This window comes from Schistocerca piceifrons, chromosome 3 (assembly GCF_021461385.2).
Source record: "Schistocerca piceifrons isolate TAMUIC-IGC-003096 chromosome 3, iqSchPice1.1, whole genome shotgun sequence".
Classification (NCBI taxonomy): domain Eukaryota; kingdom Metazoa; phylum Arthropoda; class Insecta; order Orthoptera; family Acrididae; genus Schistocerca; species Schistocerca piceifrons.
The window spans coordinates 826216203-826360381 of record NC_060140.1 but is presented as its reverse complement, the minus strand read 5'-3'; the positions used below and the strand labels follow the sequence as shown (position 1 = coordinate 826360381).

At 43.1% G+C, this 144179-nt stretch overlaps 1 protein-coding gene across 1 annotated transcript; it reads left to right on the top strand.

Moving 5' to 3' along the window:
* Positions 1-74840: 74840 nt before the first annotated feature.
* LOC124789090 (protein dimmed-like) lies at positions 74841-129128 on the top strand. Its single transcript, XM_047256379.1, has 3 exons — positions 74841-75050; positions 128619-128779; positions 128915-129128. The coding sequence occupies exons 1-3, from the start codon at positions 74841-74843 to the stop codon at positions 129126-129128; spliced, it is 585 nt and encodes a 194-aa protein (XP_047112335.1).
* The last annotated feature ends 15051 nt before the right edge of the window (positions 129129-144179 follow it).

Sequence of the window (144179 nt, the reverse complement as noted above, 5' to 3'; positions counted from 1 at the left end):
GTGGACCCGCGTCGACGTCACTCTCCTCTGCTCGTGACATTGTTTCTGGATAAAGGTCACAAGCCTCGTTTTGTTTCGCGAGACAAAGTGAAGTAATTATAACTACCGCTCCGCTGAAATTAATTGCAGCACAGAAAGGTCCGGACTCCTGGACCGGAAGGTTAAATGCAGCTCATAGTCTCCGCATAGCACTGTAATGGAGTTCCACAGAGCTAGCTTCAATCTTAGCACAACGAAGGAGGTGTCGCAGTGCTAACACACTGGGCTACATATGTGAGGACAGCGGTTCATATCTCCATCAGGGCAGGGCTTCCATGGTTTCCTTAAGAGGCAAATGATTTGACGGTTCCATTGAAGAAGAAATGGCCGATTTTCTTACCTTTGCTGACCCAGTTGGAGCTTCGGATCGGCTCGATTTTGAAACCCAAGCTTCCTTTCTTTTTTAGGCTCCAGTACACGTGACTCACCAATTTCAAATTAATGAATTAGATTGTTAGGTAGAGAACACACTGTATGGCGTTAGAAAAGAACCTAGGCAAGTCTGCCTTTCTTCTTCAACTGACTGCTAACCCTCCCTCTCATATAATCCGCTGCCGAAACTCTCGCTTGCTTACACTAACACATCAATCTCTCTATTTGCCACTTCCACATTATATACGCACCAAAAGTTTCGTAGTCGCGCTTCACACCGCATCCATGCACTTCCATCGTTAATTCCACTGGTCCCTCAGCTATCACAGAAACTTGCCGTATTTAAAGTCGTAAAAAACTGTAGTCCGGAAATATTCGTTCGTTAATTCCCGTTTGCTGGTGCACTGAAAACCTTCTATGACAATAATTACAAAACTATTTGAGAAAATCTAAGAAACGGCACGGTAATCAACTCTCCAAATATTATAAAGCAACTGTCAGATGTAAACAATTTCATTTGCTTTTAGAACCACGGCAAATTATACTTTCAGAGTTTAACAATAGGCCGAATTTTCCGGCATACATATTTATTCTTTAACATCTGTAGGTACCTAATCATGACTCCTATTTTGTTTCATTAAAATGTATACGTGTTCCTGCAAAATTAGAAAGCTCTTTTCAAGAGAACATTACCGACACATTGAAAGACGGCTATCTTAATTAATGGATAATGCATATTCTCATATCAACAGTGCAGACGATTTTTCTGTGTCCTTACGTTTCGTGCAGGGAATGCGCAGTGGGTGGATGCATATGTATTTCATATATCGACCACCTTCCTTTTCGGCATCCTGTCTTAACGCACACGTCCATCGTACGCTCCACACTGATTTCTGCGGTTATTTCACGCAGTGTTGCTTGTCTATTAGCACTGACAATGCCGCTGCCCTCGGTCTTCAAGTAAAGGCTGTCGGCCATTGCTTTGCCCGTGGTGAGAGGTAATGCCTGAAATTTGGTGTTCTCAGCACATTCTTGACACTGCAGATCTCGGAATATTCAATTGCCTAACAATTTTCTGAAATGGAATTCCCACGCGTCTAGCGGCAACTACCATTCCCTGTTCCAAGTCTGTTACTTCCCTTCGTGCGGCCGTAATCACGTCGGAAAACTTTTCACGTGAATCTCCTGAGTACATATGACAGCTCTCCTAGTGCACTGTCCTCTTATACCTTGCGTACTCGATACTGCCTCCATCTGTATATGCGCATACTGGTATCCCATGACTTTTGTCACCTAAGTTTATTGTGCAAACCACCTCCACGTGTAGTCGGTTAGATCAAAGGGGCGTTTTCGTTGCTTCTAATTCAAACCAGGGTCCTTTCTAACTGAAAATCCCAATGGACCGACAACAACACCCAGAAAAGTTACATTCTGCAATATTATCTGTGGAAGTCGATCAAAAAGTAATAAGATAACAGCGTCTTAAAATATAGTCGCTTCATCCTGATCTGCATAAATGACCTGGGTGACAATCTGAGCAATTCTCTTAGGTCGTTCGCAGATGATGCTGTAATTTACCGTCTAGTAAGGTCATCCGAAGACCAGTATCAGTTGCAAAGCGATTTAGAAAAGATTGCTATATGGTGTGGCAGGTGGCAGTTGACGCTAAATAACGAAAAGTGTGAGGTGATCCATATGAGTTCCAAAAGAAATCCGTTGGAATTCGATTACTCGATAAATAGTACAATTCTCAAGGCTTTCAATTCAACTAAGTACCTGGGTGTTAAAATCACGAACAACTTCAGTTGGAAAGACCACATAGATAATATTGTGGGGAAGGCGAGCCAAAGGTTGCGTTTCATTGGCAGGACACTTAGAAGATGCAACAAGTCCACTAAAGAGACAGCTTACACTACACTCGTTCGTCCTCTGTTAGAATATTGCTGCGCGGTGTGGGATCCTTACCAGGTGGGATTGATGGAGGACATTGAAGGGGTGCAAAAAAGGGCAGCTCGTTTTGTATTATCACGTAATAGGGGAGAGAGTGTGGCAGATATGATACGCGAGTTGGGATGGAAGTCATTAAAGCAAAGACGTTTTTCGTCGCGGCGAGATCTATTTGCGAAATTCCAGTCACCAACTTTCTCTTCCGAATGGAAAAATATTTTGTTGAGCCCAACCTACATAGGTAGGAATGATAATCAAAATACAATAAAATAAATCAGAGTTCGAACAGAACGGTTTAGGTGTTCGTTTTTCCCGCTCGCTGTTCGGGAGTGGAATGGTAGAGAGATAGTATGATTGTGGTTCGATGGACCCTCTGCCAAGCACTTAAATGTGAATTGCAGAGTAGTCATGTACATGTAGATGTAGAAAAGAGGTTCCCAGACATACGACCTACTATATCACATGTAAGTAAACGCGTAACTCAGGTACGATCGTGTGTTACATCAAGTTCTCACAATGTTGACCTTCAGCATGCTACGAAGTGACTCCAAACAATCTTACACGTTGAATTTCATGTGGACTGAATCACATCGCAGCGCATATCCATGTTGAAGGACATTTCATAGGTTCGAGCGCCATCGGCGGTTCCCTGTAGACTACTGGTTTTAATTTTCTCAACAGATAAAAGCCAAAGGTTCTAAGGCTGGTGAAAATTCAGCCCATTTTGTGTTTCCCGAATTCCAGATTCAGTGATCTCCCAAAGTTCTGTTAAGAAAGTCTGTAATTATGTGTGCTGAATGCACGGAACGTCAGTCATGTTCCAATCACGTGGGCTGCCTTTAGTCCAATGGTATTTCTTCCAATATCTGCGATAGCGTATCTATTAACAACTACACACACTTTTGGCCACTTGGAGTCCCATCAATAAAACAGGGTCGTATTACGCAACAACTGAAAGTACCGGTAGACAGTTTCACAGACAGCTAGAAACGTTAGAGATGGGCCTCGTCTAATAGGCAACAACCCACAGAAGAGATTCATTATCCACAAAAATTAATTTTGCTCACTGTGTAGTCTGGTTTGTTGTTGTGGTCTTCAGTCCGAAGACTGGTTTGATGCCGATCTCCATGCTACTCTATCCTGTGCAAGCCTCTTCATCTCCGAATACCTACTGCAACTTATGTCCTTTTGAATCTGCTTACTGAATTCATCTCTTGGTCTCCCTCTACCATTTTGCCCCTCCCCCCCCCCCCCCCCCCTCCGCACACACTTCCCTCCAATACTAAACTGGCGATCCCTTCATGTCTCAGAATATGTCCTATCAACCGATCCCTTCTTCTAGTCAGATTGTACCATAACTTCTTTTTCCCCTGTTCTGTTCAGTACTTCCTCATTAGTTATGTGATATACTCATCTAACCTTCAGCATTCTTCTGCAGCACCCCATTTCAAAAACTTCTATTCTCACCTTATCTAAACTGTTAATCGTCCATTTTTCACACCCATACATGGCTATAGTCCATATAAATACTTTCAGAAATGACTTCCTAGCACTTAAATCTATATTCGATGTTAACAAATTTCCCTTCTTCAGGAACGCTTTTCTTGCGATTGCCAATAAACATTTTATATCTTCTCTTCTTCAGACATCATCAGTTATTTTATTGCGCAAACAGCAAAACTCATCTACTATTATAAGTATCCCGTTTCCTAATCCAATTTCCTCAGAATCGCCTGATTTAATTCGATTACAGTCCATTACCCTTGTTTACCATTTGTTAATGTTCCTCTTATATCCACCTTTCAAGACACTGTCCATTTCGTTCCACTGATCTTGTAAGTCATTTGCTGTCTCTGATTACAATGTCTTTGGCAAACCTCGAGGTTTTTATTTCTTCTCCCTGAACGTTAATTCTTAATCCAATTTTTTTGGGTTTCCTTCACTGCTTGCTCAATGTAGAGATCCAGTAACAATGAGGATACAACCCTGTCTCACTCCCTTCTCAACCACTGCTTTCATTTCATATCATTCGACTCTTATAACTGTCGTCTGGTTTCTCTACAAGCTGTAAATAGCCTTTCGCTCTTGGTATTTTATCCGAGCTATCTTCAGAATTTCGAAGAGATTATTCTAGTCAGCATTGTCAAAAGTTTTCTCTAAGTCTACAAACGCTGTAAAGTTAGGTTTGCCTTACCGTAACCTATCTTCAGAGAAAAGTCGTAGGGGGAGTATTGCCTCGCGTGTGCCCACATTTCTTCGAAACCCAGACTGATCTTCCCCGAGGTTGGCTTTTACAAATTGTTCCATTCTTTCGTAAATATTAAGTCAAACTAATGTAGCATTTAAATTTCTTCGTTCCGACTTTCCTTTGTAGCCTATCAGTTCTGTTTCACATGTTGGTTATTTCCGCGGCCTATAATGGGTCATACGTAGCTACAGATTGCTATGATAATGATATTCAGCTCCATCAACTCCGTATTTTTATTGCATAATAATGCCGATAAAAAATAATAAAACATGATGTATGTGAGCTTTTGAGCTCACATACTGGAAACAGATCGTTTGATCAGTTTTAGTGACAAGCATTCACTGCTCTTTTGTTTTCGATTGTAGGTTCGCGTTTGACATCAAAAGCGAAATTTGATTTACCGTTTATACCGGAAGTATGTAAATTGGCAATTACTGTTTTTAATGCTTGTAGCCGTTACGAGCATGCGCAGAGACAGTCAGCAGTTGTCAGATGTCAAAGTTTTTATGTAAAGCGAATTTATTTGTGGCGTGCACACACACACATCACACACACACACACACACACACACACACACACACACACACACAATACACACACAATACACATTCATCAGGCTAGCATTTTTTTCACTGGAACACAAAAATCGAAAAATTACACCTCGTTCAGCGATTTTTTCCTGGTAAGTATGTCAATGCAAGAATCTCCTACGTTATTTCTATATTTGATTCCCAGTGTTAGAGTTACCTCTTTGTGATCTAGTCAAAAACAGGTGATTTCGTGTCAGTATTTTGGAGTTTATCGAAGATAAAATATGCATGTGGAAATGATTCTTAACAGACTTTGTTATTATTACTCAAGTTTGAAGCTTTGTTCCTGGCTTTTAGAAGGCATTCTATAAAGCGAGGCACCTCCACGCTGTCACTTACTAAACAAAATGCGAGCTCATTGAATAGACTGAAGGCTTCCTGGCAGATAAAACCAACATTTCGTTCTTAACGGTACATTTTAGAAGTACCTCAGTGTAGTGTTATAAGGCTATTACTATGAACAAAATGCATAAGTGATAACGAAGTGCAGAAATACATGCTGAGGGGCAACTCTTGATGCAGAGGTGTCAGGCAGTCACCGACATATGTAAGTGTACCATATTTGACGTAATGAGGCAATAAGACCCATTACTGTTGGATTGCACTTGGCGGTATACTACTCGAAACAGCTACACGGTCTAATATGAATCTAAACCATGCTAAAGTAGAACGACCACATTAAATCATGTGTATGGAAAAAAACACGAGGCTTCGTTGGAAGAATCCTGAACTAATTTAGTTCATCGACGAAAAAACTAACTTACGGAACAGTCGTCCATCTCACTCTTGAATACTGCACGTCACAGTGCGCCCCTCATCAAATAATATTAACCAGTACCCTAAAGTGAAGATGCAGTAAAATATAAACTCTTTTCCTTTCATTATTTGATCGGACTATAAGCAATAAAAACGCTACAAAAGGTTTGAACTTGTGTTTAAAGTTTTTTGGAATTCCCTAAGTAGTCTCGTCCCAAATAAGCTAACCGCACAACAATTATACTGCCAACAATTTTAATAAACGTTTCTGTAACAGCGATCAAAAGATTTTTTAGTAATTTTTCTTTTTAAATTTTTCTTTTTAAAATTCAGTCTTGATCGCACCACGTATGCTACAAGAACATCGGTGACCGTTTTCGGTCCTATCATATGACCATCATCACACCTATGGCATCCTTCAAAGATGGTAGGTGGAGCACTCTTCTCAGCTGCTGTGATGTCAACTGGATGTCAACCAGTTGACATCACAACAGCTGAGAAGGTAGGATAAGTGAAATTAGGACTGCGGAGTAATAGAGACAGTCGTCTTTCCCTCGCTCTTTTTGTGGATGTAACAAGAAAGTAAATGACTATTAGTGGTGCAAGGTATTTTCTGCCACGCACGATTCGATGGCTTGAGGAGTACGTTTGTAGATACAGAAGTATATGTAGATGTAATGAGTGAATACAAGGTGAAGAAAAAAATGCCGCACTTGGAGGTCGCCATGCGATTCCTCATCCTAGTTCAAGAAAAAACTATCTAGCAAAACATAGTCCCGCCAATAGGATTAATGTAAATGCCATTTAAAAAACGAGGCTCTAGCAACACTGTAAATGCATGCAGCGTACTGTAATGGTTCTTTATTTACGTGGCCATTACGGCACTCCAACCCCAGTTCTCGATACCAGTAATATCGTACTACTTTTCTGCGAAGTAACAGACATATTTTTGTGACAATATTCAAATTTGGTTTTATTAATGTATAGGTTCTCCGATGTATCGATATATTACAATGATATGGTTCTTGTGTGTATTCATTTCTGTGAGACTGTCATAATCTTTGACTTATTTGTAACCGTTTTGGCGCGATTGGACTCAGAGCCGTCTTTGTTTCACTTTGCCGAAGTTAAGTTGTTATTTCGCTTTGTAAAAGAGCAGTCAAGTCTTGTGTTTGGTTAAAGTGGAAATTAAATATATGAAGATTGATACAAAACTGTTTTCTTGATGATGTGACAATTAAGAAGTATATTTGAATTTACAAGAAGTTTAATAAAAATGTGGATCGTGAACAATTATTTCTACTATACCATTGTTCTGAGCTGGGATTGTTTGATCGTTAAGAATTTCCTGAAAAACGCATTTGTTAGGTCTTCAAATATTGCCAAAATACAGATCTGGACCTTCTAGCAGTCAAAGTGGAATCACCCTAGAATCAACAAGATGAGCCATAACAACTTCGACGAAATCTACGTGGGAATCCATTCAAGGTAAGTGCCAAAATTAATGACTTTTTTACAGTGACTTCATTATTCCCATTCTGACGATACCATCCACAGTCAATAACTTTGTTGTCGCCCGATAAAGCGAGCATATGCTGCGTGAGCAATATTATTAATCTGGTTTCTAACCTACTTTGCAGGTGGTGGTATTGTTAGAGTACGCTTGACGTCCACGCTTATCTTCATAGACCTGGCACGTACAAGAACGAGCAACATTCACTTTAGAGAAGACGTTCAAAGTGACCACCTTGCATTTACAAACACTTCGTCACTGATGGACCATACTTCGCTGAACTCCAAGCGCGACCGCATCGAACAGTGTAGGTGGGGGAGCTCTAAGAACAGAAGGATATTCGATTGATGGACTGGCCTGCCCGTTGCCCCACTTGGATCCCACAGAGCACCTGTGGCACGCGTTGGCGAGGCGTACTGCAGCACCTTCACATGTTCCAATGACATCCAGCAGTTCCCAGTCGTGCTGGTGGAGGAATGGAACGCTCTACCACAAAAACTGCTTAAGAACATTGTGGCCAGCATGCGAGCACGTTAAGAACATGGATTACCAGAGATTTTCCGCAGTTAAGAAAAGTTCTTCCATGTACCTCGCCGAATAAGCACTCCTGGGTACTGCACAGAGACGCGGCTACCAAGTGTGAGAGGTTTGTGAGTAGTACCCGGGATCCTCAGCCGGAAGAAAGTTTTCACGCAGAAGGCAAAGGTCCCGGGTTCGAGTCTCAGTCTGGCCTTTTACTTAATGGCACACTGGTCAGCTTTTCAAACACAATACTGCAACGACCCGACGCGGCATGGTTTCGAAAAGACCTTGGTAGGTGTCCAGAAGGGTGGGCACCAGATGGCAATACGAGTCGCAAAACGAGAAATCCACTGATAAGTTACTTTGACAAAGGGCAGATTGTTATGGATCCGTGACTGGGAATGAGCATCTTGGAAATGGCGAAGGTCATAGCCTCTTTGCGTGCTACTGTCATGAGCATATATAGAAGGTGGTTGAAGGATGGTGAAACCAAGAGGAGGCGACACCTCCACACAACGTAGGGGTCGGAGGCTTGCCCGCTCTGTAAAGTAGGAGAGGCGGCGAAAGCTGGTGGAATGGAAGACGCAAAACAGCGCTGATGCAGACACAAGTGTTTCGAAGCATACCGTACAGCACACTATTTCAGTGAGGATGGGATCATGGATCATGGATCGTGGAGCAATAGAACCCTGTTGACTGGGCGCATTAATCATGTTTATTGTTAAACCGAGCTGATGGTCAGATGCAGATACACCATCATCCAGGCGAACGGCTGGTTGAACATGGACCGGACGACGGATGCAAGTCGATAGGGGCAGCTTCACGCTATGGCGAACATTCATCTGAGCTTTCTCGGGGCCTGTGGTAACAATCGAGGGTACAGTGATAGCCGTAGACTAAGTGAACCTTTTGAGAACCATGTGCATGCCTCCGCGCTTGTCTTCGCTGACAGCGACGGCATCTTCCAGCAGGATAACTTTCCCCCTCACAAAGCCGAAACTGAGCTACAGTGGTTTGAGGAGCATGACAGTGAACTCACTTCGATGACTTAAGCAATAAATACGCCTGACCTGAACGCGAAGGGACACTTTGGATACATTTTCAGTCGCCCGAACATTGCCTACAAACCACTGGCCTGTAACAAAAGGGGCGTTCAATAAGTAATGCAGCACACCTTTTTCCCATCCACGGTTGAAAAAATGCGGAATTTGTTGTCGGACCAGGTGGAATATTCCCCTTTCAGCCCCTACAGTTTCATGAAGTTCCGATAGGGTGCGGCGCTATTCGTAGCCATCAAACTACCATCTGTAGCGGAGGTGCGTTCCAAGCAGAGAGCTGAGCCTCTTTCGCAAATGTTCAGAGGTGCTTGCAGCAAGTCTACGGAGACCTGTCAGTGAACAAAAGCACCGTGAATTGTTGGGCGAGGCGTCTGTCATTATCGCAACAAGGTCGCGCAAACCTCTCCGCGTGGCGGCCACCGCACTCAATTGTGACTCCTGCAATGTTGCAACGTGCGTACACGCTCACTACATGCGATCGACACCTCGCTGCACAGCTGGACGTCTCTTATGGTAGTTCTGACACACTCGTCCACCAGTTCAGGTAATCATAGGAGTGTACCCACTGGGTTGCTCCCGTCTAACGTAAGACCATAAAGAGCAACGGAATTGCTTGCGCATTACGAGGGTGATCGCGATAATTTCTTGTAGAACATCGTCATATGCGATGAGATATTGATTCATTTCTGCGAGCCGGAAACAGAACGACAGCTCACAGAGTGGGGCCCCACCACCTCTCCTCCGAAGAAAAAGTTAAAAGGCGCACACTCAGCCGCTACAATTATGGCCACGGTCTTCTGGGATCTGAAGGGGTTATTCTGTTTGATGTCCTCCCTCATGGTGCAACGATCAACTGTTAAGTGTATTGTGTTATCCTCAGGAAATTGAAGAAACGACTTCAGCGTTTTAATCTCCACAAAAATACAAACCAACATCTCCTTCTCCATGACAACGCATACCTTCACACACATCTACTAACCTGAGAGGAGATCACAGAACTTCAGTCGACTGTTCTTCCTCATCCAACCTAGAACCTGTGTCTCACACCTTCCAACTTCCACGTGTCTGGCGTGATGAAAGGTGCACTTCGCGGGAGGCGGCACAGGTGTGGAGATTACTGATGCAGCAAGACGTTGACTCCGACATTGACCAGTAGAGTGGGACCATGCGGGAATACGGTCCCCGCCCAGTAAGATGGCGTAGGGCCGTCGCATTCAACGGATATCATGTTTAAAAATAGGTTTTTGTACCCAAAGGAGTGGAGAAGCATATGACGTTTAGGAATCCTGAATGAAACCAAGCTAAATTAAGAAAGAAACGGGTTGCATTGCTTATTATATGTCCCTCGTATACTGGAACTGCTTGGCCTGTGCATAGAAATTTGGTACCATATACCTCTGGAAACCCATCGAGGAACCTTAAAAAAATCGATATAACGCTGAATCGCTGCTACACGGCGTTGCCAAGGTGGCCCAGCATACTATGAATCAGTTGATCAAAATGTTTGGCTCAATTGCGTCAGTATATGTATTATGCGTGCCGGTAATCATTAGGATGATGAAGTTCCCTTTGTATAGCTTGCTTAGAGCAGTGTGCGATTCAGTCACAGAAATCTCCAGATATATTAATCGTTAAGCTTAAATTCAAGTTGTTCAAGATCAGTATCCCAGAAGCGTGGAGTGGGACGTTGCTGTATAATAATGAGCGTCAGAGTGGGTAGTGAGTACCACTCCGGACTTTGAACAGAGCGGACTGTTTGAAGAGTGTCTTAGCGCGATCGTCATTGCATTCGGTTTCTGGGGAAAATCACGGCCGTGGGTTTTCGAATGGATGCCAGTTTGAGGTTAACTTTTCTGCTGTATACTGTAGAGAAATGTCGGATGATTATTTGAAACACGTAATTTTCATTTACAATAACATCTGTGAACATTGATATTTACGAGGAGACTTCGAAAAGTAAATTGCACGTTATATGGCATGCCTTGCAACATCTATTGAATGCTTCACTATACTTCAAAGTGAAAGAGATACATGACACTATTTTTCAACTTACTCACGCAGTGTCTGTAACAACGGTCGTAGCGTTCTGCCAGTCGTTCGGTTCCTCGACGAAAGAAATCCGTTCCTTGTTCACGGAATCATTCAAGAATCGTTCTGTGGAGGTCCTTATCGTTGGCTAATCAGCGATTGCTGCGATTCAGTTCCTCGTTTGCCTGGACATACGTCATCTGTGATCGATGTCGGTGGTCTTACTTCCCGATCAGCAACACCCACCTTTGATCGGGCTTGATCAAATTATTGGCGCCAGTTCACCACTGCTGGTTTCGACGTGGCGTTTGGCCCATATACCGCCCGAATTTCAGATTGAATCTGTGTGCAATTTAGACGTTTTTCCCAAAAGAAACTTACTGTTGCGCATACTTCAGCTTTGCAGAACCGCAGACCGGATATACGAGTACTTTGACCACCGTGAAAACTTTGGCCATTCATACACCAAAACTTGTACAGCTCTCCCTGCTGGCTCTCAGTCGAGGATATAGTATATAACTCTAGTGTGGTGAAGTTCCATCAGTTTACACTAAATGGCGTAGTGTAGTGCCGATTTTCTTGCGTAACAGTTGGCAAACCTAATTCTAAACGAAAAAATGTGTTAAAATCTGGTTGTGTAAAATCCACCGACATCATTTAACTGCAAAGCGATCGGTGTTTGCATCTGTACCATGAGCTAGTATGACACTCCATTAATTCTCAAAACAGACCACTGATAAGTTTTTTGTTTCCACGTATACATTTGCCAGTATATTACAAATTCAGAGGTCATCTGCATCATTTCTCTGTTTCGGGATTACTTTGACCACTGCTCACTGTTACTCGTGGATTACAGGTACACAATCTGTTAAACGCTGTTGATGTCAATGACAATGCAGAATTAAGGAAGGTATATTTTAACCATCGGTGTACAGGTGAATGCTCATTTGTAATTGTTAATGTGCCTGCAACCAAGAGAAACTAATTGAGTCATATATCGTATAAATTGCAAGCTTTTGTGCTTCACTCCGTACACAAGGAATGAAATTTGTTTGGCAACAAATGCTAGATATTGTGTAGATAAATGAAGAACAGATAACCTTAATTCTAACTGCAATGGATTTTCTGAAATGAGAATTTAGATATACGGTGGGTGAAACTGAAGCTATGATGTTCAGATAACTTTGGAGCTATGTGTGTGATACTGTACCGTGGTACCTTTCATTACACAGGGTGTTTCAGTAAGAGCGTGCAAAAATGTAATAGGACATAGAGGATGCTCCACTGAACAATTTGAGGTAGGAAACCTGGGATCGGAGAAGCCAGCTTAAGTCTATCATTACTGTTTTCCAGCTTATTTACAAGTAACATGCATACAAGTTTACACGTACTGTGCTGTTTATTTACATGTACATTTTTTTAATGGAAGGAAACAAGCTTGATTACTAGGAAGTCATTGTGGAGGTTTTGTTTATTTTAGTTTTCCATAGGATGACTCTGTTGTATCGTATTTACATTGTACGATGACAGAAAGTGCTGTGAATCAACGACAGGCCCACTCATTACTCTGCGCTATTCAGAGACGTACAGTACAATACGATGGAGCACTAGCGGTACAGTTTCGCAGAACGCACTGACATGTACCTTGTATACGAGGAAGTACGTTGTAATGCTCTCGCTGCTGAAAGACTGCACAGGGAACGATTTTTTAACAGGCACCATCCGTCACGACGAATGTTTATCTCTCTCGGTAGATGAATGTGGGAGACTGGTTCATTGGAAAGAAGGGACCTGGCAATATGAGGACCACTCGCACACCCGATATTGAAGACGAGGTGTTGGAACGTGTCGCAGCAAACCACATTAGAAGTAATCGTCGTATTTCACGTGAAATGGGTGCTGCACGTACCAGCGTGTGGCGAGTACTCCACAAACAAAAATTATACCTACGTCATCCACAACTGGCCCATGGAATGTTGGTGACTGACTTTTCACAAAGGCTCGCATTTTGTCAGTGGCTGCTCCAGCATTTGACTGATTGACCAGAATTCCTCCATATCGTGCTGTTTATTGACGAGGCCTCATTTGATCGAGATGGTATTTCTAACTGCAGGAACAGCCATCCGTGGGATGAGGAAAACACTCATGCTGTAGTTGAGTCACACTATGAAGTACGTTTTGCTGTGACTCTCTGGGCCGGCATCGTAGGCGACAATCTCAATGGGCTGTATCTTCTATCTGGCCGTCTCAATGGCCGCCTGTATGAGGTTCGTGCAAAGAGTTCTACCTGACTTGTTGGAGAACGTACCCATGGCTATTCGTGAGGGTATGTGGACACAACGTGACGGTGCACCGCCTCACTTCAGTGTGGATGTCCGCAACCATCTCAATGTTGTGTTTCCTGGTCGCTGGACTGGAAGGGAGGTCCTATCCCATGGCCTGCGGCGTCACCTGGTCTCAATCCCCTAATTTCCTATAGGGATATCTAAATTCATTTTTGTATCAGACCCCAATGGATACGGTATTGATTTAGTAGCCAGAATTGTAGCTGGCTGTGATGTGATTCGAAACACAGCAGGAATATTTGTCAGGGTGCGTCACAATTTTGTTCGCCGATGTCATGCTTGCATTGACGTTGATGGCCGTCAGTTTCAGCACAATTTGTAAGATAAAATACAAATGGTACGTTCATTGTGTCAATGATGGTATTTGCAGTTAACTGTAACAACGTAAATAAATAAGTACACAGTAATATTATTTTATTCCTACTATCTCATTAAGGTGGCTTCTCCGACTCCTGGTTCCCTGCCTCAAATTGTTCAGTGGAACACCCCCTATGTGCTGTTAAATTTTTGCACGCTCTTACGGAAACAGCCTATATTTATAATTTTGATGGTGGACCACATTCATTTATGTAGGGTTTTTCTTTTATAAGGCTTAATGAAGCAATTAAGAAAACCTTACATCAGTTTATTTATTTCTGGGTGCTCAAAGTGTCATTCTGTTTTTGAAACATTAACTACAATTGGAATGGTAACCGACAGTTGCGGTGAAAGTACAGCTCAGTCAATGTAAACCCAAATCCGTGGAAACTTTGTCCACCTAAATTTTTTTGCGTTACTCCCTCTATATTTTGGAAAATGTATTGTACTAATTAGTATGTAATCCTTTCAAACAAGCCCTTATGTTCATTATCATAAATATCACAAATGATTATCACATTTGAACACTAAAATCGCTCAAAGTATTCCCGGTTTGCGGTATGTTTGCATGGCGTCTCACCCCCACACGGTGGCGCGCCTGTCATCCCTACCGCAGCAAAACAGGATCTGCAGAAAAAGCTCAGGACATTTATTCTCTCCCGACAATGTGCCACTATGGTTCAGCAATGGTTTTCCGTGGAACGACACGTGTAACTTACTGTCTTAAGTCCTCTCGCAGTTTCCCTAGCCATTGTTTGCTACGATTTTGAAATTATGATGAGGGCTCTAGCTAACTTCGTACATTATTCGCAATCTGGGCACTTTAATGAAAGGCTGCTGAATTTCATTGAAATTGTGCGAACTCAGTACTTTGAATGATCTCGTGTAATGATGAACTGACTGGAGTGAACACCCACTTATGACTCCTTTGGCACTTTTTGCTGAGAACTCGCGCCCGTACAGTGAACAGGTGGACAGAAATGGTGACCTAAACTGCATTCCAAAGGTAATAAAGGGTGGTTTAAAGACATTTCTTGTCGGCAGCCATCGTTTAGGATGTGACCCTGCAGCCTTGTATTAGTAAGCATTTCAAGTAGGTGCAAGACAACGGCGACTGAATAATTCAACAGTGTGTACAGTCGTCCCCTCAGTCGGAGGGCGAGCCAAACTAGACCACACATACGGAGAACACAGAACCGTAATTACCGGGCTGGCGGCGTGTGCCTGACATACACACAACTCCATATACAGATGCAAAGCTAGCCTGAAGGCAACCCTTTCATCGATGTTCCCTCTATGGTACCTCGTTCCGGATTCTCGCTAAATCAAGTCTGTTGTAATTTTATAACGACATCCGGGTATCATTCGCCAGGAGCGTGTGGTCACTCGTGTTTACGTTGGCGTTCCCATTGCAAACGTTCCTTCTTGTTGAGTCGTGGGAAGCGGTCAAACATGAATAGCTGCCTCGCATAGATGACGCATCTACTGTAATTAACAAGTACTCGGATGTTGATGATGGTTTTCTACAGCTTCACTATGATGACAACATACCCAGCATCCCCGTCCTTTGTCGTTTTTCTCCAGTTACCATTACTTTTGGGATTTTTATCTAATTTATGGAACAAAGAGTGTACACACAACTCGGTCAAAGTTTGCGAAGTATAGTCCACGCGCTTACCTCGAAGCCTATATTGGTAACGTGTGCCAACTTCGAAACACTGGGTGCAAATAATCGTATTTATATCAAAGAAAGATCCATACCCAAAGACTGGAAAGTTGCGCAGGTCACACCAATATTCAAGACAGGTAGTAGGAGTAATCCACTACATTACAGGCCCATATCGTGAACGTCGATATGCAGCAGCATTTTAGAACATATATTGTGTTCCAACATTATGAATTTCCTCGAAGAAAACGGTCTATTGACACACAGTCAACATGGGCTTAGAAAACATCCTTCCTGTTAAACACAACTAGCTCTTTATTCACATGAAGTGTTGTGTGCTATTGACAAGGGATTTCAGATCTATTCCGTATTTCTGGATTTCCGGAAGGCTTTTGGCTCTGTACAACACAAGCGGCTCATAGTGAAATTGCATGCTTGTGGAATATCATCTCAGTTATGTGACTGGATTTGTGATTTCCTGTCAGAGAGGTCACAGTTCGGAAAGTCATCGAGTAAAACAGAAGCGATTTCTAGCCTTCCCCAAAGTAGTGTTATAGGCCCTTTGCTGTTCCTTATCCATATAAACGATTTGGAAGACAATTTGAGTACCCGTCTTCCGTTGTTTGCAGATGATGCTGTCGTTCATCGATTAATAAAGTCATCAGAAGATCAAAACAAACTGCAAAACGATTTAGAAAAAGTATCTGAATGGTGTGAAAAGTGGCAGTTGACCCTAAATAACGGAAAGTGTGAGGTCATCCACATGAGTGCTAAAACGAACTCGTTAAACTTCGGTTACATGATAAATCAGTCCAATCTCCCAAAGCCGTAAATTCAAATAAATACCTATGTATTACAATTACGAACAACTTAAATTGGAAGGAACACATATAAAATGTCGTGGGGAAGGCTAACCAAAGACTGTGTTCTAGTGGCAGGACACTTAAAAAATGTAACAGACCTACTAAGGAGACTGCCTACACTACGCTTGTCCGTCCTCTTTTAGAACACTGCTGCGCGGTCTGGGATCCTTACCAGATAGGACTGACGAGTATATCGAAAAAGTTCAAAGAAAGGCAGCACGTTTTGTATTAACGCGAAATATGGGAGAGAGTGCCACAGAAATGATACAGGATTTGGGCTGTAAATCATTAAAAGAAAGGCGTTCTTCTCACAAAATTCCAATTACCAACTTTGTCCTCCGAATGCGAAAATATTTTGTTGACACCGACCTACATAGGGAGAAACGATCACCACGATAAAATAAGGGAAATCAGACCTCGTACGGAAAGATATAGGTGTTTGTTCTTTCCGCGCGCTATACGAGATTGCAATAATAGAGAATTGTGAAGGTGGTTCGATGAACTCTCTGCCAGGCACTTAAATGTGATTTGCAGAGTATCCATGAAGATGTAGATGTAGAAAGAATACGTCATTTTCTGGCACTGAGAGACAAACTCATAGGAAATTTAGTTATACACTACGTGGACAGTCTGTAGTAGTCTTAAGCAGTAACAGTTCCAGTGACTATTTTCTGCCAGTTTGCACCACTCGCGGCAAACAAAACCAGCACCTTCAAACCTAACGTAGGCAAAAACTTCGCTTCACTCTCTATTCACGTTCATTGGTTTCTCCAATTCGTATCGAAACTATCACTATCCAACCTAGGTGGTGGCGCATGTTAAGCTTTGAAGGCGGGTCGTGAGTTGTCGTGGAAATGAAAGTATTGAGTTTATTCAAATTATATAATGTATCCAGTTCTCATGAAATAGCATAGAATATATTTCGGAATTATCATCTTTCCTAGTTCATGTAAACTGAGAATCTCTTAGTCCTGCGTGAGTAGAAAAGTGCACTGATCACAGAAAGTAGTGACATTATTAACACACATCACTATGCGATATTGTTTCATTCGCTACCACTATCTCATGATTATTATTTTGTGAGTATTGGATCTGTGTACTTGAGGGAAAACCTCTTGCATTTTCCGCGTTCGAGCGGTGCGCTACCAGTTGGCAGAAGGTAGTTAGTGAGTCTCATTAGGTGAGGTGCACCTCCCCATGAAGTCGGGTAGTTTTCGCAGAAGTGAAGCTGCCGCCTGCTTCGTGTTATTGTGGACAGAGTCGGTGTCTTGACCTAACTGTGGGCAAGGAGGCAGCGGTCTGCTACAGTCGTCCCTAGTGACTAATTGAGTCCCACACACTTTGCCTTTTCTCCGTATCTAATAAGAATTTTTACAGCTGAGATCGCGTGTTGAAATATTTTTATTCCCTCAATGACCGGTTTAGACAGGTGTAGCTCTAGTCTTCCGGTTTTCTGGAATAAATACTCTGCATGAATATCAAAGGAGGAGACGCTGCAGCACCACCCAGCCAGTCCAAAATTTTGGTTATCCAATCGTGTCGGCCCGATTGGCGTGGAGGGCCGGATACACTGCTCCAGGCCGGTAGCAGCGTCGTGCTTGTTGATGTGCGTCCCGTTGGGTTTTTGTGACAACAGCGATATCATCAACCACCACATTGTCAACAGCATTCAGTCGCCTACTCACGTAAAAGTTTTTGAAAGTGGAGAATGGAGGGAGTGAACTTATATTATGGCCGTCCGTCTCTGGCCTTTCATTGAGAGGGAGTCGTATACGGCTGCTGTCTGGAGCTGATTGGTATATGCTAACAGATTTAGAGAAACGTACGTGTCGCACATTATGGTAGCGTGATCTAAATTATGAGCAGCTCACTACTTGTTTACTTTGGCACGCAATTCATCTTGATTACCTTAGTAATAATTTGTGGCGTCTTGTTGTATCGTTAACACTGATTTCGTAAGATGCCCACATAAGCAGGTCTATTTGTGCTTTCTGCACACACCCTTTCACACTTTTTGCTACCTCTCCAAAGTTTAGCGTCTCTTTGTAAATTTATTTGAACTTCAGACAACTTTGATCTCTGTTAATGTTATTGTGTTTTACACTGAAGCGCCAGAGAAACTGGTATAGGCATGCTTATTCAAATACAAAAATATGTAAACAACAGAATACGGTGTTGCGGTCGGCAACACCTATAGATATAAGACAACAATTGTCTGGCGCAGTTGTTAGATCGATTACTGCTGCTACAATGACAGGTTATCAAGATTTAAATGAGTTTGGAAGTAGTGCTACAGTCGGTGCACAAGCGATGGGACACATCATCTCCGAGGTTGCGATGAAGTGGGGATTTTCCCGTACGACCATTTCACGAGTGTACCGTGAAAATCAGGAATCCGGCCAACGCTGGGGCCGGAAAAAGATTTTGCAAGAACGGGACCAACGACGACAGAAGAGAATCGTTCAACGTGACAGAAGTGCAACACTTCCGCAAATTGCTACAGATTTCAGTGCTGGGCCATCAAAAAGTGTCAGCGTGCGAACCGTTCTACGAAACATCATCGATATAGGCTTTCGGAGCTGAAGGCCCACTTGTGTACGCTTGATGACTGCATGACACAAAGCTTGACGCCTCTCCTGGGCCCGTCAACACCGACATTGGATTGTTGATGACTGGAAACATGTTGCCTGGTCGGACGAATCTCCTTTCTAATTTTTTAGAGCGGATGGACGCATTCAGGTATGGAGACAGCCTCATGAATCCATCGACCATGCATCTCAGCAGGGGACTGTTCAAGCTGTTGGATGCTCTGTAATGGTGTGGGGAGTGTTCAGTTGAACTGGTACGGTAACCCTGATAGTCTAGATACGACACCGATAGGTGACACGTACGTAAGTATCCTGTCTGATCATCTGCATCCATTCATGTCCATTGTACATTGTGACGGACTTGGGCAATTCCAGCAGAACAATGCGACACCCACACGTCCAGTATTGCTACAGAGTGGCTCCAGGAACACTTTTCTGAATTTAAACACTTCCGCTGGCCACCAAGCTCCCCGGAGAATATCTGGGATGCCTTGCAACGTGCTATTCATAAGAGATCCCCACCCCTCGTACTCTTACGGATTTATGGGCATCCCTGCAGGATTCATTGTATCAATTCCTTCCAGCACTACTTCAGCCTACCCCCATGAACCATGGACCTTCCGTTGGTGGGGAGGCTTATGTGCCTCAGCGACACAGATGGCCGTACCGTAGATGCAACCACAACAGAGGGGTATCTGTTGAGAGGCCAAACAAATGTGTGGTTCCTGAAGAGGGGCAGCAGCCTTTTCAGTAGTTGCAGGGGCAACAGTCTGGATGATTGACTGATCTGGTCTTGCAACGCTAACAAAAACGACCTTGCTGTGCTGGTACTGCGAACGGCTGAAAGCAAGGGGAAACTACAGCGTAATTTTTCCCAAGGGCATGCAGCTTTACTGTATGGTTAAATGATGATGGCGTCCTCTTGGGTAAAATATTCCGGAGGTAAAATAGTCCCCCATTTGGATCTCCGGGCGGGGACTACTCAAGAGGACGTCGTTATCAGGAGAAAGAAAACCGGCGTTCTACGGATCGGAGCTTGGAATGTCAGATCCCTTAATCGGGCAGGTAGGTTAGAAAATTTAAAAAGGGAGATGGATAGGTTGAAGTTAGATATAGTGGGAATTAGTGAAGTTCGGTGGCAGGAGGAACAAGACTTTTGGCCAGGTGAATACAGGGTTATAAATACAAAATCAAATAGGGGTAATGCAGGAGTAGGTTTAATAACGAATAAAAAAATAGGAGTGCGGGTAAGCTACTACCAACAGCATAGTGAACGCATTATTGTGGCCAAGATAGACCCGAAGCCCATGCCTACTATAGTAGTACAAGTTCATATGCCAACTAGCTCTGCAGATGATGAAGAAATTGAAGAAATGTATGATGAGATAAAAGAAATTATTCAGATAGTGAAGGGAGACGAAGATTTAATAGCCATGGGTGACTAGAATTAGAGAGTAAAAAAAGGGAGAGAAGGAAACATAGTGGGTGAATATGGATTGGGGGAGAGAAATGAAAGAGGAAGCTGTCTGGTAGAATTTTGCACAGAGCATAACTTAATCATAGCTAACACTTGGTTCAAGAATCATGAAAGAAGGTTATATGCATGGAAGAGTCCTGGAGATACTAAAAGGTATCAGATAGATTATATGATGGTAAGACAGAGATTTAGGAACCTGCTTTTAAATTGTAAGACAATTCCAGTGGCTGATGTGAACTCTGACCACAATCTATTGGTTATGAACTGTAGATTAAAACAGAAGAAACTGCAAAAAGGTGCGAATTTAAGGAGATGGGACCTGGATCAACTGAAAGAACCAGAGGTTGTACAGAGTTTCAGGGAGAGCATAAGGGAACAATTGACAGGAATGGGGGAAAGAAATACAGTAGAAGAAGAATGGGTAGCTCTGAGGAATGAAGTAGTGAAGGCAACAGAGGATCAAGTAGGTAAAAAGACGAGGGCTAGTAGAAATCCTTGGGTAACAGAAGAAATATTGAATTTAATCGATGAAAGGAGAAAATATAAAAACGCAGTAAATGAAGCAGGCAAAAAGGAATACAAACGTCTCAAAAATGAGATCGACAGGAAGTGCAAAATGGCTAAGCAGGGATGGCTAGAGGACAAATGTAAGGATGTAGAGGCTTATCTCACTAGGGGCAAGATAGATACTGCCTACAGGAAAATTAAAGAGACCTTTGGAGAAAAAGAGAACCACTTGTATGAATATCAAGAGCTCAGATGGAAACCTAGTTCCAAGCAAAGAAGGAAAGCAGAAAGGTGGAAGGAGTATATAGAGGGTCTATACAAGGGCGATGTACTTGAGGACAATATTATGGAAATGGAAGAGGATGTAGATGAAGATGAAATGGGAGATACGATACTGCGTGAAGAGTTTGACAGAGCACTAAAAGACCTGAGTCGAAACAAGGCCCCGGGAGTAGACAACATTCCATTAGAACTACTGACAGCCATGGGAGCGCCAGTCCTGACAAAACCCTACCATCTGGTGAGCAAGATGTATGACACAGGCGAAATACCCTCAGACTTCAAGAAGAATATAATAATTCCAATCCCAAAGAAAGCAGGTGTTGACCGATGTGAAAATTACCGAACTATCAGTTTAATAAGTCACAGCTGCAAAATACTAACGCGAATTATTTACAGACGTATGGAAAAAATTGGTAGAAGCCGACCTCGGCGAAGATCAATTTGGATTCCGCAGAAATGTTGGAACACGTGAGGCAATACTGACCGCACGACTTATCTTAGAAAATAGATTAAGGAAAGGCAAACCTACATCTCTAGCATTTGTAGACTTAGAGAAAGCTTTTGACAATGTTGACTGGAATACTCTCTTTCAAATTCTAAAGGAGGCAGTGGTAAAATACAGGGAGCGAAAGGCTATTTACAATTTGTACAGAAACCAGATGGCAGTTATAAGAGTCGATGGACATGAAAGGGAAGCAGTGGTTGGGAAGGGAGTGAGACAGGGTTGTAGCCTGTCCCCGATGTTATTCAATCTGTATATTGAGCAAGTAGTAAAGGAAACAAATGAAAAAATCGGAGTAGGTATTAAAGTCCATGGAGAAGAAATAAAAACTTTGAGGTTCGCCGATGACATTGTAATTCTGTCAGAGACAGCAAAGGACTTGGAAGAGCAGTTGAACGGAATGGACAGTGTCTTGGAAGGAGGATATAAGATGAACATCAACAAAAGCAAAACGAGGATAATGGAATGCAGTCGAATTAAGTCGGGTGATGCTGAGGGAATTAGATCAGGAAATGAGACACTTAAAGTAGTAAAGGAGTTTTGCTATTTGGGAAGCAAAATAACTGATGACGGTCGAAGTAGAGAGGATATAAATTGTAGACTGACAATGGCAGGGAAAGCGTTGCTGAAGAAGAGAAATTTGTTAACATCGAGTATAGATTTAAGTGTCAGGAAGTCGTTTCTGAAAGCATTTGTATGGAGTGTAGCCATGTATGGAAGTGAAACATGGACGATAAATAGTTTGGACAAGAAGAGAATAGAAACTTTCGAAATGTGGTTCTACAGAAGAATGCTGAAGATTAGATGGGTAGATGACATAACTAATGAGGATGTATTGAACAGAATTGGGGAGAAGAGGAATTTGTGGCACAACTTGACAAGAAGAAGGGACCGGTTGGCTGGCCATGTTCTGAGGCATCAAGGGATCACAAATTTAGCATTGGAGGGCAGCGTGGAGGGTAAAAATCGTAGAGGGTGACCAAGAGATGAATACACCAAGCAGATTCAGAAGTATGTAGGTTGCAGTAAGTACTCGGAGATGAAGAAGCTTGCACAGGATAGAGTAGCATGGAGAGCTGCATCAAACCAGTCTCAGGACTGAAGACAGCAACAACAACGATTTCCGAAATGGAATGCCGCCAACTACTATTTTGAGTTCATATCCTGTTAATTCGCGTTGTGCGTCCACAGTCACTTGGGACGCCTTTTCACATGAATGTTCCGATAAGGGAATGTTACGCTAGTTGTCGCGAAGAATAGAACAAAACTAGGTTTCTGTGTTACTGACTAGAAAGACTACTTCAGACATTAGTCGAGTCCATTCCACGTCGTGTTGCTGCACTTCTGTGTTTCTGAGTCGTCGCAGGGGCCCTAGACGATATTAGGCAGGTGTACCAATTTCTGTGGCTCTTCAGTGTATATTAGTCACTAGAGGAAAAAAATATCTCTACTGACTTAGATTTCAAGATACCTCACTGTCCTACAATTTTTACAATTTTTCCATGGTTAGGCTACCCACCAATAATAAATATAACCTGTTCAACACCCAGTTTGTCGATCTCACTGTGACGGTGTTTCAATTGTATATAAAGGCCAATCTCAACGATCAGTTATGTTAAGAACTAGTTGAGTACCCGACGTTGTCCGTGTATATACTTGTTCCAGTCTTCTATAAGTCTATTTATTCCGTTCGCCTCTCTCTAACCATCTCCAACACCCCCCTCTTTCTCTGTCCATCTCCTCCTCCTATCTGTTCCTATCCCCTCCTACCTCATAGCTGTCTGTTCACCTCCTCGTCCTCCCTTCTGTCTCCACGTTATCGGTCGAGCCCCGATAGGAGCCCTAAAGTATTTCTTTCCAGATATCGTTACAAGGGCTTAGGATGAGCTTTTCATCAGTGCCTTTACCAGCATATGCACATGTCAGATACATTTCTCACATATCTGACATATTTTACGCGTACTGTTAACACATTTCATCAGTATGTCTGGCGCATTTTGCCCTGCAGTTACATTTTCACCCACCTCAATGACTATGACGATGTATAGTTAGAACTATTTGCTGTCCAACGATATAATTTTGCAGGTACATACAGTGGTATATGCGAAATGTGTTGTGAATAGAATTAGTAGTAAAGAAAAAATAAATTAATACTTCATGCATGATGCAGCAGTTTCTCACGCATCTCACTATTTGACGCCATATTTCATTAACTACATGTCGTACAATGATACATTTTTGTAGGTGCATTCAGCGGCAGATGTGTATGCCGGCTTCGAAATGTACCGCGAATAGAGTTCTGTAAGAGTTGTTGGTTGACGAGTCCCATCATATTCCGCACGTGCTCGATTGGAGACAAGTCCGGAGATCGTGCTGGACAGGGTAGTTGTTGCACGTCTTGCAGAGCACGTTGAGTTTCACGGACAGTGAGTGGACGAGCGTTATCCATTTAGAATAACACATCACCTTCCTACTGCAAGAACAACAAAAGAACGGGTCTAAGGACATTCTGCATGTATCGAGGGTTGGTTTGCGTGTGTTGTAGCTTATCGCACCCCAGACCATAAAGTCTGGGTTGGGGGCGGTGTGTCTTGGACGAACGCACTTTACAAACCTGCGCTCACTGTCGCTACATCGTTCGCGCAAACGACCATTACCTGTGTGCAGGCAGAATGTGCTTTCATTGCTGAAGACCACGGCAAGCCAATCCATCTTCCGAGTGATCCTCTGACGACACCATTCGAGCCGTGCACGTCGATGTTTTGGCGTCAGTAGAAGATGGCCTAGAGGAGGTGTGCACGCCCGCAGTCCCACTGCTAACAACCGGTTCGCAACATTTCTTCTTGTCATGTCTGGGCTCGCAAGCTCTCTTATCTGTGCTGTGGTAGCTGTACGATCTGCCACTGCTGCCCTTAGAACAAGACGACCCTGTCGGGCGTCTGTGCTGCGTGGACGTCCAGAACCTCGCCTACGGGTGTGAGAATGTTCAAGCGACCAGTGATACCAGCATGCTTCCAGAATGAGATTTTCACTCTGCAGCGGAGTGTGCGCTGATACGAAACTTCCTGGCATATTAAAACTGTGTGCCCGACCGAGACTCGAACTCGGGACCTTTGCCTTTCGCGGGCAAGTGCTCTACCATCTGAGCTACCGAAGCACGACTCACGCCCGGTTCCCACAGCTTTACTTCAGCCAGTATCTCGTCTCCTACCTTCCAAACTTCACAGAAGCTCTCCTGCGAACCTTGCAGAACTAGCACTCCTGAAAGAAAGGATACTGCGGAGACATGGCTTAGCCACAGCCTGGGGGATGTTTCCAGAATGAGATTTTCACTCTGCAGCGGAGTGTGCGCTGATATGAAACTTCCTGGCAGATTAAAACTGTGTGCCCGACCGAGACTCGAACTCGGGACCTTTGCCTTTCGCGGGCAAGTGCTCTACCATCTGAGCTACCGAAGCACGACTCACGCCCGGTCCCCACAGCTTTACTTCTGCTAGTATCTCGTCTCCTACCTTCCAAACTTTACAGAAGCTCTCCTGCGAACCTTGCAGAACTAGCACTCCTGAAAGAAAGTCTCGGTCGGGCACACTGTTTTAATCTGCCGCAGGCTTTTGATACCAGCATGGCTGCACAACTGGCACAGCACGTCCAGCTTGCGTGCAATTCTCCGAAAGGTCCGTCCTGGCCCTCGGAAGGCCCCAAATTGACCCATTTCAGACTCGCTCTGTTGGCTGTAGAAAGCACAAGTGCATATCACTTTGTGGTTGCTTTCTTGCATCACAGGTTCGCAACACATTGAGCCTTCAGGCTGTGAGCATTCGCTATTAAAAGAGTAGACACAGATGCAGCTCTGGTAGCTATGCCACTATGTTATCTGTTGACCAACGACGTTGAAACCATTATGAGAACATCTACTATCCCCCAAGTGGCATATTCCGTCATCGCGTCATGATCGACATCGTCTTTCCAGGTGTACTAATTTTTTTCCGGCACATTTCTTTATCATTTGACACCATAGGGCACAGATACAAAAAAGGAAAAGGAAGTAGTTCTCAGTGAAACAGAACTGTATTCACCCGACATCAAGCAAACAACATCGGTTCCTTTATTATGCAGGAACTTTACCTTGTGTAAATCTTCAGTTGACTCAAAATTGCAAGAAAGTACACTATCTGATTCAAATCATTCACATTAATGTGGCGTGTGTCCACGCTTCGCCATTATGACAGCTTGAACACTTCTGGAGACAACTGTAATGAGGTGTCTGTTTGTGGAGGAATGACAGCAAGAAGGAGGTGATGTTGGATACTGGCGTTTGGAACGGAGTAGGCGTTCTAAATCGTCCCAAAGATGTTCCATTGGGTACAAGACTGCTCTTTTGGAAGACCGTTCATGGGACCTTAGTGTCCATATATGGTGCATTATGACATGCTGCATTGCTGATGCTAACAATCATCGTCTCTGAACTGTTCCTCTACTGCACATAACACACGATGATGTTAAATGCGTTTTCTTAAGTCAATAAGGGAACCACGTGGAATGCTCTCCTACCGTAACACCATCTCCTCCATCTTGTCTTCAGTCATCCACTGTCCAGTTGTTTCGCTCTTTACACCACCTCCAGCGCCGTTTATCGTTGTCAAAAGAAATATGTTGCTTATGAGACGCCGCTCGTTCATTGTACAGCACTCTTTCTAACTTCCCGCGCACAGCCATTGCGCTAACTGGACTTCTCGCAGCATTTTGGAGCACCAGAGTGACTCTTCCCTCTATCATGCAGTTCCTTACAATAACCCTCTGCAGTGCTTACAGTCCCTGTCCATCAGTTCATGAAGTCTGGCTAGTGTTAGTTTAGCTGCAGTTGTCCATTCGCGTTTCAGTCACATCAGCAACAGTCTACATGGGCAGGTTCAGAAGGGATGAAATGTCCTGAAGGGTTTGTTGCTCCGGTGGCATCCAACGTCCACCTTCGAAATCATCTATCGCTCGTGCCCAGCCCATTCTGCTGTTACTGGTTCTCTGCTGACAAGAGAATACTGCCCGCCTCCTCTTTTACTGGGGGGGGGGGGGGACCGTCTGCCGTGAAGTGTAGTGGTCAAATCCGTATTACATAGCAGTGTCTGGATACTTTCGACGACATAATGTATCAGGATGTAGAGCTAAGCTGTTGTTCAAATGGTTCAAATGGCTCTGAGCACTATGGGACTTAACATCTAAGGTCCCCAGACCCCTAGAAATTAGAACTACTTAAACCTAACTAACCTAAGGACATCACACACATCCATGCCCGAGGCAGGATTCGAAACTGCAACCGTACCGGTCGCGCGGTTCCAGACTGAAGCGCCTAGAACCGCTCGGCTACACCGGCCGGCAAGCTGTTGTTGTCATCAGACTCCAGCATTTGGAAACAAAAATACTTTGCTGTTTTACACTGTTCTTTCTTTTTAGGTATTTCAATAGGACAGAAAACCACTAATACTGGTAAAAAGTTCCTTCGGCCATATGTGGCCTGTTCCAACCGAAATTTTGTCCACAATTTTTTCTGTGCCTGCCTGTTACTGATTGTGCGTGGTCTCCGAAATACTCTGCTCCACAATTGATACATCGCTCCCAACGCCGTTTCGACTACTGGAAGCAGTCTTGGTACGCCTCTTGCTGGATTGCGCGAAGCGCCGTCTGCGAATTTTCTTTTATCTCGTCTACCGTTGCAAATCTTTGTCCTTTCAAAGGGGTTTTCCACTTCGGAAATAAAACAGAGTCCGCTGCGCCCAGGTCTGGAGTGTACGGATGATGAGGCAGCACAATGCATTCGTTTTTGGTGCAACAGTCACGCACCAACAGGGATGAATGTGCGGGTGCGATATCGTGATGCAAGAGGCATAAATTGTCTCGCCACATTTTATTCCGTTTCCTTCTCACATTTTCTCGCAGCCGTCGCAACACGTCCCGATAGTACCAGCGATTAACAGTTTGCCCCGTGGCACGAGTTCATGGCGAACTAATCCTTCAAAGCCAAATAAAGCTATCAGTATGGCTTTGACGTTTGACCTGACCTGACAAGCTTCTTTTGGAGAACCTTTCCCGAACAACAGTGAAAATTGAATCTTGATGGTCTCAACAACATAACCGTAGACTCACGTCTCATCACCAGAGATGATTCGCTTAAGGAACATCTCGTTCTCATTTGCACGTTCCAAAAGCTCTTCACAGATTGCGAGGCAAAGGTCTTTCCGGTCCTGACTCGTGAGCCGTGAGACGAACTTGGTGGACACATGATGCATTTCAAGGTGCTGTGTCGTGATTTCATGACATGATCCAATTGAAATGTTACATTCTTCTGCAATCTCTTGGACAGCCAGACTGGCGCGCACAATTTGGTTGACGATCCTGCCATGACCGTCGTCGGTAGACGTCGAAGGGCGTCCTGAACGAGGGCCATTCGGCCATTTTTAAACCGTGTGAACCATTCGTTGCACCGAATACGGCTTACTCACTCATCACCGTAGGCTCTTGCATCATTTAGTGTGTCTCTGTAAAGGTTTTATTGAGTTTCACGCAAAATTTAATGCGGACGCGTTGCTCCTGTAACTCTGGTATCTCAAAATTCAGAAACTGCGTGACACAGCGTTCTATTCAATACAGCACTGAGCAATAACTAACAGACATACAACAATTAAACGTCCGGCAATTACACATTAAACACAAACGAGTGCAGGGATGCCAACCGCATTTCGCTCCAACACACAACTGGCACAATGTATAGCAGAGGAAACTTTGCACCAGTGTGGCCTGAGCAGTATACGTGTAAATGTAAGTGCTAAATTCTAATGATGAAGACTAGATACAGTAAAATTCGAACAGAATGCCTACGCAGCTAACACCTACCAGGAACTGTAAATGTATCTATACTCGCAGGTTTCCAGCTCTCAGATCGACAGATAAATATTCTACGGACGTATCTTCTAGTAATCGCAATTCAAAGTACGTCCCACACAGTGCAGTGGAGAATGCAACTTTATAAACCCAGAGAGCGAGAGCACTATACAGCAGTCGTCCTGGGAGAGGCTTAGGCTGTATAGGGACCGTATGATGTAACGTGAAACCACCCACTGCACACGCAGAATTCGCTTTGAGGATTTTCCCATTCACAGCTGCGTATCACGTCTGCAGAATCCTGCTGCACTCAGCCTCCAACAAAAGTTGGCTCCTCCTTTTTATGAGTTCTCCACGAGCACTGCTCCTGCGAAGTTAAAACCCACCCCCGTGAACCATCTACAGTGCGAATCGTTTGGTTGCAGGCGTCACGATGATTCGTGAATATCTTGTTTTGCATTACTTTTTTATTTTGATTTCACATCTACTGACATCTAAATCATTAGCAGAGGCTGGACTAAAAAAAATAAAAAATAAAAACAAATCAGAAAGAGTTGTTAATATACTCGAACTCAGACAAATTCTGCAGATATACGTGCAAAGACCGGCACCGTCACTTCCATCACGTCCTCGATGTCTTTCTTACCGAGCTGCCGGCCACGCATATTAGGTTGGTGCGTTAAGTTCTTAGCGTTTTTGTTTTGCGTGTTGGTATTTCGCTTTCTATGGGTTTATTTATCGATTATCATTATTTATTTGTAGTTCCTATTTGAGTTTATATGTTGTCATTTTGTCATTTGGAGGTAGTGAGTGGAGCTGTGGACGCTGGAGTGGCAAGCGGAGGTATCGGAACATTTCCGATATAATCCTCTGACTTCAGCAGAGAGATGACAGGAGCGGAGGCAGCCAACAGCATTTGCGCCGTGTACATGGATAATGCCACTAGACAGAACACGGCAAGAAAATGGTTTTCCCGTTTTGAGAAGGATCGTTTTGACATTAGTGACTCTCCACTTTCAGTAAGACGTTCGAAGTTTGATGAAGATCGTTTAAACGCATTAATACATGTTGAACCACATCAGTGTACTCGAGAATCGGCAAATTTGAGGGACTGTGATCATTCCACCATCGTGCAACATTCGCATGCAATAGGGAAGGTTAAGAAATCAACTGGTCGCTATATGTGAATTTCTACTTGCTCTTCATCAATGGCTCGTGAACAATACCGAGCATTCCTACCCTGTCTCGTTATTGGTGACGAAAAATGGTGTTTTTATACTAACATGAGGATAAGAAAGGAATGGTTGAGACCAAACAAAGCAGCAACTCCGCGTAAAAAAACCTGCGTGCATCTACGAAAGATAATGTTCGCATCTGGTGGAATAGCGACGGTGGTGTAGTACGAATTGCTTCACTGAGGTGTAACCATCACTGGTGACATTTATTGTCAATAACTGAGACGTCTTGCAGACGCAGTGCAAGAAGAACGACCAGAAAGACTGCGATGCTATTTCACGATAACTCCCTCCCGCATTCCGCTAAACTGACTATTCAGGAGTTGGGTTGACAAGTCATTCCGCACCCACGTTATTCGCCTGATTTTGCACTCTCAGATTTTCACCTTTCACGCTCTCTACCGAACAACCTTCATAGAACTTCCCTTCCGGATGAAAATGTTCTTCAAACATGGCTCGACGAGTTCTTTACCTCAAAGTCACGTGATTTCTACGGTAGCGGAATCGAAAAGTTACTTCAGCGTTGGCGGACTGTTGTAAATAGTAAATGAAAATACAATATTATTGATGACTAAAGACTGTTATGTGTACTGGTTGTGTTTATTAAACTTATGGAAAAACGCTACGAACTTACGCACTGACCCAATAATTAAGGACGTATGACTGAAGTATGCTTTGCTGCTGAAGCCGTTGTTCTCTCAAGAGGAGAGTTTGATATGAACGTCTAGTCTGCGGTCTAGTAGACAGTATTTACGTAATAATTGGCCCTACTTTCTTATTTGCCCTGTTGAAACCTCCTCTTAGAAAAAATTATGAATGCTTGTGCTGATAAACCCCTTACGTTATTTAATTTTCAAACAGCTGAGCAAAACTGAACGTGGTCAGACATTTCTCTCTTTACTTATTCTGATCATCACCAAACTGACACACAGTATTTTTAGCGCAACGCAATCTGACTTTCAAAAACCCCTACAAAAGAATGGCCCTGACTAACAGTAACCTATAACTTTCATGAATCACTTACCTCACAAAAATCTTCGTTACTCGAACTACTGCAGTACAGCGAGCGCCAATACTGTCAGCTAAATAAAAGATTCGAACTACTGAAGTCACTAACTACTGATAAGCATAGTTAGCAAATGAAAGATTTTGATAGAGAACAAACAATGTATTTACCTTAATAATGTTCAAAAGTCATTATATATATATATATATATATATATATATATATATATATATATATCAGTTCATGACATTCAGTCTTACAAATTTATTGTCTCTGATGGACACACGTCCAGATCATCCGATCTCAAAACTCCGCCATCTCTCTCCCCACATCCACCATTGCTGGCGGCTCACCTCCAACTACCCAACACTACAATAGCGAATATTCCAACAATGCTAACCAGCGACAGACTAAACACAGCACAGTCAGTGATTTTCATACAGAGTGCTATGTGGCGTTACCAACATAAAAGTCGGCCGAAGTGGCCGTGCGGTTAAAGGCGCTGCAGTCTGGAACCGCAAGACCGCTACGGCCGCGGGTTCGAATCCTGCCTCGGCCATGGATGTTTGCGATGTCCTTAGGTTAGTTAGGTTTAACTAGTTCTAAGTTCTAGGGGACTAATGACCTCAGCAGTTGAGTCCCATAGTGCTCAGAGCCATTTGAACCAACCAACATAAAAACCTAAACAGCCTACTTACACTGTTACTCAAACTGACCAAATTAGACTCAAAAAAAGTTGTGTGGCACAGGTTTATGTCAAAGCACGTAAATTTAGTTATACAAGGGATCCACCCCAGCCATTCGGATTAATCAGTTAAGGGAAAGGGAAGAAATCTTAAATCAGGATGGGTTCATGGGATTTTGAAGTGCGCTGTACCGAAACAGAGCCCAGCTGCTGACACCCTTACCATTTTAATCGGTCCAATGGAAGGATTTACCAAAGTGGAAGTTCTTAAATCCCGTAGAATATTAACGCGAAAGTTTGTGTGTGTGTGTGTGTGTGTGTGTGTGTGTGTGTGTGTGTTACTCCTTCACGCTGAAATGGCTGGATGGATTCGGAAGAAATTCAGGACTGAATTAGCTTATACCCTGATTTAAAACAAAGGGGTGCTTTTAAGGGTGTGTAGTAGATATTTATTTAACGATTTGAAGAATATAACAAGAAATGTGGAACAACAATTACTCTCAAAAGAAGTTATTTACTCTTTGAATATTGAACTGTATCGTATTTGTGAAAATAGGTTTATTGTTCAATACGTCCTACATAATACGATTCAACGTAATGAATACAGTGAATATACAATCCTCGAAAGTGCTTAATCCATACTTTCGTACAAGCACGTTGCATTTTAACCGCGTATCTTACAGCTTTTGTGGCAAGTGAAGGCTCGCAACAATGGTGTCATTTAAATGCTGTACGAGAGAGAGGCCTCATGCCGTTAAATGCAGAATGTGGTAAGCTTTTAGTGAGGCCGGATTTGAATATAATACACTGACGGATAAGAAATCGAAACACCAGTAATGAGTTGTGCGACATAAACGAAAGTTGGTAGGCGTGTTTCTACATCTGAAAGATTATGTCTATTCAGATTTCAAGCAAGTCGCGTAAGAGTGGCTAGTAGTGCCATTATGAGGATGCAAATCAGGTTTCTTCTAAAACACGCTATAACGGTCTTGAGCGTTATTTACCTTTGAGATTGGGCGTGGTGAATTGATGTTAGTCAATGTGTTTAAGGCGACAAAGACAGCACTATCAACACTTCACTGAGTTGAAACGAGGTCGTGTAATAGAGCTCCAAGAAGTTCGGTGTTCCTTCTGCGATATTGCAGAAAGACTTAGCAGGAATGTTGCCACTGTACACGAATGCTCGCAGCAGTGGTCACGGTCGCAAGAAAACAGGACGGCAAAGCGGCACTACTGAGAGGCGAAAACCATAGTGTTCGGCATATGGCTCTGGATCATTGTACTGCATGTGCAGAAGCAACCTGAGCAACAGTTGGCACCACAATGAAGCAACGAACTGGTACAAATTGATTACTTCAAGGACAGCTCCGAACCAGACTCCCTGTAGCGTACATTTCACTGCCCCAAACCACCGTCAATTTTGACTTCGGTGGTGTCATGCGAGAGCTCACTGGAGGGCAGGGTGGAAGCCTGTTAGGTTTTCTGATAAATTCTGGTTTTGCCTCGGAGCTAGTGATGGCGATGTCTTGGTTAGGAGGACCAAGTTCAGGACCTGCAGACAACCTGTCTGCGTGCTAGACACACTGGACCCACACCCGGAGTTTTGGTCTTGGATACGATTTCGTACGACTGCAAGAGAACTCTAGGGTTATCCTACGCACCCTGACTACAAAACTGTACGTCAATCTGATGATTCAACCTGTTGTGCTGCCATTCATGAACAGCATTCCAGGGGGTGTTTTCCAACAGGATGATGCTCGCCCACATATCGCTGTTGTAACCCAACATGCTCTACAGAGTGTCGACATGTTGCTTTGCCCCACTCGATCACCAAACCAGTCTCCAGTGGAGCACATATGAGACATCATCAGACGGTAACTCCAGCGTCACCCACAACCAGCGTTAACGTCCCTGTATTGACCAACCAGCGAAGTGCAACAGGCATTGAAATCCATCCCACAAACTGACATCCGGCACGTGTAACAGAATGACTGCACGTTTGCATGCTTGCATTCAACATTTGGGTGTTATACCGGTTATTAATGAATCAGCATTTCACATTATCAATGGTTTATCTCTGATGCTGAGGGAATTAGATTAGGAAATGAGACACTTAAAGTAGTAAAGGAGTTTTGCTATTTGGGGAGCAAAATAACCAATGATGGTCGAAGTAGAGAGGATATAAAATGTAGACTGACAATGGCAAGGAAAGCGTTTCTGAAGAAGAGAAATTTGTTAACATCGAGTATAGATTTAAGTGTCAGGAAGTCATTTCTGAAAGTATTTGTATGTAGTGTAGCCATGTATGCAAGTGAAACATGGACGATAAATTGTTTGGACAAGAAGAGAATAGAAGCTTTCGAAATGTGGTGCTACAGAAGAATGCTGAAGATTGGATGGGTAGATCACATAACTAATGAGGAGGTATTGAATAGAATTAAGGAGAAGAGGAGTTTGTGGCACAACTTGACAAGAAGAAGGGACCGGTTGGTAGGACATGTTCTGAGGCGTCAGGGGATCACAAATTTAGCATTGGAGGGCAGCGTGGAGGGTAAAAATCCTAGAGGGATTAGAGGGATCGCAAGAGATGAATACACTAAGCAGATTCAGAATGATGTAGGTTGCAGTAGCTACTCGGAGATGAAGAAGCTTGCACAGGATAGAGTAGCATGGAGAGCTGCATCAAACCAGTCTCAGGACTGAAGACCACAACAACAACAACAACAACAACATCTCGCGTCTACATTAACCTGTGATACTGCAAAATTCATCACTTAAATAGATTACGTAGACAAATGTATACCCGGTGTTTGATTGCTTTAGATATATTATTTTTGTTGTTGCAACTTTTTTCGTCAGTGTGTATACACACCAAGAAGATTACGATCTTCTTGGTGCTAGGGGACATGTATTCTGTCACTTCTCCCATCGCCTCAAAATTTGTGAATAGCGAGGTTCGTCTGTTGTGATTGGGTTGTTGGAGACCAGACAGTCTCATCGGATTAGGGAAGGATGGGGAATGAAGTCGGCCGTGCCCTTTCAAAGGAACCATCCCGGCATTTGCCTCGAGCGATTTAGGGAAATCACGGAAAATCTAAATCAGGATGGCCGGACGCGAGATTGAACCGTCGTCCTCCCGAATGCGGTTCGTCAGTAACATTTCTTATAAATAGCTGTTTGACCATGAGTAACACCGCGGGGCGCAGCTAGTTGCCTACAAAATCAATTACAGGGTGGGCCAGTTTCAATTAGGGAATAATAAAATCATTCACAGAGAAAAGGGGAACATACCTTGAATTATAATTGTGTAGGCTTCCGCGGCCAGAGTCAGTCGACATAAAAGTTTTCTGGGTATAGTACCGCGTCATAATGTAAAAACTACTGCTGCTGGAGAAAAAACCAACGTTTCGGCCACGATTGCAGCGCCCTTCTTCTGGGTCACCATTAGACCCAGAAGAAGGCCGCTGCAATCGTGGCCGAAACGTTGGTTTTTTTCTCCAGCAGCAGTAGTTTTTACATTATGACGCGGTACTATACCCAGAAAACTTTTATGTATACCTTGAATTGTCGATAGATGGAAGCATCTTGAGTTGTCGATAGATGGCACCACGAAGAGCACAGCTCTCCTCAGTTGGCACACATAATGGCGGGAAGAACGTTGTCTACTGAGCTGTCCTTGAAAAGTGTGTGTCTCTTCAGGGTTACGAATAATTTCTTCGAAGTCCAACGCCGAATGTTGGAAGAATTTAGACCGCCTGTAGGTCGCAGGGACACAATCGCCCGAATAAGCGAGCATTTTGATGCAAGCGCCAAACCTGTAGGATCCAAACGTGCTGGCCAGCAGAGAACTATCAGGACCCCAGACACACAGGCACGTATTGCTACTGAACTGGCATCGCCTGCTGAGAAATCGAAGGATAGCCATCTGTTGTCGGCCCTGCTGAACATATCAAAGACAAGTTTGCTATGAGCTCTGCTTGACTTGAAGCAGACTCCATACCGTCCACAACTTACTCATGCACCTATCGAGGATGACTTCGACAGGCGATTTGAGTTTACTCAGTGATGGTCGCCATTTTCTGGAAGACCCTGACCTCATACAGAATATTATTTCGACTGATGATGGCAAATTCCACACTTCAGGATCAGTGAACAAACACAACCGCGTGTTTTGGCGGCGAGAGTACCTAGGTGTCATTATTGAGTATGATTTCCAGTCCCCAGTGATGATTATATGGGGCCGTGTGACGTACAAAGGACTGATTGGTCAGTTCTTTCTGAACGGTCATGTCATATCGGAAACCTACCTTGAGTTACTGAGGATGCTGTCATCTCAGTGCTTCAGAATAGACCGATCTTTGATGAATTGTGGTGGCAAAAAAAAAAAAATGGTTCTTCGAAACATTTCACCAACATTGTGCAGGCTTTCTTGCATGAAACGTTTCCTGAGTGCTTGTACGGCCGTCGAGGAACTGTGGAGAAGTCAATTCGATCTCCTGACTTCGTCCCATTGTACTTTTTTCTCCGAGTTTACCTTAAGGATGAAGTGAACGCTAATCACCAGCGTGCAGCATTTGCGTGGTGTGTTTGGTCAGGAGTTCAGCAATGACATGTGCAGAACGTTCCTGTGCGTTGCAACGCTGTGTTGACAGAGGGTGACCCAGTCGACCACTAGCTTGAAAACCTATGTCTGCTTTATAGCAATCCCTTTTTTGTAACTCTTACTACCATTCTACAATAAAAGTTATGTATAAACAGAGCTGCCTAATTGAGTCTGGCCTATCCTCTATATCACTTTCAAGATATTACACATAAGCTGGCAAATGTTGACTACCTGTAGCCCCACATATTTCGTTAATTTGTGTCTTAATATTAGATTATAAAAGTCTTCCTAGAAGTGATTTCCAGTACTAGTACTGCAATCATACTTTTTCAAGGAAAAGAAATAGTTCTGGGGATAAAGGGCGTCGTACTCTTCGAACATTGTCGCTAAATGATGTGTGATTTCGTCAGTTTCCGATCTGCAATATCTGTGCACTTACAGCTGCTTGAGACGTAGTGGAAATTTCTTTCCACAACATATATCATTTAAACTTGCAAAAATATTTTTCATGTGAATAACAAGTTGGCTTGTCCTGCATCCTGAAATTCGGTACTTTCACATGCAAGATATAGAAGAGAGGGATCTACTAAATACCCGAGAAGCCACGACCCATACAAGACATGAAAACCATAAACATCTATTTCAGTCACTAAGTTATTTGTTTCTCACACCTGGTTCACAATAAAAGCTACTACATTTAACATATGGCTTGAGTAATAACTGCACACATTGACTAAAAATTTTTTATCTTATGATATTCTGACATTTTACTGTTATGAGTTTCAGTAGCTATAAGGAGTCAAATGAAAACGAGACAGATGGTAAAAAAGTAAATAAACTGTTTGTTATTTCACAAATAATTTCCATACCTGTTAATACATTTATCCCACTGTGAGACGATGGTCAACACCTTCATGGAAAAATATCTGCAGTTGCCTACGGAACCATGATAGTATCCACACGAACATTTCTTCGTCCATTGCAAATCATGGCTACTAATGTATTTCTTCAGATCCCTAAAAATGTGGAAATCGCATGGACAGAGAGCTCGGGACTGCATAGACGAAGCGTAAGAGCTTCCTAGCGGTACTTCTGCAGCGTAATCGAAACAATCTTGGCAAATGTTGGCCGGCTAGATAGTAGTACAGATCACGTTTGCTCCTAGAGCTGTACCGTAAAACTACCCTTGTTCTCAGCCCTGCAAGTAATTTTCATCTATTTGATTTTTGCCGCTCGGAGTGGCCGCCCGGTTAGAGGCGTCATGTCACGGATTGCGCGGCCCTCCCACCGAAGGTTCGAGTCCTCCCTCGGGCATGGGTGTGCGTGTTTTCTTAGCATAAGTTAGCTTAAGTAGTGTGTAAGCCTTGGGACCGATGACCTCAGCGGTTTGGTCCCTTAGGAATTCACACACATTTGAACATTTCATTCTTTATTGCCACCAATGAATATGTTTTGCCTAAGTAATAAACGCAGATATGGTAGATATATTAATTTGTTCACCCCTGCAAGCATTTTGCGATTATTCTTATACCAAGATGGTGCATCTAATTACTTTAACACATCTCATACATGCTTCTAAATATTTACCGATATATTTCTCCAAGAACTTTGCTTATTCAAATGGTTCAAATGGCTCTAAGCACTATGGGACTTAACATCTGAGGTCATCTGTTCCCTAGAACTTAGAACTACTTAAACCTAACTAACCTAAGGAAATCACACACATCCATACTGGGGGCCGCATTCGAACCTGCGACCGTAGCGGTCCGAACTGAAGCGCCTAGAGCCGCTCGGCCACATCGGCCGGCGGAGTTAGAAGGTTCCTCGGCAGAGGTAGTTTATGAAGAAGCACTAAGACTGCTGGCGGAGTATTTTGCTGTACCACCGCCACATGCCATATGTACGTTCTGCAGCAGGCCAAGCTCCGCCCAAAACGGTGTTCTCGGCATGCCGTAGGCAAACTGTTCGTACACAAACAATTAGGTTCTTCTTCTCATGTGTGGTTACAAACGGATGTATTACTTCCGCCACAGAGATCAAGTACAAGTTATTTAGAACATGGACATACCTGGGCAGTGAGGATGGCGCTACTAATTGCCTGTATTGCATGCTCAAGGAGTAACTAGCGATCAGAATACGGCACAATGTTTTTTTGCTGCGAAACCACAGGAAAAAAAATAGGCATTGTTAATTAGCAGACTGCTTCGCTGTAAGTGGCAGAGGGAGAGAACAGCGTTTTGTCGGGAGCTTCCTCAGTCAGGCCTCGTAAGGGGGGGGGGGCTTCCGCGTTCCAGAGTAAGCGGCACAGCAGGAAACGCAGGCCTGCCGGCTGAAAGTCATCTCTTAGCAGTACACGTTCATAAGGGCTTGGGCCATGAGAGTTTGCGGAAGGTAGAATGCGCAACGAAGCCTGTTGCGGCCCCTACCCAGCCACAGTCCATCGCCCACTGAAAGGAAAAAAGAACACTAACAGCCATTGGATCTTCTGAAAAAATAAGGCAGGAGTGGGAGTTTTACTGGAAATTTACATTCAACTGAAGCGTGGACTAGCACGGACTGGCGGAAGGATGTTTGATTCGAAATAGGAAGGGGGCACTTGTCTAGAGACGAGCCCTGTGACTGGACAGGAAAGTGCAGTCCTTCTGCTGTTCTTCTGCAGTGGGACAGTTGTGAGTTTTGTGTGAGGCAATCGGATCTGAGCCTCCTCCGTGAGCGGAGAGGACGTGTCACTGAGTGCGCCGACTTGTGCACATCAGAGAGGTACCTAGACTCCGATTGACTGTCGAGTAGATGTCACTGTGAGCTGTATATTCGTCACTCTGTAAGAAGAGTGGGGAAATCAAGATCCAAGAGCAGTTTGACATTTGAAATGCTCTTTGTTCTCGTGTGCTTGTAGTTAGACTCTGTCCTTATCTGGCCAGTGAGCAAGCAGCTGGTGGCGCTCACACGCGGTACAGTAGCAGAGCAGTTCACAGAGAGGAGTATTATGGACAATATTAGTACAAGTGAATGGGCAGGTTTCAGAGCTGCAGCGAGGGTCAATCGACTTTGCGGGAGCCGCAGACAGTCAGCAGCAGTCGCTTTCACTGACGTTTTGGATATGGCGATACTGCAGCTCGGCAGAACATAGGACCGTAATTCAATAAATGCGTTGAGTTCCATGACATCGTGCTCTATTCAAAAAGTGTCACTTTCATTTGGGAGTTACTTCTGTTGCTATAACTGGACATCTTTTATTGACAGTATTTAGTCATATTAAGTGGTGCAATTTAAGACGGCGAAAAATCCAATACGAATTAATGCCAGGCCAAACTCAGAGAGACAGATAAGGATAGGGGATATACGCGTTAATCGAAACTTTTAATTGAATAAAAAAAATGATTTCGACAATATACAGGGTGTATCAAAAAGAATTATCTGATTTTAAAAAATTGTAACTATTATGTTCTTTGAGATAAGTGCGTGAACAACGTACTGTTGGAAAGAGCAAACTGTCGAGTTGTACATGGTTCCCGCTAGGTAACAGCAGTGTGCACCCACTTCAGTTCTAGTAAAAATGGTGTCGGGACAACAGAAAGCGTTTTGTGTTCTGTGTTTTGAGCAGTGCGGGTCAGTAATAACTGTTCAGCCTGACTTTCTCACTAGGTATCGTGTGGATCCTCCTACAGCACAGAGCATTAGACGATCGCATGAACAATTCCGAGAAACAGGTTGTTTGTGTAAAGGCAAATCTCCGGGCCGTCCCTGAGTATTTGACACAGACGTCGAAAGCATCCGCCATAGTTTCACAAGAAGTCCGCAGAAATCCGTTCGTCGTGTAGCTCGACAGCTCAAAATGGCCCCAACGTCCGTCGATCGTGTGTTGGATTGTCATTTACACCTGAAACCATACAAAATTCAGCTGCTCCAAGTTCTTCGTGAACGTGACAAACAACAACGTGTGGGGTTCTGTAATTTCATTCTTGGCAAGATGGAGGATGACAGTTTTCTTTTACGCTTAGTGTTCAGTGACGAGGTAACATTGCATTTAAATGGAAAGGTAAACCATCATAATGTGAGAATATGAGGTACGGAACAACCGCATAAAGTTGTACATGGGACGGACTCTCCAAGATTAAATGTGATTTGTGTAGTTTCACGGGAAAAAGTGTATGGTCCATTTTTCTTTGCCGACAACACTGTTAGAGGAAGCACATATCTCGATATGCTTGAGAACTTCCTGATCGAGTGACTTTATTTACCAACAGAATTAGGCAACGTCACACTGACATTTGGAAGTCCGGGAGTTTTTAAATCAAGGAATTACTGAACAATCGATCGGTCGCACTGGACCAAATGATTCAGCCTTACATTACAGACTTTCAAGGTCACCGGACCAGACTGTATGTGATTATTTCTTGCAGGGATTCATAAAAGACAGTTTATGTCCCTCCCTTACCAATAACAATGAATAAACCGAGAACATCGCGTAACAGCAGCTGTGGAAGCTGTAGCTCCAGACATGCTCGCAGCAGTGTGGGAACAATCTGAATACCGCATTGACGTATGCCGTGCATCTCAAGGGGGGGGGGGGGGGGCATATTGAACACCTATGAAAAAACCTTTTTGAGTTTCTCGTTTATCAAAAAACAAAATTCATTGTATATGTTTATTGGTTTCAGAAATATCAATGTGCCAAATCGGATGATTCTTTTTGATACACCATGTATTTTGTGCATATTTATGCATAAACTCTTTTTTCTGTTTATAATTTCCCACCTTTCTTCCAGAATCTAAGAATAGAGTTCTAAAGCAAGCCAGGGAATGTATATATCAACACCTTGATATTTGATGACGAGAAGATTTACATTGATAAAAGTCAATGCAAACTGTTTCCATATTATCTACGTAGAGAGTGATACAAGCTATGTCCGAAACTATGTCATTACAAATAAATATTTAAATTTCCATATGTATATGGTGCAACAAACGAAATACTAAAGAATAAAACTAGTAAGGGCATACTGCTAAAATTCTGTAAGGTAATGGCAATGTGTGCAGTGTTGTACATACGACTGTGAAAGCTGGGTCTCTCTCCTAACAAGCTCACTCAAATCCATAGGAAGTCTGAAAGTTTAATGTTAAAACTTCTACACTTGTGTTTGTATTTTTTTAACTCGTATTTGTAAGCGTCTGGTTGGTGTTTGAGAAATTGCTAAAACTTATTTTGATATCTGGATACGTAAGTCTCAGTGCAGGGCTACAGAAATGTGTTAAAACTAGAAGTTGAACGACGTATGTGAAGCAGATGTTACACGATGCGAAATCCAGGCTAGCCAGTACATCAAACAATTCGCCTGCGAGAGAACAACCCGTTTTCAATTAAATTTACCTATGTTATTTGACTGCAAAACAAACAACTCAGATTAAAATGTTTGCCCTGAATATTGCTAATCTTTATCTTTAGTCTTGCAAATAAGGATTGTACAAGAACTGTTAATTTAATTACAAAGCATATAAATATAAAATTTAACGCATCTGACTTTCTGATAAAACTGCTTGAACCGGTATTAAGCCTCTGAACTAATATTATTTTCATAAATAATACTCTGACAATCACTGTGCCTTACAATGGACATGAATTTTGATGATAATTCAATTTGTTGGCCTATCTGTGAGCATGGAACGCGCATCTGTTCTGCAACCTGCTACTATAAGGAATATTGATGTGGCTGTCCGAAACCAAATTCCATTTGCCGTACTTGGTGATGTACAGTGCAGTACGGTATCTCACCAGTTTTCACAAAATGCTTCCGCAGCACAAAACTTGCGATGTGAAATGCGAGTATAAAACACATGCGTAAAGGTAAAGAATGAAAAATGAGGAACTAAATTTAACGAATGATAAATGAGAACAAAACTATGCTTCATAAAGCCACGACAACAATACACCCTTAAGATCATTTATCAAATTCACAACTTCCTTCACATTTATGGCAAATTAGAAAGCTACCTTTCAAGTTGGCGACACAAGAGGAGATGTGTGTATGCACGAAGAAATTTGAGAAGATGTAGCAGTACTGACGAAAGTGGGAAAACGATTTGGAGGACATGTACCATTGCAGATTACCTAAACAAACAATGCAGTGCTAACCAACAGAGAAGGAGAATAGAGCGATATCAGGCACAAGATGGACAGAAGTGTGAATTCGACACTCTTAGTCGCATTAATTTGCTGTGTGTGCTCGAATTGGCTCTTCCTCAGATTTGTCCTTTCCCTTTCTGAAATTATTTTGATGCATTTAATAACCAAACATTTTCTTGCCGATTTCCTAGAATTCTATTTAGTATTTATCTTAGAGGAAACTCTCTTCCAAAATCTTTGTGAGAATTTAAAGTGCTTTTGCTTTTATAAGGCAACACATTACAAGACGATCGCAAATCAATGAACTTTGACCACAGGAATAATTCTAAGCTTCCCAAAGTACAAGAAATTCGACATGTAACGTAATCAGACCTCTAATTCATTCCATAAGTACTAGACTGGGGAGCAAAATAACTGAAGATGGTCGAAGTAGAGAGGATATAAAATGTATACTGGCTATGGCAAGTGTAAAGATTCATGTTGAATGTTACTTAAGTTTCTACTGCCTGGTCCTTTGATAAATGAATGCGACATTTTCATGCTTAATAAAATTTATTCACATTAATTGACATCGGAACTGCACACAAGTCATGTAGACAAAACAAGGACTGACTTCACTGATGTCTTTGACTTCCAAAGGTAACTTTAAAACTGACTTGTCGCAGCATTGCTGCATTTCTTTATATAGCTTTTTTAAACAATAGCTTCCAAAATAGTCCATTATTAAATTTGTACAATTCCAATGTTACAATTAAAATTTCCAAAACGTAAACAAACTGATGTTACAGCCGAATAAGATATAAAATACAATATTTGAATAACAATCTTTTATAGTAATATCTTTTGTTTTCCATAAGAAAATCATTCTGAACTTTAATTACAATAATGTCTCTCGTATTATTTTAGTTAAGTAATTGCTTACAGTTTGGATTTGGTTCCTAATATTCAGTGATATTACAAATCTTGTGCTTTATCCGACTGCATACGAGAAAGTTACAAATAAGGCCTCTAATTCTGAAATTGGAAAACTATGAGATGTAAACAATTGGAGTATTAATTAGAAATGTAATTAAAAAGACTATTAATTGTAGAGGAAGACAAAAATAAATAAAAAATGAAAATACATCGCTTGGAAATTACTTTTAAGCTGATTCTCAAGATAAGGTGTTTTCTGTTACTGGATTTTTAGATTACCATTTTGTTAATTAGAAGTATTGATTTTTCATTCTAACATCGCTGCAGTCTCTAGTTATTTATTGGTAAGGACATATTACTTCAATTTCTTGTTTGGTTACTTAATTTAGTATTAGTACATAATTTTATCAATGACAACAATCCACCGATAATTACGACAACGCACGATCTTCTAGAACATTCCATACGCCTTCACAATGAATATCAAGTTTTTTTTTATCAAATAGGACAGAATATATATAAAGACACACATACAAGGCCTTAGGAAGCACTGAGTTGTCCGATAACTATTCGGATGCATATAAAAAGAAGGTTGTACCAGACATTACATATAAATTTTGGGGAAGGCTGTATCGTTACACAAGGAAAGCGTTTCTGAAGAAGAGAAATTTGTTAAAATCGAGTATAGATTTAAGTGTCAGGAAGTCCGTTCTGAAAGTATTTGTATGGAGTGTATCCATGTATGGAAGTGAAACATGGACGATAAATAGTTTGGACAAGAAGAGAATAGAAGCTTACAAAATGTGGTGCTAAAGATGAATGCTGAAGATTAGAAGGGTGGATCACGTAAGTAATGAGGAGGTATTGAATAGAATTGGGGAGAAGAGGAAATTGTGGCACAACCTGACTGAAAAAAGGGACCGGTTAGTAGGACACGTTCTGAAGCACCAAGGAATCACCAATTTAGTATTGGAGGGAATCGTGGAGGGTAAAAATCGTAGAGGTAGACCAAGAGATGAATACACTAAGCAGATTCAGAAGGATGTAGGTTGCAGTAGTTACTCGGAGTTGAAGAAGCTTGCACAGGATAGAGTAGCATGAAGCTGCATCGAACCAGTCTCTGGACTGAAGATCACAACAGCAAATACTAGACCACTACATGCACCTCTGTACCTGGACAATACTGCACAAGTAATGAATAATACGGTATGAAAGTAAATAACGTGTATTGTTAATAAAAGACGCGTCAATGTGTGTTACGTCATGTGAGCATCAATACCGCAATAACATGAATAAAAATACATCGCTGTCATTTATCTTCATAAATGACATTAAGCCAATAAATCCAAGGAAAAAATAACTGTCGCTATCCGTCAACGATTAGCAAAGTAATAATGTCTGTTCCATAATATGTCATTAAAGCAGAATAACTGATTTTATTTATGAACCTCGTAAAAAATTATGTGCTAATAGCAGTTAAAAAAGATATGGTGGAAATCGAAGCATCCTGAGTAATTGTAATGAAGCTGACATTAGGAGTACAGTGGGAAATGACGAAACCGGAATATGACCAATCACGAAAATGCGAATTCGAAAACACAGTGAAGGCGGAGTGGCAAGGAGATGCAAAATGTAAAATATGCGCGCACTGGAAATGGGGAGGACAACCGCCCCCGCAGATGCATACATGAATTGCTTTTGCATCTCATTGCGCCTTCCGCGGCGCGGTCTCCATAAACCAGCGGAAACGATGCCACAGACGGCGTTCTGCACGACAACGTGGCGTCACCCTCCAGCAGCCGCGCGCGTTGTTCGTTCGTTCCTAACGACGGTCACATTGCTGTAATTGCAAAAACGGTGAATTCGATGTCAAGAATGTACAGTCTGATTCCAAACAAAAAGAAGGACATGAGTATATTTTAGTGGCCCTGTCAATGGCCTCATCTTGAACCTTGGAAACAGCGATCGTTACTCTACTAAACAATATTATTGGCTTTAGACAAGAGTATACTGGCAAGGTAAAACGGTGAGACCAAGACTACTGTATTCAACTGTATTGTTTATTAGGGAAGCCGGCAATACTTTGCAATTGCCAAATGTATATGCGAATTGCATGTACATCCTGAATTCCTTGCCTCATCCCCTCCGTCTCTTTTCTCACCTTCTGATCCCCCTTCTCTTTCCGTAAACCACCTTCTTCCCTCCCCCCCCCCCCCCCCCCCCAAATCACTCCATGCATAACCTCCCCCCTCTCTCTGTCCATCTCTTCTCCCCTCCTTTCCCCGCCTCCTGTTCATTTCTGTCTCAATGTTCAGTAGAGGAATTGTGTAAAAATTGTAGGTAAATCCATCAAGTTCTCCTCGAGATTGCTGGTAACAACTTTTCCCCTTTATACAGGGTGATTTTTTCCACCGTGTACGAACTCTAGGGATTGACCGATGAGAGGATACGGAACAAAAAAGGCCTAATGAACTTATGTCCGGAAATGCATGGTTTCTATGCTACAGGTCATTTATACAATTATACATTGTTACAGAAGCTACGGTCTAATACGCGCCATATCATGCAGCCACAGTTACAGTATGTGTTGAAAATGGTTTCCATGTGCCTCAACGCATGCGTGTACGTGCCATAGGGTGTCCTATCTCACACGTTCACATCGGCCAGGCTGTATCCCAACAGTGTCAAAGGCAGCATGAATACGCTGCTCCAGTGTCTCCACATCCGAAATCATACGGGCTGAAATACGGTGAACGAGCAGGACACGCAACTGGATCCCCTCGTCCGATCCATCGACCAGGGGAGACATGATTGAGATGCGTCTGGGCGTTAACGGCGTATTGGGCTGGAGCGACTGGCAGTAAGGTTGCATCGGGAGACCTGTGCCCCCTGACAACCACCACAGCATTCAATGTTTGCAACAATGTTTGCCGCGCGGGGTAGCCGATCGGTATGAGGCGTCTTGTCACGGTCCGCGCGGCTTGCCCCGTCGGAGGTTCGAGTCCACCCTCGGGCATGGGTGTGTGTATCGTCCTTAGCGTAAGTTAGTTTAAGTTAGAAGGTGTACAATTTTGCTTCCGCCGGTTGCCGATAGGGGGCGACAACGGTAACTAGCAGTCGAAAGAAACAGATCGCAGATGTCAGGCAGTTAGCTTGGACCTCGGTCAACATAACCTCATTCAAATAATAGTCGATTTTTCTCTGCATCATAAAGTTGTTCTTGATTGAATATGTCAGTTTACGAGCCTGATTCTCCTCATTTGCGGGAGTTGTTACTGTTTTGTTTCAATATGAAGAAAGCAGCAGTTGAGTCTCAACGAATCCTCTCAAGTACGTATGGTAAGGACGCTATTAGTGAAAGAACGTGTCGTGAGTGGTTTCAACGCTTCAAGAGCGGTGATTTTAACGTCGTAGAGGGGCATAGTAGTGGAAGAGAGAATGTTTACTAAGGTGCAGAATTGAAGACATTGCTGGCTGAAAACTCGCGTCAAACTCGAGAGGAATTGGCACGATTAGTGGGAGTGACACAGCAAGCCATTTCAAAACGTCTCAAGGCTATGGGCATGATTCAGAAAGAAGGAACTTGGGTGCCTTGTGAGCTGAAACCAAGAGACGTTGAACGGCGTTTGTGTGTTTGTGAACAGTTGCTTCAGAGGCAAAAACGGAAGGGATTTCTGCATCGCATTGTGACCGTGGGCGAAAAATGGGTTTATTACGATAACCCTAAACGCAAAAAACCGTGGAGATATCCCGGCCATGCTTACACGTCGACGGCCAAACCAAATATTCACGGCTCGAAGATCATGATCTGCATTTGGTAGGACCAGCTCTGCGTCGTGTACTATGAGGTGTTCAAACTAAGTGAAACAATCATGCTCTGCATTTGATGGGACCAGATCGGCGTCGTGTACTATGAGCTGTTAAAACTAAGTGAAACAATCACAGGTGCTCGTTATCGAACGCAATTAACGCGTTTCAGCAGAGCGTTAAAAGACAAACGGCCGCAATACAGCGAGAGGCACGATAAAGTGACTTTGCAGCACGACGACGCTCGATCCCACGTTGTAAAAGAGATCAAAATGTACTTTGAAACGTTAAAATCGGAAGTCCTATCACACCTGCCGTAATCTTCAGACATTGCTCCCTCCATCACCTGTTTAGATCAATGGCGCATGGCCTGTCTTACCAACATTTCCGATCTCATGAAGTCACAAATTGGAACGATTCTTGGAGCTCTTCAAAAGATCAACATTTTTTTCGACGCTGGATTCGTACACTGCCCGAGGGATGGGAGAAAGTAGTGGCCAGCAATTGAAGATACTTTGAATGATACATGTATAACCAATTTGTTTCATTAAAGCCTCAAATGTTGAGGAAAAAATGGCGGAAGCAATGTTGTACACCTTTTAGATTAACTAGTGTATAAGCTTACGGGGTGATGACCTCAGCAGTTTGGTCTCATAAGACCTTACCACATATTTCCAAATTTCCAACAAGGTTTCGCCGTTTGTCTGAGACAGGGTCGTTTCAGGAAGCACGAAATCATGATGGACGTTCCCGAAATGTTCGGACATCAGACTTGGAGGAAAATGTGATTAACACTGGGGAAGGCGACCGCCGTGTCAGTACCAGGCAGTTGGGCCGCCAGTACAGGGTAACCCAGACGACCGTGTGGAACATTCTCCATGACGGTTGTTACTACCTTTATCACTTACAGCGTGTACAGAGCTTACTGGCGACAGACTTTACACATCGCGAGCAGTTTTGTCACTGCTTTCTTCACCAGGCAACAACGATTCTATTCACAGATGAGACCACCTTAACGCGGAGTGGTATCTTCAACTTCCATAACAGTCATCAGTGGGATAGTATGCAGAACCCCATGGTACGATGACAGCGACTTATCAGCATCGGTGCAGCCGGGATGTGGGGATCGGGATAGTTGGCGTCCATATTTTGGGCCAGTCTTTCTTCCACATCACCTAACAGGCTGGAACAATCGTCGTTTCTTGCGAATGACTTTGCCTTCCCTGCTGGAAGAAGTGCCATTGATAATTCGAATGGTTATTTGACTGTTACATGATGGTGCTCCAACCCATATCACCGTTAACGTCCGGACGCATCTCAATCCTGTCCAGCTGTATGGCCTGTTCGTTCACCGAATGCCGCTGGACCTAATGGGATGCCAGTTCGATTTTAGAGTACGCGAAGGAACTTGCCCCCTTTCTTGCAGCGGTATACCGTAGGTCTCTAAAAGAGCGTAGCGTTCCAAAGGATTGGAAAAGGGCACAGGTCATCCCCGTTTTCAAGAAGGGACGTCGAACAGATGTGCAGAACTATAGACCTATATTTCTGACGTCGATCAGTTGTAGAACTTCGGAAAACGTATTATATTCGAGTATAATGACTTTTCTGGAGACTAGAAATCTACGCTGTAGGAATCAGCATGGGTTTCAAAAAAGACGATCGTGTGAAACCCAGCTCGCGCTATTCGGCCACGAGACTCAGAGGGCCATTGGCACGGATTCCCAGGTAGATGCCGTGTTTCGTGACTTCTGCAAGGCGTTCGATACAGTTCCCCAAAGTCGTTTAATGAACAAAGTAAGAGCATATGGACTATCAGACCAATTGTGTGATTGGATTGAAGAGTTCCTAGATAACAGAACGCAGCATGTCATTCTCAATGGAGAGAAGTCTTCCGAAGTAAGAGTGATTTCAGGTGTGAGGCAGGGGAGTGTCGTAGGACAGTTGCTATTCACAATATACATACATGACCTTGTGGATGACATCGGAAGTTCACTGAGGCTTTTTGCGGATGATGCTGTGGTGTATCGAGAGGTTGTAACAACGGAAAATTGTAATGAAATGCTGGAGAATCTGCAGCGAATTGACGCATGGTGCAGGGAATGGCAACTGAATCTCAATTTAGACAAGTGTAATCTGCTGCGAATACATAGAAAGAAAGATGCCTTATCATTTAGCTACAATATAGCAGGTCAGCAACTGGAAGCAGTTAATTCCATAAATTATTTGGGAGTACGCATTAGGAGTGATTTAAAATGGAATGATCATATAAAGTCATCGTCGGTAAAGCCGATGCCAGGCTGAGAATCATTGGAAGAATCCTAAGGAAATGCAATCCGAAAACAAAGGAAGTAGGTTACAGTACGCTTGTTCACCCACTGCTTGAATACTGCTCAGCAGTGTGGGATCCGTACCAGATAGGGTAGATAGAAGAAATAGAGAAGATCCAACGAAGAGCAGCGCGCTTCGTTACAGGATCATTTAGTAATCGCGAAAGCGTTACGAAGATGATAGATCAGTGGAAGACTCTGCAGGAGAGACGTTCAGTAGCTCGGTACGGGCTTTTGTTGAAGTTTCGAGAGTCAAGCAGTGTATTGCTCCCTCCTACGTATATCTCGCGAAGAGACCATGAGGATAAAATCAGAGAGATTAGAGCCCATACAGAGGCATACCGAAAATCTTTCTTTCCACGAACAATACGAGACTGGAATAGAAGGGAGAACCGATAGAAGTACTCAAGGTACCCTCCGCCACACACCGTCAGGTGGTTTGCGGAGTATGGACGTAGATGTAGATCTCAGTTCGTGCAATTTCTGGTTATGGGGCCATCTCAAAAATATCGTGTATGCACAAGACTTTCCATATATGGAGACATTGGAGCAGCGTATTCATGCTGCCTTTGACACTGTTCGGATGCAGCCTGGCCGATGTGAGCGTGTCAGACAGAACGTGCTACGGCGCGTAGACGCATGCGTTGAGGCACATGGAAACCGTTTTCAGCGCATACTGTAACTGCGGCTCCATGGTACAACGCGTATTAGATCGCAGTCTCTCCAACAAAGTATGATTGAAAAAATGGTCTCTAGCATAGAAACATGGAAACAATGCATTTTCAGACATAAGGTCTTTAGACCTTTCTTGTTCCGTATCCTCTCATCAATCAGTCCCTACAGTTCGTACACGCTGAAAAAAAATCATCCATTATATTACATACATAATTACATACGTGATTTATTACGAAGGAGAAATAGCCTATGTCCATCCGAATGTTCATTAGAGCACCGTGCAAAAATGAGAAGTAAATCGGTCAAGAAATTTTCGAGATTTGTGACAACAACACATCCCCCTTCACGTATGATATATACAGCGTGATCAGAAAATGTGTGAAACGCTTGTTTGGATGTTGCAGGGCAGGTGGCACTGATACATAGATGATAGGCACCACAGGACATTTTAATTTCCACAGTCTACACTTTTACAAATAAATTTATAAATCTTTGTCAGAATGAGCAGGAAGGATTCAGGATCAATACTCATAGCAGTGGAAGTTCAAAACCATAGCAAAATAATTTATTTTACATGTAGAATTTCATCATTTTGTCACTTACTATTGGCTGCCTTTGTTGCTGTAGGTACACTTTTCCTCATAAATAAGAGAGATTCTTCGATGAATTTTTCGCAGCATACAAACCATACTTACAGGTGTATGAAACTCTAGAATTTTCCAAATCTATTAAAAATTGTAGTAAAAATTCAGATAATTAACTATAAAATTTGAGTTTTTTCTAAACACGAAGTTTAAAATGTAACAGCTCAATCATTTTATCATAAATTAAATAAATTCTAGAGTTTCATACACCTTTAAGTATAGTTCGTATGCTGAGCAAAATTCGTCGAAGAATGAAGAAATGTGTACCTATAGCGAGAAATGCACCAATAGTAAGTGAAATAATGATGAAATTTCGCATGTATGAGAAATTTATTTTATTACGTTTTTGAACTTCCACTGTTATGAGTGTGAATTCTGAATCCTTCTTGGTCATGCTGACAAAATTTTATAAATTTATTTGTAAAAGTATAGACAGTGGAAATTAAAATATCCTATGGTGCTTCTCGTTCTCCAAGTCGACCCGTTTGACGTCCTACACCACTTAAGCCAAAAATTAGATGCGTTGGGACGTTTACGAGTTATCTAGCATTCACGTTAGCCAATCAGGTCGTCGTGCACGGAAATTCAAGTTTCAGCTGACCAAACAAAGCAGTCGCTGACAACAGCGCCCATGCCAGGCTGCTTGGATGTAAGCGTGCAACGCCCGGATTGGCTAATTTCAATGCTAAGCAACACGGTGGCGCAACGTATTTCATTGTTTTCTCACCATTTATGTCTCACTACAGCCTGCCTTGCAACATCCCTACAAGCGTTTCAGACGTGTTCTAGCCACACTCTATGTGTACATACGCTGAAGCGCCAGAGAAACTCGTATATTCATTCGTATTCAAATACAGAGATATGTAAACAGACAGAATAAGGCGGTGCGGTCAGCAACGCCTATATAAGACAACAAGTATCTGGCGCAGCTGCCAGATCGGTTACTGCAGCTAAAATAGCTGGTTATCGAGATTTAAGTGATTTTGAACGTGGTATTATAATCGGCGCACGAGCTATGGGACATAGCTCCCCGAGGTAGCGATGAAGTGGGGGTTTTTCCCTACGACCATTTCACGAGTGTACCGTGAATATCAGGAAACCGGTAAAACATCAAATCTCCGACATCGCTGCGGCCGGAAAAAGATCCTGCAACAACGAGACCAACGACGATTCGTTCAACGTGACAGAAGTGCAACCCTTCCGCAAATTGAAACTTCCTGACAGATTAAAACTGTGTGCCGGACCGAGACTCGAACTCAGGACCTTTGCCTTTCGCGGGCAGAAGTAAAGCTGTGAGTACGGGGCGTGAGTCGTGCTTGGGTAGCTCAGATGCTGGAGTACTTGCCCGCGAAAGGCTAAGGTCCCGAGTTCGAGTCTCGGTCCGCACACAGTTTTAATCTGCCAGGAAATTTCATATCAGCACACACTCCGCTGCAGAGTGAAAATTTCATTCTTCCCCAAATTGCTGCAGATTTCAATGCTGGGTCATCAACAAGTGTCAGCGTGCGAATCATTCAACGAAACATCATCGATATGGGCTTTCGGAACCGAAAGCCCACTCATATACCCTTAATGACTGCACGACACAAAGCTTTACACTTCACCTGGGCCCGTCAACAGCGACATTGGGCTGTTGATGACTGGAAACATGTTGCCTGGTCGGACGAGTCTCGTTTCAAATTGTATCGAGCGGATGGACGTATACGAGTATAGAGACAACCTCATCAATCCATGGACCCTGCATCTCAGCAGGTGACTACATGTACATCTAAATCATCATTTATACTCCGCAAGCCACCCAACGGTGTGTGGCGGAGGGCACTTTACGTGCCACTGTCATTACCTCCCTTTCCTGTTCCAGTCGCGTATGGTTCGCGGGAAGAACGACTGCCAGAAAGCCTCCGTGCACGCTCGAATCTCTCTAATTTTACATTCGTGATCTCCTCGGGAGGTATAAGTAGGGGGAAACAATATATTCGATACCTCATCCAGAAACGCACCCTCTCGAAACCTGGACAGCAAGCTACACCGCGATGCAGAGTCTGCCACTTGAGTTTGCTAAACATCTGCGTAACGCTATCACTCTTACCAAATAACCCTGTGACGAAGCGCGCCGCTCTTCTTTGGATCTTCTCTATCTCCTCCGTCAACCCGATCTGGTACAGATCCCACACTGATGGGCATACTCAAGTATAGGTCGAACGAGTGTTTTGTAAGCCACCTCCTTGGTTGATGGACTACATTTACTAAGGACTCTCCCAATGAATCTCAACCTGGTACCCGCCTTACCAACAATTAATTTTATATGATCATTCCACTTCAAATCGTTCCCTGTTGCGTCTAGATACGACTACGACAGGTGACACATTATTGAGCATATGTGGGATGCCTTGAAAACGTGCAGTGCTTCCCTCCCCCCCCCCCCCGGTCTCTTACGGATTTATGGACAGCCCTACAGGATTCATGGTGTCAATTCTCTCCAGCAATACTTCATACGAGTCCATGCCACGTCGTGTTGCGACACTCTGCGTGCTCGCAGCGGCGCTAAACGATATTAAGCAGGTGTACCAGTTTCTTAGGCTCTCCAGTATGTTCCGTACATTACAAAAATATATAGCCTACCTGACTATGCCTGTCCGAGAGCTAGTTAGAGTATCGCATAAAAATTGGAAGTAAATTGATTACGAAATTTTAGAGATTTGTGGTAACTACGCTCCTCGTTTATATATTACGTATTTACGTATACATTATTTATCCATCCGAACGTTCATTAGACTGTCGTCTAAAAGTTTGTAGTTAATCGGTCAAGAACGTTTCGAGATTTTCGGTCAACAATGTTTCCCCTTTATATATTACATATGTGTTTATATACTATCTATATAACTGTCATGATAATCTCTTTTTGTTATGAAATCATGTGCCGGCAGTATTGTCGAACTGATTGCAATTACCACCACAATTACAAACACAGAAAAAAGGAAGTCAACCTAATGCATCGAGCCATTCAGCTGATTTGAATTTCCGACTTTTGCGGTGGATTTTCCAAAAATTTTCTTTCATGCAAACCTTGTCCTGACAGTAACGACAACAACAATAAAAGAGAAAATCAACCAAATCGATCAAGCCGTTCTCTGGTGACGATGTTTCATACAAGTGGCAATTGATTTTTATTTATATATATTACAATAGACCTATTTCGGCGTGATTGCTATCTCAGGTTATATCAGGTGGTTTTGATATCCATATGATATCGTTATCAGGAGAAAGAAAACTGGCGTTCTACGGATCGGAGCGTGGAATGTCAGATCCCTTAATCGGGCAGGTAGGTTAGAAAATTTAAAAAGGGAAATGGATAGGTTGAAGTTAGATATAGTGGGAATTAGTGAAGTTCGGTGGCAGGAGGAACAAGACTTCTGGTCAGGTGACTACAGGGTTATAAACACAAAATCAAATAGGGGTAATGCAGGAGTAGGTTTAATAATGAATAGGAAAATAGGAATGCGGGTAAGCTACTACAAACACCATAGTGAACGCATTATTGTGGCCAAGATAGATACGAAGCCCACGCCTACTACAGTAGTACAAGTTTATATGCCAACTAGCTCTGCAGATGACGAAGAAATTGAAGAAATGTATGATGAAATAAAAGAAATTATTCAGATTGTGAAGGGAGACGAAAATTTAATAGTCATGGGTGACTGGAATTCGAGTGTAGGAAAAGGGAGAGAAGGAAACATAGTAGGTGAATATGGATTGGGGGACAGAAATGAAAGAGGAAGCCGCCTGGTCGAATTTTGCACAGAGCACAACATAATCATAACTAACACTTGGTTTAAGAATCATGAAAGAAGGTTGTATACATGGAAGAACCCTGGAGATACTAAAAGGTATCAGATAGATTATATAATGGTAAGACAGAGATTTAGGAACCAGGTTTTAAATTGTAAGACATTTCCAGGGGCAGATGTGGACTCTGACCACAATCTATTGGTTATGACCTGTAGATTAAAACTAAAGAAACTGCAAAAAGGTGGGAATTTAAGGAGATGGGACCTGGATAAACTAAAAGAACCAGAGGTTGTACAGAGATTCAGGGAGAGCATAAGGGAGCAATTGACAGGAATGGGGGAAATAAATACAGTAGAAGAAGAATGGGTAGCTTTGAGGGATGAAGTAGTGAAGGCAGCAGAGGATCAAGTAGGTAAAAAGACGAGGGCTAGTAGAAATCCTTGGGTAACAGAAGAAATATTGAATTTAATTGATGAAAGGAGAAAATATAAAAATGCAGTAAGTGAAACAGGCAAAAAGGAATACAAACGTCTCAAAAATGAGATCGACAGGAAGTGCAAAATGGCTAAGCAGGGATGGCTAGAGGACAAATGTAAGGATGTAGAGGCCTATCTCGCTAGGGGTAAGATAGATACCGCCTACAGGAAAATTAAAGAGACCTTTGGAGATAAGAGAACGACTTGTATGAATATCAAGAACTCAGATGGAAACCCAGTTCTAAGCAAAGAAGGGAAAGCAGAAAGGTGGAAGGAGTATATAGAGGGTCTATACAAGGGCGATGTACTTGAGGACAATATTATGGAAATAGAAGAGGATGTAGATGAAGATGAAATGGGAGATATGATACTGCGTGAAGAGTTTGACAGAGCACTGAAAGACCTGAGTCGAAACAAGGCCCCCGGAGTAGACAATATTCCATTGGAACTACTGACGGCCGTGGGAGAGCCAGTCCTGACAAAACTCTACCATCTGGTGAGCAAGATGTATGAAACAGGCGAAATACCCTCAGACTTCAAGAAGAATATAATAATTCCAATCCCAAAGAAAGCAGGTGTTGACAGATGTGAAAATTACCGAACTATCAGCTTAATAAGTCACAGCTGCAAAATACTAACACGAATTCTTTACAGACGAATGGAAAAACTAGTAGAAGCCAACCTCGGGGAAGATCAGTTTGGATTCCGTAGAAACACTGGAACACGTGAGGCAATACTGACCTTACGACTTATCTTAGAAGAAAGATTAAGGAAAGGCAAACCTACGTTTCTAGCATTTGTAGACTTAGAGAAAGCTTTTGACAATGTTGACTGGAATACTCTCTTTCAAATTCTAAAGGTGGCAGGGGTAAAATACAGGGAGCGAAAAGCTATTTACAATTTGTACAGAAACCAGATGGCAGTTATAAGAGTCGAGGGACATAAAAGGGAAGCAGTGGTTGGGAAGGGAGTAAGACAGGGTTGTAGCCTCTCCCCGATGTTGTTCAATCTGTATATTGAGCAAGCAGTAAAGGAAACAAAAGAAAAATTCGGAGTAGGTATTAAAATTCATGGAGAAGAAATAAAAACTTTGAGGTTCGCCGATGACATTGTAATTCTGTCAGAGACAGCAAAGGACTTGGAAGAGCAGTTGAATGGAATGGACAGTGTCTTGAAAGGAGGATATAAGATGAACATCAACAAAAGCAAAACAAGGATAATGGAATGTAGTCTAATTAAGTCGGGTGATGCTGAGGGAATTAGATTAGGAAATGAGGCACTTAAAGTAGTAAAGGAGTTTTGCTATTTGGGGAGCAAAATAACTGATGATGGTCGAAGTAGAGAGGATATAAAATGTAGGCTGGCAATGGCAAGGAAAGCGTTTCTGAAGAAGAGAAATTTGTTAACATCGAGTATAGATTTAAGTGTCAGGAAGTCATTTCTGAAAGTATTCGTATGGAGTGTTGCCATGTATGGAAGTGAAACATGGACGATAAATAGTTTGGCCAAGAAGAGAATAGAAGCTTTCGAAATGTGGTGCTACAGAAGAATGCTGAAGATTAGATGGGTAGATCACATAACTAATGAGGAAGTATTGAATAGGATTGGGGAGAAGGGAAGTTTGTGGCACAACTTGACCAGAAGAAGGGATAGGTTGGTAGGACATGTTCTGAGGCATCAAGGGATCACCAATTTAGTATTGGAGGGCAGCGTGGAGGGTAAAAATCGTAGAGGGAGAACAAGAGATGAATACACTAAGCAGATTCAGAAGGATGTAGGTTGCAGTAGGTACTGGGAGATGAAAAAGCTTGCACAGGATAGAGTAGCATGGAGAGCTGCATCAAACCAGTCTCAGGACTGAAGACCACAACAACAACATGATATCGATGTCTCAATTGCTGTCCCACTACTATATAAGTTTGCTCTTTTGATGTTGGCGGAGCTAGGATAGGTGTTAAACTTTCGTTGGAGCAATTATCTGTGAAGTCGTCGAATTACGAAAGTTTATTTCATAATGACGTCAACATTTATGACATATTACCTGAACTATGTGTCGAAGAATGATATATCTTTGCAAGTGCATTTCAATTGTATATATGGATACTCTCAATACAACTGTCAGGTAACGTCATTACGAAATAAATTTTCATAATTCGACAACTTCACAAATAAATCGTCCGGCAAAATTTTAACACCTACTATAGCTCCACCAACATCAACGGGGCAAACTTAGTCAGCAGTGTGACAGCAACTGAGACATCTGTATCGACTGGACATCAAGATCACCTGATATAAACTGAAGATTGCAATCATGCCAAAACAGGCCTATCGTAATAAACAATACAACAGGCGTCTTGCTCTCCTAGCATCTATAATGTCATATGACACATACGACACAGCGGGTCCAGATGAGTACAAATTTAATAAAAATGTTGCGTATGTTATATACATGATAAATCCAGTAATAGTATTCCTATTAACGAGAAATCTATTGAAAGCTCTTCGAGAACTTGACTAACTGCAGATCTGCAGTCACAAAACACATAAGAAGAAAAACGTTTTAACGAAGCAGAAAAGTAAGTAGCAACTTCAAACAACTTTGACTGTATCTGATAATTTCAAGCTTTTATGCAGTTTCCGTTTCAAGATTTTTTTTTTATATTTGTATTTTTACCAGTAACCCATCACCCATGCACGGTTGTTTAAACACTCGAATTATTCTGCATTAAAAGCTTAAAACGTTTAATGTGTAAAGTATTTGACGTTAAGCATGTAGAGCCTTTATGGTTGAAGACACGAAACCCTAATTTGTCTGGTTTTGTTACTTTCGGATTATTCAATTATAACCTAATGAAAAAGTTAACACCAAAAGTGCGATATTTATAAGCGGTAAACCGTTCTCTTTTCAGTATTTTGTGAAGTTGTAAGCGATAAAATATTTACCAAAGGTCTGAAGCTATATTTAAAATTTGTTAGAAGTCACCAAGTGCTCGCACCAGAGTAAGGGTAATTTGCGATCAGTTTTAAGAGAAGCTAGTTTTTCACATATCTCAACGTTTATGACAGCGTATTTCCTGAACTGCGTGTCACATAATGATATATTTATGTTGGTACAGTCAGTGGTATGTGTGAATACTGTCTGCAAAGTGATGCGAACAGAATTAGTGACAAAGAAGTAATAAATTAAACCTACATGTTTTTTTATGAAGTTTACTGCAAAAGCATTGAAAATGTAGCAAACGATTAACATTTGTTTCTTTCTTTATTTTGTGGTAGGCATCAGCGAGAAAAAGTTTGTAATGGCTTTAAAACTATGTGTTCAGTTTGCTAAAAGTCGCTAAGTGCTCTTAATCTCAAATACTGTACGAATATATTGCGAGGTGAGTAATTTGCGCGCCATGAATTGCTCTCTCAAGATATGACATTTTAACTTTTTTAATTTGGTCAATAATCATATGAAACAGTGAGAAACAAATTTTTATTACCCCCGAACCCGTTAGGTAGATAACCTTCAGCTGGTGCTTTGTGACCATTTTATCCGTTTAAGTAATACAGATAACAGTAACAATAACAATAATAATACGGAAATATATCGATCTCTAGTGGGGTGTACGCTCTAAGTGAACGAGCAATTTCTTGGAAGTTCACGCCCCTGCTGTCATTTTGGGCAGTCTTGCAGCCATAGAAGCCAGCGACTCTCTTTGATGTCTTCATTCTAGCGCTCTTCCTCTCTCTTCGGTACCAATAGCAGACTGGTTTCCTCCATCTCCCATCATTTCGTCTTACCGAACCTACTTTCCATTTCCATTTCAATGTCTTAACCAGCTGTATTACATTACTGGTTTTGACATCCACACCACCATCGTGAGTTCTTTTCCTATCTCTTCAAGTTAGACCTAGCATCGATCTTCCCATATCCGTCTGCCCAGTTCTTTCTCTCCCCTCTTAAAAATCCATGTTTCGAAGACATAAGTTAAAACGGGAAGAACTCTTCTTTTCAGGTCCACTGGCATTTTGTACTTATATGCAATCGAATGCCTTACAAGCAAAGTTCATCCTAGCTATACACGGCGGAAGATCTCAGGCTTAGTATCTCCTGTAACGTTCAAAAATATGACCAGAGTGTACGCACTCTTCAGCTATCCCTAGAGTCCAAACGTTCCTTTCTCCGGCAGCTCGCTGAACGGCGTTTTCGAGACGTTCTACTAGGTTCAGTTTTCTTCGCCCTTTTCTATAAGGTTGGAAACTAGATACTGGAGTTCCTCGTGTTACCGTCTAGGAGCACAAAGTCATTTGTATGACCACTCGCTCCTTTAGTGTGATCTTGGACATATCTGTAAATAGTTTTCACGGAATCTGTTTCTTTTTCCGGCGTAACAACTCTTCCGAGAACCAACGTTGTCCTGTAGATGTTGTGGATCATCGTAACCTAGGTTTCTTGTGCCATTTGTTCCGTTAGGCAGATAACCTTGTAGGTAGGGCAAACACAGCTACGAATAGTAATCTTGCGTATTAATAGCCGCTTCAGCTGTATTAGGTCCTTTATTATTGGACCAACACCTGTTTCGTGGCACTAAAAGCCACATGTACCGTCAGTGTGACATAGCATACGGCCGCGTCCCCTGTCCACGATTGCGTATAGACCGGAGAAGCGGTAAGTGCGGTTTTCATGTTCTGCTTTTCCTTCAATAGCTATTTACTTGACGGGTTTGGTCCAGATATAACATCCCCCCATTTAATGGCAACCACTTCTTGCTTTTTCAGTCTATCCCAAAATTAGATCTTAATGGTTTTTCGTTTATTTTCACCTTACCAGTGGATCACTGTGGTATGACTTGTATATGACCCATCCATTATATTGGAATCCGGCTGTTTTATTGTATTACATATCTTTAGCGGTGTTTCGTTCTGACGGACAACAAATGTTGGATTCAAAGTTCCGAGCTTTTCAGCTCTAGTGTTTTAGTTATATGAGTATTAACATTTCAATATTCTCATGTAAAAGTTTTTAACAGTTTTTAATTTTTTTAAATCTTCAAATAATTTAACATGCCTGTATATCTCAGCGTTGGTGTTCCTCCTGAATTTACTGTTATACAGATGTTCACCTGAAGAGTGATCCGATAATAAAGGACTAAATACAGCTGAATCGGTTTACTAATACCTAAGATGTTCCGTTAAGGACTGTCATATTGTTATATGACTGACTTAATGAAAGACCTTTTCAAAGTCGAGGAACGCTAGATAAATGTTGAATTTCATATTTATTTGCTCTGCTGATTACTTCTCTTAGAGTGTGGATGTGGTCTGTTCTGTTAAATCTTCGCCTGACTCCTGCTCGTTGTATTGGATGAGACATTCGTGATGCGTTTCCTCAGGAACTTCGTGGAAAGCTTGTAGAAGACAGACAACAAATTAATTCGGTGATAATTACGTACGTCCTAAAAGCTACCCTTTTCGCGGAGTAAGATTATTTTATACCTGCCCAACTTTGTTGTATTTTGCCTCTCGGCAGAATTATTGTGAAGACTCTCTGGCTGATCTGCTGTTTCGTCTCAAGTGAGTTTCAGAGTGTAACAACCCGTCACATTTCCGGTTAATTAAGATTTAAATGAACCATGTACCTAAAGTTTCCTGTTTTGCGGAAAAGGCATATACTCAGAAGAGTAAATTAAATACGTGAAGCATAAGTGATACTACAAGCGAATCGGCCCCTGGTAGCTGAGTGGTCAGCGCAACGGAAGGTCATACCTAACGGCCCGGGTTCAATTCCCGGCTGGATCGGAGATTTTCTCCGCTCAGGGACTGGGTGTTGTGTTGTCCTTATCATCATCATTACATCCCCACCGACACGCAAGTCGCTGAAGTGGCGTCAACTTGAAAGAATTGCACCGGGCGAACTGTCTACCCTGCGGGGTGCCCTAACCACACGGTATTTCCATTTTACCGAATCGCTAATGCTCACGGTAAAAAAAAAAAAAAAAAAAAAAATAAGTTTCTGATAAAGTAAAATGAAATGGAATCAAGTAGGTAGCAGATCTTGGGAAAAAACGTTATAACTTCGGCTACTGAATAAATAAAATTAACAATCACCAGCCCCCCCATGAACCATGGACCTTGCCGTTGGTGGGGAGGCTTGCGTGCCTCAGCGATACAGATAGCCGTACCGTAGGTGCAACCACAACGGAGGGGTATCTGTTGAGAGGCCAGACAAACGTGTGGTTCCTGAAGAGGGGCAGCAGCCTTTTCAGTAGTTGCAAGGGCAACAGTCTGGATGATTGACTGATCTGGCCTTGTAACAATAACCAAAACGGCCTTGCTGTGCTGGTACTGCGAACGGCTGAAAGCAAGGGGAAACTACAGCCATAATTTTTCCCGAGGGCATGCAGCTTTACTGTATGATTACATGATGATGGCGTCCTCTTGGGTAAAATATTCCGGAGGTAAAATAGTCCCCCATTCGGATCTCCGGGCGGGGACTACTCAAGAGGATGTCGTTATCAGGAGAAAGAAAACTGGTGTTCTACGGATCGGAGCGTGGAATGTCAGATCCCTTAATCGGGCAGGTAGGTTAGAAAATTTAAAAAGGGAAATGGATAGGTTGAAGTTAGATATAGTGGGAATTAGTGAAGTTCGGTGGCAGGAGTAACAAGACTTCTGGTCAGGTGACTACAAGGTTATAAACACAAAATCAAATAGGGGTAATGCAGGAGTAGGTTTAATAATGAATAGGAAAATAGGAATGCGGGTAAGCTACTACAAACAGCATAGTGAACGCATTATTGTGGCCAAGATAGATACGAAGCCCACACCTACTACAGTAGTACAAGTTTATATGCCAACTAGCTCTGCAGATGACAAAGAAATTGAAGAAATGTATGATGAAATAAAAGAAATTATTCAGATTGTGAAGGGAGACAAAAATTTAATAGTAATGGGTGACTGGAATTCGAGTGTAGGAAAAGGGAGAGAAGGAAACATAGTAGGTGAATATGGATTGGGGGACAGAAATGAAAGAGGAAGCCGCCTGGTCGAATTTTGCACAGAGCACAACATAATCATAACTAACACTTGGTTTAAGAATCATGAAAGAAGGTTGTATACATGGAAGAACCCTGGAGATACTAAAAGGTATCAGATAGATTATATAATGGTAAGACAGAGATTTAGGAACCAGGTTTTAAATTGTAAGACATTTCCAGGGGCAGATGTGGACTCTGACCACAATCTATTGGTTATGACCTGTAGATTAAAACTGAAGAAACTGCAAAAAGGTGGGAATTTAAGGAGATGGGACCTGGATAAACTAAAAGAACCAGAGGTTGTACAGAGATTCAGGGAGAGCATAAGGGAGCAATTGACAGGAATGGGGGAAATAAATACAGTAGAAGAAGAATGGGTAGCTTTGAGGGATGAAGTAGTGAAGGCAGCAGAGGATCAAGTAGGTAAAAAGACGAGGGCTAGTAGAAATCCTTGGGTAACAGAAGAAATATTGAATTTAATTGATGAAAGGAGAAAATATAAAAATGCAGTAAGCGAAACAGGCAAAAAGGAATACAAACGTCTCAAAAATGAGATCGACAGGAAGTGCAAAATGGCTAAGCAGGGATGGCTAGAGGACAATTGTAAGGATGTAGAGGCCTATCTCACTAGGGGTAAGATAGATACCGCCTACAGGAAAATTAAAGAGACCTTTGGAGATAAGAGAACGACTTGTATGAATATCAAGAGCTCAGATGGAAACCCAGTTCTAAGCAAAGAAGGGAAAGCGGAAAGGTGGAAGGAGTATATAGAGGGTCTATACAAGGGCGATGTACTTGAGGACAATATTATGGAAATGGAAGAGGATGTAGATGAAGATGAAATGGGAGATATGATACTGCGTGAAGAGTTTGACAGAGCACTGAAAGACCTGAGTCGAAACAAGGCCCCCGGAGTAGACAATATTCCATTGGAACTACTGACGGCCGTGGGAGAGCCAGTCCTGACAAAACTCTACCATCTGGTGAGCAAGATGTATGAAACAGGCGAAATACCCTCAGACTTCAAGAAGAATATAATAATTCCAATCCCAAAGAAAGCAGGTGTTGACAGATATGAAAATTACCGAACTATCAGCTTAATAAGTCACAGCTGCAAAATACTAACACGAATTCCTTACAGACGAATGGAAAAACTAGTAGAAGCCAACCTCGGGGAAGATCAGTTTGGATTCCGTAGAAACACTAGAACACGTGAGGCAATACTGACTTTACGACTTATCTTAGAGGAAAGATTAAGGAAAGGCAAACCTACGTTTCTAGCATTTGTAGACTTAGAGAAAGCTTTTGACAATGTTGACTGGAATACTCTCTTTCAAATTCTAAAGGTGGCAGGGGTAAAATACAGGGAGCGAAAGGCTATTTACAATTTGTACAGAAACCAGATGGCAGTTATAAGAGTCGAGGGACATGAAAGGGAAGCAGTGGTTGGGAAAGGAGTAAGACAGGGTTGTAGCCTCTCCCCGATGTTGTTCAATCTGTATATTGAGCAAGCAGTAAAGGAAACAAAAGAAAAATTCGGAGTAGGTATTAAAATTCATGGAGAAGAAATAAAAACTTTGAGGTTCGCCGATGACATTGTAATTCTGTCAGAGACAGCAAAGGACTTGGAAGAGCAGTTGAATGGAATGGACAGTGTCTTGAAAGGAGGATATAAGATGAACATCAACAAAAGCAAAACAAGGATAATGGAATGTAGTCTAATTAAGTCGGGTGATGCTGAGGGAATTAGATTAGGAAATGAGGCACTTAAAGTAGTAAAGGAGTTTTGCTATTTGGGGAGCAAAATAACTGATGATGGTCGAAGTAGAGAGGATATAAAATGTAGGCTGGCAATGGCAAGGAAAGCGTTTCTGAAGAAGAGAAATTTGTTAACATCCAGTATTGATTTAAGTGTCAGGAAGTCATTTCTGAAAGTATTCGTATGGAGTGTAGCCATGTATGGAAGTGAAACATGGACGATAAATAGTTTGGACAAGAAGAGAATAGAAGCTTTCGAAATGTGGCGCTACAGAATAATGCTGAAGATTAGATGGGTAGATCACATAACTAATGAGGAAGTATTGAATAGGATTGGGGAGAAGAGAAGTTTGTGGCACAACTTGACCAGAAGAAGGGATCGGTTGGTAGGACATGTTCTGAGGCATCAAGGGATCACGAATTTAGTATTGGAGGGCAGCGTGGAGGGTAAAAATCGTAGAGGAAGACCAAGAGATGAATACACTAAGCAGATTCAGAAAGATGTAGGTTGCAGTAGGTACTGGGAGATGAAAAAGCTTGCACAGGATAGAGTAGCATGGAGAGCTGCATCAAACCAGTCTCAGGACTGAAGACCACAACAACAACAACAACAATCACCAGCTCGCTACGCGAGCAAAATTACTGTTTCTGTAATTACCGATTATTACAAGTGCTAAATTTATAAAAGAATACTTGGTTTTTTATCAGACGAAAATAGCACTAAATTATTAAATGTTACGTTAGCAAGGCTTCAAATTGATATTTCGCAGTGCTCAAATACTTTTCACATTAAATCATAAAGCATGGAAACAATTTAGTAATGAACAGAGACCAATAACATTTAATTAGCTGTGAACGGTAACGTAAAATGCAAAAAACGTGACGTCACTAACAGTAGTGCTTACTGTCGTTAGTTTTGCGCAAAAGGCATTTATACTTATTTATTACCAAATGCTGTCATTTAAATTGGAAAACATTGTAATCCTAGAGCCACATTCAGTAATTACTTTCGTGTAATTCACATTTACGTAATCTGCAAAGCTAAATTTCAATTGCAAAAGTATGCCCAAATTTGAGAAATGATTTTACTGATTTGTTGGTCGCAAATAACTTCAACGCATGGAGTTACTGAAAATAATTTTGTACAATTGCCACAATTATTAGCTCAAGAGTTTAAAAACACTTCTGACTGAGTGCAGTAAAATAAAACTTATTTATCACTGTAAAATAACCAAAAAATATCTTTCACTGTATTTCACTTTGTTAAGCACTGTTTTTGAAATTACTATTAAAATTACTAGACGTAAACATTTCATTTAGTGATTGTCTTTCAAACAGTTCAGATGTTAATTACTGTTGTTCTTTGAACATAGTAAAAATTTACTTACTGCTTACTTATTTTATATGACTTAATTATTTTGCAGATAAACATTGCAGTGACTTCTTGTTCTTTAGGATTTACTCGGGTTAGTTATAATGGATAGGATGAAACCTACTATGGTAAATTGTCTTAGGCAGGACTGATAATCAACCCTTTGAAATATATTGCTATTATTCAGTTACAAAATTGACTACGACGCTGGTGAGCCGTATGCTAGTCTGATCAAAGAATTGGTTAGACTTTACTTCACGTTGAGTTGTCGTCGGTACATTAAGGCATTGTTGGTTGACAATGTGTGGTACTCTTCTCCTTGCAGCTCCACGATAAATAAAATTGGAGTCACAGTACTCTTCATGTTAACTGGTATCCTTTCGCAGTGATCATATTGCGCCCGCTTAGGCCTTCGTGTTTGGCCACACCAGACGTCCACCGAGCCATTACATATTTCAGCACCGCTGCCCTAAGACCATGTCTCAACACGCTCGCCGCGACGCTACTCGCTTCACCCTTCTCTGTAAGCGACTCAACTCGGCTGTTCACATCTCAACGCCTCTCTACACCGTACTGCAGGCGCTCCCTCATGCCCAGAGATAACGTGATTGCAACTTGATTATACTCTTTGATAATAACGTAAACCCTGAGTGAAGCCAGCGTGTCTACATACAACTAGCGTACATTTAATATTCGTTCAATTTTACAACAGAAAAACAGTACAAAATGTCAACATTTCATATGAAGAATATTAGTGCAATACTTACAACCTTTGTTTCACAGAAAAAAAACACATTGCAGCAGGCAAAACTGAAAGGAGAAAAATTAGTAATCCACAGAATTGTTGTGTTATAAGTGATTTTGACAAAATGCCGTCACGCCCTCCCGTTTTATCTTCCCGCATCTGCTCAGTGGTGTTGAATGCTCAGTTGGAGAAACTGCTGTTGCTGATGGCTCCTCTGTTTCTTCCAGTCTTTCGGATGGCTTGCGGTAAAAACAGCAGGAACTTCTTGGTATGCACTTACTGGTCTCATCCATTGCTATTATAGTTTCCTACCTATCATGAGCACCTGATAAAACTTTTTCCAACTTCGCATGTGGTGGTATTAGTTCATATGAGGGCGGAAGACAACTAAAATTATTACAGTCCTTGTAATTACAGTTTATGGCACATTTTGGTGCATTTTTTTAACACAGTACCGACAAAGGTTACTAGTGAGACACTGAACGGGGGAGGTTCAATAAATCGAAATTACGTTGTATTTATGTGATTTTAAAGCAAGTTGCTAATGTTGTTAGAAGCAACATGCAAAAGTTCCGTCCTACATCCTTGACAACTTTTTATTGTATAATGTTAGAACATATTCTCAGCTGAAACGGTATGGGCTCTCTCGAGAATAATGGCTTCCTGCACCCCAGCTGGAATGGAATCCGAAAATATTGCTCACTTGAATCCCCATTCGCTGTTCCTTATATGCCATTCTGAAATCGATGCTTCAGGGCAGTCAGCTTAACGGTTCACTCACATTACAGTGTTATGTCCGGTGTCATCGAGCAGTAACCAGTCACAGACGGCAGTCGGCAGAACTAGCAGTTAAGGGTGTATAAAGTGTGTTGGGGAGACGCAGAACGCAGTGCAGTCGTTGTCGTAATGCGCAAAATGAGCGATTTATCTGACGTCCTGAAGGGCAGGATCATTGGCTTTCGGGCCAAGGGGGTAATGCTTGAACCTGTAAACTATTCACGAGTCACCGTGGTTAAAGCGTACCGTGCATGAAAAAATGGCGCTATTCAAAACTAGCGCCGACGCAGCTGTGGTCAAAAAATAATGCTTCACAGTTACGCCTCAAGTATTACACCGACATGCAGTTTGCCCAGTTACAATATTCTCAATTCTATCTCCAGGATCCACGTATAACACTATAACTGGCTGATAATTGTCAAATATGACCTAAACCTGCAGTAAGTGTTACCATCTGGAAGGATTTTGCATTGACCATGCTTCAGCCTAACGGATAGAGGGAATCGAACATGAATTTCGTAACTATGGCTAAGAAATTACAGTAACAGATTTAACGTAAATGAAATAATAAACGGTCGCCAGCCTAATTAGTCATAATAATGTGAAAACATTATTTTCAATGGATTTGCATATACTCTTGCAAAAGTGACTTTCATAGATTCTTTCTCAGAAGAGTGCAATGAACACCTACAATAACCAGACGAAACTACACAGTGGGTAGCAGTAGCACTCATCTGCATAGACTAGCATTCCCAGAAACAAGATATAGACTTTATCCCTGCTGACTGCGATCACTACTTCAGTCTTTAAATAATTCAGCACCAAAAAAAATGTTCTCAAAGACTAACACGAGACTAAATAGCAACTGACCAGAGTTCAATTTAGGTTAACAGACTTATACATATGACAAATGCAATAAAATTCAGAACACTGACATTTCATATGCATTCCACTTTGTCAGTGTTTTAGGTTCATTAACAGAAACCTGCTTTCAGTATGACTTTTTCTGTTTTTAAATATTATAGTGTAAGCCTGCAAACTGGCCACCGCTTTATCCACAAAAAAGCACACTTCACAGAAAATCCTTACATTGTAATAAATGCTGAACTACAACCCCACTTAAGATCATTCAGCCCTCAAAGCTTGAAAACAATATACACTGGCAATATTTTTATCTAGGGTGGTAAGAACAAATAAAGCAAATTTTCAAAAGGTTTCAAATTTTTTGTCTCTTTCATCACTTGTGAATCAGGTGATTTTAACCAATCACATTTAAATTCATTAGTACTAGCCATTTGGCACTTTCCTATTGATGTATTTCATAGCAAATTGAAACTTTTCATTAGCTAAATATTATGTGCCCCTTATATTGCTCGCGAAGTAAGTAGTTTTCACTGACAATGTTAATGTTTCTACACATTAAGCAATGACACTGGTAAACTAGAAGCTATTCAAAGTAAATTGGAGCTTTTCATAAATTCAACGTAAAATAAATTAGATTAATATCAGTCTTTCAGAAACAGGATACTGGGACTTATATGTTTTGGGGAAAGGACCCTGCTTGGTCGATTGAAGGGAAAAATTTCATGGTTCAAATACCAGTTTCTTGTAACACCTGGATTATTATTGTTAAATTAAACATACACAAACACACTTGTTCATACTGATACACAGTTCTAACCTCCTGAAGTTGTTGGAGCAGTGGCGCAATAGCGGTGGCGAACACGTGGTGACTACTTGGTCTCTCCTCTAGCGGAATATTTATCTTTTTCATTTCTTCTTGGCGACGTAAAAATTTTAGAGCCATTCCCAATGCGAGAGCACCCTTTTACAGCAGTAACCACATCCGAGGCCGTTCCGTCGTAGATTAGGATACTGAACGTCTCACTCGGCACCTGCGGGGTTGACTCCACAACTTCTGGCCACTGACTGCCTATTGTGTTCTCTCGCTTCTCGCTCAGCCTGACCGCCACTTCCACCTTTCCTTTGCGCGCCAAACCACTTCCGTAGCGGAGGGGAATCACTATGTGTCTTATATTACACAATACAAAATCCCTAAGTTTTTATATTGCAGTTTCTTATACATAAACAAACATGTTTAGTAAAATTCCATTATTTAAGTACACTATTACGTTAAACCATTTATACATCATAAAGTACCACCTCCCTCCAATGATCCAAAGAACTTAAGTAGTAACGAGTAAATACAATATAGTTGCTCTGTGCTGATTGCTCACAATCGATTGTGGTGTTACATGGTGCACTATGGGTCGTAGGTGAGAGGGGTGAACGACGGCTGCGGAGGTGTGTACGAGTGGACAGACGCACAACTGTCGAGCAGCTGACCGTCCAGATGAAACAAGGGGCTACCAACAGCGTCTCCTCAACGACCGTTCAGCGAACGTTCCTGCGTACGGGTCGCTGCAGCAGGCACCTGGTTCATCGCCCATGCTGACTGCTGTTCATCGGCGACGAAGGCTGGAATTTGCACGCCAGCGCCGAAACTGGACGTCCACTGACTGGCGACAGATGGCCGTTTAAGACGAATCACGTTTTACGCTCCATCGGCGTGAAACGCCTGAAAGTAAACAATGACGGAGCGTTATCGTCTGGGGAATGTTTTCGTGACACTCGCTGGGTTATCTCGTCATTCTGGAAGGCACAATGCATGAACAGAGGTGTTCATCCATCCTTGGGGACCGTGTCTACCCCTACATGCAGTTTGTCTGTTGTCAGTACGACGGCATCTACCAGCAGGACAATACGACGTGCCACACAGCTCGCAGCGCAGGTGCACCAGGGTGAATTTGTCGTACTGCCCTGGACACGGAACTCTCTGCATTTAAAACTGTGGTGTGCATACTGTAAGACCTTCGGTACACACACCATCAAATTATTTGACTTGTCGCTCTAACGAAGTAGGCGAGTGTCACCAATGTGTCTCGTGGTCTTATCGTGGCGTGTTTATCTTCTGCCGTTAGGTCAGACGATATAAATGACACTTGCACGCTTAGAGTAGCAGATTGACGGTGACCAACTTTAAACAGAACTTGATTAATTTCCACACACATTTATTAAAATAATTAAAAAAAAGACATTACATAACTTGATTCTGGATGCTGTTTACAACTGACAGTCTGAAGTTCCTTTGGTCTTGGTACGTTAATCTTATTCTCATATATCTCTGATACTTGACAAAGTGTCTATACATTTATCTTCATGGCTATGTACAGGAATATGGTAATCTTATTAGGCGCAGACTCAAACTTGACTGCAGACTAACGCAGACTAATGCAGACTGATGCAGACTGACTAATCGGAGGTCTGTGCACTTGTTATAATACCTCGCGCGTTCAGGTATCACTGCGCGAGTGTGATCCGCGAGGAGAAAAGGTTCTATGTTAGCAGCAATCTCGTTGGCTGCGTTACATATTAATACGCAGATCGGCGGAAGCAGAATTTGGTCCGTCTCTAAGACAGCGCCATCTCGTAGTGCAGAGATGGCCGAGCGCTGCGCCTGCGCTGTTGTGCTTAGCGGGGCGCGCTCTAGTGGGAAAGTTGTGTACGCGCTGACTACGCGGAACTAGGTACATAACAAAAACCCATGGAGAATCTGTGGGACCACCTCGATCGGGCTTTTCGCGCCATGAATCCTCAACCGAGAAACTTAGCGCTACTGCCCACGGCACTGGAGTCAGCATGGCTTCACAGCCCTGCCGGTACCTTCCAATACCGCACTGACTCTCCCCTGCACGTCCCGCGCTGCAGATGGCTGTTACTCAGGCTTTTGACAGGTGGTCATATGAAATGTGACTGGACACAGTATATGTAGTGTTTATTGCCTTCCTAGAAGCATTTGACGCAGTATCATACCTACGTTTATTATCAAAAGTATTAAGGACATTTGTGATCGGAAAGAGGCATGATGCAGCTTGTTGTCTCGGACTAAGGACATCATGCCTCAGCTACAGCTTGTCTCCGCTGGCGTAATAAGCTATGTGCTCCAATCTTCCTCGTCAGTTAGTGGATATATTATTGAAAACCGTATCAAAAGTCCTACAGTGGTTTCTGAAATTAGCTTTAACGCAAAGACAGAAAAACGCGGCGGGAGACTTAAATTCATAATATGTAGTGATGCTGAGTCATAGCCAGATATTGAAATAACTCGAGACTTGTCCCCGGGAACTGTGTTTGGTCTACAGTTGTAAAACTACCGTCCGCTACTGCAGACTACCATAATTAAGGGCAGACTAACGCAGTTTATCTAGTAACTATGGTCAGTTAAGGTCATACCAGTGCTACCTGTAAATTGGGTGTGTTGCATACATATCGGGCGTTACCTCACAACGATCGCTTTCTTTACGTATACAGTCAGTGTCTTACTAGATTCCCCTAAAAATCATCTAGAAACTGAATGAGGATATATAAAGAGACTGCTAACCTACAAAACATATTTGTTCTGTATAGTTATCCTCTCATCTTTTACTAAAAAGTAGACAGTATTTATAGTAAAAGTGAAACCGTCAACGTTTAATTCAGGTTTTATTCGAAAATTGTTCCTCGTAAGGTGAAACAGAGGACTGTGATAGTAAAACTGAAAGACATAATACAGATTTATCATATAACGCTAGAAAACTCTATTTGCTCAACAAAGAGATAAAATTAAAGAAAAACTCAATACAGAAATATATCGGAATTCGCTACAATACTTCGTCAAACTTAAACATATTGCTGTTATTCATAAACAAGTTTCGCATTTATCAATAATAACAGGAAACTCATACCTTTGATCACGATGAAGATCGTTCTATGGAGTACAAAATAAAAACAATGGTTATGTATGTTTTTTACGTTTTTGCATGTAAACGATACTTGCATCAAAAGTAACTGCTTTGGTTACATAAAAGAAGTCACGTGAGTAACTAATTTTTAATTATAAAATGCGATTTATATTCACTAAGAACACAAAATACACTCCAGGGAAATGGAAAAAAGAACACATTGACACCGGTGTGTCAGACCCACCATACTTGCTCTGGACACTGCGAGAGGGCTGTACAAGCAATGATCACACGCACGGCACAGCGGACACACCAGGAACCGCGGTGTTGGCCGTCGAATGGCGCTAGCTGCGCAGCATTTGTGCACCGCCGCCGTCAGTGTCAGCCAGTTTGCCGTGGCATACGGAGCTCCATCGCAGTCTTTAACACTGGTAGCATGCCGCGACAGCGTGGACGTGAACCGTATGTGCAGTTGACGGACTTTGAGCGAGGGCGTATAGTGGGCATGCGGGAGGCCGGGTGGACGTACCGCCGAATTGCTCAACACGTGGGGCGTGAGGTCTCCACAGTACATCGATGTTGTCGCCAGTGGTCAGCGGAAGGTGCACGTGCCCGTTGACCTGGGACCGGACCGCAGCGACGCACGGATGCACGCCAAGACCGTAGGATCCTACGCAGTGCCGTAGGGGACCGCACCGCCACTTCCCAGCAAATTAGGGACACTGTTGCTCCTGGGGTATCGGCGAGGACCATTCGCAACCGTCTCCGTGAAGCTAGGCTACGGTCCCGCACACCGTTAGGCCGTCTTCCGCTCACGCCCCAACATCGTGCAGCCCGCCTCCAGTGGTGTCGCGACAGGCGTGAATGGAGGGACGAATGGAGACGTGTCGTCTTCAGCGATGAGAGTCGCTGCTGCCTTGGTGCCAATGATGGTCGTATGCGTGTTTGGCGCCGTGCAGGTGAGCGCCACAATCAGGACTGCATACGACCGAGGCACACAGGGCCAACACCCGGCATCATGGTGTGGGGAGCGATCTCCTACACTGGCCATACACCACTGGTGATAGGCGAGGGGACACTGAATAGTGCACGGTACATCCAAACCGTCATCGAACCCATCGTTCTACCATTCCTAGACCGGCAAGGGAACTTGCTGTTCCAACAGGACAATGCACGTCCGCATGTATCCCGTGCCACCCAACGTGCTCTAGAAGGTGTAAGTCAACTACCCTGGCCAGGAAGATCTCCGGATCTGTCCCCCATTGAGCATGTTTGGGACTGGATGAAGCGTCGTCTCACGCGGTCTGCACGTCCAGCACAAACGCTGGTCTAACTGAGGTGCCAGGTGGAAATGGCATGGCAAGCCGTTCCACAGGACTACATCCAGCATCTCTACGATCGTCTTCATGGGAGAATAGCAGCCTGCATTGCTGCGAAAGGTGGATATACAGTGTACTAGTGCCGACATTGTGCATGCTCTGTTGCCTGTGTCTATGTGCCTGTGGTTCTGTCAGTGTGATCATGTGATGTATCTGACCCCAGGAATGTGTCAATAAAGTTTCTCCTTCCTGGGACAATGAATTCACGGTGTTCTTATTTCAATTTCCAGGAGTGTACATGGTGGACTAGCACTGCATGACGTGCGGTTCTAATTATCCGCAAAACAAAGAAACCAAACAAACAAAAAAACAAAGAGATGTCGTCAGCTCCTTTTTTTTCTTATTTTTTTTAACATTCATTTAAGTTTCCATCCGTTCCAGTTCTACCAATACTACCAGTAATACTACCATTTACTACGTCATTTATGTAGTGTACCAAGACTACTGAAATGTAGTTTTGGAGGAGCGCAACTATAGTTAGGACTCTTTATGTTCATGCTGCATATAAGTGACCTTTGAGATAATAGTGACCACAGACTTTCCTGAAAAAAAGCAGCACTAATATTAACTCGGATCTTGGTAAGAAGTAAGAATTGTGCAAAGATTGGGTAATTGCTTTCAAAGTCCATAAATGCAAAATTGTGCGCTTTGGAAAACGGAATGCTGAAGTATCCCTTGATTACAGTATGATGAAGTTACAACTGGAATAGATCAACTCATCCAAATATCCTTATGTAACTGTTTGTAGGGACATGAAATAAAACGCTCACAAAGGCTTAGCTGAAGGTAAATCAGGTGACAGAATTCGATTTATGGGTGCAATACCGAGGAACTGCAATTAGTCAACAAATGACATTGCAGTCCCACACTTCCTAGTATGAGGGACCTGTACCAGATAAGATTCTGTTACGGTCGTTGAAAGCTTCAGGCATTGCCAAGCACATTTCCTTGAGATTTCTTAAAGAAATTTTTTTGCTGTGATTGTGTAGAAAGAGGGACCCTCTCTTTATGAACTTTTCTATTAGGACAACGATCACAGCATGAAATTATACGCCTAACAGAAATATGAATGTGGAAAGAACCAATAATTTTTTTTTCATGAAAATATATCTCTGCATATAAAAGGAAACGCCCTGAATGAGTGACTGATTCATCGTCGCCCAGGCCAAACCTCTAAAGATAGAAACTTGAAATTTGTAGAAGGTGTTGACCTTATGTTGTGGACACCATTTAAGAATGGTTTTTTTCCGAAATTTCGCCCCTAAGAGCGTGATGCAGTGGCTGAAATATTTTTTGAAACTATGTCACTATTAAGGCAAGCTAGAAATACGCAAATTGGTACTTGGTTTCTCAGTCAGAAATTAAAAAAAAGTATGTTTTTCAGAATTTTTGTAAATTCAACCCATAAAGGGGTGAAAATAGCGAGTGAAATCTTTTTTTAAATAAATCATTACTAAAAAACTAGTAAAAATTTTCAAAGCTACATCTATGACAACTGATCTTTGACTTCTCGGTCAGAAATAAAAAAAGTACGTGTTTCATCCCTTTTGGAAATTCAACCTCTATGGATGTGAATTGGATCTGACTCATCTTCGGCCAGCCCAAACCGCTAAAGATAGGGACTTGAAATTTGTAGAGGGTGTTAGTCTTACACTGCAGGCACCATTTAAGTCGGGATTTTTCGAAATGTAATTCCCAAACGGGTGAAATAGGGGACGAAAAGCTCTTTTAAAATATGTCGCTATTAAGACCATTAGAAACTTGAAATCTAAATGGCGGTGTTGAACGTATACTGTGGGCATGGCTTAAGAAAGGACTTTTCAACATTCCATCCCTAATGAGATGACACAGGGGAAGAAAAGCTTAAGACAACTTTGAAGGCAGAACTACGAAAACTGATCTTTAGTTTTACCCTGTCTGCACAGTGTGTTGATTCGCACATGAGCAATTAGCGTAACAACATAAAAATTTGACTATTAAAAAAAACATATTGTGCAGACCATACAGGCAACACAGGCGAAGTAACGGGTTCTAATCTAGTATTGCATACAACATTGCAACTGTACTGTATTTGCAAATGTGTTGAAAATGAATTTACCTCAATTTTCAGGAGACTTGATCCATCACTTTCGGGATAACGCTCGTGAATGGGAAATGATGCTATGATTGTGGCACGGCTGTTGCAGGATGCGGTCTGAACGTCGGACGGAGGAGGCGGTGGCGGCGGTGCTGTGGAGCCGCGATCCCGGCCTGGAGGCGGCGGCGGCGGCGGCGGCGGCGGTGGCGGAGCCGGGGGCGGCCGACTGCGAGGGGCGGCGCTCGCTGCGCTGCCGGAGGCGGGCCGCCCCCGCGCCCCCGCCAGACCTCGACCTGGAGCAGCTCACAGACTCCTCCTCGGTGAGTACTGAGAGTTCAGGGTTCAGAGCTCGGCGTCTGCAACAGGTGGCGCCCGCCGCCGCCTCACACCGTCTGCTGTCGCGTCGCACGAAGCTCTCTCTAGTACCCTCTCCATAAACTCGTGTAAGCCTCCCTCCTACCTCGACTAGCTGCGGGTCCTCGTGATAAGTGATGAACGCACTTTACTCCCGGAAATTTACGCCCACTAAGTAAATATGACCCAACGATAACGCGATCTGACCTTTTTACTAACGACAGGACATGGTAAGTCTACGCAAAGCACAAGGTAAAAGGTAGTAAGAGAACTAAATGTTGAACACGTGCTCGAATTTGTTAACGAGGTACAACACAAAGGCCAAGCGTCGCAAATCGCACCTTATAAAACTGGCTGCTGCCAGGACAAGTGCCTTTGCGGTCTGTTACCTGTTTTGCCTAATGACATACAAACATTTATTCTGGATCGTAAAATCAATTGTTCGCATTTACGCAGTTACATAGTCTCAGCAGCACGAAATTTAGGAACATCTGCATCAGTGTCAACTTACCTTGCTCGCAGAAAATCGTTTATAAAACAAGAAATTGTAATATGGAAGGCACGTGCATTGCAACTCTGAAATAAATCCAACACAAATGCAATACATCATAATTCTAATATGCAGCTAAAAACAGTTGGCAGAAACTGGTATACCAGGAAAAGTTGTGAACTGACTAAGTCGACAAGCCTAAATGCTGTTGATCAACTGTAGTGGTAATTTACCAGTATACTAGTTACACAACTTCGCCATCGTGACGATGAAGAAGTATCACATTCCTTCCAAATAATATCTCAGATTCACAGAAGAAATAATATAACTGATAACTTTGTCGTGAATGGAAAAGTCTACTAGTAAGTCACTTACGAGTTAACAATTGGTTAGTACAGAGAGATAGATTCTCATCACCACGTGTTCTAAGCGAAGTAAAAATATGAACAGAGACGCGACGTTCTCTGGATAAAATCTGCACGCACGCACACACACACACACACACACACACACACACACATACACACACACAAACCGAAACGGTTCGACTTCACCTAACATAGTTGACGGAGACGCGATGTCCTCTGGATAAAATCTGCGCGCCCACACACACACACACACACACACACACACACACACACACCGAAACGGTTCGACTTTACCTAATCTAAATGATGGTTGCAGACACAACACCCTTGTTACAGGTAGTCGGCGAAAACCAATTGACAGTTGTTGGCTACTGATGGAAATCGTGTATACGATTGGAGTTAATTCCCTCAGCGTCAGTTAAGGCCTGAAGATGGTGTACTGAAGCACGGAAACTGGTAGCCATATCATAAATAACATCGCATGGACGGCTGTAGGCGTTCCATTTCATTACGTAAGTGAACGGCCGAAATCTCTCAAACCTCCAACCAGAAGCACGGACATACAGTAACCTGACTTCTGTCACAGTTCCCAATTATATGAAAGCTACTGAAATGCTAGCGACTGACTGCGATCTCACGATAATACACATGTTTGCTGCTCGAATAAGTTCACATTCACGCTAGAAAAATTTCAGAAAAACTATCTCTTATGGTCTATTTGCTGCCCCGGGCGACGAATAAAAAAGAAATGGCTTTGTCCAGAAGAACGATCTGCAGCAGAGGCAAATTTTTCAGCCCAAATAGTCTCGTTGGCAGGAGCAAGTCAAAACTCCTGCCCTCACAACAACATAAGCTCACTCCTCTCTTTGGCAAAGATTCCTCGTTCTAGCAAAAACGGGTGACGCATGACTGAATGCTTGTGATCAAACAAGTCATCTGCACCGTACATGGAGCAATTTGCGATAAATGAAAGGTTCACTTTCCAAAACTGTTATGTTCCATCTGGCCCTACTCTGATTTCTGATGCCGCTGTATTGGAAATTCACTGTCGTTTTAATTTTGCGATTATTCAACACCCTCAATTGCTTTCGATGGTGTCAATAGTAAATAGCAATAATTCAGTTCCTACCATTTATAGTTTCGCGCAAATCAGCATGAATAAGTTACCATATTCAAATAGTACTGGGATAGCAGTAAATAACCATGTAAGGAAATGGTGATCAAAGATTCCGCTACTCTGTTTCTGGCTGAGACATAACCAAGCAGATCAAATGATTTTCATGTCATCTCTCCTCTAATCGTAAGCGCGAAAGAAACTGTGGTGATGCACTACTTCCGGGATGGGTTGATAGGAACGGTAGCAACCCATCATTGAGAGACTATATTGATACATTTATTGCACTAGACTCCCATGTCCCATACCATACCAGAAACACAGAATCACTCCACTAAACACTCTCTTTAGTAACTACCCCAAACAATTATTTGCCCATAGGTGGCATATTGTCCAAGGAGTAAACATAGGTACTCCATCTATATGGGCAAGAAAAATCGAAGTACAAGGAAGCCCTCTGTTATACTACATCGCTCAGAGAAACCATTCACTACGGTTAAAACGGACAAGTAAAGTGAGGAGGCTACACACACGATAGCATCACTAGTGCAACAGTTAGATACTCAAATGTTTTTGAAAAAATAAATACGTTACCGAGTATTCTTCTGCATCACTTATCTCAACCTAAACGAATAATTTACGCAATTGTGGAAGAAAACCGACAGGTTAAGATTGCACTCTCATGGACAGTGAAACAGTCACTTACCAGAATCTTTCCAGATTATTCAATCAACCTAAAATAGAAAGAAAGTGGGACACAGATTTATACAGTCTCTCTCTCCCTTTTATGAGTTCTCAGTCTCCCAACTGGTGATTTGTTGAGCCAACCGACTCGAATTCCTCTCCTGAACCAGCCTATTCACCACACAGCAGCACTTGCAACCTACATAAATTATTTGGTGGATGTATAAGTTCGTGGCTTGTGGAAAATAATTTGATGCTAAATCACAGTAAGACTCAGTATTTACAGTTTCTAACTCACAATTCAACAAGAACCGATATTTTGATCAGACAGAATGGGCATATTATAACCGAGACGGAACAGTTCAAGTTCCTAGGCGTTCGGATAGATAGTAAGCTGTTGTGGAAAGCCCATCTTCAGGATTTTGTTCAGAAACTAAATGCTGCTTTATTTACCATTAGAACAGTATCTGAAATAAGAGTCAGTTCAACACGAAAAGTAGTCTACTTCGCTTATGTCGTATGGTATTATTTTTTGGGGTAATTCTTCTGATTCAAAAAGGGTATTTTTGGCTCAAAAACGGGCTGTTCGAGCTATATGTGGTGTAAGTTCGAGAACCTCTTGTCGACCCCAATTCAATAGTCTGGGAATTCTGACATTGCCCTCACAGTGTATATTTTCTTTAATGTCGTTTGTCGTTAGCAATATTACCTCATTCCCAAGAGTTAGCAGCTTTCACTCAGTTAATCCTAGGCAGAAATTAAATCTGCATGTGGAATGCACTTCCTTGACTCTTGTGCAGAAAGGAGTGTTCTGCTGCATCCATTTTCAATAAGCTACCACAAGAACTCAAAAATCTTAGCAGTAGCCCAAACACTTTTAAGTCTAAGCTGAAGAGTTTCCTCATGGCTCACTCCTTCTATTCTGTCGAGAAGCTCCTGGAAGAGCTGAAAAATTAAGCTAATTCCAGTGTTACATGGTTGATTTTCTTTATTTAAACTTACGAATTGTCGCCTGAATACGTTTCTTATATTTTATTTTATCTGTTTGTAGAAACAGATATATAATTTCATGTATTGACTCGTTCCATGACCGTGGAGACTTCTCGTTACTTTGGTCCCACGGAACAATAAATAAATAATAAATAACTCTCTGTCTTCCTCTACAATTTTTAACTTCTACGGCTCCCTCTAGTACTCTAGTAGAAGTTATTTGGCGTATGTCTTAACAAATGTTCTACCATCCTGTCCGTTCTTCTTGTCGTTGTAGTCCATGTATTCCTTTCCTTACCGATACTGCGGAGAATCTCTTTATTTCTTATCTTATCAGCTGCTTAATTTTCAACATTCTTCTGTCGCACCACATCTCAAACGCTTCGATTCTCTTCTGTTCCGAAAGTCAGTGATTTACTACCATACAATGCCGTATATTCTCAGAAATTTCTGCGTCAAATTAAAGCCTATGTTTGATACTAGTAGATTTCTATTGGCCGTTTTTGCCAATGGTAATCTCCTTTTTATGTCCTCCTTGCTCTGTCCGTCAAGGGTCATTTTGCTGCCTAGGCAGCAAAATTCCTTAACTTCATCTACATCGTAATCATCATTCCTGATGTTAAGTTTCTCGCTGTTCTCAGTCTACTACTTCTCACTACTTTCTTCTTTATTCGTTTTATTCTTAATCAATATTCTGTACTCATTAGATTGTTCATTCCATTAAACACATACTGTAATTCTTCTTTATTTTCACTCAAGATAGCAATGTCATTAGCAAATCTTATCACTGATATCCTTTCACCTTGAATTTTAATCCTACTCTCGAACCTTTCTTCTATTTACGTTACTGTTTCTTCGATATATGTATAGACTGAACAGCAGGGAAGAAGTCTTCATCCCTTTCTTATACCTGCTTTAATCCGAGCACTTCGTTCTTGGTCTTCCACTCTTATTGTTCCCTCTTGGTTCATGTGCATATTGTGTATTACCCGTTTTTCCCTATGGCTTACTCCTACTTTTCTCAGATTTCGAACATCGAGCACATTTTACACTGTCGAAAGCTTACTCAAGATCGACAGATCCTGTGAACGGGTCTTGATTTTTCTTTAGTCTTGCTTACATTATCAACAGCGGCGTCAGAACTACCTCTCTGCAGCCTTTACTTTTCCTAAAGCCAAGCTAATCGTCATCTAGCAGATCCTCAATTTTCCTACCCATTCTTCTGCATATTATTACTATCAGAAACTTGAGTGTATGAACTGTTAAAATGGCTGTGCGATAATTCTCGCAGTTGTTGACTCTTACTGTCTTCCGAAAGTGTAATGGTGTATTACCAGTCTCATACATTCTGCAAGCCAACTTGAATAGTCGTTTTGTTGTCACTTCCAACAATAATTTTAGAAATTCTAATGGAATGTTATCAATCCCTTTTGCCTTATTTGATCTTAAGTCCTTCAAAGCTTAAGGTTTTTAACATGGCTGTCCTTCATAACTGATTAAAAGTGTGTGCCGGACCGAGTCTTGGTCCGGTCCGGCACACAATTATAATCTGCCAGGAAGTTTCATATCAGCGCACACTCCGCTGCAGAGTAAAAATTTCATTCCTTCAAAGCTCTTTCAAATCCTGATTCTAATACTTGAATCCCGATTTCTTCCCTATCTACTGCTGCTTTTTCTTTTATCACGTCGACAAGCCCTCACCGTCACAGAGCCCTTCTATTCACTCTCTCCCCTGCTTTAACAGTGGAACTGCCATTGTACTCTTAAGGTTACCACCCATACTTTTATTTTCTCCGAAGGTTGTATTGACTTTCCTAAATGCTGAGTCTCTTCTGACAACCATTTCTTTTTCGATTTCTTCACATTTTTCACGCAACCATTTCGCATTAGCTTCGCTGCATTTCATATTTATTTATTACTAAGGGACTTGGATTTTTGTGTTTCTGTAGTTCTCTGAACATCTTTGCACTTCCTCGTTCATCGATCAACTGAAGTATTCTTGTATTACCCATTGTTTCTTTACAGTTACCTTCTGTGTACCTATATTTTTCTTTTCAACTTCTGTAACTGCCATTTTTAGAGATGTCAATACCTCGTCAACTGAACTGCCTACTGAAATATTAATTATCGCAGCATCTATAGTTTCAGAGAACTTCAAGCGTATCTCTCCATTCCTTAATGGTTCCGTATCCCACATACTTACGCACTTATTCTCCCTGAAAAGTCTCTTAAACTTCTGCCTACTCGTCATCATTATTAAATTGTGATCTGAGTCTATATCTGCTCCTGGGTACGTCTTATAATCCAATATCTGGTTACGGAATGTCTGCCTGACCATCATGTATTCCAACTGAAATCTTGCCATATCACCCAATCTTTTCCAAGTATATCTCCTACTCTTGTGATTTTTTAAACAGAGTATTCGTTGTTACTAGCTGAAGTTTATTGCAGAACTCAGTCTTTCCCTTCTCACATTCCTAGCATCATATTCTATCACAACCCTTTCTTCCACTCATTCTCCTACAACTGCATTCCAGTCCCCAATAACTATTAGATTTTCATCTCCCTTAAGTACTGAATCACGTGTATAGTGTCAAAACGGCTCTGAGCACTATGGGACTTAACATCTGATGTCATCAGTCCCCTAGAACTTACAACTACTTAAACCTAGCTAACCTAAGGACATCACACACATCCACGCCCGAGGCAGGATTCGAACCTGCGACCGTGGCGGTCGCGCGGTTCCAGACTGAAGCGCCTTGAACCGCTCGGCCTCACTGGCCAGCACACATTTCCTATTGGAGACTGTGGTGTACCTCTCTACCACACAGCAGTTCGTAGAGACACGTGCCATGTACGAAAGAGCATTGTTCTCTTGAAAAATGTCAGCATGATACTGCCGTATGAGAATTAACACATGAGAAATCACGATGTCCCTGACATACTGTTGTGTTGTAAGGGTTCCCTCTGTCACTGCCAGTCGGGACCTGAAGCCATACCCGATAGCTTCACACATTTTGACTCTAGGATTAACACCGCTGTGCCTCTCCAAACATTGGACCTCTGTCAGGTCTCTCAACGATGGTCATTGCTGGACTCACTGGGACAGCATCAATCAGCAGTCCACGCGTATTGGTCATGTCACAACACCAAACACAGCAGTCAGTGTTGTGGTGTTATCGGCAGTCTACACAGGGGATGGTAGTTCCCTAGTCCGGCTGCTACTTGTCTCTGACCAATGGAGGAGGATGGTGAACAGTGCTACAGGGAGTGTTTTACTTGATCTCAGGTGGTAGGTGCTGATATGGAAGGTTTACAAAGTTGTTGTTGTTGTGGTCTTCAGTCCTGAGACTGGTTTGATGCAGCTCTCCATGCTACTCTGTCCTGTGCAAGCTTCTTCATTTCCCAGTACCTACTGCAGCCAACATCCTTCTGAATCTGCTTAGTGTATTCATCTCTTGGTCTCCCTCTACGATTTTTACCCTCCACGCTGCCCTCCAATACTAAATTGGTGATCCCTTGTTGCCTCAGAACATGTCCTACCAACCGATCCCTTCTTCTGGTCAAGTTGTACCACAAACTTCTCTTCTCCCCAATCCTATTCAATACTTCCTCATTAGTTATGTGATCTACCCATCTAATCTTCAGCATTCTTCTGTAGCACCACAAGCTTCTATTCTCTTCTTGTCCAAACTATTTATCGTCCATGTTTCACTTGCATACATGGCTACACTCCATACAAATACTTTCAGAAATGATTTCCTGACACTTAAATCTATACTCGATGTTAACAAATTTCTCTTCTTCAGAAACGCTTTCCTTGCCATTGCCAGTCTACATTTTATATCCTCTCTACTTCGATCATCATCAGTTATTTTGCTCCCCAAATAGCAAAACTCCTTTACTACTTTAAGTGTCTCATTTCCTAATCTAATTCCCTCAGCATCACCCGACTTAGACTACATTCCATTACCCTTGTTTTGCTTTTGTTGATGTTCATCTTATATCCTCCTTTCAAGACACTGTCCATTCCATTCAACTGCTCTTCCAAGTCCTTTGCTGTCTCTGACAGAATTACAGTGTCATCGGTGAACCTCAAAGTTTTTATTTCTTCTCCATGAATTTTAATACCTACTCCGAATTTTTCTTTTGTTTCCTTTACTACTTGCTCAATATACAGATTGAACAACATCGGGGAGAGGCTACAACCCTGTCTCACTCCCTTCCCAACCACTGCTTCCCTTTCATGTCTCTCGACTCTTATAACTGCCATCTGGTTTCTGTACAAATTGTAAATAGCCTTTCGCTCCCTGTATTTTACCCCTGCCACCTTTAGAATTTGAAAGAGAGTATTCCAGTCAACATTGTCAAAAGCTTTCTCTAAGTCTACAAATGCTAGAAACGTAGGTTTGCCTTTCCTTAATCTTTCTTCTAAGATAAGTCGTAAGGTCAGTATTGCCTCACGTGTTCCAGTGTTTCTACGGAACCCAAACTGATCTTCCCCGATGTTGGCTTCTACTAGTTTTTCCATTCGTCTGTAAAGAATTCGTGTTAGTATTTTGCAGCTGTGACTTACTAAACTGATTGTTCGGTAATTTTCACATCTGTCAACACCTGCTTTCTTTGGGATTGGAATTATTATATTCTTCTTGAAGTCTGAGGGTATTTCGCCTGTTTCATACATCGTGCTCACCAGATGGTAGAGTTTAGTCAGGAGTGGCTCTCCCAAGGCCGTCAGTAGTTCCAATGGAATGTTGTCTACTCCGGGGGCCTTGTTTCGACTCAGGTCTTTCAGTGCTCTGTCAAACTCTTCACGCAGTATCATATCTCCCATTTCATCTTCATCTACATCCTCTTCCATTTCCATAATATTGTCCTCAAGTACATCGCCCTTGTATAGACCCTCTATATACTCCTTCCACCTTTCTGCTTTCCCTTCTTTGCTTAGAACTGGGTTTCCATCTGAGCTCTTGATATTCATACAAGTGGTTCTCTTATCTCCAAAGGTCTCTTTAATTTTCCTGTAGGCAGTATCTATCTTACCCCTAGTGAGATAGGCCTCTACCTCCTTACATTTGTCGTCTAGCCATCCCTGCTTAGCCATTTTGCACTTCCTGTCGATCTCATTTTTGAGACGTTTGTATTCCTTTTTGCCTGCTTCATTTACTGCATTTTTATATTTTCTCCTTTCATCAATTAAATTCAATATTTCTTCTGTTACCCAAGGATTTCTACTAGCCCTCGTCTTTTTACATACTTGATCCTCTGCTGCCTTCGCTACTTCATCCCTCAAAGCTACCCATTCTTCTTCTACTGTATTTCTTTCCCCCATTCCTGTCAATTGTTCCCTTATGCTCTCCCTGAAACTCTGTACAACCTCTGGTTCTTTCAGTTTATCCAGGTCCCATCTCCTTAAATTCCCACCTTTTTGCAGTTTCTTCAGTTTTAATCTACAGGTCATAACCAATAGATTGTGCTCAGAGTCCACATCTGCCCTGGAAATGTCTTACAATTTTAAACCTGGTTCCTAAATCTCTGGTGTAAAATGCGGTGATCCTCCCCCGTAGTGGTCAGACGTGGTCGCCCCGAATTTTGACGACGGCTATGACTGCCGTAACGTTTCTGTGCAGTCCAAGATCGAGCCAATGTTACATGTGTAGGCATCGAAATCTGTTTATTTCATTATTTCTCGATTCAACCAGATGACCGACCTGTTGTCACATCCAGCGAGTGTTCTAGACCCTCAGTGTCATTAGATACTGGTCGAGGTCCATCCAGTCAACTAACGTGGTGCTGGCTAACTGGAAGTTTCAAGGTGTTATGGAACACGGCCAGGAAATAATCGAAAAAAGGCAAGACTTGAATAACCACAATCTTTAACTGCTCGTCTGAGCAAGCATTGGATGGTGACTTGAAGGAAAGTACACTAATCCTGACTGAAAAACCCCATGGAAGGAGGTACGCAGCTAGGTATGAGCGCGAGCAGAGCCAGTGCAAATGCTAAAAGCCCAGGCTCCGGTTCTGATCTACAAAGAAGTTCCTCCTGGACTGCTGTCTATATTGCATGCTCTCGTGAGCTACGTCGCCTCCACCTTTATACTGTGAGGCAGGTCACGCCGGCCCTTCCACGTTGACGCTTCTAGACACTGCCCTCGTGAGTCTACCTAACATTTCCGGCAAACGCCCAAACCAGTGGCCTTTCAGTGGCGTCTCCTTTGTACTCTATTTTCTAGAAAAACTGATTCGTTCTGGCTGGTGTTGTGTTATCTTTCAAGCGTTGCATTTTTTAAAAAAGCGATATCCTTTATATCTCTTTCAGGTGTTGATGATATTGTCTCACACAAGTACGCAGCATTTCCACGTCCTTCACAGTGATCATTCTATATCTGATTCTGATTTCACCCCATATACACTGAAGAACCAAAGAAACTGGTATACCCGCCTAATACAGTGTAGGATCCCCGCAAGCACGCAGAAGTGCCGCAACACGACGTGGGATGGGCTCGATTAATTTCTGAAGTAATTCTGGAGGGAATTGATGGCATGAATCCTGCAGGGCTGTCCATAAATTCTTAAGAATAAGAGGAGATGGAGATATCTACTTAATAGCACGTTGCAAGGCATCCCGATATGCCCAATAATGTTCATATCTGGAGAGTCTGGTGGCTAGCGGAAGTGTTAAAGTCAGAGGCGTGTTCCTGGAACATCTCTGTAGCTATTCTGGACGTGTGGGGCGTCCCATTGTCCTGCTGGAACTGCCCACGTCCATCGGAGTGAACAATGACATGAATGGATGCACGTGATCTGACAGGATGCTCAAGTACGTGTCACCTGTCATAGTCGTATCTAGACGTATCAGGGCTCCCATATCATTGCAACTACACACGCCCATTACAGAGCCTCCACCAGCTTGAACGGTCCTCTGCTGACATGCAGGGTCCATGGATTCATGAGGTTGTCTCCATACCTGTACACGTCCATCCGCTCGATACAATTTGAAAACTCGGTCGACCAGGCAACATGTTTCCAGTCATCAACAGTCCAATGTCGGTGTTGTACCGTTCGGTAGTCACCGAGCCATCAACGAATATCGCAACGATTGTTCCATGACTGGTCATCGCACATCACACAGTCAGCCGTTGAGTGTGAAGAGACTTCACGAAATGCGGATTCTCAATTCCCCAAATCCTCCAGTTTTGCTTTTTGACGAACCCATCCAAATGAAAGTGGGCTTCATTGCTAAGCCAAACCACATTCACCTGTTGTCAATTCTGTGGACAATAGTGGCGAAACACAACCGCTGTTCCATGGGCCAGGGGCTCAATAGCCGACGGGTTTGAATTTTATATGCGAAGAGATGCAGGTCTTCAACAGCAAGTTGTCGCAGTGTCTCCCGGTTGATTCCCGCCTGTTGTGCAGCTCGTCTGACCGATTTCCTGGTGTTGGCCAAGACTGTCATCATAACTCTACCCATTCTCTCAAACTCTCGAATCAAAGTCTTCATTGTTGGCACACCTGAATCGGTTGTCTTCAACTCGGACTCGGTCGCAAACCTCCTTTCAGCCGCAGTTGGGCTGTTATTACTCGCATAGTAGGCCTTCACAAGCTCTGTATGCTCAGGCGTGACATTTTCACGTGCAAATGGCCTACAACTACAAGACGCATGAGCGTGTGCATACTAATTCCCATCATGCCCTCGTGGCCAACCTTCGAGTCTGAACGTCGTAACGCAAACCGTTCAGAAGTTATGACGATTTTATTTCATACAGTTCAATAATTGTCACTCTGCAATTCTAAAAGTCTGTGCGACGTGCGGGATGCGTGACGTTAGATAGACGTTGGCGTACAGTATCGGCTGTAGGACGTTCAAAGTCCGCAGGGGGTGATCTGCTGTCCCAGCTCTAACTTGGTGCAGAAGACGCCTATAACTATGGTCGCATTACGGCGTACATCATTAGTGAGGGCTAAACCCAAGCATCTCATCTCGACTGAGCTGCTGGACCAAGACCCACGACCCGTTCTCGCGCATTTATCAACTCTTACCAGCCCAAATTTACAGAAGTTCTCCTGCATACCTTGTGGGACTGGCACTCTTGGAAGAAGGGATATTGTGAAGACGTGCCTTAGCCACAGCTTGGAGGATGTTTCCAGAACGAATTTTCAATCTGCAGCGGAGTGTACGCTGATTTGGAACTTCTAGGCAGTTTAATACTGTGTGCCGGAGCGGCAGGTCGTCAGTCGTGCTTGGATAGCTCAGCAGGTAACACACTTGCCCGCAAAAAGCAATGCCGCAGTCTCGTATCCTGGTCCCACACGCAGATCTAATCTACCTAGAAATTTGAGGAATGACGTTGCAACGTGTGAAAATAGAGGAGATTTATAGTGGTAGGAGCAGATGGAGCCATACTTTCCACGACACTCCTACCTGACTCACTGGAATAAAACCAAATTACGATGCTTGCCGCCTCTTGGATGAATTTTTGGGGATGCCCATAACTTCATCACACATCGTAAGATGGCTTACGGGCTACTGATGAACATGCAGAGTAGTAATTGCTCATCTGTTCATTCCCAGACATGCCATGCTATAGTTTATACTGAAACCGCGAAAAGTACGTCCCTATAAAACTTCGCAACTGGGAGGAAAGGCGAAGTTAAGAGAGCGATGATGAAGCCAAGGCAGGGCGAGAGCTGACCTAGGTAGCTCTGGCGGGCAGGTACTCGTGCTGGCAGCGCCCCGTCTGTACTGTTGACACGGCGGGCCCGCAAACTAATCAGCGGGGCATTAGGCCGGCTTAGCGCGGCCGCCGTCCCCGCCGACCCCACCACCCCCGCGCCGCCATTGTGCGGCCCGCTCCGCTCGCAGCACAGCTTTAAAACGGCGGCGCATCCCCCAGCCGGCCGCAGACAAAGGACCCTCTGCAATAATAACTCCAGTGTATTCTTTTGTTTGCCACGGCGAAATTTAATTAATGGGCATTACAGCGCGAGTGTTCCAGGGCGGCGGGGCACTACAGCCTCTTCAAACTAATACACGCCTGCGGGGATGTACCCTCCAGTTAACAATGAAGTACTTCTGCATTTATACCAACAGCAAGTGGCCGAGTGCTTCCCCGTGACCTTTCGCTGCCAAGTTCTTCGAGTTTCTTTTAAAAGCAGGGGCTATTGCGGAAAGGCTTTGACGCTCTTCAGAACAACACTGGGAACTGAGAACGATAGAACTCTGTCGCCACACTGGTTTCCTCAGAATGTTGCTCTTTAAGAGTATTACGCTTCGAGTTGAATGTTAGGTATAAGACTACTATGCAAAGACAAAAGCTGCATCTTCCTGGAATATCTTTAATTGCCGTATAATGGTCCCGCGGCAGGGCGGGGTTGCTGTGAGCTGCCCCATTGACAGCGCTGCGCATGCGCCACTTCGGCCTTCTCTTTACTTGTTACGATGTTTCGTACCTTTTCATTAGAACACTCGTTTGTAAGCGGAACAGCCGGCCGCAGTGGCTGAGTGGTTCTAGGCGCTACAGTCTGGAACCGTGCGACCGCTACGGTCGCAGGTTCGAATCCTGCCTCGGGCATGGATGGGTGTGATGTCCTTAGGTTAGTTAGGTTCAAGTAGTTCTAAGTTCTAGCGGACTGATGACCTTAGAAGTTAAGTCCCATAGTACTCAGAACCAGTTTTTTTTCTTTTTTTTTTAGCGGAACATGTGTCAGCCCCCGAATTCAGCGATTTATTTACTCCTGATGACGATGGCGGAGACAGTCATCGAAAGCTCGAGTGTTCTATTCGAAGAGATAGGGCTTGGAACCGAGATGATTTTGTTCAGTATGATGGCCGTCTATACTTTCTATAGTTAATTACGTTTATTCTTTTAAAAACTTACGAGGGTTGACCAGAAAGTAATGCACTGCATTTTCTTTCTTAAACAATTCTTTATTGAACACAATGAGAACTACACACACGTAATCTCCATCCAGTTCTACGGCCTTCCTCCAGTGCCAACCAAGGCCGTACATGCCGTGTCGGTACCAATCCTTGTCCTGGTGGCGGAGCCAGTGCTCCAGTGTGTGAATCGCCTCCTCATCGTCCTCAAGATGTGTTCTACGAATGGCATCCTTTAATGGCCCAAACAAGTGGAAGCCCGGGGGTGCTAGGTAAGGGCTGTCAGGTGTGACAGCCATGGATGGTCTCCCCGACCCTTGCAAACCGAGGAGTTCCGCCGAACCGCCTTCTGATTTCCTCACCCTCCGTGCCCAGCGACTAACTGTACTTCTGTCGACAGCAGATGCTCCGTAGACTTTGCACAAGCGTTTGTGAATATTCCCCACAGTTTCTTTCTCTGCGGTGAGAAATTCAATGACGGCACATCGCTTGTAACGTACATCACCTACAGACGGCATTTTGAAACTGTCCTGCAGCTACGCTATCTGTCGGAAGTGACGGAAACAAGGCGCGCTCATACAGGAGACTTCAAAAAACACATACATAACGTTTCGCATTAGTAGCATTGTTTTTGGCTAGGGAAAAAATGCGATACATTACTTTCTGGACAACCCTCGTAGATGTCTCTTCAGTAATGATATACCCAATATCCACTCTGCTAGATGCCAATAGTGTGGTTGTGTTCGAAAGTTACGGGTCCAATTCCTTGTGGTGGAACAAATATTGGTAACTGCATTTGTAAATGTAGCGTACGAGGCTCAAAGAAGAATAGTTCACAGTCTGTTGATGAGAAGTGTAAACCCAGTGACATGGATCAGAACGCGAACTTCGTTTCTTATGTGTAGTCTCTTATCGTTATTTTAACACAGACTTTATGAATCTCTGCGTAGGTCATTATTTAAGTTAATGTTATTTTCTACAATTAAGCTAATAATGAAACTACAGGTACTACAGTTGGCGTTGTCGACGTCGTCATTGCCTTCAGTCTGAAGACTGGTTTGCCACAGCTGTCCTCGCTAGTCCACCCTGAGCAAGCCACTTCATCTCTGGAAAATTTCAATCCATGGCGGACTATTTATTGAGGAGTCAGGATGTGTCCCGTCAACCGATCCCTTCAGTTTTTGCTCAAAATGTTCAAATGTGTGTGAAATCTTATGGGACTTAACTGCTAAGATCATCAGTCCTAAAGCTTACACACTACTTAACCTAAATTATCCTAAGGACAAACACACACACACACCCATGGCCGAGGGAGGACTCTAACGTCCGCCGGGATCAGCCCCACAGTCCATGACTGCAGCGCTAGACCACTCGGCTAATCCCGCGCGGCTCAGTTTTTGCTATTAATTTAATTCACCATTCTCCTGCAGCATCACATTTAAAAACTTCTATTGTCCCTTTGCGTGAACTTTTAATCACCCACGTTCCATATCTGTACAATTTCAGTCTGATCAAATATCTTCATAATAGGCTTCGTAACGTTAATTTTATACACTCCTGGAAATGGAAAAAAGAACACACTGACACCGGTGTGTCAGACCCACCATACTTGCTCCGGACACTGCGAGAGGGCTGTACAAGCAATGATCACACGCACGGCACAGCGGTCACACCAGGAACCGCGGTGTTGGCCGTCGAATGGCGCTAGCTGCGCAGCATTTGTGCACCGCCGCCGTCAGTGTCAGCCAGTTTGCCGTGGCATACGGAGCTCCATCGCAGTCTTTAACACTGGTAGCATGCCGCGACAGCGTGGACGTGAACCGTATGTGCAGTTGACGGACTTTGAGCGAGGGCGTATAGTGGGCATGCGGGAGGCCGGGTGGACGTACCGCCGAATTGCTCAACACGTGGGGCGTGAGGTCTCCACAGTACATCGATGTTGTCGCCAGTGGTCGGCGGAAGGTGCACGTGCCCGTCGACCTGGGACCGGACCGCAGCGACGCACGGATGCACGCCAAGACCGTAGGATCCTACGCAGTGCCGTAGGGGACCGCACCGCCACTTCCCAGCAAATTAGGGACACTGTTGCTCCTGGGGTATCGGCGAGGACCATTCGCAACCGTCTCCATGAAGCTGGGCTACGGTCCCGCACACCGTTAGGCCGTCTTCCGCTCACGCCCCAACATCGTGCAGCCCGCCTCCAGTGGTGTCGCGACAGGCGTGAATGGAGGGACGAATGGAGGCGTGTCGTCTTCAGCGATGAGAGTCGCTTCTGCCTTGGTGCCAATGATGGTCGTATGCGTGTTTGGCGCCGTGCAGGTGAGTGCCACAATCAGGACTGCATACGACCGAGGCACACAGGGCCAACACCCGGCATCATGGTGTGGGGAGCGATCTCCTACACTGGCCGTACACCACTGGTGATCGTCGAGGGGACACTGAATAGTGCACGGTACATCCAAACCGTCATCGAACCCATCGTTCTACCATTCCTAGACCGGCAAGGGAACTTGCTGTTCCAACAGGACAATGCACGTCCGCATGTATCCCGTTCCACCCAACGTGCTCTAGAAGGTGTAAGTCAACTACCCTGGCCAGCAAGATCTTCGGATCTGTCCCCCATTGAGCATGTTTGGGACTGGATGAAGCGTCGTCTCACGCGGTCTGCACGTCCAGCACGAACGCTGGTCCAACTGAGGTGCCAGGTGGAAATGGCATGGCAAGCCGTTCCACAGGACTACATCCAGCATCTCTACGATCGTCTCCATGGGAGAATAGCAGCCTGCATTGCTGCGAAAGGTGGATATACACTGTACTAGTGCCGACATTGTGCATGCTCTGTTGCCTGTGTCTATGTGCCTGTGGTTCTGTCAGTGTGATCATGTGATGTATCTGACCCCAGGAATGTGTCAATAAAGTTTCCCCTTCCTGGGACAATGAATTCACGGTGTTCTTATTTCAATTTCCAGGAGTGTATATTCAGTGTTAGCAAATTTCTCTTTTGTGGACACGCTATTCTTGCTATTGCCCGTCATCGTTCTATACACTCTCTAGGGTCATCGTCAGTTATTCTGATGCACCAGGAAGAAAACGCAGTCTCATTTCCCGATCAAATCCCGTTGGCATCGCCTGATTTAATTCGACTAAATTTCACTACCCTTATTTTACTTTTGTTGATAGTAATGCATTAACCTCCGTTCAAGAGACTATTCATTCCTTTCAATTGCTCTTCCAAGTCAACTGTCGTTTCTGACAGAATTACTGTGTCATAAGAAAAGCATAAGTTTTTATTTGATCTCTCTGAATATTAATTCATTATCCAAACTTCTTCTTGGTCTTCTCGACAGATTACTCAAGTATAGATTGAATTACATCAATAATAGACTATAATCCCATTTCACTCCCCTATCAACTATTGTTTCTTTTCCATATTCTCCAACACATGTAGGCTGATTCCTGTAGATAATCTGCATTTTACCCTGCTCCCTTCAGAACTGAAAAGAGTGTGTCCCAGTCAGCACTGTCAAAAGCTTCCTCTTATAAACGCTGTGAAAGTAGGTTTACCTCTCTTCAAGCTATCTAAGTAAGAATGCATTTTCACTAGCGATGTAACTTTCAGGTGAGTAATCGAAACAAACCACAGAGCACATGTTACGCAGTGGTCAAAATAAATGATACACATTATAGAAACGTTAATACTGACCTTGGTGATCTACAAATACGTTTTGATATCAATTAATTGGTTTGTTTGGAATGTAGTTCTAGCCGGAAAGCCGGCCGGAGTGACCGAGCGGTTCTAGGCTCTTCAGTCTGGAACCGCGCGGCCGCTACGGTCGCAGGTTCGAATCCTGCCTCGGGCATTGATGTGTGTGATGTCCTTAGGTTAGTTAGGTTTAAGTAGTTCTAAGTCTAGGGGACTGATGACCTCAGATGTTAAGTCCCATACTGCTCAGAGCCATTTGAACCATTTTTTTCTAGCGGGAAAAGTCCATATAGCTACCGTAAGAGGACAGTAAGTTTAGTGAGTGGCATCCGAGTCACCTTTCAACACTGCAGTACTTGTGCTGTGTGTCATTACGGCAGCTGCGTTGCTTCAGGATGGTTCAGACAACAATAAAGTACGACCAGAGGCTCCGTATAGTCGCTGTAATGGAGCAGGAAATGAGACGTCGCAGAGAATGTCGCTGTGAGTCAAAGTGGAATGTGGAACAAGCCTTTGTCGACAGTATCAGTGGAGAATCGTCACCGTAGTAGCCGCGGAAGAAAACCAACAGGTGTGCAGGACCGTGTTGTGCATATAACAACAAGCAGAAACCCTCAACACGATGCTACACGTCTACGGCGGCAGTCCCAAGCATCCACAGGAGTGCAGGTTCCAACACAAACGATGCGAAAGAGACTCCCTGAGCTGGAATTACGTAGCGGAAGTCCTCTCAAGGCTTCTCTAAAGCGGATTCTGAGTTGGGTTGATGCCGCATGGGTACTAAATTACTTTTTGTGGTCTAGACAGCAGTGGGACACAACGCTCTTTTCTGGTGAGACCTGTATCAGTCTCCATCCTGATAGGACTGTATTCGTGTGTGGACAAAATGAGAAAAACGTTTACACCCAAACCGTATGGTAGACCGCGACTGTTGTCGAAGTCGTTCAGTCATGATTTGGGGTGGAATCACGTATGGACGCCGGAGACCCCTTGTGACTGTACGTGGGAGGATGTCTGGTAGGAAGTACCGAAACGACACGCATTGTGGCTCCAGTTGATGGACATACAGGAGCGGGATTCACGCTGATGGACGACAATGCAGGTCCCCTCTGTCAAATTTTTGTGAGCACCTTCCACCTTAGTCGGATGGAATGTCCTCCGTATTCTCCACTTCTCAGCTGGATTGAGAATACATGGATCATGCCAAAAGCAGCGATATGCGAGCGTTCTGTCCCACCAGGGATCTTACAGCGCATCACAGACGACGCTGTGGAAGAGTGGGACTATATCCCACAAGCTTATCTGGACTATACATTAAGGAATGTGCCTAGCCGCATTCAAAAGTGTCTCCAATTAGGAGGAGGGCCAACTGGCTCATACACCAGGTGTTATGCGAGATGACAGTGAGAAGGTACTATAGTGTCTGCAGTCCAATGCTTTGTAAGCTCTTGTTTTTCGTGTATGTGTTTATCAATAGAAGTGTGTTTATCTTCTTTATTTTTGTTTTCTGATGACTATCTGACAGGATAAAATCAGTTTGGTTTCCTTTCACGTCATTTATTGACAATAAAGGAATATGCAACATTTATTTTGACCACTGTAATTTTCAGGCCTGCAGGAGATAAACGATCATGAAATCTCTATTACACATTGCAGAAATAAATTCGACCAGCAGAAGGTGACACATAGATGTCGAAATATGTCTGGGCGAACAAAAAGAAATAAACAGGGCTTTGCCTAAGGCGAAGTTAAAAAAATTACCTCGGTTATTTTACCAATAGCTTTGATTCCTGCGTTCTTCCACATTTCGGCATTGCTACAGTCTTCGTGTTATTAAATGGTATTACAATTAAGAAAACAAAAATTGGAAATGTGCTCTCTGTAAACGATCCTCATTGGTCTCAGATACCTGAAAATCTCCCTCCAAACCATCAAGAGATGGGGTCTACCTGGCTTAATCTAAATAGTCTAACTCTGGAGATAGCATAATCCACATGTAATCTCCATAATTCTGATTTCTAAGAGTCACTAGAAGGTGCAACTGTGCAGAAGCGCAAATCGCCGTCCACTTGCTCTTTCTCACCGCTCTTCCACGAGTCCTGTACCGGAAGAGGCAGCTCCTAATGCTCTTGCGGTGGCCCGTTTCAGCGTGGGTCTGATTTATCACGCACGTTTATGCGATTCGCTTTACTTATTCTGTAATTTTTTTGTATTCGACACACCGGCGTCCGGAGGCAAAAACTCGGATACTTCGCAAAGTCTCACTTTTATTGCTGGCGGGAAGAAACCGACAGAAAGTAGCGACAGCTGTTCTGCTCGACTCGACACTCACTCGGCTTGGCAGTAACCGAGTTACGAGTAAAACTGAGGCGCGGGATTTGCAGAAGTTGCTCGGAGGTCTGGCGGGAGTTTTTCAGGAGTTATCTGACGTCCCGCGCCTTCCTGTCTAGAGCTTACATGTGGGCTGCAAGAAGGATTTCCCAAGGGCCGGCCAGTGACAATCACCGCTTGAGGCGGCTTCTGCCTTACGACCTCAAACTGAAAGCAACAATAAATGCTATTACTGTCTTTATTATTATTATTATTATTATTATTATCATAACTCTCACTACTCTCGTTCAGTCGCTCTTTTATTTATTGCTACTTTTATATCAGTTGTTTATATTTATGTAATAGGTCACTGACACACACAGTGGTTACGGTTATTACAAACCACACCACAAGTTGGGAAACGGGGCCAAATTTCTAGTAGTTTACTATCGAGTTGAGATTTTCACACACAAATGTTTTATTCATATCTTACAGAAAGTAGCAGTACGGCAAGAAACAGCCTTTTAAACACGCCGCTAACGGCAATCAAGTAATTTATAGCAATAGAACAATTTTTTAAAAAATTTCTTTTTTAAAAAAATAGAAGTAACAGTAAGGTAATAAACAACCTTTCAAAACACGCCGCTAACGGCAATCAAGTCATTTATAGCAAAAGAACAGTTTAAAAATTAAAAAAAAGCACAGAAGCTAACAGTACGACAATAACAGCCTTTCAAAACACGCCGCTAACGGCAATCAAGTAATTTATAGCAATACAACAGTTTAAAAAATTTAAAGAACATTAGTAAACAGGCTACTAAAGTAAATACAGAACTTTGTTAATAAAGTACGGTGAGGTACTGAAGCTACCAACACCGCCATTAAAAAAGTCAAAGGTCACAGCAAACATACAATTAATGGCAATAAAGGAATGGAGGAATTTAAAAAAAGTTTTTAAACAAAAGTGTCCTGGAATATCATTAGAACATAACAGATATGACGGACCCGTGTAAGGCGGCCACAAATCACTCACTCAAGGATGCTCAGGCTAGGCAGAATACTGACCAATTTAAATACGCCCGTAAACACAATTGCCACTCTCAGGCTGGTCACTGCACCGACTTTTAGCCAGCGAAAACTTGTAATAAGATGGCTTAACTTGCTGACAGAATTAGGGCTAACCTCGTGCAAGGAAACATTGCAACCCACAGTCCTGAATGAGCGACCACATGATCAACCAACAAGAAGCATGAATTTACTCATAACACACGACAGAATAGCGAAACAATTAAACTGCCAAAACTACACCTCCCATCGGGCAGTAACGAGAGGAGAAGGAAAGATCATTGTCTTCAATTACACCGGTGCCGGGGACAGGAAACCTGATCGCCGGAGGCCACAAGGCAGAAGAGACACTGGTTACGCAAACTTATTACTTAATGATTAAACCTTCCACTAACTTAACTTGTAATTATGCTCGAACAGGCAGTACACGACCTCCGATGGCAAGGATCCACACATCCGACCGCGCACGCGTCGCCAGTGTACCCAACACGCCACGGTCACGCGACAACACGCTCTGTCACCGGAGTTCACGTCTTCTCTGCAACGTTGACGGGTAGTGGCCGCTCCTTCATGTTAGGTGTCTCCTTTTTAAACTCCAGTGTTGAAACGGAGGTCTTAAAGAAGCTTGTTAATGTCCCACCAAGGTGAAATGAACAGCAACGATTCTGTATACAACCAACCCGCGGGGAGCTCTTCCGTCAACTCCACCCGCTCGTTACACACAACCGACATACATCACGTGGCGACTCGATACAACCGCCCACGCCTGGTCCGCGTTGGCGAGCCACATTCCCCTCCCGTGTCCACCCGACTCTGAGAGCACGCTCCTACTTCCTCGCGACCGCACGAAGTTACCACCGGTGAAAGATCTCACTTCCACCATAGCAGTTTCCCGGAAACAAAAACGCAGGTATCGATAGAAGAGGGAAAAGACAACCAAGCAGCCACTTAATGACAGACAACATTTCAAACAAACATGTCAGGGGAAGAAAAGGAAAACCAATGCAATTTAAACACAAGGTGTAGCACGAGTCAATACACGGCTCAGTCATGTTTATAAATCAGTTTTAAGAAATTGTGAAATGTTAAAATTAATAACAAAATTGTGTTTCAGCATAGTAGTGATTGCAGCCGGCCGGAGTGGCCGAGCGGTTCTAGGCGCTACAGTCTGGAACCGCGCGACCGCAACGGTCGCAGGTTCGAATCCTGCCTCGGGCATGGGTGTGTGTGATGTCCTTAGGTTGGTTAGGTTTAAGTAGTTCTAAGTTCTAGGGGACTTATGACCTCAGCAGTTGAGTCCCATAGTGCTCAGAGCCATTTGAACCATTTTTTTAGTAGTGATTGCAATAATAACAGTAGGAAAAGGAAATTAAGTCATGAGAAAAGAAAGAATTGTTCTGAGGAAGATATCAGAAACATTTAAATTTAAAAATAACACAGAAGTATAGAATCATGAAAAAAAAGTTCAGGCGAAACTACGAGAACAAGACGTACGCTCTACACCAAAATCCAAACTATGTGACCTAGAAGAGTGACAAGAAAAACCGTAGAACATTCTGAAAAATTAAAAGACAAACCCACATAGCTAAGAAAAGTACACGAAAATCTAGACTAAACTGGCAAAAATAAGCAAGAAACTAAAGACAAAAAAATATAGAAACAAAATAAAGACCTGGGAAGGATTTTTCTAAAAGTAAGAAATAAAACAGATTAGAGAAACATCTGACGCGACTTTGAAAGATGCATAAAATATTCTACAACAAAGACGTGCATCAAATGTTTCTGTAATCTGTTTTATTTCTTACTGTCAGACAAATCATTTCACAAAACATTTCCCCGTTTTCTTTTCTTTTCATTTTTTTCAAGCATTGTCGAAACATGAAATATATTTAAATTTCGATCGGTATTTTGTTTTTATTAAGAGTATATAGATCAAGAGAAAGCGGGGAAATTTCAGTTTGTGCCGAAATTTGAAAATTATTTTATATTTACAAAAGCAAGAATTCCACAATTTCTACACCAATGGGACTTGTATTGAGCAATACAGCTAGACTTTGAAAAGACTAACTTTTTGATACGTCATTTACATAGCTAATAGTAGACGTTTTGTGTAATATTTCAATTTTTCCACAAATCACTAAGTTTATCTTGATTACTCTGACTTTTTTTTCAAGTAACTTAAAAAGAACTAGACTTCACCGATGAGTTTCATACACCATTTGTCCATTTCCGACTCTTCGTTTCGGTACGAAAATTCTGACCAAAATCCACTGTGTAATTTCTGGGAGGGGGGGTTTTGTTTTCCTGAAGAACTGCATTTCGGCCATGAGCTGTACGAAATCTTCTTTATTCTTTACCAGATTCGGTCATAGCGACTAAAAAAAAAAAAAAAAAGTCTCTTTATACCTCACAACCGAGTATGAAAAAAATAGCGTAAGGATTGATTACAATTAAACGTCCCTTGGATCACATCACTTTCTACGTAAATACATAAAACTGCAACCAGTCACTTTGTATAATAGTTATTTATTATTGCATTTTACACATACAAATACAGATTGTGTAAAAGTGTATGAAGTGATGTACCAACTGGACATCAAAATGGAAGCAGACAGTTGGGCACTAACGGAAAAAAGCCGCCCATACTGTCGCAGTAAGAACAAAACTAAAATTTTGCATCCATATCGACAGATAAACAATGCTCATGGCGATACATTAAAGCCTGTTCGATCTTCTTGTCACAGAGTATTATGCTAGAAATAGTGATGTAACTTCCAGGTTAGAAAACCGGTTCATGGAATAATAAATAGCTATTCAGCAAAGTGAATGGTTGCAGTTTTACGTATTTACATTCAATTAACAGTCACGGGTTCTAAAATATCCGTAACGGAAAGCTTAATCACACCACTTTGACTCAGACGAACTACGTAAAGACGCAGCCGCGTGCTGGCAACGATCTTAGATGCAGAGAAATGCTATAAAACTGTACATTTACGATTTTACCAATAAATTTTCTTTGTCTGTTACACTGGAGGCCATTGTAATGGTTTCATCTTGGCTGTCGTCAACAGATACATATTTTATTTAACTCCGCACAACTGGCAAATTTTTCTCTCGGTTATTCTCAAGTGACGGTTAGGAAAAAAATAAAACAGAACAAAGATGCAGCAAATTTACTTTTAGTCTAGTAATACATAAAAAATATTTTTAAATAGAACAGTCTCAAATACACCAACAAGCCATAATATATTCCATTATTTAGAAGAGGACCTGGCAGTTCTGAAAACGAACACATACACATGCAAACATCAAATTTAAAACAGAATGTTTACTGAATATCGTAATAGTCGCCGCAGCAACCAGTGCCACATTTTTAGACACTGTTTGTGCTCATTCTCACATTTAAAAAACCAACTGTCGGTTCTGTCCGCGCGGGAAACAGACAAATGAAATATACAGTATTCTATGTCGGTGTATTCATAAATCGGTAAAAGTGTCTGAGATGTAAACGTGACATATCTACATAACTATTGGCATAGCAGAAGATCGAAATTGTAACAACACGTCCAGTGCAAATAGTGTGTAAAAACGGCAACAGTATCTGCTGCGTGAGGTAATATTTAGGGGAATATTACAGTGAACGTGTCTCGGCAGCTTTGAATCACTGATTTTATGTTATTTTCCGTGCACCGAGCAGTTGTATCATGGTAAATGTGTCCCAGTGTCGTAAACACATCCACGAAATCGCTAACTAAAACTTGCGTCACCATCAGCATTTTTACAACAATCTGATTTCACATACACTCTATGTGTTTCACGTGTTCTGATAGTTCACAAAGGTGCTAAGAAGCGAATGTATACGTTGTTTACATTGGTGCCAGAGACGATATGATAGATATGACTTTAATATCGATACATTTTCGGAAATAATAGATAAATAATCGATGTGCAGCAGAAAATAATGAAGCTAATGAAATAATTTTCCAGTGTGAACATTTTGTTGGCAGGGAACTAGCAACTTCATTAAATTTCTTGAAGCGTTTTTCTACGATCCTGTGAACAGTTGCAGTACTTGTATAAGGCGACTAGTTTCCAACCTCGCAGGTTCATTTACAAGCCTGGCCTACTGAGGCTGCGCTGATAGTGTCCCATTTGAATCATGAATATTAAAGTGGTAACACGTGCTTCAGAAATGTTTGCAGAATGAATATCATAATCAACACGTGCCTCAGTGCAGCCTCGATAGGTCAGGCTTGAAAAGGAACCTGTGAGGTTCGAAACTAGTCGCCAAATACAAATACTGCAACTGTTCACAGGATCGTTAAAAAACGCTTTAAAATATGAAACAATCCTTTTCAATAAAAATACTTTTTACACTTGAGATATATTACACAGGCCCTACATAATGTATTAGAATCAAGTGAGGCACATATTTGTGTCAGCAGCTGGTGGAATTTATTTTATGTCCTATGAGAGAGTAAATTTTGTACGTTTTTCAGGAAAGCATTGTTGGCTAGTTCTGTTTGTTTATTGAGAACGTGAAGTCAGATTGTTCGTTGTAAAATTGTTAATGGTGACCCAACTTTTGCTTTGTGATATCTCTGATGTGTTTATAATAATGGGACTCAATTATCATGATACAACTGCAGTTTACGTGGAAAAAAATAAAAACTCATACCATCAAAGCTATGGAGAGACGTTTAGTATAAATGCTGGGGTTAACCAGCCGTTATGCAGTTTCCATATTTTGTTTATCTTCATTTACTTCATGAATATTTAGGAGTTATTGTATTTTGATAACAGGGTACGGTGGCAAGCGAAAGACCCACCGTCTCCAGACTGAAATTTCATTCTGCAGCGGAGCGTGCGCTGATTAGAAACTTCCTGGCAGACTAAAACTGTGTGCAGCACCTCCACAATTCCCAACAATATCTTTCCGCCTCATGAAATTTTTTCAGTATAACTTCCGTGAAATTTGAGTGGTATGAGATGCGGTATAGGCGAAAGTAAAGTCGTGAGTCGTGCTTGGGTAGCTCAGTTGGTAGAGCCGGCCTCTGTGGCCGAGTGGTTCTAGGCGCTTCAGTCCGGAACCGCGCTCTGCTATGGTCGCAGGTTCGAATCCTGCCTCGGGCATGGATGTGTGTGATGTCCTTAGGTTAGTTATGTTTAAGTAGTTCTAAATCTAGGGGACTGATGACCTCAGATGTTAAGTCCCATAGTGCTTCGAGACATTTGAAGCATTTTTTCAGTTGGTAGGGACTTAACTGTCAAAGTCAAATGCCCCGAGTTTGAGCCTCGGATCGGTAGAGATTTTAATCTGCCAGGTAGCTGCAACCAACAACTGATTAGCAGTTAATCCTGTAATGCAGCCATCTCACGATTAACAAATGTTCGAAACCGGTCACCATGGAAAAATAAAATGTGTAGAGCAAAAAGTTCTTAAATAAACAGTTCGTAGCTGACTTTATGACACCCATACTAATACTTTAAATGCGGAAGTAACTGTGTCTGTTACGCTTTCACGACTAAACCGATGAACCGATTTTTATAAAATTTGGTATGGAGATAGCTTAAACGCTGAGGAAAAATACAGGTTATTTCAGGAAGTGTGAAGTGCAACATATTCATTTATTTGAAGAACATAACGCGAGATATGGAACAATAATAACTCTTTGAAAAAGCTGTTTGCTGTTTGACTTTTGAACTTTGTAGTAGTTGTATAAATGCTTTTATTGTTTGATATGTCCGAGATAATATGATTTCACGTAATGCATAGAATTTTTATACAACCCTGTACTTGTTTAATCGATAATTCCATACTAATATCAGTCACAAACCCGTCAAATTTTGGTCACTGAACGTCATGTGTCTCTTAGAGCTTCTAAGACGCTTAAAGACACGTAACGACGACGTCATTTAAAGTCTGTACGACAAACAGAGAGTCGTAGGTTTACATGTGGAATGCGGGAGGCTATTGGTGAGGCTGCATTTCGTAATGATCTATTAACTGACAATGTTAATCAGTTAATCACAAATTAATCATCACAGGGAGATGGATCAAAAATGTAGGCACCTTTCTTTTTTTGAGTCCTCAGTCTTCTGACTGGTTTGATGGAGAATGCCACGAGTTCCTCTGCTGCGCCAATCTCTTCATCTCAGTGTAGCACTTGCAACCTGTTCTCAATTATTTGCTAGATGTTTTCCAATCTCCGTCTTCCTCTGCAATTTTTGCCCTCTATAGCTCCCTCTAGTACCATGGAAGTCATTCCCTGATGTCTTAACATATGTCCTACCATCCTGTCCCTTCTCCTTGTCAGTGTTTTCCACATATTCCTTTCTTCCCCGATTCTGTGCAGAACCTCCTCATTCCTTACCTTATCAGTCCACCTAATTTTCAACATTCGTCTGTAGCACCAGATCTCAAATGCTTCGATTCTCTTCTGTTCCTGTTTCCCCACAGTCCATGTTTCACTACCATACAATGCTGTACTCCAGAAATTTCTTCCTCAAATTAAGGCCTGTGTTTGATACTAGTAGACTTCTCTTGGCCAGGCGCCATAACGCCGCAAAATGTAAGGGAGAAACGAGTTTAAGTATTGCTCTGGTGGCAAAGCTCACATCCAGTACTAGGTGAACCAGAGAGACACCTGGGAACTCTGTTTCCGTACGAATGTAATGAATCGATGTGTTTTTAAAATATAAGTAGAAAATATTGGTACGTTATTTCTATTTTGAACTGCAATTTCCTTAAAGGGAGTGGAAGGACTTGACCTATAGAGTGACCAATTCATTTCAAACATATTTATTTGCATCACAGATAAATCATCAAGAGAATTACAATCATAAATCAGATAATTTCTTTAGGAAATGCGATACAGGCAAACATCTCTTTAGAAACATTTAAAAAGACCGCCACTCGGGCCAAGTAAATCATTTAAAAATAAACTTTACATCAAATAACCAGGAAATCAGTTACTTCCATATAGATTGAAAACCGCCCCTCCCGGGTGAGATATTCCCAAACAACTTTACAATGTTATAGACAGTTTAATCAATAATAACCTAGTTATTTCCCCATCAAAATTGATATACGCCACTAAGGCTGAATTGCACCGCTATTTTAGAAAACGGTTTCAATTAAGACACATTCTCCTAGAAATCCCTCAAAATTCTGAAGACAAATATTTAAAACATTTAACTCGGGCAACCTCGCAGAGCCACCACAAGTTTTAGAAAACTGCAGCTTGTACAATAACTGAGGCCCGAGACTGCGAGGCCGCGACTTGGCCACGAATGGTGGAGGCGACTGAGTACTTATCTTCGAATTAAGATGTGGACACTGTTTGTACTTCCACCCCGTTCAAAGCGTCGAAATCTGAACCAAACAGCACACGCGAGCTCAGGCGAAGTCCACCGCCCGTACGCCCGTTAGTATTAAAAGGGGAGGCTCAGCACTTCGGAGGCCACTGCTTCCGATCTCTGAAACACAAATCAGAAGCGAGAAAAGGGAACCAAACAACCCTTCCTTCACCTTAATACTCATACTTATACAGAAAACAATAATAAAACTGATTTCATTCCTTTAAACAGAACCACGTACACGAATGATGCAAACGGAACTGGCTCATTAAAACCCAAGCATCACATGGAGCACTTTATGTGGGCCTGTAAGCTACCACACGGCAATCTTTAGACACGGAATATAGATCGTTCGGTAAAGCTGCGCACACGTATCATTGTTTTAGACACTTGCCATCTGAAGTAAGAACCATAGTCTTAAGGAGCGAAACACACACTTAACAAGAGGCGTGAAATATCACATCACAGTCCTTGCACCGCTTTGCTGCCTCAAGATCAATCATCATTATATTTCACTAATCGTTGGTAGGACTTGAATTACTTAACTTGATGCCAGCTCCTGGATCGATGTGGCGAAGACACCAGACGTTGCTTAGTCCGGTAGTAACAGCGTGTTCCTTCACGGAAGAGAGCACATGCATAGCTTCACGAGGTTGCCAAGAAGCCACAGCGCCGCGCCGGCCCGCTGTTACTGACCCCAGTACGATCAAGCGCCAACTGCCGCCCGTACTCGGGCACGCCGAGCTCGCTGCCGTCTCTCCAACGTCTCGCTAATACGCGCACTTCCGCGTCCGTGTCCAACGTTGTTGTCCCTTTCCACTCCCTACTGCCCCACTATATCCTCATCCGACCTACGCTCCAAGGACAAACTTCTGCCAGAGGGAATCTATAGTCCCTAATCCAAAGATATCCCTGGCGCCAGTCCCGCCACGGCTCAAATATAATGCGTGCTTTCCGATTCGACATACAGCAAAATAATAGAAACACCTTTTGTACCTACGTATCGGCATTGCATACATTTTTATACACACATCTCTACAACACTATATACACACACACATCTACATCTACATCTATATACATACTCCGCAATCCACCATACGGTGCGTGGCGGAGGGAACCTCGTAGCACAACTAGCATCTTCTCTCCCTGTTCCACTCCCAAACAGAACGAGGGAAAAATGACTGCCTATATGCCTCTGTACGAGCCCTAATCTCTCTTATCTTATCTTTGTGGTCTTTCCGCGAAATGTAAGTTGGCGGCAGTAAAATTGTACTGCAGTCAGCCTCAGATGCTGGTTCTCTAAATTTCCTCAGTAGCAATTCACGAAAAGAACGCCTCCATTCCTCTAGAGACTCGCACCCGAGTTCCTGAAGCATTTCCGTAACACTCGCGTGATGATCAAACCTACCAGAAACAAATCTAGCACCCCGCCTCTGAATTGCTTCTATGTCCTCCCTCAATCCGACCTGATAGGGATCCCAAACGATCGAGCAGTCCTCAAGAATAGGTCGTATTAGTGTTTTATAAGCGGTCTCCTTTACAGATGAACCACATCTTCCCAAAATTCTACCAACTAACCGAAGACGACTATCCGCCTTCCCCACAACTGCCATTACATGCTTGCCACACTTCATATCGCTCTGCAGTGTTACGCCCAAATATTTAATCGACGTGACTGTGTCAAGCGCTACACTACTAATGGAGTATTCAAACATGACAGGATTCTTTTTCCTTTTCATCTGCATTAATTTACATTTTTCTATATTTAAAGTTAGTTGCCATTCTTTACACCAACCACAAATTCTGTCCAAGTCATCTTGTATCCTCCTACAGTCACTCAACGACGACACCTTCCCGTACACGACAGCATCATCAGCGAACAGCCGCACATTGCTATCCACCCTATCCAAAAGATCATTTATGAAGATAGAAAACAACAGCGGACCTACCACACTTCCCTGGGGTACTCTAGATGATACCCTCACCTCCGATGAACACTCACCATCGAGGACAACGTACTGGGTTCTATTACTTAAGAAGTCTTCGAGCCACTCACATACTTGGGAACCAATCCCATATGCTCCTACCTTAGTTAGGAGTCTGCAGTGGGGCACCGAGTCAAACGCTTTCCGGAAGTCAAGGAATATGGCATCCGTCTGATACCCTTCATCCATGGTTCGCAAGATACAGACGTCTCGTGAAACTACTAGCTTGTGCACTCAACTTCACTCATCATAACAAAGCTGCTGATATGTGAGCGAAACAGGGGTCGACAGCTAGTATTTTATAAAACAGCCACGGAACCCTCCAATGTTAGTTACTACCAATATAACTTTAAGTGACTATTCCAGTACGTGCTGCCAAGACGACGTTGACACTGCGGAGTTCTTGCAGCTGCGGCCTACACGATCTTTGTCGGTCCGGCTTGCTCCAGGTGAGCGACGAGGTGGTGAGCTTCTCTCGGCGCAGCCACGGCGGGGGCGGCGGGGGCGGCTCGTCGTCGTCCTCGTCGGCGTCTCGTCGGCGGCGGCCGGCGCTCAACGCCCGCGAGAGGAACCTGCGCCGCCTCGAGAGCAACGAGCGGGAGCGCATGCGCATGCACTCGCTCAACGACGCCTTCCAGGTGAGGCGCCGGCCGCCACCTGCTGCGCGAGCCTTCCCAGAGTACACTGCTCGCCGCTAAAACTGCAACATATTCTGCCTTAAAGTATGGCATACAGGGTGCGGCGCTTGTATCCGGACAAATTTCGATTTCTATTTCCCGCCAAATCGTAGTTTCGCCGGATGTCGCGATTGGCGTTCTTGAAATCAAGTGAACAGTCAGAACCTCAAAATGGCCGAGATGTTACGGACAAGTGCAGAGTACAACCGAATAGCCGCCATTATCGAAAATCTCGCTCCGGGCGTTCGCCCTCTGAAATACACTCATGCTCGTAAATTAAGGATAATTGCAGATTGTGGTGCCACACAACGTAGCACTACACAAAACTGGCGCTAATAGCATAGGCACTTAGGGAACACACACGACACAGATCTGTAAGTCCACGGTATTGGTGATAAGTTGAGAAAACCGTCCCGAAACACATGTGCTACAAAACGCCACTGTTTCCTGCGCATATACCCCGACATCAATATGGGATATGATCACCGTGCCCACGTACACAGGCCGCACAACGGGTTGGCATACTCTGGATTAGGTGGTCGAGCAGCTGCCAGGGTATAGCCTCCCATTCTTGCACCAGTGCTTGTCGGAGCTCCTGAATTGTCCTAGGGGTTTGAAGACGCGCAGCGATACGTCGACTGAGAGCATCCCAGACGTGCTCGCCTGATATCTTCTGTTTCAAGGCACTCCTCCACAATGGCAGCTCGGTAGGGCCGTGCGTTATCATCCATCAGGAGGAAGGTGGCACCACTACACAACTGAAAAGGTGGAAATACTGGTGCAAAATGATGTCCCGATACACCTGACCTGTTACAGTCCCTGTGTCAAAGACATGCAGGGGTGTACGTGCACCAATCACAATCCCACCCCACTCCATCAAATCACGACCTCCACACAGGTCCCTTTCAAGGACATTAAGGTTCAAATGGTTCAAATGGCTCTGAGCACTATGGGACTCAACATCTTAGGTCATAAGTCCCCTAGAACTTAGAACTACTTAAACCTAACTAACCTAAGGACATCACACACACCCATGCCCGAGGCAGGATTCGAACCTGCGACCGTAGCAGTCCCGCGGTTCCGGACTGCAGCGCCAGAACCGCACGGCCACGGACATTAAGGGGTTGGTATCTGGTTCCCTGCTCACGCCAGATGAAAACCCGGTGAGAATCACTATTCAGACTATACCTTGACTCGTCTGTGAACATAACCTGGGACCACTGTTCCAATGACCATGCACTGTCTTCTTGACACCAGGCTTTACGGGCTCTCCTGTGAGCAGGGGTCAGTGGAATGCACCTTGCAGGTTTCCGGGCGAATAAACCATGTCTGTTCAGTCGTCTGTAGACTGTGTGTCCGGAGACAACTGTTACAGTAGGTGCGGTAAGGTCCCGAGAAAAGCTACCTACAGTACTCCGTGGCCGTCTGCGGGCACTGATGGTGAGATATCGGTCTTACTGTGGTGTTTTACGCTGTGGATGTCCCATACTGTAGTGCCTAGATACGTTTGCTGTCTGCTGGAATCATTGCCATAATCTTGAGATCACACTTTGTGGCACACAGACGGCTACGACCTGTTGTATTTGACCAGCCTCCAATCGCTCTAGTATTCTACCCCTCATAACATCACCAATAATGGTCTTTGAGCCATTTTCAACACACAGTCACCATTAGCACGTCGGAGAATGTCTGCACACTTCCTCGCTGCACCATACTCTGACATGCACCAACACACCTCTGCATAAGTGGACTGCTGCCAGCGCCACCGTGCGACGACCGCAGGCCAAATGCACCGCATGGTCATACCCCGAGGTGATTTAAACCCGCAAACAGCCCACCAGAGCGTTGTTTCACCATGTATCAGCATTATCCTTACTTTATGAGCATCAGTGTAGCTCGATTCTTCGGTTACCTGAGATCAGCCATTTACGATATTGTGGCCAAGTATAATGCTTTGTTAAAGTGTGGGGTTCACGTGATAGGTGTTGTGTGCAGTGAGGGTGACATCATGCCTCGACATTTCTTTGAAAAGGGAAGAACTGTGAGAAAAGAAGTTCATCTGGAAGTTTATAGTAATGTCGTGAAACCGTGGATGGTAACTGTTGTGGCTGCGCCCTCTTGTAATGTTTAGAGGTTCCTGGCTGGATGAGGAGAGGGTGGTATGATAGGTGGGTGGTCGGTTTCCTCTCACTACAACACAAAATGCACACGTGGTTAAAATACGTTTTACTACAGGAACCAATTGAGTCCAATCTGAAGTTCTGTGGTTAACAGCAGTCAAATAACATGTACTAATTCTTGAATCTTCTCCGTGCTCATATCACAGCTATATACAATGACTAACGTTCGCTCACAGCTAACTGAGGTGTGAGGCGACGACTGTCACTGTGGACGACGTATTGAGGTGCAATGCGAATTGAGTCCCGATAAGATGTACTGAGGTTGAGAGACTGAGTGGATGAGGCAGCTCGGTCGGCGATGTCGGCCTACATGCACGCTGCCCAGGGGACGTTATCGGCACATAGCCTGGGGGAGTGACTTGGTTTTCTAATGCCTTGGGAGCGCTTACTTCAGCGCCTGCTACACAATGTGCCCTAGTGCCGACGGGTGTGCTGGCGAAAGCGTACGCCAGCACAGTAACTGTGGCCTCAGGGTGACAATATGTCTTTCAACACGGCGGTGCACCGGCTCACACGAGCCATTTAGTTCAAAGCTGCCTCTCAGATAACATTGGCATGTTCAGGTCAAAGAACGTACGAACTTGAACCTCCTCGATTACTACACTACTGGCCATTAAAATTGCTACACCAAGAAGAAATGCAGATGATAAACGGGTATTCATTGGCCAAATATTTTATACTAGAACTGACATGTGATTACACTGTCTCACAATTTGGGTGCATAGATCCAGAGAAATCAGTACCCAGAACAACCACCTCTGGCCGTAATAACGGCCTTGACACGCCTGGTCATTAAGTCAAACAGAGCTTGGATGGCGCGTACAGGTACAGATGCCCATGAAGCTTCAACACGATACCACAGTTCATCAAGAGTAGAGACTGGCGTATTGTGACGAGCCAGTTGCTCGGCCACCATTGACCAGACGTTTTCAATTTGTGAGAGATCTGGAGAATGTGCTCGCCAGGGCAGCAGTCGAACATTTTCTGTATCCAGAAAGGCCCGTACAGGACCTGCAACATGCGGTCGTGCATTATCCTGCTGAAATGTAGGGCTTCGCAGGGATCGAATGAAGGGTAGAGCCACGGGTCGTGACACATCTGAAATGTAACGTCCACTGTTCAAAGTGCCGTCAATGCAAACAAGAGGTGACCGAGACGTGTAACCAATGACACCCCATACCATCACGCCGGGTGATGCGCGAGTATAGTGATGACGAAAACACGCTTCCAATGTGCGTTCACCACGATGTTGCCAAACACGGATGCAACCATCATGATGCTGTAAACAGAACATGGATTCATCCGAAAAAATGACGTTTTGCCATTCGTGCACCCAGGTTCGTCGTTGAGTACACCATCGCAGGCTCTCCTGTCTGTGATGCAATGTCAAGGGTAACCGCAGCCATAGTCTCCGAGCTGATAGTCCATGCCGCTCCAAACGTCGTCGAACTGTTCGTGCAGATGGTTGTTGTCTCGCAAACGTCCCCGTCTGTTGACTCAGGGATCGAGACGGGGCTGCACGATCCACTACAGCCATGCGAATAAGATGCCTGTCATCTCGACTGCTAGTGATACGAGGCCGTTGGGATCCAACACGACGTTCCATATTACTCTCCTGAACCCGCCGATTCCATATTCTGCTAACAGTCATTGAATCTCGTTCAATGCGAGCAGCAATGTCGCGATGCGATAAACCGCAATCGCGATAGGCTACAATCCGACATTTATCGAAGTCGGAAACGTGATGGTACGCATTTCCCCTCCTTACACGAGGCATCACAACAACGTTTCACCAGGCAACGCCGGTTAACTGCTGTTTGTGTATGAGAAATCGGTTGGAAACTTTCCTCATGTCAGCACGTTGTAGGTGTCACCACCGGTGACAGCCTTGTGTGAATGCTGTTAAAAGCTAATCATTTGCACATCACAGCATCTTCTTCCTGTCGGTTAAATTTCGCGTCTGTAGCACGTCATCTTCGTGGTGTAGCAATTTTAATGGCCAGTAGTGTATGTTTGGAGCGTAGTCGAAAGAGTTACCAATAAGACGACGTACCCTAACGTCGTATCTCTACGCACCGCTATCGAAGCAGGATTCACGAATATGGACAGCGCTGTTTTAAAGGGGGCTTGAGATCGCTTGATGACAAGTTTGGAGGCGGTCATTGCGGCTGAAGGGGGTTACATCGAGTAATGTTACTCTTGAAAGATACTACTACTTATATGTTAAGGATTTACATTTTCATTTGTATTTTGTTTCAATAAATTTTCTTTAAAAAGAAAATGTTTTATTTGTCCGGATTTAAGCGCCGCACCCTGTCTACGAGCATAGAAAACGAGATTAAAAAGATTTGTGGTGGGCGTACAGGGTACGAAATTTAGCAGACGGTGTTCCCACCTCTGGCGTCAACAACGGCTCTGAGCTGAACTGTGCTCAGAAGTCAGGTATCGGACCTACCGGTACCAGTGGTGTTTGTACTATGGGACATCTCTCACAGAGCAGACAACATTCATACGTATAATTATATAGGCGCGACGACTGTTTGATGAAAAAGTTTCAGTGCAGACGCAGAATCTAAGAGCCTACACCTGTGGGAATCAGATATCAGCGAGCAGGGAATTAATGGGCGGGGGCTGTTCCGGTGCGACGAGCCGGAAGCTGGGTGTTTGGGTATGACGGAAAGTGTGTCCGAATGGCCGAGTAGAGAAGCGGAGTATCCGTGTTTGAGCCCCGGTCTAGCAAAAATTTTCAACTCTCGCCGTTGCACTGCCGTAATACCCTGTCCGACTGAAAGCCGTTATTTCCTATGTGATTCCAATCCTGTTTTCTTTCCATTACTTTCATCGCAATTATTCAGGTATCGAGACGTCACTTCATGTCGCTTCTACATATACATGTACATCTACATACAACCTTGGCAAGCCATTGAATCATAAGGTGAATAGTGTTGGGTACGTTAGCCCACTGTCGGACACTTCAGTCTACATGGCTACTCTGCAATTTACAATTAAGTGCCTGTCACAGTGTTCAACAAACCACGTACAGGCTAGTCTCTACCGTTCCACTCTCGAAGAGAGCGCAGGAACGACGAACACTTAAATCTTTCCGGGCTAGCTCTAGTTATCATTATGATCATTTCTGTCTATGGACGTGTGCGCCAACGAAATATTTGCGCATTCGGATGAGAAAGTTGTTGACTGAAATTTCGGAAATGATTATCCAGTAACGAAACACACCTTTGTTTTAATGATTTCCTTCTCAACTTGCGTATCTTATCTGTGACATTCTATTCCCTTTTTTGTGATAATACAAAACGAGCTGCCCTTCTTTGAACTATTTCGATGTCCTCTGTCAATGCTAGACGCTGCGGATCCCAAACAGCGCAAAAGAGGGCTGACAATCGTAGTGTAGCGAGTGCCATTAGTTGACCCGCTGCATCTTCTAAGTTTCCTGCCAGTAAATCGCAGTGTTTGGTTTACTTTCCCCAAAGTTATTCGTAATAGTAGTCACAAAGGATTTAGTGGAATTCACAGCCTTCAGAGATGTGTAATTTGTCATGTAACTTAATTTTAGCGGATTCAATTTATTATTCATGTGGATGACTTCACACTTTCTATTATATAGTTGGTTGGCTGGTTGATTTGCGGATGGGGAGCAAACAGTCAGGTCATCGATCCAATCGGATTAGGGAAGGATTGGGAAGGAAATCGGCCGTGCCCTTTCAAAGGAACCATCCAGGCATTTTCTTGAAGCGATTTAGGGAAATCGCGGAAAACCTAAATCAGGATGGCCGGACGCGGGTTTGAACCGTCTTCCTACCGAATGCTACTCCAGTGTGCTAACCACCTATATAACCACGCTCGGTTGTACAGTCAAATGCCACTATCCACACCACACAGATATCTTCTATAAATCATTCTGCAAATGGTTTTGATCGTCGGGTGACTTTACAAGACGACAGCGTCATGTGCAAACAATTTAAGAGGGCTGCTCAGATTGTCTCCTAAATCGTTTATATATATTAGGAACAGCAGAGGTCCGGTAACAGTTCCTTGGGAACGCCAAATATCACTTCTGTTTCACGCGATCACATTCCGTCAATTACTGCGAACTGTAACATTTCCGGCAGGAAATCACGAATGCGGTCGCACAACTGATACTCCCAGGCAAACAGTTTGACTGGAAGTCGCTTGTGAAGAACGGTGTCAGAAACCTTTTGGGCCGGCCGCTGTGGCTGATCGGCTCTAGGTGCTTCAGCCTGGAACCGCGCTGCTGCCAAAGTCGCAGGTTCGACTCCTGCCTCGGGCATGGATGTGTGTGATATCCTTAGGTTAGTTAGGTTTAAGTAGTTCTAATTCTATGTGACTGATGACCTCAGATATTAAGTCCGATAGTGCTTAGAGCCGCTTGAACCATTTTTGAAACCTTCTGGAAATCTAGAAATATGGAGCAATTTAAGATCCCTTGCCGATAACACTCACTACTTCATTACGTCCTTTTTCTGTTGCAGCTGGGAGAAGGAAATGCGCCTCTATGTTTCCGTACGAGTCGTGATTTCTCATTGCTTGTCTTCGTTGTCCTGAGACGAAATGTGCGTTGGTTGTAGTAGAATCGCTATGCGGCCAGCCATAAAAGTCGCTTCTCTAAACTTTGCAATAGTGTTTCGCGAAAAGAACGTCGCGTTCCCTCAAGGGATTCCCACTTGAGTTCACACAACATTACCGAATTTCTCGCGTGTTGGCGAACCTACCGGTGTCAAATCTAGCCGCATGCCTCTGAAATGCTGAAATGTCTTCCCTTGGTTATCCCAAACACTCGAGCAGTACTCACGAATGGGTCGCACAAGTGATCTATACCTCGTCTCCTTCATAAATGAGCTACACATTCCTAGATTTCTCCCAGAGAGTCTAAGTCGACCATTCGCCTTCACTAGAACCTACTTTAGGAGCTGATTCCAATTCAGATCACTACACTTGCGTGTTTAATTGTGATTGTAGCAAACGGCACACCACTAGTACTGCATTCGAATATTATAGGATTGTTTTTCCTACTTGTCTAAATTAGCTTGCATTTTCCTACACCGTCCGCCAAAAAATCTTCGAGACTTATTTTATTCCTGGCGCATAAGCAACGTAAGAGCAGTTAGTACAGTGACAGCCCGGACGAACAACTGTAAACAACAGCTGTGCATTTGACACGTGAGATGCGAGCAGGCAGTGTTAAATTGTGGACGTGCGACAGTAGTATGTCAACGTTCTTCTGTTACAAATCATAATGGAGCAACATCTCTAATTTAAGTGTTCAAGACCTACTCCACATTGTTTTGAAGAGGAGAAAAGTGTTGCCAACGTTTGTCATGCTCAGTTTGACCACCAAACAAAAAATGACAGGTGGACACCTGCCACGACGTGATTGAAATGTAAAACATGGACAGTTCTTTTCTATAATTTCTTTCCTTCACCATACGTGACGAGATGTCACGTTATCAATGTGAACGTACCACAGGCTGACAAAGTGCCGAACGCTTTGACGACATAACTGCGTTTCAAGCGAATGTTATTCGCAAGTTGAACTACATCCCAAAGTAGGACTTTCCTGACGACTTTACATGGTTGTATGAACGTTCTGTGTGTTGTAATCAGTAGGGAGGCAGCCTATGTAGAACATCCGAAGCATTAATCCACCATCTTAACATTATGTTTTATTATCCAGCCTCACACCAAATAGAAACACTGTCCAGTCCATCCTGTATCCCCTTGCAGTCAGTGACGACGCTTCCTATACACTACAGCATCGTCAGCGAACAGTCACAGATTGCTGCTCATCCTATGAGTCAGATGGTTTATTTACTGGGTGGTTACAATTAAACTGACGGTGTTCTCCGTGTAGCAGTGCGGTCTGCATACATCGCAAGACGCTGAAACATCGCAAGTTTGTTCATAAATCAGTAAGTAATGAAGTAATGAATGTTATCGACAAGGGATCTCAAATTGCTCCATATTTCTGGATTTCCAGAAGGTTTCTGACACCGTTCCTCACAAGCGACTTCCAGTCACACTGTTTGCCTGTGGAGTATCAGTTGTGCAACCGCATTCGTGATTTCCTGCCGGAAATGTTACAGTTCGTAGTAATTGACGGAGTGTGAGCGTGTGAAACACAAGTGATATCCTAAGGAACTGTTACAGGACCTCTGCTGTCCCTAATCTATATAAAAGATTTAGGAGACAATCTGAGCAGTCCTCTTAAATTGTTTGCACATGACGCTGTCGTCTCGCAAACCAGTCAACGTCCGGAGTCACTGAGGTCTCCTGACAGCCCGATTCTGCTATCACTGCTCGTCTGCTGACAACACAGTACTCCCCACCCACTTATTCTGGAAAGTGCGTCTCAGGTGACATCTAGTGGTCAGATTCTTTTCACATAGGGGTCTCGAGAAAATTTTGGTCAGATAGTGTACCCCAGTCTTTCTGTAAATGTTTTGCCCCTCTTCGTCTGTGAGAAGCGCCATGAAAGTTATTCCATGATATCTTGACACCGATATACACTGAAGAACCAAAGAAAATGGTACAGCTGCCTAATATCGTGTAGGGCCCCCATGAGCACGTAGAGGTGCCACAACACGACGTGGCATGGACTCGACCGATGTCTGAAGTAATACTGGAGGGAGCTGACACCATGAATCCTGCAGGACTGTCCATAAATCCGTAACAGTGCTACGGGGTGGAGATCTCTTCTGAACAGCACGATCCAAGGTATCCCAGATATGCTCAATAATGTTCATGTCTGGGGAGTTTGGTGGCCAGTGGATGTGTTTAAACTCAGAAGAGTGTTCCTGGAGCCATTCTGTAACAGTTCTGGACCTTGGGGTGTAGCATTGTCCTGATGGAATTGGCCACGTCCGTCGGAACGCACAATGGACATGAGTGGATGCAGGTGATCAGACAGGATGCTTGCGTACGTGTCACCTGTCAGAGTCGTATCTAGACGTATCAGGGGTCCCATATCATTCCAACCACACACGCTCCACACCATTGCAGCGCCTCCACCATCTTGAACAATCCCCTGCTGAAATTCAGAATCCATGAAGTTGTCTCCACATCCATACGCGTCTATCCGCTCGATACAATTTGAAACAAGACTCGTCCGATTAGGGAACATGTTTCCAGTCATCAACAGTCCAATGTCGGTGTTGACGGATCCAGGTGGGGCGTAAAGCTTTGTGTTGTGCAGTCATCAAGGCTACACAAGTGGACCTTCGGCTCTGAAAGCCCGTATGGATGATGTTTCGTGAATGGATCGCACGCTGACACTTGTTGATGGCCCAACACTAAAATCTGCAGAAACTTGCGTCAGGGTTGCAGTTTTGTCACGATGTACGATTCTCTTCTGTCGCCATTGGTCCCGTTTTTGTAGGATCTTTTTCGGCCACAGCGATGTCGGAGATTTGACGTTTTACCGGGTTCCTGATGTTCACGGTACAACCATGAAATAGTCATACGGGGAAATGCCCACTTCATCGCTACCTCCGAGATGCTGTGTCCCAAGGTTCGTACGCCGACTATAACACCACGTTCAAACTCCATTAAATCTTGCCAACCTGCATGTGTAACAGCAGTAACCGATCTGACAACTGCGCCAGACACTTGTCTCATATAGGCGTTGTCGACCACAGCTCCGTACTTGCCCGTTCAGATATCACTGTTTTTGAATACTCATGCCTATTAAATGTATTTTATTTCAGTCTTTGATCAAAGTATGAATTCTTTAGACGATGACCGGTTGCAGTCCGTGATGACCATCCTCAGATCTTTTTTACACCATGTCCTAAAGTGGTTAGGCCGTAATGGCATCGTCAAAACATATAAATACGATCAGCATGGCATCGTCATAAAGAACTAAAATAACGTGTAGAATAGGCCGCATCGTCCACACAGTCATTATTGCATGGTGACACATGCCTATACCAGTTTCTTTGGCGCCTTAGTGTATCATCACGTCCTCTACTTCAGTCAGTCTTTTCCTCATATTCCTTTACTCCCGATTCAGTCCACCAACTCTACGGGTCAAGACGTAGACAAAATCAGACGATATGCTGAACACAGTGCTAGGTTGAAGCCAGGGAAAGCTGTCAGTGGCTGTCGGGTAGTTCCGCTTTGCATTGTTGCAGCTTCTTTCATGAGCTACCACGACATCCTCAAGGACTGTGCGAATAATATGCGTTTTGGTGCGAGGGAAGGTCGAGAAAGACGATTTTTAGGCGCGCTTTGTTGGCAATGTAAAGCCAATAATCTTCGTCGACAACGAAAGTATTACAATGCAAGTTAGTATTAATGCACAGCAGTGGAATATACTTCGAAAATAAAAATCCCGTTGCAATTGGAAAAATGCAAAATTTGAATTCTTTTAATAGAATTACTTTAAATATATTCTTCACACATTCGAAAATACACACAATTTTATGTCAGCGCTTCATTGCTTCCAACGTTCTCAAAATATTTCACCATCGAGTTCACTTAGTCTTAACAGTGGTTTTCTTTTTCAGTTGGAAACTGCTAACTTTAATTTTCCGCCAATAAAGTGAGAAGTGCAATGCCAAGTCCTCGGTAGCACGAGACCTGAAGCATGTGCCACGTGTGCTGTGTGCTAAACTGCCTCTGGCTCAGCTTATTAAAGTGGAGGTCACACTTCCTTGCAGTAAATCTGGTTAGTTTGTGGTTCTCGCTACACCGCATCTTACCCTTGCTCTGGGTGGTGTCCCTGCCGCTAACAGAAGGGGTTCCGGATGCTTGTTTCCGAGTAATCAATAGCTCTGATGAGAACCAATCAACGGCTCGATCCGTCTGGCAGAGAAATTGGTGGCTGTGCGGCTTCTTGAATGGGACGTGACGTCAATGGAAGCCCCGGCGCTAGCGCCACACAACATGGTCCCCAGAGGGCGCCCGCACGTCACGACGCCTCCCAGCAAGTGGGCCGTAGCATGCCGTACATGTTCGTTACTGAGTAATGAGTGTTCCACGAACTGTTTCGTTGCTGCCCGAAACGTTTGCTTACTGGCGTGCTTTCTTTCCTGCACGTACATGTGCCCGACTCGGTAGTTCTCGTATTTGTCCAGTTGCCTGTTCTGAGTCGAGCAACTCGTTAGTGATATAGAGTACCGAATACGTATTGTGATTCGCCATGTTTTCTTTCCCGCAATCAATTCGTGCCCGACTCTGTCCGTATCGGTAGTAATCGTAAGCACCCAGTCTTTTTTCACACGATATTGTTTCCGCCATGCGGCAGGCAAATCGCCAGTTTTCCAATAGTCAACAGCGTTAAACGAGGATTTTAATGGGGTTACGGCGGGAGGCCAGAGCACGGCTACTGCCGTCAAGCACGTGTTGAAGAGACAGTTTTAAGCTCGGAAGCCATGTAAAAAATGTCAAATTTCATAATTTTTTTGACTGATATCCAGTTTCTTTTATTTGTTTATTTTTTTTTTATTTTTTATTTGTGGCCTTTGGACTTGATCCTCTCTGCCAGCCTTTGATGCATGTGTGCTGCAAAATAAATGACATATCCAGTGACACACACACACGTCAACCAATGACTCAAACAGAATATTTACATTGAAGGTAAAATCTTCTGGGTTATTAGGCCATGTCATATTTCTTCTAAAATGTTCGACGTTTCGACCCCTCTGTTAGGATCTTCCTCAGGATCTTTTGGTGTCCACTACTGCTAGGTACAGTGTTCCAGCAGTAGTGGACACCGCCGGCCGAAGTGGCCGTGAGGTTAAAGGCGCTGCAGTCTGGAACCGCAAGACCGCTACGGTCGCAGGTTCGAATCCTGCCTCGGGCATGGATGTTTGTGATGTCCTTAGGTTAGTTAGGTTTAACTAGTTCTAAGTTCTAGGGGACTAATGACCTCAGCAGTTGAGTCCCATAGTGCTCAGAGCCATTTGAACCATTTGAAGTAGTGGACACCAAAAGATCCTGAGGAAGATCCTAGCAGAGGGGTCGGAACGTCGAACATTTTAGAAGAAACATGACGCGGCCTAATAACCCAGAAGATTTCAACTTCAGTGACCACGGCCACGAAAGCCTGCAGACTTACAAGAAAGCCTGCAGATTTAAATAATATTTACATTGTTTGTAAATATCATACACTACTGGCCATTAAAATTGCTACACCAAGAAGAAATTCAGATGATAAACGGGTATTCATTGGACAAATATATTTTGCTAGAACTGACATGTGATTACATTTTCACGCAATTTGGGTGCATAGATCATGAGAAATCAGTACCCAGAACAACCACTTCTGGCCGTAATAACGGCCTTGATACGCCTGGGCATTGAGTCAAACAGAGCTTGGATGGCGTGTACAGGTACAGCTGCCCATGTAGCTTCAACACGACACCACAGTTCATCAAGAGTAGTTCAAATGGCTCTGTGCACTATGGGACTTAACTTCTAAGGTCATCAGCCACTTAGAACTTAGAACTCCTTAAACCTAAGGACATCACACACACCCATGTCCGAGGCAGGATTCGAACCTGCGACCATAGAGGTCGCGTGGTTCCAGATAAAGCGCCTAGAACTGTTCGGCCACTCCGACCGGCTCTAAGAATAGTGACTGGCGTATTGTGACGAGCCAGTCATTCGGCCACCATTGACCAGACGTTTTCAGTTGGTGAGAGATATGGAGAATGTGCTGACCAGGGCAGCAGTCGAACATTTTCTGTATCCAGAAAGGCCCGTACAGGACCTGCAACATGCGGTCGTACATTATCCTGCAGAAATGTAGGGTTTCGCAGGGATCGAATGAAGGGTAGACCCACGGGTCGTAACACATCTGAAATGTAACTCCACTGTTCGAAGTGCCGTCAATGCGAACATGAGGTGACCGAGACGTGTAACCAATGGCACCCCATACCATCACGCCGGATGATACGCCAGTATGGCGATGACGAATACACGCTTCCAATGTGCGTTCTCAGCGATGTCGTCAAACACGGATGCGACCATCATGATGCTGTAAACAGACCTGGATTCATCCGAAAAAATAACGTTTTGCCATTCCTGCAGCCAGGTTCGTCGTTGAGTACACCATCGCAGGCGCTCCTGTCTGTGATGCAGCGTCAGGGGTAACTGCAGCCATGGTCTCCGAGCTGATAGTAGTCCATGCTGCTGCAAACGTCGTCGAACTGTTCGTGCAAATGGTTATTGTCTTGCAAACGTCCCCATCTGTTGACTCAGGGATAGAGACGTGGCTGCACGATCCGTTATAGCCATGCGAATAAGATGCCTGTCATCTCGACTGCTAGTGATACGAGGCCGTTGGGATCCAACACGGCGTTCCATATTACTCTCCTGAACCCGCCGATTCCATATTCTGCGAACAGTCATTGGATCTCGTTCAACGCGAGCAGCAATGTCGCGATGCGATAAACCGCAGTCGCTATAGGCTACAATCCGACCTTTATCAAAGTCGAAAACGTGTTGTTACGCATTTCCCCTCCTTACACGAGGCATCACAACAACGTTTCACCAGGCAACACCGGTCAACTGCTGTTTGTGTATGAGAAATTGGTTGGTAACTTTCCTCATGTCAGCACGTTGTAGGTGTCGCCACCCCTCCAACCTTGTGTGAATGCTCTGAAAAGCTAATCATTTGCATATCACAGCATCTCCTTCCTGTCTGTAGCACGTCATCTTCGTGATGTAGCAACTTTAATGGCCAATAGTGTAGTATTCAGCCGCTAAAATGTTCTATATAGAGTGTGATTCAGGTGCGCCTGACAATGTCGTTCTAAACAACCTGCAATTCTATTTCTGGTTCTCAAAAAACACGCGTGAGATTTTCATCTTCTGTAGCTTGCTACACGCAAACCATCAGTCTTACAGAAAAAATGAACAGGACGTTTTCGTAGGAAATTTCACGTAGTTAAATTTTGCTCAGGGATACGTTTTCGCTAGAGGCCGTAGTTCTAGAGTTATTCAAGTAAAACGTAGCGAAGTGGCCTTCAAATGCACCCCCACGCCCACATTCAGCGCCTACAGCTCAAGTTTTCTAGTATGTTGTACATGGCACTCCCTCCTACAAATGTACAATAATTTGCAACTCCACGAATTATTTCGCACATTCGACCTTCTTTGGTCGACCACTTGCAAATTGTAAAAGTGACGTTTGTGTAAATTTTATCTAACAAGGTTGTGAATTTTAACAGCATAATATAAACAATTACATAGTTGTACTTGTCACAACTTCTGCATAAGAAAATACAGAACTTGTAAGTGTTACGTTTAGATTGCTTAGTCAACGTAATTAGTTTTAGCGTAACGTTTACAAAAGTCATTTTTCTTTCATTAGCCTCACGGGCACGTTTGAATCAACAGTACTAACGAAATAGCCGACTACGCTGGTGGCGTAATAGCCCAATCAATAGAGACCAAAAAGTAGAATATAGGGAATAATTCGTGTAGCCGGAAATGTTTGTACAGATGTAAGAGTGTGCACCACGAACTACCTACTAGAAGTCCTGACTATTGAGGGACGAGTGTGGGGGTGGAGGTGCATTCGAATGTCACTTCTGTAAGTTTTTCTTGAATAACTCGAAACCCGTGGCTTCCAGCGAAAACTTTTCGCAGCAAAAGAATTTAACTACATTAAATGTCCTACAAAGAGGTCCTACTCATTGTTTCTGTGGAAATAATAGTTCGTGTGTATTGAGCGACAGAATATTAAAATCTCGTACATTGTTCTTTTAAGGCCAAATATACAGGGTGACAATTATAGAACCATATACAAAAATGTAAATTAGTTACGAACTACAGCGAGCACACACATTATTCAACATGCAAACGTCACTATAGATATTCAGATTTAGCTTATGACATGTTCTATATGCCTGCCATCATTGGCGATGATGTGGTGCAGACGAATAATGAAATTCTTCATAACCCGTTGAAGTGTCGGTATATCGATTGTGTCGATGCCCTTCTGAATGGCTTGTCTCAGCTCAACAATGGTTTGGGGTTATTGCTGTACACCTTGCCTTTAATGTAGCACCACAAAAAGGCGTCGCATGTGTTCAGATCCTGAAAATATGGCGGCCAATCGAGGCCCATGCCAGTGGCCTCTGGGTGCCCCAGAGCCAGTATGCGGTCCCCAAAGTGCTCCCAGGACATCAAACACTCTTCTGCTTCGATGGGGTCGAACTCAGTCTTGCATAAACCACATCTTGTTGAAATCAGTGTCACTCTGGGTAAAGAGGATGAAATCACCTTCCAAAACCGTGCCATCAAGGAATATCGCAACGATTATTCTGTGATTGGTCATTGTACATAACAAAGTCATCAGTTGAGTGTGTAGAGACTTCTCAATCGCGAAATGCAGATTCACCGTCCCCCAAATGCGCCAATTTTGCGTATTGACTAACCGATCCAAATGAAAGTTAAACCAAACCATATTAATTCCCATCATGTGCCGCGGCCAACCGTGCAGTGTGAATGTCCTAACGCAAACCGTTCAGAGCTTATGACGATTTTATTTCATACAGTTCAGTGATAACTGTCACCCTGTACGATTGCGATGTGAATAAATCGACATCGTTAGGGTTGGTTCAAATGGCTCTGAGCACTATGGGTCTTAACTTCTAAGGTCATCAGTCTCCTAGAACTTAGACCTACTTAATCCTAACTAACTTAAAGGACATCACACATATCCATGCCCGAGGCAGGATTCGAACGTGCGACCGTAGCGGTCGCGCGGTTCCAGACTGTAGCGCCTAGAAGCGCTCGGCCACTCCTGCCGGCAACATCATTAGGGGCAGCTCAATCAATCTGTTATATCGAGTGTCTCAAACCTTTTCGGTCAAACAGGTGATAGTGGGTTGACAATCAATTTTTTAAAGAAATATTTACAGAATTTATGGAAGTTAAAAAAGGGTGTCGCAAAATGCGTGATAAAACATCTCGTATCGGAAATTATATTTGGTACATAGAACATGATGTAGTCAGACCAGTTTCACTACTCTAGACCTCGAACCCAAGGCCCTTGGTGCCACAGACTAACGCTCTAACAGCTTCTCAACGGGAGCTCTACACGACAGACGCTTACAGTTATGCTTTCCTGGGCTGTGTGTGTCATGTGTTACCTGCTACTTACCGTTTACAGACGTTCTACTGGGCGACTGCACATAGCACAAACTTTATCGCAGTTTTGGTTGATACTCTGTCGATATACAACATTTGGTACCGATGAGGCTGTTGGGCATTTGGAGGTTTGGGTGTGAGTACCCCAGCGTACACAAGGACACTCCTTGGACAGACATGAAACTGGAGATGCAGTCAAAGATCGTCAACCGACAGTTCCGAAGTAATGCACTGCCACAGTGTGTCACTATTCCCTTTGGTTGTTTTATTTCTTTTCGACAAATATAATTTTGTACTTTTAGTATACAATGCTATTATGACGACGACACTTGCTTAACTTAAGTGTTCGTGGGTAGATCCATGCTTTATAGTGTTATAAACTGTATATAACGGGGAAATGAAAACTTGTCTAAACAGATTTGTTATTTTCCTCTTATTGTTTTATTGCAGTGGGGACTATTTTGTTACGAAATATTTCCAAATTTTATACCATTTTAGATATCTTTTACAGTTTGACTTCTTTAAGAGGCAAATAGGAGGCACTGTTGTCACTGCTGTCCGTAATTTACATCTGTTTAAAGCTCAAGACTGACTTTTTCTTTTCGTACACTGCTGGCCACCGTAAATGCAACACCGAGAAAGACAGGAGGTAGCACAACAAAATTTATTTTGTAGATAACATGTTGACCGAGTATCAAATGATTACGTTTACAGACGTCTGTGACATGTGGTTTCTGCCAGAATCAGTAGCCAGAGTAGCCGCCATTGTTGGAGATCACCGCTGCCACACGTCTCGGCATTGAGTCAAAGAGACGTTGGATGTGTTCCTGGGGTACAGCAGCCCAAGCAGCTTCCACACGTTGCCAAAGATCATCTGGTGTGGCAGCTGGGGATGTAATCTTGGTCACTCGTTGAGCAACCATGGACCACATGTTTTCTATCGGCGAAAGATCCGGAGAGCGAGCCGGCCAGGGAAGCAATTCAATCTGGTTATTGACGAAGAACCTTTGGACAATGCGTGCCACGTGTGGTCGCGCATTATCCTGTTGAAATATGGCTGTGGCCGAGCCCTGAAGGTAAGGAAGGACAACTGGCTCCAGCACCTCGGATATGTAGCGCCGGCTATTTAAAGTACCGGCAATGCGTACTAGAGGCGTGCGACAGTAATATCCAATACCGCTCCATACCATAATACCCGGTGCAAGACCAGTGTGGCGGTGCATAATGCAGCTGTCCAGCATCCTCTCTCCACGGTGTCTCCACACTCGAATCCGACCATCGTGGTGCTGCAGACAGAAGCGTGCCTCGTCAGTAAAGACAACGTCATTCCATTCTGCCGTCCACATCCGTCTGTCATCACACCATTGGCGACGGAGACGTCTGTGGTTCTGCATCAATGGTAGACGAAGCAATGGACGTCTTGCGGACAGACCACTCAGCTGTAAACGGCGTCGAATGGTACGCGCAGACACTGGATGATGCGTTACAGACGCAATGTGCTGTGCTGTGGTTCGGGATGTCACTGAGCGATCCGTCATTGCCATGCGCACAATTTGCCTATCAGCACGTGCAGTGGTGCACCGAGGTGAATGCGATCGACCACGTCGGTCCGTCGTACCCTCGTGCATCCAACGGTCACATATCCGCATTACAGTTGTTTGGTTTCGTCCAACACGACTAGCGATTTCACTGTATGATAATCCACAATCTCGGCAAGCCACTATCCTTCCTCTGTCGAACTCGGATACTTGATCAAACGATGTTCGCTGTTGTCTACGAGGCATAACTGATCGTCGTGTGAAACAACCACAAGGTAAACACACATGCCGGACGTACACTCGTCGAAATCGCCAAGCCTTAAATGGCGCTATGAGGTGGCGCCACAGGCGCGCGTGATGTGCGTCTGCGCTGAAATTCTAATCAGTTGCATATCTCATCGCTGCAAACCCATGCGGATATGTGACCGTTGGATGCTTCCTTCAGGGTGTTGCATTTACGGTGGCCAGCAGTGTATTTGACACACCTACTTACGAAGCGAATGTGAGGACTGTATGCTGGTGATAAGGGGCTACGTGTGCACTATATATCATACATTTGCCACCACAGAGGATAATATTTTGTAAATAGCTCTTTCATTATTGTTCTAACTATGTTCTCAAATTTTTTGAGCATAGGATGGCCTGAGGATGGAATTGTGTGTCAAAGCTGTTAGACAGTATGCACAATAAATAAACTGCTGCTGTTGACTAAACCAAATTTTTTTTTAAAAAACCTTAATTACATAACTTTTGACAATATTTTTCAGCCATTTTGTTCAATTGCTAATAATAACTTCAATTATGTTCTAGCATTAAAAATAAGAAAATATTCGTCTATTGCGACTGAAATTTATTCTTGAGTAGCAAACACGTTTCACCGGTTCACGTTAGGCATCTTCAGTGTTATATAATACATATGTGAAACTGAATAGACTGACGGGAAAAAAGTCACGAGAAGGAGCTCTGCCACATAAACGAAAGTTGGTTGGCGCGTTTCTTCATCTGAAACGTGATGTCTACTGAGCTTTCCCGCCAGTGACGTAAGAGACGCGTTAGCAGTGCCACTGTGAGGACGCAAATCAGCTTTGCTCTAAACACACGCTGTAACAATCGTGAGCGTTAGTTACCTTTGAGATCGGACATGATGAATGATGTTGGTCAAGAACGCCTTTAAGGCGACAAAGAGAGCTTCTTACTGAGTTTGAACGAGGTTGTGTAATAGGGCGACAAGACCCCGGATGTTCCTTCTGCAGTATTTCAGAAATACTTGGCAGGAATGTAGCCTTTGTGCATGATTGCTGGCTGCGGTGGTCACCAGAATGCACGGTCGCAAGAAGACCGGGCTCCCGACGACCATGTGGGACCACCAAGAGGGAAGACTATGTCTTCGGCGTGAGGCTGTGGCACAGCGTACTGCACCTGTAACAGCAATCTGAGCAGCACGTGGCACCATAGCGACGTACTGATTGTTGCAAATCTGTCACTTCAGGGACTAGCCGGAAGCCCCGTATCGTGATTCCGCTGACTCCAACACCACCACCATTTGCGACTGCAGTCCTGTTAAGCGAGAGCTCACTGGAGGACAGGTTGGAGGTCTGTTGGGTTTTCTGATTGAATCTGTTTCTGCCTCGGTGCCAGTGATGGCCGTGTGTTGGTTACAAGGAGGCCAGTTGAGGGCATGCACCCAACTTGTCTGCAGCCTAGATACACTGGACATACATATATACTCCTGTACTCCACTAGCCACCAAGCGGTGTGTGGCGGAGGGCACAATTCGCGCCAAAGGCATATTCCCCCCCCCCCCCCCCCCCCCTGTTCAACTCGCAGATCGCGCGAGGGAAAAACGACTATCTGAACACCTCAGTACGAGCTCCAATTTCCCTTATCTTTGACTGGTGATCTTTGCCCGATTTGAAAGTTGGTGCCGGCCGAAGTGGCCGAGGGGTTCTAGGCGCTACAGTCCGGAACCGCGCGACCGCTACGGTCGCAGGTTCGAATCCTGCCTCGGGTATGGATGTGTGTGATGCCCATAGCTCAGTTAGGTTTAAGTAGTTCTAATTTCTAGGGGGCTGATGACCTCAGAAGTTAAGTCCCATAGTGCTCAGACCCATTTTTTTTTTTAAAGTCGGTCGTAATAATATATGCTCTCTACGTCCTCGGCGAAGATCGGATTTTGGAATTTAGTGAGCAGCCCCTTCCTTTTAGCGCGTCGTCTATCTGCAAGTGTGTCCCACTTCATGCTTTCAATGAGATTTGTAACACTCTCGCGACGGCTAAATGTACCAGTCACGAATCTTGCCGCACTTCTTTGTACCTTCTATATCTCTTTAATCAGAACCAACTGGTAAGTGTCCCATACACACGAACAGTACTCTAAGACTGGACTGAGGCTTTTTGCGGATGATGCTGTGGTATATCGAGAGGTTGTAACAATGGAAAATTGTACTGAAATGCTGGAGAATCTGCAGCGAATTGAAGCATGGTGCAGGGAATGGCAATTGAATCTCAATGCAGACAAGTGTAATGTGCTGCGAATACATAGAAAGAAAGATCCCTTATCATTTAGCTACAACATAGCAGGTCAGCAACTGGAAGCAGTTAATGCCATAAATTATCTGGGAGTACGCATTAGGAGTGATTTAATGGAATGATTATATAAAGTTGATCGGCGGTAAAGCAGATGCGAGACTGAGATTCATTGGAAGAATCCTAAGGAAATGCAATCCGAAAACAAAGGAAGTAGGTTACAGTACGCTTGTTCACCCGCTGCTTGAATACTGCTCAGCAGTGTGGGATCCGTACCAGATAGGGTTGATAGAAGAGATAGAGAAGATCCAACGGAGAGCAACGCGCTTCGTTACAGGATCATTTAGTAATCGCGAAAGCGTGACGGAGATGATAGATAAACTCCAGTGGAAGACTCTGCAGGAGAGACGCTCAGTAGCTCGGTACGGGCTTTTGTTGAAGTTTCGAGAACATACCTTCAGCGAAGAGTCAAGCAGTATATTGCTCCCTTCTACGTATATCTCGTGAAGAGACCATGAGGATAAAATCAGAGAGATTAGAGCCCACACCGAGGCATACCGACAGTCCTTCTTTCCACGAGCAATACGAGACTGGAATAGAAGGGAGAACCGATAGAGGTACTCAAGGTACCCTCCGCCACACCCCGTCAGGTGGCTTGCGGAGTATGGATGTAGATGTAGACTAACGTATTGTAAGCAATTTCCTTTGTTGAAGGACTGCGTCGCTTCAGGATTCTACCAATAAACCGTAATCTAGAGTTCGCCTTGCCCGTTATCTGATAATTCCATTTGAGATCATTTCGAATAGTCACACTCAGATACTTGATGGATGTTACCGCTTCCAAAAACTGGGCATTTATTTTGTACTCGTACATTAATGGGGATTTTCGCCTTGTTATACGCAGTAGGCTACACAATATTGTGAGACAACTGCCAGTCATTACACCACACATTTATTTTCAGCAAATCCTCATTGATTTGTTCACAACTTTTGTGTAATACTACTTTCCTGTAGCCTACAGCATCATCGGCAAACAGTCTCAGGCCGCTGTCGATACCATCAACCAGATCGTTTATATAAATCGTAAAAAGCAGAGGACCTATTACGCTTCCCTGGGGCACACCTGAAGTTACGCTTGTTTCTGTTGAAGTCACCCCGTTCAGGACGACATACTGCTCCCTGTCTGTTAGAAAACTTTCTATCCAATCGCGTATGTCATCGGACAGACCGTACGCACGCACTTTTTGGAGCAAGCGACAGTGCGGAACTGAATCGAACGCCATTAGAAAGTCGAGAAATATGTCATCACTCTGGGAGCTGGTATCTAGAGCCTGTTGTATATCATGCACAAAGAGGGGCAGCTGTGTCTGGCATGACCGCTGTTTCCGAAAACAGTGCTGGTTCCTGCAGATGAGCTTCTCAGAGTCTAGAAAGGTCATTACGTCTGGACACGGTGCTAGAAGATGCTCAGATGGTTCAAATGGCTCTGAGCACTATGGGACTTAACATCTTAGGTCATCAGTCCACTAGAACTTAGAACTACTTAAACCTAAATAACGTAAGGACATCACACATATCCATGCCCGAGGCAGGATTTGAACCTGCGATCGTAGCGATCGCGTGGTTCCAGACTGTAGCGCATGGAACCGCTCGGCCACATCGGCCGGCCTAGAAGATGCCTCATCTGTTAAAGTGTGCCACTGTTTAGAGTTTGTTAAATGTAGCCTTCGTTGTTTCGGAGCGATGTGTGAGTATTTAAGACCGTTGCATTACGTTTCGGTCCCCGTTGCAAGCGACCTTCTTCAGGGTGTAAACAAAAACACCCTCAAAAAGGTTGCTTGCAACAGGAGCCGAAAGGTCGGTAGTTTTATATTCATTGACAATCCTGTCACAAAACCAGAAATTTTTTTTATTGAATGTGATAATGCTCGCGGAAGCCTACGTTTATATCCTTTATGGTGGTTTACAAAACACAGTTATTGGAACACTTATCATCATACTGTGCCTATGCGGATTTCAGTGGTCTTAAATACATATTGCTCCGAAACAACGACAGTTACATTTAACAAACTCTAAACAGTGGCACACTTTAACTGATGAGGCATCTTCTACCACCGTCAGCATAATCTACGTCCGACACTTAACCGCTTACCTCCACCATCCCTTCCCAACTGCCACTTTGGAGTAGGAAAGTGTTGAAGCTGCATGGGCAGCTGTACCTGTACACGCCTTCCAAGCTCTGTTTGACTCAATGCCCAGGCGTATCAAGGCCGTTATTGCGGCCAGAGGTGGTTGTTCTGGGTACTTTCCCCTCAGGATCTATGTACCCAAATTGCGTGAAAATGTAATCACATGTCAATTCTAGTATAATATATTTGTCCAATGAATACATGCTTATCATCTGCATTTCTTCCTGGTGTAGCAATTTTAATGGCCAGTAGTGTAGAACTTCATGACTGTCTCTCGCACGGCTCACGTAATGTGTCTAACATTATCTTTCTTCGTTTTTGTTGCGCTCTGCTGCAGTCGCTCCGTGAGGTGATCCCGCACGTGAAGAAGGAGCGCCGCCTGTCCAAGATAGAGACGCTGACGCTGGCCAAGAACTACGTGATGGCGCTCACCAACATCATCTGCGAGATGCGCGGCGAGGCGTCGCCTTACGCGGCGGCGCTGCTGCCACCCTCGACGCCCGGCGTCGCCGCCATGGTGGCCGCCCCCGCCGCCGCCGCCCCCGCCGCCGGCGACGCGGCGCCCGCCCCCGCACAGGGCGTGGCCGCCCCCGGCTACGCGACGGCCCCCGCCGCTGCCGACGCTGCCCTTAGCCCGTCGACGGCGTCCGCCCTGCCAGTGGAAGCCTTCGGCGTCGGCGTCGGCGTCGGCGTCGGCGTCGGCGTCGGCCTCGTCGTCAAGGATGAGGCTGCCGGAGTCACGGCCACCCCCGACGCCACTATGTGCGACGAAGACGCCGTGGCGCTCAACAGCTTCGACGACACCGACGGCAGTTTCTACGACGACCTGAGTCGATTCGTCGACTGAGCGGCACCTGCCGCCACTGGTCCGTTGCCACCGGCTCGTCTCCATTCGCTCTAACTCCTGCGACCGCAGGTCAAACCGTCCCCGCCAGAAAAAGGGACGAACACCCACACACACACACACACACACACACACACTGTACTTCTGACGAGCAATACCGTGGTTACCGTCGCCAACAGCATCTTGTCTTTGCCGCAGTTTCCACTGCCTTCTCTGCTAACAATCCGGCAGTGTGCATGTCTCCAACAGTTCGTACAGTTAACAGTGAAGTGTTACTCTCGTTAGCTAAACAGTTTCACTGTTGGCCAGCGGACGGGAATGTCATCCCTCCGAATAAAACCACTCGAACGAATTTTGCCTGAACTGCTTTCATAATTACGCTAGTTGCGTGGAGTGAGCTTCCACTGACTGAAACACATAAATAAGGGAAAAGACGTTGGCTCCCCTTCTTAGATATAGAAATCTCTTCTCACCTTATCTAAAAGTGAACAAGGTGTAATGGGAACATCACCTTTTCCGGTTGAGTCTGTCATAATTACAATGTTGAGCTTCATCTTATGTCATTTCAGACTCGATTCTTTGATTGATTTATCATATAGCTGCAGCTTCAACAATTCGTGCTATAACAACGTTAGTGGGTCCGAAATGTTGACTATTTTGTGCTTGTCAGTACTTGTACGAGTGTTTGCAAGGTTTCTTCCATGTGATGTGGAAGCACATGAAGTTTATTATTAATGGTCTACCTTATTAACTACTGTGCATCGCTTTAGACCTTGAAGTTACCTACTGCCTCTAAATATGTTTTTTACGGTTTGCCGTCCTGAAATTTTCTCCTCAAAGACGGCGAAATACCTCGTCGTACTAAGAAAGTGTGGACCGTCGCTGCGAAAATAATTGTATCGATCGGCTAATCATTGTTTTACCTCCGTGGACCTACGCCTAAAATGCTGTTGCAAAATTGGATCGCAAAGGGTGAGGATAGGGAGTGACAAGACTTTGACGCACCAAAACTGTCAGTTCCAAAAGCTGACTACAGATAGAGAAATTCACTCGTGAAAAGTCACAGGCTGTGCATGTATCACGCTAATCTCCCTTTTTCGTTAGTGAATAGTGTATTCTGGCAGACACTTGCATCCTCAATCAAGCAACCCTGAATTATCCAGTAAGTGATTCTCCGCTATGCGCATGCAGCTTGCCTATCATGCATTACGCCCATTAAAATGTTTGAAAATTTTTCACCTACTGAACTACAGAAATGTTATCAATAGGCTACAAATGGCAGGAGTAGAAAAAACTTATATATATTCGCACTCTTCGGTTACTAGATACGAAACTCGGTAAAGTATGGAATATTTAGGCGATAGTCTCACATGATACTAAACTGCAAATGAGAATGAAATTCTTAATGAAAATGAGTTACTTACAGCACAATCAGTCAAGAACGTACAATGTCAATACATTTTCGAATTTGATATGATCTTTCTGGGCATAAAAACATATCACTAAAGTCAATGCCGTTTTTACTGAGAAGTTACCAACCTATATCGCGTTTTAAATCTAAATCTTAACTAATTGTACAAACCATTTCATAAACAACACCTTATAATCGGCAAGCTCAAAATTAATAATGTATTCTAAATATTTCCAGTCGAGTGAAGATATTGGAAGTTTTTTTTTCAAGAAATCTATGGGCTTTCATTGGTTTCTTAGAGCCTGTATTTAATAGTTGTTTTCACATGACACTGAATCTTTTGAAATATTATATTCTTCCCTTTTGATATGCTTTAGCATAAGATTGGTTATATTACATTACAGAGACTTCAAATACGGGAAACATAAAGAGGAATGTTGTGAAACTGCAACAACTTTTTCTCTTCTAATGTTGCTTTGTGGACCAAAAAACAAATGGTAATACTTATGAAAATTGAGTACGAAAAAGAAATGTAGTCATATGTTGTCTACTTCAATTTCTCAGCTACAAAAAAAGGTATGGAATTCGATATTTGTCAGTTCTCCTTCCGAAAGCAATTTACAAAGTTGTGTACATAAATGATTCAGGGGGCTTACATGCATAGATCTTTGCCTGTATTACTACTCGTATCATTTTCTCAAGCAATTTGTATTTCATTCTGTCTGCACAACAGCCCAGAGACATGTTTCATTCGCCACATAATAAACGAGTGCTAAGGAGAAATACACGCAGGGACAGTGTGACAAACGAAGAGTGATTGAAGTGTACTCAGTATACTGTATATGTGGACCTGTAAATGCGGAATTAGTATAAGCAATTTTTTGAAATATTTCAAATTATGAAATGCCAAATGTTCATAGTGTCCAGTCCTTTACGCCAGTGCGATTCAGCTCTAATTCATGCATACCATATGTTAACAGTTAATTTATTTTCTATAATGTACGTCAAGTATTGTATATTTTAATCATCAAAGTAATATGTGATAACGAATCAAATATCTCGAGAAATAACAATAGAGTAGGATATTATATTTAAATGTCTGAATGTGGATGTCCAAGTATATGTTTTAAAGTTTCTGCCGTAATAGTATTAGTGCTAAGGGTTTGTCAGATTTTTGTGATATAATCCGTCTTAGATTTAAAAAAAACAATCTCGAACGTCAGGTCGAAAATTCGTCTTGATTTACGATTATTAGTGGGACCTTTTACAATAGGCGGACCGTGTAGCTGCCTAAGTTTAGATGACAGAATAGTTTTCCAGTGGTATAGGGTATCACGTGGCCGACAGGAACACTCGTATTGCATACAGTATGTTCACTCTTGGCGATTAACATGAAATTTTATCGAGGTTGTTGGACTTGATAAAATAGCTTTTTAGTACTTTTATAGAGACAAGAAATAATGACGAAAGCATATGGGTTGGAAATAGGGAACCAGAGCAAAAATAACGTGACGATAATACTACATTCCTTTGCCCTGATGTATTCGAACCAAGTGCTCTACGCAGTCTCGAGGTAACAGTGACTCATAGCTGGTGCAGTCATCGGAACCAGAAAAAACCAGATGGACGTATCGCTTGTTAATTAGAATGTTTATATGCATTAAGGGAAGTTTTTTCACTAAAATGTGGTACTTTTTGATATGGAAAATTGTGAAAGATTGAGATTTTGTGATAGATCAGAGCTTGAGTCGATAGCCACACATTTTACCAGAGCCATCTCATCAAGTACTAAAGCAACTCAGAACTTCAACACACTACAGTCCCTACTTCTGCAACGTTTGCAGAAACTCTTGCACAGATATGAGAAAATGGCATCCATGACAAGAATGATGGTTTTAAATAAAGTAACGTAGATTACAGGCGAAGTTTCAGCTGTCAGTGACTCAGAAGGAATCCTTCTTCCAAATGTTACATTGCATGAACGGTACCCTTTTTGCTTGAGATTTCTGCAGAAAGACAAAGCATCAATAATGTATTGAATTGGTGCCACATCATAATTAAAGTGAAATAATGTGAATAGACACAGGTGTTGAAGTTATAACTGACGACGTAACTGGTCACCGTGGTCTGACACCATTAAGTGACAACATGTTTCAGCTGATCCAACACTCAGTGGTTGCCTTAGTTTCCAGGGGAGCACCTCGTGGTATTCCGTGTTTGGTTCCAGAGAAGAAGTGTCCTTAAAGGTATATCGGTAGAACCTCACCTCTTGCTTTATTCTGAAAGCAACTTCCGTTTGACTGGCTGACCAAATTATGCAATTTCATTTACGTTGAACCCGTTTCCCATGATTGTAATATTTCACTGTCTAAGTTACTTCCCTCTACAGGTTTGCATCTGTACGGCTCTTTCTTTTCGTGCAGATACGTTTAGAATCACACCATTATCCTCACTTGTTCATACCTTCTCTTCTTGGATCTTCCACTACTTCTTTCACTACCCAGTACATAGTTCATGGCCTGCAGTGGTAACTGCCATTCTCACGTTTCCACAAATTTCTTCCATTTATCCCTACATCCCTCTGTTATATCTTTTATTGGTTGAATTTTTAACAATTTTAATACATTAATTTTTTATTTAATTTAATTTTGTAGACCCTTCCACAACTCTTAGGAATCTAATTTTCAGCGTTTGATAAGGGTCCAGTTCTCACTGCCTTAGAGAAAAACTGTAAGAGTTTCCAATTTCTTTCTTTATTTTTTTTTTAAAGAATTGCGGTAGTTCCTAAAAATTTAAATTTCTTTCTTCACTTCATTTTATTTTTTATTTTTTAAAAGATTTGTTCACAGTTATTGGAATGTTACAAGTTTATTGTGTACATATTGAGCTTCTAGATAAATTATGGGATTTCAATGATTGTTAAAAAAATTTATTTGTTCCGTTATCCTGTTATGAATGACACTTTTTATGTTACATGTTGACTCCTCTAAATGCCATTACTTCTGACTTATCAGTAGAGATCTTAAAATTATTTTGTTGGCTCAGGAAGTTGCGGTTATGGACGCCAGTTTGAAGTTTACCTTCATTAATATGCAATGTTAAATGGTCATCAGTGAACAAGCGATGTTTGTTTGCAGTTTGTATTATATATTATACTTTTATCTAAAATTTTCCACTTTCTCCAAAACAATGCGCGCTCATATATATGTGTTGTGTGTGTGTGTGTGTGTGTGTGTGTGTGTGTGTGTGTGTGCGTGTGTGTGTGTGCACGCGCGCGCGCGCGCGCGCGCGTGCGTGTACAAGAATGAGGACGACATACAGTACCCTTGCCCAACCTCATGGTTTTACTTGATTTTATGAGCTAGTTTTGATCTTCCTTGTTGAGTATATATACTGAGTGTCTTTCCTAAGAGCCATCGGGCGCATTTTCTCTAAGGTTTTGCAGATTTTTGGAATTTCGTTTTTACGATGTGTAGCTGGAAGCAGCTCAAACAAATAATGATCATAATTTGTTTCGCGTGACACCCATTGTCTACCGAAGGCGTCGGTTTGTTTCAAGTTGGAAACAAAACTATTCTTAATATTCCAGTTTACGTGCCCATCCCACAGAGCGGTCCCATATTAGTCCAGCACGATATTCGCTTTATCGATATATATTAAGATTGTAAAAGAGGAAAAATAACCACTACTGCAGGAACGACCGAGCAGTGCTGCTGCATTGCGTTAACAGTCAGTGTGAATGCGCTGCTGGATTACTGATTGTTCGTATTTACGTCTCTCCTAACACGTATAGATAAAACGAATTTTGTACTCTACTAATATGGGACCGCTCTATCGAAAGGGCACGTAAATTCTGGCTTTAAAAATCACTTTGTTTGTAAAAGATAGCAAATCAACACTTTCCGTCAACAGTGGGCGTCTCTTGAAAGACGTGATGAGCAACATTCGTTTGGGCTGACTGCACCTACACAGTGCAAAAACGAAACTGCTGATATCTGCGGAAACTTCAAATAAAATGCTCACGACGACTCCTAGAAGGGAAACTCAATATGTATACATTTATGTTTTGCCTGTGGTAGCCTTGTTCTTCCATGATCCTCCAGAGAAGTTGTCTCTTCGGGCAAACACCTTCTTTTAGTCTATAATCCTAAGAGAGTTTCAGTATTACATTCTCTTCTTTTCTGTGTCTGTTATTTTGTAATCAACACGTTGTCGGTGCAAGATCTGTCCTACCTGAAACCTACTTTCATAATTTCGGTTTTCCTTTCGACTTCTTTCTTTTTTGTGATTTTCTTCTGTACACAGCACATCTTATAGAAATACAGCAGCATAAGCTTGAGAAACATTCCATCATATTTTAAAACCATCATATTTTATTTTAATACTCTTGGAAAACCAACTAGCATTATGAACCTCTTCCCCTCATGCTAATTGTTTTCTCGCGGTTTCATGAATTCGGCAATTGTGTGTTACGGCAGTCATTAAGCAGGTTTTACACTCACGTTCCTCATAAATACTGCCTCCTCTTCAGAATTTTCATTTACAAGATGGTTGTGGCTTGGAGTACTCAACATCCAGATCGCTAGTGTCGTTAAGAAGGAGACTATTCTATGATTTCTGTATCTGTTCTCACTTTAATTCACGTTAATCCCACCTGCGAATCATAAACGAACAGCATTTTCAACGTTCGGAAGCGATCAAAACCGTATTGCTTTACGCTATTGCTAAGGTAGACAGTCGTTGACAACCGGCCATCGAACTAGCACCCACCGATGTGGAGCAGTGGTTAAGACAACGTATTCACATTCGGGAATCAATCTTTGAGTTTCCTCTGGTACTGCTGGGTAGACTGAGATGAAGTTTCAAATGGTTCCTTTGAAAATGGCATGGCTTGTATCCTTCCGTGTCCGTTCCAGTTCGAACGTGGGCTTTGTCCAAATGACCAAGTCGTTGACGTGAAATTTAACGCTATTCGTCTTTCTTTCTCTGAACCAGCACACACTGCATAAATTCTAAAGTGAATTCCGAATTCTGGAATTTTCACTTTATGCTTTGCCCGAAAGGGGAACCTTGTATGGTGATATGGAAAAAATTGACGGACAGATCGGCATTATAGGTCCAGTACAACCCACAAGCAGTAGAGCTATTTCGCAGTTACGCAGGAATTTCAGTGATTTTCATTCTCGTCGGCTTATTCCACGCAATTTATTTCTGATTCCCACTGATTTTCTCGTGAATTAGGGTCGATGTGGCAACCGTTAGCTCTCCGTCTTCAGGCATGATGTGGAAAATTCCGCCATCGGATATCCTTTGAGAGAGAAATGAGCGGCAGTGGTTGACTTTTCTACGGTAACTAGTTCTTCAGCAAGTTGAAGGCACACTTGAAATTAACGCATTATTTTACAGGGTATATGCAGTGAGCCACATTCCTCTTATAACTACTGCAGGTGGAAGTTTAGTGCGACTCAATGTCGAACGCGTAGACCCTTTGAAGTCTTGATGTCTCACGGCCCGGACAGAATCCTTGCTATCGTCAGCTGTTTCAGTGCGTTGCTCTGCGCTTGTTGTGAACTACGCTCTCATTTGTCCGGTTGAGCGTCACGCCTTGCCTTCAATGCAGGAATCTTTGCCACCCTAACTTACTAACTCGCTGCTACTGGGTGATTATGATTAAAGTACAACTACTCATGGAGATCGAGTATGGGCTGTAATTATAGTATGGCAATGAAACTTGTCAGCTACGCTAATGCGTTAATGCGAAACAAATTTACGCCGGAAGAAAAAACTAGTTCCATATTGACCACCAGGTGCAAATCTGGCGCTGTACAGCATCTCGTCGACGTCTCTGGTGCTCATGCTAACAAATTGTGTAAGTGGCAGTTAATAATAAAATCAACATTATGTCTTTCTCACTTGCATGTACTTTTCGGATAAATTCTAGTGTCCGATACCACCCGTCGGCTTTGACCAATGACGTCATACTCTTCCTCCAACAGTATTCATCTAAATGGCATTACAACACTGAAATCCTTCTCTTTCCCCGCCCGACAACAGATTTTGCAGCCCCCGATAGTATTAGTACATGCCCCCGTCTTATAATCTTTAAACTGAATACTGTGATTCACGACCAAATGATGATAACCCCTTTCACCCAACCCCTTGTACGAAGCAAACCCATCCGACATGACTACAGAACCTTCTTCCACATAATCTTCTATTATAGATGTCAGGACTTCCTTTGTCCGATTTGGTAAAACCCTAAATACAACATCAGCACAATCTCCTCCAGGAACTACTGCTCCAAAAACCCAGAAACCAACAACCTCGTGCGCCCTTTCGTACTTTCTCTTTTCAAAATGTGACGCATCTACTTCAACTATAGCCCCTGCCCCCCCCCCCCCCCCAAATGACCCCTATACTTTATAAATTCCCCGAAGACTTCTCTACAAAACGAGAACCAGTCGACTACAGAGCCACACGAAACCCTGCTTCATGCATGACAGATTTGCAAGAATAATCATAGCAAAAATAGTAGGTTAGCATGACAATTAGTTCTAAATTCAACCCCGATCTTTCGAACCACGTCCCTCTGCGTATGGATCTCCATATGTTATTTTTTCTGCACCTCCACATGTATTCGTCGGAAGTTCGCGATAACGCAACCTTCGTCAAAACCATATAATTTCCGCAGACACTGCACTTGCAAAATTCAGCAATGACGCCCAATGATTGCAAAAATTTTTAGTTGATTTACTGTCACTCATTTTCTGAAGCAGAATTTTCGCAGTAAAAACAACTGACTCATCCATTACGAACAGCGTGAGAAATCAAGACCTTATAAATCACTACTTATAAATCACGACTACTTTCATTAACAAAAGATGCCGAAAACAAATTACGAGATGCAAACAAAACAATCTACATCGAATTTTTTAATATACGCGCGTAACGAGGAAATCCAGAGAAATCATGTAACGTTCATCGACAGCAATCTGCGGCACAAACAAAATAACATCACACATTACGTCATTGGTCAAAGCCGACGGGTGGTATCGGACACTAGAATTGACCCTACTTTTCTACCCATGCCTCGTTACTAATCCATTACATATAGAAGAATTTCTATACGTCTTTCTTGCATTCATAGCGCCAGATTTGCACCTGGTGGCCAAAATTGAAACTAATTTTTTCCAGCGCAAATCGGCTCTGCAGTAACGCATTAGAATATCTACGTTTCCCTGCTATATGATACTTACACCACACACAGGAGCTCTGTGAGCAGCTGCACCTTAATTATAACCAGTCGGTACCATTCTTTGGTAAATTTCAATTCGCTGCACACTTTGCAGCATCAGGAAATGGTTTACACATCAATGCTCTTCTTTTGAAGCCTTCATTTCGCAGTTTTCAGCACTACTAGGTTGAGTGTACGATAGAAGCGAGCACGTACTTTCTCAATCGACACTTGGGTGTGCACCCATGTTCCTCTAGGGGCGAGTTTTGGGCCTCAGCTTTCTTATCGAGACCACACCTTCTTCTGCAGTCAAAGTGGATTTCATTTTACAGCCTCCGATCCGTTTCTTTGTGAACGCACCTTATACTAGCAAGCGTTGACTCTGCGTCCTAAGGGACAGGTCAGAGGGCGGACTTCCAGGGGATGGCGCTGCCCGCTCGGGAGGCGGGTCTATTTTCCGGACCACGACACCGCGAGGCGAGTAACCGCCCCAGCTCAGCTCAGCTCAGCTCTGGAGCTGTCGGAAGCGAAGGCTGCAACAGTGGGGGCTTCCCACCGCTGACATCATTTGTCCGAGTAATAGAGCCGGCCCTGCACGGCCCTCGGCAGCTGCGGCGTGATTACCCCAGAGGCTGGCCGCCGTTCGTTTGTTCCCTGCGCGACCACGAGGCGACCGCGGGGCACTAGATTAGGATTCAGTCTCTACATAAAATGACAAAAGGGCTCGCCTGTAACTAAATCGACACACACTTTTTGTGCCACGTAAAATCGAAGTATCACGTTCCGGAACTTCGAAGTCATCTTCAGGTGCTGAATCAACTATTGTCTGTAACATAAAAAGAACTGCTAACCGCAGAAAGAAATCAAGTCCACTTCTACAAATTTTACGGAAGGGACAAAAAATTTCTTTGTACAAAAGTTCCAAGGCAAAGTTATCTTTTTCTCTAAAAGATATGTGGTTTTTCAGTTCTTTATATTTTGTACTTTCTGTCCAACGTCACGTTACCGGTAGTTTTTTTCCCCCTGCTGGGCGTGTTCCCTTTTTGCGGTAAACAGTGCGGAATATAAATTAGAAGTCTTGTATTTGCAGGATACAAGTTTATTTCACACCAGGGGAATAGTGCAAAATTTCGCACTTTTATATTGTTGAATAATGACAGTATTTGAATTAAGTTTATTCGTCGAGATAACGGTAAATGTGTGAATGAAAAGAAAAGAGCCTTAAAAATGCACCGAACCACGTGAAAAATTAATCATAAATTTACGAGGGCTATTCGGAAAGTAAGATCCGATTTGTCGCGAAATGGAAACCACAGTGAAAATCAAAAATATTTTATTTGCAACAGTTTGCTAAGCCTTCCAGCTACTTCTCTACATAGTCGCCCCTCCGACTTAGGCATGTGTTGTAGCGTTCTACCAACTTTCCAGTACCCTTGTCACAGAAAGTAGCCGCCTGTGCTCTCCGCCACATCTCTACGCTGCTGTGCAGTTCGTTAACAATGCCAAACTGTTGTCTTCATAGCCAGCAGTTTATGTGAGCAAAGACGAAAATCAGAGGGAGCCACGTCTGGGGTGTACGGTGGGTGATCAAACACTTCCCATCGAAAATGCTGCAAGAACGTCCTCATTGCCCTTGCAGTGTGCGGCCGAGAATCGTCATGAAAAAGAAAATTAATGATGGATATGTTGCGTGGGGTTGCATGAAACCAGGAGAAATCTCGCGGCGGGTACCCATTCTTGGTGGGAGGCGCCCGCATCTCGTGGTCGTGCGGTAGCGTTCTCGCTTCCCACGCCCGGGTTCCCGGGTTCGATTCCCGGCGGGGTCAGGGATTTTCTCTGCCTCGTGATGGCTGGGTGTTGTGTGCTGTCCTTAGGTTAGTTAGGTTTAAGTAGTTCTAAGTTCTAGGGGACTGATGACCATAGCTGTTAAGTCCCATAGTGCTCAGAGCCTTGGTGGGAGGCACTATTGTTCTAGGCATTCTTTTTGGCTCACCGTGCTCGGAACTGAAAAGACTAGCTTGATCGGTCTATAGGCATACTAAGAGATACACCCCACCACCTCTGTGTAAATCTTCATGGATCTTCACTGCCTTTTCCATTTCACGACCTATCTCACCTTACTTTCTCAACAGCCCTCGTGTATGTATACTTGTATATATATATATATATATATATATATATATATATATATATATATATATATATATATATATTATGATGATGAAGTCCCATACTCCGAGGAGCGTAGGGGACGATGCGGGAGACCCGCACCGCTGTACTAGGCAAGGTCCTAGTGGAGGTGGTTTGCCATTGCCTTCCTCTGACCGTAATGGGGATGAATCATGATGATGAAGACACAATAACACCCAGTCATCTCGAGGCAGGAAAAATCCCTGAAACCGCAGGGAATCGAATCCGGTACCCCATGCGCGGGAAGCGAGAACGCTACCGCAAGACCATGTATCCAAAAATGTGTTTTAGCATTCCGAATGTTTGTCCTGGCTTGTACGCAGGGCAAAAATCTGGGGCTTTCAAGAGGCCATATAACCTATAAATTAAACGTGACAAACATTTTAAGTTACTGTAAGCACGTTAGGCCATAGTTGCAACAGGTAAATCACAATTCAGGGCGACAGTGACAAATATGTTTACCTTTCTGGAAAACATATTCGTTCAGCAAACTCATTTTGTAGAACGGGTAGACATAATGGATTACCGCATTGGTTATTATCAGTAACAACGCAGTATACAAATTATCCAGTTAATAACTATTTTAAAACAAGTAAATGGAGTTTGTATCAAGATTATGTGAAATAGGAGCTCTTATTCGTAATTAATAAGTTAGCTTCGTAAAATACAGGTGTAATGTTGGGCATCCATTATGTACTTCTTCCTATGACAGCTAAAAGTCTCTTGTACGTAAAAATTTTCTACAAATGGTAAGTTTTAGCGCAATATCGGTATGCAGTGTCACAAGCCGGTTAAAAACCGTTTCTGACAATACCCCAGCCATGTCTGCACGTGTATTTTGAGAAAAAGGTATATTTTCCCCAAAGTAAATATATTATAAACGTCATTACATCAAAATAAGATCACGGACTTAAGTATTTTCTTCAGTTCCATGTATCTTTGTTGTCGGATATGTCCAAATTTCATTTCAAAACTGCATTCTTCTTCCGGAATTTAAAGCAAACTTTTTTAAAGTGTAATCGATTTTTCTAATGTTTATGTGTAGTTTGATTTTGTAGGCTGCTTCCTTGGGTCGTTCTAGATAATCTGACTATTACTTAAATAAAAACTATGAGCTCGCAGGCCATTAACGTACTTGCGGTGTATCTCTGCTGAAGCTAAATTCATGAATTCATGATAAGTTGAAAGGGTAAAAGAAATATTTTCCTCATTACTACGGGAAAGTTTTTCATTTATTTATTTTTTATTCTTTTAGAATTTTGGTCACCAAGCATTGTATTCTGTAAACTCTTTTCTTTTCAAGAGAAGAATACTACATTTTTCCTTCTTCTGTGAAGAAAGTCTTCGGAGACTGTCGTGTGAAATGTCTCCTCCATAACATAGCTAATCTGAGAGTCACCTTTAATTCGACCATAAAAACCATTGACGTTTCTTCGACGGTTTTCTTCAGCGAACCCCATGTTATAGCTACTGCCACTGCTGCCAAAACAAATGGTCTTGCAGGCACGCTGCTAAATCTCGGGAACGACCGAACAATTTGTCTCTGTTATGTCTGCTTGTAAGGTCGATTTTGCACAAGCATTGTGACTGACAGTGTCTCTGTCTTTTCCGTCCAGTTTGAACTTAAAGGCTTCACTCTGACTATCCTACCGCAATACCCTACCAAAGGTAATGTGTCGCCAATTGCGCGCAAAGGTTGTTCCCCTGTTATGTACTGCGCTGACATCACTGCTTTAGAAACTATATCTGTAAATAATCAGTACTGCCTCATCATAAAATGATGGCGTCCCATATCAAAACTTACCAATATCACAAACTTTTATTCAGTCACAAATAAGTAAATTACATTACGAAATATCAACTGGGCAAACAAGTCGATGCAAATTTTCTGAAAGATAACACGCTGTAGCAAGTGGCCGATTATTACATTTACTTCATGGGAGGGAGGAGGGGGAAAGGGGGGGCTCACTGCTGCTACACATTGATCCAATGAAGGCGATATTTTCCATTACGGCCGTATTTATATAGACCTCTTCGTTACATAACCAGTTTCGTGGCGATTATGCAAAGTGCTTTATACAAAGCCAAACTCTCGATAATGGCTTAAGACGATAGGACTGGTTCTTTAATGTAGTCCTCAATAAAAACTCCTAAATGTATAAAAATGCCACCCTCAGCCATTTTATTTGTTGTTGCTAATTGTTTCTGCCTATATGCCATTACAAAATACCTAAAATTGGTACTTTAAAAAACCAAATTTATTTGTAAATTTTAAGAATACACAAATTTAGCAAGTTATAGAGTGGGAATAAATGTCACAGTCCGGTTTTTCTGACACTGGTAAAAATTGATACAAATTTTAGATATTTGATAATTATTGAAACAGTACCTAACAAAAGCAAGAAGGAAGTTATAATAGCAGTCAGCCGTAGAACAATGTTATCTTTTCCTCCAAATTAGTTCCATTTCACCACATTAAATTTATGTATTATACTTCATGTAACAGGGGTCGAGTTCAAGCAATCGCATAATTTAATAGGCACGATTGTTAAAAACGTCTCCAATAACATGGAAAATATATTCCCTGTCTCAACAAATCTAAAACATGTGAAGATATCAGCGTGCTACCGAGACTTGCAGCACCAATTTTTTCCGTGTTAAAAAACAGCTATTGCATAAAATTCATTGTAGTTTAATGTCAGTAGCATAATGGAAAAAGAAATAGCAAATACGACTGAGAAGTTGAAATAACTTGAAGAAAACCATGGCTGGCACTCAGACTGATAATCAGAATGGTCGTTGTCGTCGCTGACACTAGAGACGACAATCAGTAATCATCACTGACATTAAGATGAACCAATGAGAGTTCATAACAAATAGAGGGCGATGCGCTTGTATCACTGATGATAACAAGGGTTCTGTGCGGGGAGCGAGATATCAGGAGCTTCAGAGAGTTTCTACATTCGTTACTGAACAACATCAAGTTCCCTTTTGTGGATTTCTTACATTTAGATAGGCATTCAAAAACGCTGAAATTAAAATGGAAGGCCAGTGAGAGGACGACGGAAAAATTCACGACTTTTCTGCACACGTTTGTCACTGTGACAAACTACATAACCTAACACTGTCTACTACACATGGTTAAAACGTAAAGCGAACAAAGTGGCACAACATGCTTCCTCTTCAGCAAATCTCCATTACTACATCTCTCAATAACTTTATGTGTTCTGTCATAAAGATCATATCAATGTACAGATCTGTGCATGTAAAAACATGGCTACTGCCCATCCATTAAGTTGTTCAGTTATTTGTCATTTTCTTCTCACAGACTTACTTATTTGACCCAAAACATTTGACTGAGGTATACGGGGGATAAAACAAGTTAAGACGCTTCAGGTTCTTTTTGTTCCACCATACCTTCAGCTACATTTCTCAGGAACGACTCAAGTGTTGTATGTTCTCTTCGTATCATTATGTTCTTTGTTAGGCTTACTCCTCATTCACTCGTAGCAGGACGTCTTCATTTCCCACTTGATCAAGGTATTTGGTCTTCATGTCTCCTGTAACGCAACATGTCAAAAAATTGTAATCGTTTCAGTTCTGCCATCCCCAAAGTCCACGTTTCAGCACCCATTCACAACAGATACGCCTCATATATAGGTTTCTATGACCATTGGTCTCATTTTAAATGTGAACATTTTGGGTTAGATTTCCCTGTAGCTGTTATGAAATGTCAGTTCAAACTATAAAACTATAATTTATTGCAACCAGTCACGCTACGATTTTCAGAGGAGCATCGAATGAATTTACACCAGTGAAGATGGCACATATTTGTTGAATAGTATGACTTTTTGGTGACCTTCAGCACGATCTTTCAGTGTTCTCTGCTTAGTTCCTCGTGCACAGGGTAATCCAGCTCTCCCTACTGATGCGTTTTATGCAGACTGCAACACCATCAAATACCGCGAGCAATATTTTCATATTCTCTCGCTCATTATGCTCAAACTATTAATCCCACAGGAAAAAAAATTAACACGACCTTCTTGTAGGAAATTTAATGTAGTTAAATTTTGTGCTCCGATACATTTTTGCTGGAGGCCACAGTTTTCGAGTTACTCAAGAAAGAGGCATTTGTAAGTCCCTTTCGTACGTTTTTCTTGATTAATTACAAAACTGTGGTCTCAACTGAAAAGGTATCCCAGAACAAAGTTTAACTATA

Excerpts from the sequence above, each read along its gene's own strand:
- LOC124789090 (XM_047256379.1), top strand. The coding sequence starts at position 74,841 with ATGCGGTCTGAACGTCGGACGGAGGAGGCGGTGGCGGCGGTGCTGTGG. Across the intron at positions 75,051-128,618 it reads AGCTCACAGACTCCTCCTCG|TCGCTCCGTGAGGTGATCCC; the intron begins GTGAGTACTGAG and ends GCTCTGCTGCAG. Across the intron at positions 128,780-128,914 it reads GCGCTGCTGCCACCCTCGAC|CCCGTCGACGGCGTCCGCCC; the intron begins GCCCGGCGTCGC and ends CGCTGCCCTTAG.